This window comes from Phycodurus eques, chromosome 1 (assembly GCF_024500275.1).
Source record: "Phycodurus eques isolate BA_2022a chromosome 1, UOR_Pequ_1.1, whole genome shotgun sequence".
In the NCBI taxonomy this organism is placed as follows: domain Eukaryota; kingdom Metazoa; phylum Chordata; class Actinopteri; order Syngnathiformes; family Syngnathidae; genus Phycodurus; species Phycodurus eques.
Window position 1 is genome coordinate 8,363,082 of NC_084525.1, and position 115,980 is coordinate 8,479,061.

The 115,980-nt window shown below is 42.3% G+C and overlaps 6 protein-coding genes across 7 annotated transcripts; all 6 read right to left on the reverse strand.

Moving 5' to 3' along the window:
* Nucleotides 1-39,709: 39,709 nt before the first annotated feature.
* LOC133407965 (uncharacterized) lies at nucleotides 39,710-103,010 on the reverse strand. Its single transcript, XM_061686361.1, has 4 exons — nucleotides 102,969-103,010; nucleotides 101,738-102,100; nucleotides 40,937-41,127; nucleotides 39,710-39,848 (listed from the first exon to the last, which is right to left on the reverse strand). The coding sequence occupies exons 1-4, from the start codon at nucleotides 103,008-103,010 to the stop codon at nucleotides 39,710-39,712; spliced, it is 735 nt and encodes a 244-aa protein (XP_061542345.1).
* hoxc4a (homeobox C4a) lies at nucleotides 76,805-79,403 on the reverse strand. The gene is made up of 2 exons (XM_061675536.1): nucleotides 78,169-79,403; nucleotides 76,805-77,686 (listed from the first exon to the last, which is right to left on the reverse strand). Exons 1-2 carry the CDS (start codon nucleotides 78,659-78,661, stop codon nucleotides 77,316-77,318), a joined length of 864 nt encoding a protein of 287 aa, XP_061531520.1. The 5' UTR covers nucleotides 78,662-79,403; the 3' UTR covers nucleotides 76,805-77,315.
* On the reverse strand, nucleotides 91,535-94,411 carry hoxc5a (homeobox C5a). Its single transcript, XM_061675302.1, has 2 exons — nucleotides 93,936-94,411; nucleotides 91,535-92,645 (listed from the first exon to the last, which is right to left on the reverse strand). Exons 1-2 carry the CDS (start codon nucleotides 94,405-94,407, stop codon nucleotides 92,437-92,439), a joined length of 681 nt encoding a protein of 226 aa, XP_061531286.1. The 5' UTR covers nucleotides 94,408-94,411; the 3' UTR covers nucleotides 91,535-92,436.
* On the reverse strand, nucleotides 95,673-98,798 carry LOC133402009 (homeobox protein Hox-C6a-like). 2 transcript variants are annotated; one of them, XM_061675566.1, is made up of 2 exons: nucleotides 96,876-98,798; nucleotides 95,673-96,464 (listed from the first exon to the last, which is right to left on the reverse strand). In XM_061675566.1, exons 1-2 carry the CDS (start codon nucleotides 97,273-97,275, stop codon nucleotides 96,148-96,150), a joined length of 717 nt encoding a protein of 238 aa, XP_061531550.1. In that variant the 5' UTR covers nucleotides 97,276-98,798; the 3' UTR covers nucleotides 95,673-96,147. The 2 variants fall into 2 exon arrangements, with proteins under 2 accessions (XP_061531550.1, XP_061531542.1); XM_061675558.1 differs by having other exon boundaries at nucleotides 95,673-96,467.
* A 2,896-nt stretch (nucleotides 103,011-105,906) lies between the features above and the next one.
* hoxc8a (homeobox C8a) lies at nucleotides 105,907-107,889 on the reverse strand. The gene is made up of 2 exons (XM_061675523.1): nucleotides 107,043-107,889; nucleotides 105,907-106,441 (listed from the first exon to the last, which is right to left on the reverse strand). The coding sequence occupies exons 1-2, from the start codon at nucleotides 107,476-107,478 to the stop codon at nucleotides 106,131-106,133; spliced, it is 747 nt and encodes a 248-aa protein (XP_061531507.1). The 5' UTR covers nucleotides 107,479-107,889; the 3' UTR covers nucleotides 105,907-106,130.
* Nucleotides 107,890-111,328: 3,439 nt separating this feature from the next.
* On the reverse strand, nucleotides 111,329-113,305 carry hoxc9a (homeobox C9a). The gene is made up of 2 exons (XM_061675549.1): nucleotides 112,539-113,305; nucleotides 111,329-111,744 (listed from the first exon to the last, which is right to left on the reverse strand). The coding sequence occupies exons 1-2, from the start codon at nucleotides 113,089-113,091 to the stop codon at nucleotides 111,500-111,502; spliced, it is 798 nt and encodes a 265-aa protein (XP_061531533.1). The 5' UTR covers nucleotides 113,092-113,305; the 3' UTR covers nucleotides 111,329-111,499.
* Nucleotides 113,306-115,980: the final 2,675 nt, after the last annotated feature.

Below are 115,980 nucleotides of genomic sequence, written 5' to 3' on the forward strand. Positions count from 1 at the left end.
GTGTGTGCGTAGATGCGCTCACACACTCTTTTGTGCTGGGTTTAAAAAAAATTGATTTGATCTCTTCATCGTCTAAATGTTTGTGTGCATCCACAAAAAAAAAAACCTATTCCCGCCACCCCACACCCAAAGTAAGGCCTTTTGTCCAGGGATGGGAGGGGGGCGTCCAGACAAGCTTGTTGTCTCCTTTTATTTTCTCAAACCCCCTCCTTCCTTTTCTGTACTTCCCACTCTGGTTTATTGCACTTGATTCTAAGCGTGGCCATTCCTGAGATGGCTCAGATAGCAGCTGAAGCTAAATTGCCCGTCATAAAGTGTCTGCAATAGCAATGGAGCTCTGCTGCAAAGAGGTGTGAGGCAGTGAGGGCCCACTATGAAAATACAAGGTCCTCTTTTTAATCTTTAAATGTGGAATATGAACTCTGTCTCAACATCCACAAATCAGGAGAATCTTCTTTAAACATTAAACGATTCGGTTGCATGATCGATTTCCTAAGTGCCTCCTAAATCACTTTTATGCATACAATTTTCAGGAACATTCAGCTATTTGAGTGTGAGGGTTTTGGAGAAAAGTGACTGAAAATCAAAAGTAAAATGATCTAATGGTATTTTGGGACATCAAAATGCTTCTCCGTGATACTACTAATTACTCAGACAAGACAGGCTGGTTAAAGTGACATGTGGTGATTTATGGGGCAGCCGTATATTTGGCTGTGCTATGTACCTGTCAGATGGCTGACAGATGGATGACTGCTGGGCTGTAATTTCCCTTCCTGTTTGTATCTGTTCTTGTGGAGCAACAAACACACGTGCAGGGCCTTGACTGTAGAGGGGGCACATGTAAAAGTCTAACCGTTGCTGGCATGACAACAGCAGCCCATGCCCAAGAAGAAGAGAAAAAGTATGGCGGAGGTGAGCTGACTGAAGGAGAATACAGAAGTGAAAGTCAGGTAGGACGAATTGCAGGAGGGACAGCAGGTCAGGTCAGTTACAGTGTGTTCCTGCAGGCCTTGGTTGCTTTCGTAACAACTCATTTATCCTGGCGTGATCTAAATTGTTGATGCGCTTTGCCAAATTATTGGCAACGAAGATTGAGCATGGTCAACACGACACCAGGCCAATAAAAGGAGATATAGAGAGAGTCTGTCATGTATTCAAGTGAGCTAATCCCTCACTGCTGTTTGCTTGCCAACCCTTACAAAAAGAAGTAGTTTATTGTATTTAATGCCTAATATCAATGTACTGCATGGTGCCATAGTCATTTACGTTCGTATATTTTGTACAAAAGGCTAGGCTAATCCAAAACCAACAATAATAAATACATTTCAAGCACATTTTGCACATTCGTCTGTGTTCAACTGCAGACCTGCTGCTCACACGTTGCACTCCACTACACCTCTAAATTACTATACAATTCGGTATTACTGCGCTATATACGTGGCCAACTTCTTTCTAATTTTATTCATTCCAGTTTATATATCTAATTTTATTTTGTATATAGTGTTACTTGTTACTAGAGAGAGAAAGAAACCGCATTTTGTTTCTTTTTATGTTCTGAATTGACACAAACAAAACCTTTTTGATCTAAACCACACAGGTCAAAAAAAGTGCGTTATTTATTGTAATATTGAAAAGAAATCTCGCTTTAACTATCTAGCATACACAGCAGCGCCATAGATCAACACAATTGTTCGTATTCACACATTTGAAGACCCAGTAAAGTGAAGTCAGAATTTTGTTTCTATATGTATACGTCTTTGAAGATAATGGCTAACAACCCGTGCAAAGACTGAGACTGATGTTGTACTCAATTGTGGCGCAACAGTTTAACAGTTTCTTTTTCGCCGTGGCTCAAATGTCAGATGTGACAGCCTGCTGTACAGGGTTTTCAAACTGGCGTGACCGCGAGAGAATGACTCGTTGTCACTGTGTGGAAAAGCCCCGCGACGAACCGGTGGGATATACTCCAGCCACTGGAGGCTTTAAACGGATATTTTTTTGTGACTCAAACATATAATTTTGTGTAGGCTTAAGAAAGATGCTAGACGAAGTAGCATCCATTTTTTTCCAGGTCACAGCAGTGGTATTTGATTGACAGTTGGCATAACAATAGAAGATGTTTGTTCATATTTGTGTTATTTTGTTCATATTTATTGTTATTTTACAATTTAATCACTACTTTGCAATAAATACATAACGGAGCCTCTAACGTTGAACACAATCCATTCTGACAATTTGTTCCTATAGCACTGGCATCGGGACGAAATTTGTTCAATTACATATATATATATATATATATATATATATATATATATATATATATATATATTTTACAAATGATTAACCAATCTGAAGTGTTAAAAATGGTGTGCTCTCTTTGATGATGCAATGCTAATGGCTTGACAAAACAGGCTGTTTTTGGGGATGCGGGGGGGGGGGAGTTCCTGAAAAATGATGGTTTCGGTGATGCAAAGTTTCCACCCAATGCCAATGATAGGAAGTATTGCAAATTGAGGTCATCTCTTCTTGAGTCAGACCTCAATGTTGATGTGTGTGTGTATGTGTCTGCACGGACAGTATCCCAAAGTGTCCACTGTACTTATTTTCAGTCTACCCTACTAACAGTACACATGAATAAACATAAGTGACAACATCATGGCGGCGTCTGACTTTGCAAGAGAGGAATTTCACCGGAGCACATGCAGCGGCAAGAGCAGCCGTGTTGCAGAAACGTTGGCAGGAGGCACGAGGAGTGACACCATTCACTCCTGCCTCCCAGCTAGTCTTGCCCCTTGACAGATGAGCCCAATGACAGCAGGCCGCCACAACCTGTAATTGAACATTCCCCTGTGATCTGTCATTGTCGCTGTGACGTTTCGCTCACAGGAAAACACACACGCACCCGTGCATCTTGAGACACACCCTCGCATGAATTCACTCGTAAAATATTAGAGGAATCAGGGCCTGGAACACCCTCTCATACTTGTTAGAGCCCTCAGATACTCGTTGCAGGTTTTATTTATTTATTTATTTATTTTTTTATTTTTTTAAGATCTGTGTGTGCTTGCCTTACTCTCGATCGCTAGTAGAGGGCGTTTCGGTTCAACAGTATACTGCAGTGATTTTAAAAGTGTGGTAATTTGGCAAATTTATGGACAATTTTTATTTTAACTTTAATGTGCACTGCAGTTGAATTGAATCAATATTTAAGTACATTTTTTCCCTGTGTTTAAGGATGTATAAATGTTCAAACCGTACAAATAGTGTTACAGTGACATACAAAACCTCCTTTGTCCAAATTTTGTAATTTTCTTCCCCATAGATCTCTACTGTTGGTCAGTGCCCACATGGGTCTGTTCTTTTTACAAATGAGTGAAGTGTCGAAAATAGCTTCCTCTCTTTGACGATGCAATGTTGATGCAAACATGCCGTGTTTTTGCTTCCCTTGAAAAGTGATGGTTTTGGAGATGCGAGGTTTCTGCCCGACGCAAATGCTGTACTATTAATGGACAAAACTTATGTCTCATTTTTGTTGCTGTTGTTGTTTTGTTTTACCTGTCCTACTCAGCTGCATGGTCATGCAGAATGGTGGACCAGTCTACCTTTTTATGCTAGAACAGTTTTTCTGTGCAACAGGAGAGTTTGAAATATACCACTGTGGTTGCTTGTATTGTGATATTTAGGTTATTAAGAACAAAACAGAACAAAGTTTGTGGGAGACAGAGAAGGGATTAAAAAAAAGAAGAAGACGAAAAGAACATAAATGAATGAAACAACAACACACCAGAACAATAGAAAGGACAGCTAAATATATTTCGGTGGTACTTGGTGTAAAGGGTTCTGTTACATTATACCGTCCACCATTCCCACCCCTGTGGAGTGCGACTTGGATTTTCTCTGGTTCTCCAGTCTTCCGCTTTGACCACAAGGTGTCACCTCACTCACAAAAAGAGCAAAGCTTCTAGCCTGCAGGACTCTCTATTTTCCGCTTAGGTGATGGTGCTATGGTGTAGCACAGCAAAATGGAATAGGAAAAATGAAAAGAAGCCCATAAGTGTGTTTGCGCCATACAGAGTTTAATGAAGTCAGCCTTGCCAGGACATTAGGAACAAAGACAGCAGAGAGAAAGGCACTGAAGGACAACGCACAAACACTTCCAAAATGTATAAAAATGGAGATAACAGACAAATGGCGGGCCTGTGCAGTGAAAAGCAGCTCACTGATTGTCAAAGTGGAGATTTAAATCCAGTGCAGCTCGCTTTTTATGGTCAAGCTCGTACACAATGACAGTGGGTTGTAATGTGGCATGTAACGAATGGCACTCATAGAAGGAGTCTACATTTGTCATATTTAAGCGGATAGAATAATGGCCATTGACCGCTTTGTGCTTTAATCGCTCAAACTGGCTTATTTTCTTGTGTGCAAAATGCAGGATAAAGACAAATGGACTTCATATACGTCTTTTGCACAGTTTGCGCTATCATAACAACTCAAAGCAATAGCCGGTGCCTTATCATTACCCTAAGCCTGGTGCATTAGCTTGTTCTTTGTAATATTTCAGTGGAAATGATTAAATAAACCAGCTGTCCTCAGTTGCTTGTTGCGAAGTAATGCTCGCTCGGCATCACAGACATAAAAGCATGTGGTAAAATTAATTGTTACGATCAATCAATTGGTCAATTTCATAGCCATCAAGCTTTGCCCAAGATCATGTGCATTCTTTAGCCTTTTCCTTCAGGATGGGCCTGGAGTATGCCACATGATTTATGACCCCTGTGTGTGTTGCATACATATACAAATGCTATACACACATGGTGACAGGCGCACTCACTCGACATTTGCACATATTGTGTAGGCGCGCATTCCGAGAGGTTGACACACAGCAGGGAGCACATCGCGATGAGGCAGGATGAGCACAGAGGGAACGCTTCCGTGTATTCTAAGCATGTCGGCGACACAGGCAGCTAATCATAGCATGTGAAATACAAATGGCATGGTTACTATATATGCAACAAATATGCAAACACGTGACCACCTCCTGCACGCATGCCTGTGGCGCATCCTCATCTGCATACAAAATACAAATTGCACGCCTGCACATGCATGTGTACAGCGAGGGCCAAGTGCGGCGGCTTGTTGTTAGCGTGTTGTTCCCGTGCTGTGGCTTGTGGACCTGTCTGCAGGGCTGATCGATGGTCCTTTACTGCTTCCCTAGGATTATCGGTCGAGTTCACCGGGAGGGGAAGGCAATACATCAGAGCGCAGCGAGAGAGGAGAGGCGACGGAGAGAAAAGGAGAGAGGGATGTAAGGGGGCATCTTTGAGAAAATGGAAGGAGAGACAGGGGAAGGTAAAGGTGTGAGAGGAAATAAAAACAAGACGGAAGGAACATAGGGGTCAAAGATGGAGACGGAAGGGTGGAAATGTGGTACAGTATCACCTGGAAATGTGTGTAACAGACAGAGCAACAGACTGATGAATATAACATATATAAGACGAGCTGATGGAACGTTAGCATGACCTCACACTGAACCCTCCTAATATTGTTTCTTTAACATCAAACATGACAAAAGCCCGGAGAAACAGTGCCACATTTAGACTGGACAAGAGTTTTATTGGAGTTACTGTACTGTGAACGAATAAAGATCTTTCGTACTCGATGCTATTGTGATGAAAGTTGATTTGTCAATGACGTCATTGATATTTTTTCTGCACAGTACAGCGGTCCCTGACTCCTCAAGTTTTTTTTTTTGCATCAAGGACCTGTTTTTACGTAAAGACATGCAGTATTTTGAGGGACTGACATAGAAACAAAGAAAAACAAATAATTAAAAATACAATACAGTTTCTCTTTAACAAGCCAGGCTTATCTTGCGTTCCATAGCGTATTGTAAGACACAACATCGTCGCCCGGCTAGAAATAAAATGAAGCATTTCTCTCACTGTTTCTATTTCACTCCTGCTTTTATTGTATTTCAGGCTAGACTTGCATATTTTGCAAGTGACTGTAGTCATTCTGTAGTATTTATTTCACCAGTTATCGAGATGCTAACTTTCATAGACAGACAAGACATAGACTGAGACATAGGCAGCGTTATTAAAATAACGTTATCTTGAATTTGGCAAAAAGTGATGGGTGGCACGCTGGTAAATGTGATGTGTGTATTGGAAGTACTGTATATAAGATGTGTATATATATATATATATATAGCAGCCACTCTTTGTAGTCACATTTTGTACAATCCTTCCTCTAACAAGCCATGGTACACGCAACAATTTCCAAAAGAGCCAACTTTTTCCACGAGGGGATTGTTGTCCACACATTTTGGGACAGAACATTTTGCAGATGAAAGTGGAGCCTCACTTTGCTTCAATTAATCTTTTAAGACTAGTGGCGCTCTGACTAGCGATAGCTAGTGATGCAGGGCTAACTGCAATACTAATTGCCATGCTCATCCACACCCAGGTTGTTGTTTCAAAATCTCGTATACCCGCACAGAAGTATGAAGACTGCATTGCCTTGTTGGCGGGACATTTTGCTGCTCCGGAGTGTGTTGTAGTATGCCGAAGGCAGGAGATGGGCGATTTGAAAGTCCTCTATAACGATGCTAAAAACGTGATTAGCGGTTAGTCAACTTCAAGCTTTCAAGCTCGACGCAGAGTAGTAAAGTTGATGTTCAACCCCCAACTGGCTAGGTTGTTTTAATTACCTTTTGCAAACAGTTAGCGGGATTAAAGTAAAAAAAAGTGCTTTGCATGGGTGGTGGTGTATGGGCCAAGGATGAAGAACCCATTTGGTGGGGCTCAATAGCGTTCCAGTACCTAAGGCATCGATGGAACATTCCACACCCAGAATCATAAAAGTTTATCTGTCAATTATTCATCAGACAGTCACAATTATCTTTGCACTTTTAACAATTTGACCTTGGTGGAGGCCTGCGCTCAACCAACAAAGCGACATGATAGTTCTGTATGGTCATTGCACCATCGCTAAAACAACAAACATTATCCATCCTTCCATTTTCTATACTGCTTGTCCTTGTTAGGGTGGCGGGTTAGATGGAGCCTATCCCTGCTGATCTTGGGTGAGAGTTTGGATACACCCTGGACCGGTTGCTATTCAATTGCAGGGCACATAAAGACTTTGGCCCACTCCATAGCGAGATGCCCCGTCCGACTCAGCCACCCTCTCACGGAGCCCGTGGCGGGCCATCCGTCGAGCACCAAGTTACTCCAAGAAGTACCTCGCAATTTTGTGAAAAGCATAACAATGCAAATGGAGCCTGCTCAGCTTGTCACTCACTGCTGCCAGCACACGTATGTGCTGCTATGTATGTGCTAATGCTACATAGCATTAGCAGTTCAGCCACTAAGCGCGGTGAGGCTACAGGATGCAAGCACAGCAGCAATCACCCATGCCATCGTCATTATTCAGGTGATTTGTAATGTAGTAAAACCAGCTAATCTGTATTATTATTTAAAAGGATGCACTTTTCAAAGTAGCAATAATTGTAAGAGGATACACTGTCAGCCTTCGCTGTAAAATTAGTCCAGTATTATACTGTATTGTTATTATCCAGTACAATATATTACTGTAAAACGCAATGCACCATGGGAGCAAACGCAAAAAAATACAGCACGACTATAATCAATTTTTTACTGCAAACTGTGTTGCATCATGGATAGGAGGACCGAAAAAAAGAGTAAAAAATACATCTGCAATTGTTTTCTTCCCCGCAAACATTTTCCCTGCCAGCTTGTACAACCCCAATTCCAATGAAGTTGGGACGTTGTGTTAAACATAAATAAAAACAGAATACAATGATTTGCAAATCACGTTCGACCTATATTTAATTGAATATACTACAAAGACAAAATATTTAATGGTCAAACTGATAACCTTGATTGTTTTTAGAAAATAATCATTAACTGAGAATTTTATGACTGCAACACGTTCCAAAAAAGCTGGGCCAGGGTCATGTTTACCACTGTGTTACATTACCTTTTCTTTTAACAACATTCAATAAACGTTTGGGAACTGAGGACACTAATAGTTGATGCTTTATCGGTAGAATTCTTTCCCATTCTTGCTTGATGTACAGCTTCAGCTGTTCAACAGTCCGTGGTCTCCGTTGTCGTATTTTACGCTTCATAATGCGCCACACATTTTCAATTGGAGACAGGTCTGGACTGCAGGCAGGCCAGTCTCGTACCCGCACTCTTTTACTACGAAGCCACGCTGTTGTAACGTGCAGAATGTGGTTTGGCGTTGTCTTGCTCTGAAATAAGCAGGGCCGTCCATGAAAAATATGTTGCTTGGATGGCAGCATATGTTTCTCCAAAACCTGTATGTACCTTTCAGCATTAATGGTGCCTTCACAGACGTGTAAGTTACCCATGCCATTGGCACTAAGACAGCCCCATACTATCACAGATGCTGGCTTTTGAACTTTGCGTCCATAACAGTCCTGATGGTTCTTTTCCTCTTTGGCCCGGAGGACACGACTTCCACAATTTCCAAAAACAATTTGAAATGTGGACTCATCGGACCACAGAACACTTTTCCACTTTGCATCCGTCCATCTTAGATGAGCTCGGGCCCAGAGAAGCCGGTGGCGTTTCTGGGTGTTGTTGATAAATTACTTTTGCTTTGCATAGTAGAGTTTCAAGATGCACTTACGGATGTAGCGCCGAACTGCATTTTTTGGAACTCATTGCAGCCATAAAATTCTATGTTATTTTTTGCTAAAAACAATAAAGTTTATCAGTTTGAACATTAAATATCTTGTCTTTGTAGTGTATCCTATTAAATATAGGTTGAACATGATTTGCAAATCATTGTATTCTTTTTTTATTTATGTTTAACACAACATCCCAACTTCATTGGAATTGGGGTTGTAGTTCATATAGAATTGCCACACTAACACTAGTTGGACAACTTCAATTCAACATCTGCCACCTGACTATAACTTCCTAGTTTGGTGTCTGGAACTGATGTAAGTCATTATTTTCTCCCTAATGTCATGTGGAAGTGACATTTTGTGTTATATCCATTTCAGGCTGAACAACTGTTCGTCTGTCGAATGCCTGTGAAAAAGATTTGGTCCTCAGTGAAAGAGACGTTTGGTGCTATCTGAGAGTCGTTTTTGTTTTTTGGCGTCGTATTTTTCGCCTGACAATAAATGTGAAAAAAACGGAATAACTAGTATTAACTAGTAATAACTAGTAAATAGTATTAGAAGGCGTTATGCTACGTGACAGCTGCATCTTCGAACACGTACGGTTCCAGATCTTTTATATATATATATATATATATATATATATATATATATATATATATATATATATATATATATATACGCTAATCATAAAGAACCTTGCCTTGACGTAGCCCAATTATATAAAATGACATTTGTCTAACCCTATTTTCGAACATGTAAAAGACCACTTAACCGTGAGCATTGTCGCTTTATGGCACTGTAATGACGGCGGGCTTGCGATAAGGTACATAACTCTACGTTGCATTCAATGTTTACAACTCCTGGGGGAACACTACTTTGCTATCGCTGTGACCACGAAAGTAGCTCAACTACTGAAAAGCTATTTGATGTTGAAATAATGACGCTACGGAGAAATGGCGCTAGTATCCACCATTGCTGTGTTTGGTTGTCAACATTACGTTACTTGCGGAGCACACTCTCGTGCTTCTTTTACAAGATGAAAACTATAGAGGCTCTGGCCACCGATTCCTAGCCTCGCAATAGCCGGTCCACAGCCCTAAAACCGATGCATCGAAGGATTCCTGCCGGATTTTGTATTGATAACTAAATCTGCTACCGATACAGTCGTATCGTCCGCCATTACGAACGGATATCCAGTTGCATCAGTATTTCGTTTCCAACCCTACTGTAAATATTGATGTATTAGTGTAAAAAGATTAGAGTATATTACTGGATCACTAAAAATTACAGTTTTTGACTGGTAGCAGTGATCCTGTAAAATACTGTAAATTTCTCCAGTACGTTGCTGTAATGCTTAATCTTAGAAAATACAATATTTTACTGGATATTAATTAACAGTAGTATGCTAGATTAATCTATAGTATTTTACAGGATCACTGCTGCCAGTAAAATACTGTAATTTTTACATTAAGTTTAACTGTGTATGTATCATCATAACAGGAAAATTATAAAGTTTACAATCCAAGGTGCAATTAGTTTATTTTATATCATATCTTATCGCGGGCTTGCTGGAGCCTATCCCAGCTGACTCTGGGCGAGACGCAGGGTACACCGTGAACTGGTCGCCCGCCAATCGCAGGGCACACATAGACAACACACGCACTTACATTCATACCTACGGGCTTTGAGTCTTCACTTAACCTACCACGCATGTTTTTGGGATGTGGGAGGAAACCGGAGCACCCGGAGAAAACCCATGCAGGCATGGGGAGCACATGCAAACGCCACACAGGCGAGGCTGGATTTGAACTCGGGTCGTTCTTCGCAAAAAACATTTGGTCAGAGTATTTAGTCCTGCTAATTTTTATATTGTTAAATGTTTTGTGCCGGCACGGTGGACGACTGGTTAGCACATCTGCCTCACAGTTCTGGGGAGCCCTGCGATTGGCTGGCTGCTTCAGGGTGTACCCCGCCTCACGCCCAAAGATAGCTGGGATAGGCTCCAGCATCCGGCGAGCCTAGTGAAGATAAGCGGTACAAAAAATGGATGGATGGATAAATGTTTTGTGTATTGTGTGATGTTTTAACATGAAACTATGTACATTGGGTGGGTAAACCATGTGAACCCTGTGGAATTTCTCAAGCCTCTATATAAATTGGTGGGAAAATGTAGTCTGATCATCTAAATCACAAGAATAAACAAACACTCCTACTGTACTCAGTACTGTTGTTAAAGATGACAGGCATTTGCAAGTAACAATAATGTCAACACATTATGTAGCATCATAACAATTTGTTTATTTTGGAGCATGTTTTTAATTTGAAGCATGTTTTTAACCTTTTAAGTTAAATAAAAAATCTTAATCATAAAATAGATCCGCCGATATTAAAACATTCATCGTGATAATGTTGTCATTTTTGTGAGTTTGTGTGCTGCAAAGTTTACACAAACTATGGATGGACCAATACTACTTTTTTCATCAGACTGAGTTGGAGTACAAGTACGTACGTTTGCGTCCTCGCCTATACCAAGTACAGATCCTTGATAATGCCATTACAACTTGCAATTGTGAAAAATGTTTCATTTTAATTAAATTTGATGAAAAACACAAAAAAGTTTTCTAGAACATGGAATAGGTTCTACTCAAATATAATACTTTTTAGAGTATTGTCATTACTGACACATTTTAACATCCAACTTTATGTTTTTCTTACAGTCTTGCCACATGTTTCACTTTGAACGTTGCCTGTAACACAAGTCATTTCAGTAATAAAATAAAACAGTGGCAGGACAACTCAAGTGATAAATTATCACCTTATCACCATCGCTTTCTTCTCTTTACTCGATGTGCCGTGCCGCTCGCAGGCGCGCCGGGAACGCAAGCTGGCTCAGTGCGGAGCGGGAGACGGGACTTGAGACGGTCTGCCATCGCAACTCAAGGGACGATTGCCTCTGTTGCCACCCGAGCGGAATTCGTCATCCATTTTGTAGAGCGTAATTCGCAGTTGCCTAACAAAAGTGTCGTGATTTGCGTTTACCTTAAAGTAGCCACTCGGCTGACACTTCACTCCACCTGCAAGATGGTAAAGTGGTGTCGGTGTCATGGTATTGTAGCATTTCTACGAGCATGGGTATAGACATACAGTATCGGCACCGATTCACGTATTGGTGCATCCCGAATACAAACATCGTCTAATATTACACGGTACTGATACTATGGCTTTGACTGAGTTTTGTCTAGGCTGAACCACATAAAAGTGAAGCACGGCAATGACAAAGATGCTATACTACTAACACTTGTCAATCATAAAGTATTGTAACGTGTTAATTTTGAGAAATACCCCGATAAGATGATGGCTCTTTTTGAATAACTGAGCCAGCAAATATGAAAATATTACTCTACTTGTAAGAACACCTGCGGAGATGTGGAGGTTAGTACTACTGTATGTACCCGTGTATGTTGAAACACCTTTTTGCATGGCTATACCATACATGTTCCAGCTCATTCCGCCCAGAGGAAGCCAATGGAAAATGTGGAAAGGCGATTCTACACCATTGGCTAAATCTCCAGTCCGGGGAAGTGTGATGAGACAAATGGATCAAGGTTGAAATTGCTATGCACTCTCTGCACATACTTGTTAGCTCCACCAGCCATATGTGAATCATTGCTTATCTCTTATAGAAGGGATCTTCATAACTTGCAATGGGGAATTGAAATGATTTTCAAGTAAAATGTTTAAATACAATTTTGTTGAATTGTTACATTTTTAACATTGTTGTCTGGCAATGCAAATGCTTGTTTATGCTTAAAAAGCATAAATTCCACTTTGTCTGCCTCTCCTCGCATCTCTCTCCTCACAGCCAGCGCCACCTCGCTCCGCTTCTCTCTCTCTCTCTCTCTCCATCTCCCCACTGATGGATGGACAGATCATGTCTATCCAATCTAGCGGGGCTGCTGATGCGGTTAGGGGCTGTGACAAGTCTCAGGGCGGGAGAAGCGAGTGGAGCGGAGAAAAGCAAGGGAACGGGGTGACGAAGAGGACACGACATCTGGCGCGCACGCTGAAGAAAAAGAAAATGCAGCAGTGACAGAGACTGCGCAAAGTGTCAGCATGCAAGCGTGTGGGGTTTTTGTGTGAGAAAACATGGCCAATGGGCCACTGTACAGTTCTGTGGGTGACGGTCCTAACTAATTGTCTGACACGCTGCAATAATGATAAGAATGATCAAATCATTGCCATAATAGCACTGACCTATTGCATGCAGATAGAGTGAAAGAGTGGTCCTTCCAAGGCTACTGTATGGAACACACAGAGTTGCAGATGGAGATTGATTGTGTGAGTGGCTGTTGATGCTCGCTCATACCCGTGAGTTTAGAGTGCCCTTGCAAGCATTGGCCACTAGAGGGTAATGTTTTCCTCACGGAAGAGCAAAGCAAAGGGAGCTCACCATCAGGGGGTTCTAGTCAAGTTGACAGGCAGTCGTAGATTTCCTGGGTCTCACGAGCTGCAGAATATGGTGTGCGTGCGTGTGTGTGTGTGTGTGTGTGTGTGTGTGTGTGTGTGTGCGTCCGTCGGTCTTTCTCCACAATCCCCACGGTGGTTCTCGACATATATCAGGGGTGTCCAAGGAATACAAGGATGCCAATGCCACTGACGTTCTTCACCTTTAATTTATTTAACACGCTAAAATCAGTGTAGATAAATATTTGCAATGCAATTGTTTATATGTACATGTATATTATATATATTTATCAAAAAAAAAAAGGATTCAGGAGTGTCAAACCTGTGTTCATCACGAGCCACATTGGTGTTCTGTTTGCTCTCAGAGGGCCAATTGTGACTGAAACCATGTAAATGTGCATATAGTATTACATGTCCATAATTCCTCCTGCAATTTGTTCTTATTTTCCACAACAGATTTATGGATAATTTGTTTTGAAATCAGAGGTCAGTGAAAATAAGTACAATACAGTAGTGACTTGCATGCAATATATTCAACTGCGCAATTATAGTATTATTATTTTTTAAAGAGGAATTTGGTCACCAAAAAAAAAGCTTATTTGTGCATCAAATAACATTGAGATAAGACTGATCTTTTTCTGTTCACTGTTCTCTTCAAATGCATTTCATAAAAAGGATGAAAATGTAGATGTGTCCCATTGGCTCACATCATTGCCAGGCTTTTGTGGGCCACTTAAAATGATATGGCAGACCAGCTCTGGCACTCGGGTCTTGAGGTTGACACCTGCAATGGGCAGGCTGTACTTTGGACACTCCTACGCTAAATGAATATGACAATACCTTTTTACATACATCCATTTTCTATACTTATTCATAGGGTCGCAGGTGAGCCGGAGCCTAACCTCGCTGACTTTGGGCAAGAGGCAAGGTACCGTCTGGACGAGTCATCAGCCAATCACAGCTCACATGCAAAGAAGTATTCACAGTCATATTCACACCTATAAGGAATTTGGAGTCTTCGATTCATCTAACATGTATGTTTTTGGAATGTGGCAGGAAGCCACTTGTTCACCGTGCTGCCCCTCCCTTTTTGCCGTGCAGCAAAATTGGGTTTGTGTTGCTACTAAGATGCATAACAGAAAATAGAAAAAAAAATAGTATACGAAATATTAGTATAAGAAAATGTAAATAGTGCAGAAAAGTGAAAGCGGAGTGCAATAGAAACAAAAGTACAATGTTAACAAGGCCTACAATAACTGGCTCTTGTCCTAGTAAGTAATCAAATGTATGAATGATGATGTATTTCTAAATGGAATGTTTGTTGTGTAGTTGAGTGTAACCAGTTTGGTGTGCGTTTTGGTAGAACATGTCAAGGATCATGAATCTTAACTAATATATACATTATTTACTAAACCTTGCTTTTGAAACAATAGAATCAAGAAACACCTCTTGATTGATGAATGAATGAATCAGGGATTAGACAATGCAAATAATTTTGGACAAAGGTGGGCTGGGTTACGCTCTGCAATTAAACTGCTGAGGTTGAATACAATGTATTATATATGTTTCAATAGGAAAATGATGGAAATTTCTCTCATTGCAAAATTGCTGTTTTCATCACAAAACCTTTACGAATGTATAAACAATGTTTTTAACATTGTAACTCATTGAACCGTTAACTTTGATTAAAAGTGATGACATATAGAGTATATAAAATGTTCCAGTCTTACTGTTTTGAATGAATTGGCTTGTTTCATGTCACTTCCTGTTTAAGAATGTGCACTCTTCTCTACCTCCGTGTTGAGGCCTGATGGTGCTTATTTTCCGGAATAGATGTCTAAAAAAAAGGCAAGACACAGCGATCAGTGTCTTGAAAGGGTCTTCAATGCGCCTGCCCACAAGTCTTCAAGGTGAGGACGTTGAGGTCTGAGCTAACCTAAGACCGTCTGACCTCTCAGAGGCAAAGAGGTCGGGGGTCATTTCACTTGACCCCTCCTCCTCGGCCATATCAAGCATTCTGACTGCACGAAACACACAGATAGCTCCCTTCACACATGCCTTTACACTGTTACCCCATTCAAGGAGGAGTCTAGGTTTGCTGTGTTATATTTGTAACAAGTTTTGCCACCACTTTAGACTTGCCTCTATATTTGTATTTGTGCGTTGTATCACTATTTATCTTTCAGTGTTTTGCACTATGCTGGCCATCCACATGGCAAAGTAATAATTTCTTTGGAAAAGGGAAATATGTTTTCCCTCTGTTCATATGATCATAAACGCTTTGAATCCCGAATTTGTCTAACTGCTTCTCTCCTTCCCTTCAGCCCTTCACCTCTCAGCTCAGCAAACAGCCACACAGACGTAAAGTCAACAAACCAACTGATGTAGGACAGCAAAAACCGCATAATTGGAATTCCACCACCATTTCACAGACAAAACAGCAGCCATTTTGTGCTCGCCCCACCCCCACCTCTTGATAGTAATCAAATTTGTTCTCATCTTTTCATGTTCTCATCTCTCCTCCCCATCTGTGTGGTGTAACTCCTTTCGTTCGCATTCTCTCTCTCGTCATCCCTCACTGTCACTCGGCAGCTCTCAGCCATTGACCTCCGACCCCCAGGCAGGTTCACCAGCGGGTCAGAAGCCTGGTTGGGGGGTGGGGGGGGGGGGGGGTTCGGAGGGTTGCAGGGATGTTACAGGGAGAGGAAGGGTGGGAGGTCGGTAACTGGGGGGATGCCAGCTTCCCCCTTTGACCATGGCTACAGAGCCTTCACCACTGCTGCCATAGCAACTGGCCGAGATGGCAGAGAGAGGGCGAGCTGGGATGTAACTCCCGCTTCACACACACACACACACACACACATATAGCCGAAGTGACGCACACACACAATCTCATTTGTGCATGTTGAAGCTAATCAAATTTCTTATTTGGGCTGGCAGACTGTGCTAGAAAAGAGTTTTTGAAGTTGGAAGATTGATGAGAATCCTCTTTGGGCTGCAATTAATTGCTGTATAATTAGACTTACAAGTTATTTATTGGAGCAATTTGGGGAATACAAGAGCCTGGGGATGTATAAAAACATGAGCTGCATGCACTTTAAAGGCATCCCCTAACAAGATGTTTTGTTTTGTTTTGTTTGCTTATTTGATAGAACTGAGAGAGTGTTGCTAACAATGTTTCCCAAGTTAGTAAAAATATCAGTGATGTGAATTCCAGTCTGAGTGGAGTGACACGATGGAAGCCATTCGCGGTCAACTAAAGGTGAACGTGAGCGATATACTAAAATGTAATGATGGAGGAGGAGATGACGCTGTATTTCTGTCCATTTTTGGGTGCACGCAGGTGTGTGAAGCTCCAAGGAAGCATGCTTAGTGTGGACTGCCCAAGGGCTTCGTGTTCACTCCAGGTGGTGTCCAACTACAAACAGACACAGCTTGCTATTAATTATGGCCTATATTTGACTTTAAGCTCCTTCATTATCCACCTCTCTATTTGTCTTCTTCTCAGTTATACATTTCCTGTCTGCTTAGCCCAGCTCACCTTTGTCCTTGCACTTTATGTCAGTGTTCTATATCGTCTTCTTATCTTTAGTTTGGACTATTTCGGACTTTTCCACTCAGCGCTCGCCTCTTTCTCTCAGTTGCTCTTGTCATCTTGTCTTGCCACACTCTGTCTCTTGTTGCTCAAACAAATATGATGAATGTGGCTATTTGGGTCTCTGTGAAAAATGAGCAGTGATCACAAAACCTTTGATGTTTGACAGCTTTAATGAGACATGCTGATGAATCGATGTACAGTAATTTTTATTACATGAGACTCACTGTTTTGCCATTCTCACCCTCGGACAGCCATTGAAGGCTTAGTGCGTGTGTGTGTGTGCGTTTGTGTGTTTGTGTGTGCATTTCCTTCCATTTCTCGGGGCTTGCATTCCGCCGCCTTACATGCTTGGTGACAGTGTCAGCCCACTCAAGCCAGAAAACTTATCTCAAGTGTTTCAAGAGGCTCTTATCAGGTTTAGGGGCAGTAATAGGGTAGAATACTTATGGTGGCACTTCAACACTACATGCATGCCGGATGACAGTGTATAATATGTATTGTGTGTGCATGTGTGTGTGTTGTTTGTGCGCACGATCCCAAACAAATACATTTGCTTTTTTTTAATTACCACGTTTTACATAAAAATAATAAATTATATTTGTATGCAGATATACTTTCATTACATTACAACATAATAATTTTACACATTGGTGTTAGTTTGGCCCATCTCATTTGTATATCATTCATGTTTACATCTGAGGTCATCTTGGAAATCATTTCAGAAATGACAAATGTGAGGTTGGACAGGATTACACCGTTGCTGTTCTCCCATTCCAGCAATAGGTGGAGCTATTTGCATGAAACAGGCCACGAGGCTGCTGTGACTGAATGCCTTCCAGTACTAGGAAGACCTAATCAAATTGCCAGTGGTATCTGTGTCAATTACTGGGGGTCAACTTCATAAGACGAAAAAGGCCTCAATCCTGCTTGCACCTGTATTCCCCCAACAACTACTAAGCTTATAGAAGCCAGCCAGGACTACCTGTTAGTATGGTGGTCAGATATTCAAACTGATAATCATATTGAAATGAAGGTTTTCATAAGCACGCACAATCTTGGGCGATATCACACATTTGTTAGAGCTGATAGATAAAAGCTCTGTGAGGCTGCCACATGAGGGATGAGCTAGGCTATTTGTAGATCTTGGCGAGATGAATAGCGCGGCGCAGGCTGGTACTCCTAGAGTGCACGGCCACTATCTTATCACTTCCTTTTATCGGCCTGATAAAGTAAATGAGTTTGCTATATGTGTGCAGCTAGTCTGATTCATTATGCGCTTGCTCAGCCTGGAGACTATTTATTGACAAGGCCGAGGAGTACGTGACGAATGCGAAGTGGTCTGCCGACATACGGTATGTGTGTGGTTGTGGTCCCTTCACACACTATGAAGGGAGAGCGATAGGAAATGAAGTTGCAGTGGTGTGGGCTTGAATTGAGACTGGTGGACTCTCCTTGATCTGATGAACACATATTTGGTATGATGGAGCATAAATCAAACATTTAGATGTTGATATTGTTTACATACAAAGTCCAGTACGGGTGATCTGGAGCCGATCCCAGCTGGCCCAATTCCAGGGGGCATATGGACCAGGGATGGGACTGTACAAGTCACCCACGGATTTTGGGCCGTGGTGAAGTGCATTTTCAATATGTGTTTTTGTGCATAAAGAGAAAAACTTTTTTCTCTCTCAAAATGATCTGTTTATTTTGTGTGTCATCAAAAACTGCATTTTGTCGGATGCCGAACAATACAACAAATTTCAAGTTAATTGTTGTTTACACCAAACTCTTTTGAATGGTAAAATGCCTCTCTTGTTTACTAATTGTATATTCATGACAATACAGTAGTACAAAATGCGTATAACAAGATACAACATGAGAAAATGTTAACAAAAAAACTGTGAATAAAAAACCGTGTAACCGTTGGATTAAGCGTGGGTTGATTGGTCATGCCTGCACCCCACTAGGTAGACATGACCAATCGACCCAAACTGAATCCAAATGTTACACTGTAGTCATAAAGGCTGCAAATTAAATGCAGCTAAAGTGTCCATGGCAGGGCACAACATAACATTGGTTGACACGTTTTATGAAGTGACCAAACCACACATCTTCGACCACAGGAAAGGGCTGCAAATCTTTAGCGATGAATGCTCCCGCTGGGATCAGAAGCATCCTCGATAGACACTTGTTGATTGTTTCGCTGGTGTGACGTTTTCGAGTTGCTCGACAGTCGGGTGTCCAGGAAGCGTTACATCAGGATACAGACACAGGAGAAGCCTGGTCATATTGCTTGTGTTTCCTTTTAAGTATGGGACATGTTTCAAGCAAAGTGTGCAGACAGTAAAATGTCTGTCAACAGTTTTTACTCCCTCTGCGTTGTAGTCAGTGGTGAAACTGTAGTTAATTCACCACACTGGAGATTTGAATGAAGCCAGTACTTCTACAGATTTTTGTCTTTCAACGTGTTCACTTCACACAAAGTGGAGGCTTATTACTTCCAGCAAATGACATGCAAGATGGCCTAGAAGGTTTTTTATGGCAGCAAAGTTGAACGAGTTTCAGAGAAAGAGTGTTATGGAGAGGATGACAAGGATATTAATTCTTTCTGTGGGAGTGGAAACAGTGCTCCCTATCCTAAGGAGTATATACACGCACACTCAAGTCAGCTTTGAGCACTGCGTTATGTTCAATGGTGCTTATCAGAAAAACAAATTAGACAATAAAGAAGGTATGGAGTTGTCACAGGAGGAGCATCCATCTTTGTGTTGAGTGGCAGCTCTGTCAATGAGCGCAAGGGTATGTAATGCACTTGTGTGTGTGTGTTTGTGTTTGTAGTGCAGAATGCAGACATTTGGCTCCCAGAGTTGAGTGATGCTGCTATCAAGGATGCTGTTACGCATACAAAAGTCTACCTGGATGGTGCCCGAATCGGAGCTGTCTCCTGCATTAACATTACTCTTTAACTCTTTCCTGGACCTCCACTATTCCTGTGCAGCATCAGGTGAACAAGGTCCGTCTGTCTCCACTGCGCTCGTAATGGTCCATAATCCTGGATCAGTCGAGCTCGCTGCATTGGAGTGTTTAGGGTATTAATGGGCACTATTCGAGGCTTTATCCATCCGTCTGATCACTAAATCAGAGATGTAGCTTAAACAGGTGATGAATGAAATGCCCCCTACTTTTCTCAATTACAAATGGTGAAATATGTCTCAGTTTAAGTTCCCTTTTGAGCCAAAAATGTCTCAATGTTGGCCTTTTATTGATGCTCGCAAGAAGAATAACTTGAGAGTGCAAAGAGCAGGATTAGCCTACCAGGCGCTTCTTATGGAACCATAATGAAAATAAAAAAAGGAAGACACTTTGGAGGGGAAGGACACAAAGATTCACCACTCACTTTGCCAGTGTGCCCTGCTTAAGGACACTACAGAAGCACTGATGCGTAACGACACAAAGCTTGATCCCATTTACTCTGCTCCAATCAATGCATTCCCTCTCATGTCCTTCAGGGATTGGAACTAATGATTATTTCATTGATCAATTTTCAGCTTATTGTTTAGATTCATCACTTAATCATGCAGGTGAGAAAATGGCAAGGGATTGCTTGGAAAAAGATTTTTTTCTAATTATGTCAAACCCGGGATGACATATTGAAATTGCTTATTTTGTCAAACCAACAGTCCCAAAGCTGTTCATATGAAACCATAAACCGGACTACAAAAACCTGCAGAAGAACAAATTTGTAAAGTATGATTATTTGTATGTATTTGTCACGCTACTGTATGTCTCTAGTTATTTTTTGCTCCTTTCTATCGTTAAACTGGAAACTGAGACTTTACATCCATCCATCCATCCATTTTCTGAGCCGCTTCCCCTCACTAGGGTCGCGGGCATGCTGGAGCCTATCCCAGCTGTCATCGGGCAGGAGGCGGGGTAGACCCTGAACGGGTTGCCACCCAATCGCAGGGCACGTGCAAACAAATAACCATCCGCACTCACATTTACACCTACGGTCAATTTAGAGTCTCCAATTAATGCATGTTTTTGGGATGTGGGAGGAAACCGGAGTGCCCGGAGAAAACCCACGCAGGCACGGGGAGAACATGCAAACTCCACACAGGCGGGGCCGGGGATTGAACCCGGGCTCTCAGAACTGTGAGGCTGACGCTCTAACCAGTCGTCCACCGTGCCGCCACTTTACATGCATATTATATTAATAATATCAATCTTGTGAGTTAGGCTATCAAATACAACCAAAAGGATCCTTATATTTGATAAATCCAATTCAACAATATGAAAAAAATACATGGATAAAAAAGTTGTTTTCTTCTCAAAGCTGTTGCTCGTGTTCTATGCCGAAAAATAACATGTAAAGTTCAAAATGTATTTTAAATAATATCATTAAAAGCTTTTGTAGATGACTAATATCCTCTTGTGCTTTCATTTGAAGGACAAGGCAAACTTTGATTTTGAAGGTGGGCTTGTTACCCACAATGCCACGAAAGGAAGTTGACACAATGGACAGGTGTGTGTGGCTGTGTGGAACGGTGTTTTATTGTTTGGGATCTTATTCTTGGATTTTTTTTTCGTTTCTTTTTTTAAAGCAAGAAGCAGTACTTTACTAAGGTAAGGAGTATTTTTAAAATTCATTGCACTTGTAAAAACTTGTTTTGCATTGTTTTGACTATAGGTGGCTTTACATCCAGACTTTTTTTTGTCATTCCAATTGAAATCATTCCGACTGAAGATCTCTGGTCAACTGTTTACGTGATCTATTCCGATCTGGTGTATGCATGCGACTATATTGAATTGGAACAGCCGTGTGACTAGTGCACATCGACGTAAACGTCACGTCATTTATCAAGATGGAGGTCAGTCGTCTATTTAGCACCGTACTTGGGATTATTATTGTTATTTTTCACTTTAATTAAAGCGGCAGTTCGATTAAAAACAAGATCGCATTTACGTCAAGACAGCGCATGTGCAGACAGATGGCAGCCGTCACCATTCCGACTCGCGGTTTGACGAAAATTTACTTCTGATCGGTTTGGCAAAAGGAATATTCCACCTGTGAAACCAAATGAAATTCCAGTCGCATTTGGCCTGTTTATTCCAATGGAGGTGTTTATTTGGAGCATTTTCATTCAGTTTGGCCTTCTGACCCGATTCTAATCGGAACACAAGGGTCCATGTAAAATCCCCTAACGCCAACTGTGTTTTAGCTAACATTTTACCTGGGCTCAGAAGTCTGGTAATGCCACTGTTTTGCTTGAACCTGATCTAATGCGCTATAGGCGGAACGTCACATAACTAAACCCGGAAAAACATAATAGCTGACTTCCTGTGCTTCCTGTGCTTTGTCACGGCCCCCTTTGCCATTCACCCAAACCGGGAGGAAATGCTTGGACCCATTTTGCCGAATGCGGAAGTAGGTTGCGCATATACCGGATAGGCAGAAAGCTTGATCTTGATCTAACCCCTTTTAATCATATATTTATAGTGTCTGTGCTCGTGCTAGCTCGCTAGCTACATTGTGGCTGCTAATCTTGTGTCCAGAAGAACTGCTGATCCTTGTAGCATGTATGTTTTTGTCTAACCTTATATTCATTATTGTCATTGTGGGAAATGGTTTTGATTATTTGTAGCATCGCTTGTTATCGTCCATTTCTAATTGTTGCTTCACAGTAATGTGAGGATGGCTAGCCCAAAAAAACATCAGTGACATTGGTTTTAAGGCTTAGCCTGCTTTGATGTATCAAGAGAAGACTTTTGAGAAAGTTGATGTTAATCATTTTAGAATTGTACAGTCAACCCTCTGTTAAGGAATGACCCTTTTCACAGACTAATAGGAATATGAACAAGATTTTCCAACATATCTTGCTTCAGTTGATGAATTATGCTTCAGTTGGTGAACAGTCAAGAGTTTCCACGCGGAAGGCTCAGTTGTTTTTTCTCTCGCAAAGCATAAACATTGTTCGCTCCTTGCGTCACGTATTTCACATGCAGATACAGTTCATATCTTTTTTATTTTTATTTTTTGCTCCAAATGACTTCAATGCGGCTACCAAGAAAGTGAAAAGGGCTAGCACCTTTAGTGCTATCAGGAAGCCTAATCGTATTAATATTGGAAAAAAATAATTCTATTTTTATTCAATTAAAGGGGCCAAATTTGCCAGCTGAGGTTCGCAAACAATTGATACTGTGAACTGAGGGTTGACTGTACTTAAACTGTTGTTTGACTCAATGTCTTTTATATGGTTATATTGTTATTCATGTTTCACAGTGTGTTCTGTGTTGCGTTGTTTTTGTGGATAAGTAACATTGTATGGTGTGATGGAGCTTATTTTCATGAGCCATCAGTTTACAGTATTTTCTGACAAGTGACCTATTCTGTTGTAACTATAAGTTCTGTCAATGTTCTGAATCCAATATTGGAAATATTAAACATTTTTGTATTTAGTTTAATTAATAGATTGTTATTTTTAGACACATTTTTAATGGGATTGGAGAATCGCTGTCTAAATGTTCTGCACTCCTTTTTCAATGGCAGTCTTAATGTATTGCCCAAAGGAGTAGCCACGAGCCATCTAGTGCCGGATTCGTGGCCGTAGCGCAACTTTACATAGACGACCCCATGTTTTCCCTCTTTAGATGGCAAACTAGTTGAGTATACTACAGTACATTTTGCCTAAATTCAAATAATAGTAATCATCAAAAATCTATTCTATGCAATTGACTGAATTAATAATGGTAAATTAATCGATTACTATGCCCATTCCTAATATAAAGTACTTTTGAGTACCTGACTGGTCCTTGTTAGTGGACTCTATTAGCGGATGCTATTTATGGAATTTGTAAACATTTCAATATTCCTTCCATTTCCCTTCTGTCTGTTTACAAATGATGCAATTCCATTAGTAAATGCTGGAGCCAACAAGTCCTGCTTTACGTGTACTTTTTGATAACTCTGTTGCGACGATAGCTGGGCCAGCTCTCAGACATCGGGAGCCCAGTGCCCACAGCAGAATATGAAGAGGGGAAGTCCTAGCCAGCTTCCTGCATTAGTATACCTACTTTGCCCCATGGCTCCACTCGGGGAGAGGTTGGAGACATACTTGGTCGTAGCTTGTTCGCAACTGTCTGCAAGCCACAGCCGCATGGTTGCCATATAGATGCTGATACTTCCCAATAAGTGACTGAGCAGGAGACATTAGTGTGCTGGCAGACACATAAATGGCATGGAGATGATCAATTAGACTTAGAGAGGAAAGTTGTGAGGCCCCTGAATGGCTGGTGGGCGGTCAAAGTGAGTTGTCAGCTGTTGGCACATGAGTGACGTGGACTGTGTGGATTTCTCTCAGTCCTTCGGTCTATGCTTACAAGTTAAATGTTAGCCCGAGGTCCTACATCTTGTCCCGAGATGTGTAAGCTCCGCAGGGTCAAACGTGCTACAACGCCTTGTCGTGTTTGTGTCCCCGAGGCTGCGTCACCAGGTTATGAGTTATCGTGCTGCGTTAGTACATGCGTTGCCATTGATTTTGTCTCGGCTCCCAGCTCCACCAATTACCTCCACTCCAGGCTGCCAGTCGGGGGTTGGGAGGCAGGAAACAGGCGCCTCGGCGAGCTGTTTGTTTACACTGCTAATTGCTCCTGTTGCTTCCTTTCATTAGCTCAGACTGAGCTATTGGCCTGCCTCACACAACTAAGTGCTCTTAGCCAGTCTAGGGTAAATATTGTAGATGTACAGTATGCAACGCCTCTAAACTTACTGTTACAAAGAAGACTGGCCTTTTCTAATTAAAAAAATAAAACAATAAAACATATTTTCGCAAGTTCAGCTAGCCACTGTTGTTTGTTTCCAACATGGATTGTGTAGGCACAAAGGTGATGGCTGCATCAGCTGTATAAATAACATGATATGCAGTGTTGCAGTGAAGACTTTTCCATAATGAAGGATATTAAACAAGCAATAATCTGTTTATTACGAGAAGAAGACAAGCTTTTTGTCTAAACTTGGTCAACCGATTGGTGCTTCTTCCTCCACACTTTAACAGGGGCACAAACGCAGATGGTACTCGGGACGGGGGAGACATGTCCCCTCCAGATTCATAATGACTACAATCTGTCCTATCCACTTTCGCCACATAAGGCGACAAAAATCTAAGGTAAAACAGAGCACTAATGTTCAGTTTATATTCGGGCGGGCATTGTGCCTGTGTTACCCAGAGATCATTTATTTTTTAAAGTTTTCCCCCCCCCCCCCTTATTTTCCATTTCATGTGACATTGTTAAAACTATCAATATGACATGACAGAAGTACAAAACTAAAATTATCCGTGGGGAAAAAATAAAATCTGCCCTCTCTTGCCCCATCTTGTGCCTCTAATTCAATTTGCAAGAAACCAGCCGGCCTGCGGAAAAACAACCAATCAGCGACGGAAGGCGTGACTGATTAGGTGTCAATCATTATCATGCACTTGCGGGCACACTCAGAGCAGGCACATCCCTGCGGCCTTGTGCTGATATGTTAACTTAGGCTTCAGGGGTTTTGCTGAAACAATGGTGGAATATCCACCTCTGGGGGGGGGGGGGGGGGGGGGGCCCATCTGTTATTTGCTAACAACTGAGCAGAAGACTAGCAAACAGAAGCAGAGCTCAGGGAGCTGAGAGGATTCAGAAGCAATGCAGAATTTGTAATTATTTAATTTTATATTGAATTCATTAAATTTTGATATTAAAAAAAAAAACCTTTGTTCTCACTTAATTGGTACACCAGATTATATTCAGGGATGCTGCGAGGCTGTACTCTGGAGGGCACCCCCACACACATTAAAGGGTTTTCTTTCACAGTAAAATAGGCAAAGTATGTTTGTGTGTGCATCTATCTTTGCCTAGCTTCAAAAAGTGTGTGTGTGTGTGTGTGTGTGTGTGTGTGTGCGTGTGTGCATGCGTGTGCACGTGTGCGTGTGTGTGTGTGTGGCCTTTTGTGAGGTATGAATCTAAAGGGTTGCACGCCTGGGTGAGTCCCTGTGCCTGCGGTGCCCCCTCCGCACTACCCTCACGCACACACACACATACTTTCAAACTTTCATGTACCAGACCACAGCATTCCTCCACACAGAACCGTGGCTTCTTAATGACTGCCATTCCTCTCTGTGCCACATTATTAATTAGCTCAATGATCCTTGCCAATGGGACCTGCACCACAGATTAGAGCCCTCACACACCCGCACCCCTGGTTGCTGCTGCTTGGCTTGAAGGGTGGGCGGGGGATGCACAGCATGGGCGGGTGTGTGGCGGTATACAGTAGGTCTACATGAATGTGTGAGGGATGTACATTTGCAGTTTTACAGTTAACCCTTTGTAAGGCATTTATTGGAATACAGTGAAACCTCTCAAGGTCCTTTATTGGTTCGGGGATATCCGTCGAGGTTCCCCGTTGTATGCTGAAGGTCACTGTGATCTCAAGCATGATAGTAGTTTCAACTACTTTTGTGCGACTTTGCAGGCATATTTTTCCCTGGAAATGTCTTTCAATGTTTGCACATAATCTTTTGTGCTGCCGAAATCGGGCTCAGTCTTTTCCGTTTTAGAAAAAAAAAAAATACTCTGCAGTCCACACAATGTTTACAGGACAGTGCACTAGGTTCTCAATACGCTAATAAACAATCCCAGTTAGCAGGGGCGGAACGACGTCGTGGCCACGGCCTGAAAGTCGGCCATCCCACCCTGCCAACGGGCGCGGCCACCCCCGCTGCTGCCCTCACTATAGTGTTTTTCAAGGCAGAAAATTTCGAATCAACGCCCACCCTGTCGACGATTGGTTCCGACCACCCCACCCAAAAATGTCTGATTGTGGGGTAGTGCGTGTGGTATAGTATTAATAAGTTGGTATGAACATCTCCAGTAGTAGGATAATTTTTGCATTTGAAAGAAAGCAAATCCATCCATCCATCCATTTTTTGAGCCGCTTCTCCCCACAAGGGTCGCGGGAGTGCTGGAGCCTATTCCAGCTATCATCGGGCAGGAGACCCTGAACACCCTGAACTGGTTGCCAGCCAATCGCAGGGCACACATAAACAAACAACCATTTGCACTTACATTCACACCTACGGGCAATTTAGAGACTTCAATGAACCTCACTCGCATGTCTTTTGGGATGTGGGAGGAAACCAGAGTACCCGGAGAAAACTCACGCAGGCACGGGGAGAACATGCAAACGGCACACAGGCGGGGCGGGAATCGAACCCCGGTCCACAGAACTGTGAGGCAGACGCTCTAACCAGTCGCCCACCGTGCCGCTGAAAACAAATCAAAGTACATATTTTATTTCGACAAGAGCGGCACTGCTGAGGAGCTACACGACTGTTCATGGCAGAGTGCGGCAGATGAATTGGATAAAGTTATGCATGATTCATTCAACACATCGTGGCAAATCATGAATGAAAGCTAACGCTAACTACGAGCTAAGCTAACTACCTGGCTTAGTAGAAGCAGATGTTGCCAGCCAGCGTGCATTTATGCATTTTACGGCACTGAGACCGGCTTAAAACAGACCACGGCCACGATGCGGCAAGGGATCCTGGTTAAAATAAGCCAGTTGAAGCTAAAAAAATTTTTCCAAACGGACAAGTGTTTGTTTGCACAAGTCAAAATGTGGCTTTTCTAAAAATCTGCAACCTTGACAAGAAAAGACTAGCATTTAACCAGGAGGCTATAGCTAGTTTTTAAATAATCAAATTGTATTTTTCATTTGATAGACAATGACGTTTTTATTTCAGAATACTACAAGGAGTAATGATTCGATTGTGTTTTGCTCGTCATTCATCCTTACTGGGAAATCCGTGGCACTTTAAAACACTGCTGAATTTATATGACAACGTCCACATTGGAACATAACAATGTTCATGTTATTGTTCGTGTCGTTTTTAAGCAAACACATTTTTAAGGCTCATACCGTTTACTCGAGACTATGAATACAGGGCTGTGATGTTAGGCTAAACCGAAAAAGGGTCAACCGTATTATCCGCAAAGGATATGACCTCACAGCGTTATGTGCAAAGAGCCCATTGTATGACCTCAGGTGCATCTGGCTTCCCTTTACAAAAATCAAAATTTCAATGACTTAAGAACAACAAGATCTTGTTACTTTTGTATTGTAAGATTCCAACATTATTTCACATTACAAAAAATAAAAATTATGTTAGGTCAATTGACGTGAATGTGAGTGTGAATCCTTGTTAAAATAGATCCATGGATGGATGGATGGATGGATGTCAACAGATATGGCTGCTACAAACCTGGCCCATGGCTCAACACTACAACCAGGGTAAGAATCATAGACTAAGTTGTGCATGGTCACACATTAAAACATACTGTATGTGCACTCCATCGCAGCCCTCATTCCTACTTCCATGGAAGACACTGAATGTTTTCTTCTTCCCTGTTTCCTCAATTCTTGTTCAGACACTTCATCAGGGGGTTCGGTCACGGTGGCTTGCAAATGTGCATTAATAATTATTCCCAAGAGGAAAAAAAGAGGGGGAAAGGGTGAAAGAGGGAAAATGGGGGAGGGCGGCCCCTCCAGATGCCTCACAATTGCCGAGTAAATGAACATAAATGTCACTGTCAAGCTGAAATGAAGAAAAAATGTGTCGCAGCAGCAAAGTGCTCCGGAGTCTGAGGACAGGAGGACATGTTTTGCATATGAAGAGGTGAGTGCCCAGGGAGAAGAGAGTTTCCCCTTGGAAGAAGAAGTGGAAAAGTGACAACGAAACGTACAGCTTGACGTCTTGGGAAATATATTTTTGAAAATCCTTGATACTTATTTATGGAAATAGAACCCTGCCTGCCATATCACTACTGAACAACACCGCATGTTTTGTCTGGTGATGCGCTCGCTCAACCCGGCGCTTTAACCAATATGAAAAGTACGAAGTGGTAAGGCTCGTGGGCGCTCTAGCATGTGCGAGCATAGATATGCAGGCCATGCTGTCGCTCCAAGGTGCCAGAGGTGTGTTGTGATCATTGACTGTACGACCTCGCGATGACCCCGACTGTGAATCGAGTAAAGGGCAGAGTGTTAGTGTGTGCCGCAGCACCTGTCATGCCCGTCAATACGCTGATGAATGGATCTGGCGGTTATTAAAGCAGAATTAGAGCGGGGAGGGGGAGATCGGGATAAATGATGACGCAAATGGTTGTGCAGTGGAGACTGTGGAGCCGGATGGCACAGCATCATTGTCATCAGTCTTTATTACCCTCCAGGGAACAGAGGGAGAGAGACGAGGAACGGTCAGCGCCAAACAACCCCTCCGACCTCAGCCTTAGCACACAGGTAGATAGCAACCCAGGACACCCACTGTGTCTCCACATCCAAATTATATTGACAATTTGAGTCTCCCACAAATACCTTTAAATGGTGACGTTTTTTTAGACGTATAATGCACAGTTAAACCAACATTTAATCATGAATTTGCATCACATAGGCTCTCCGGGCTTCTCTGCATTCCCCTCGCTCTTTCTCCCCTATTTTCCCTCCTCCATTTTCCCTCTCACCAAGGGAGTGGAGAACCCCCGCTACTATCAATCACGGCGAAGTCACAGAGCAGCACACTCAGGGCAGTGTACAGATAAGATGGTTATAAGACGAGAGGAGAGGTGGCTCGGGGAGGGGAGGCTGCGCTGGGTTCACTGCACAGTCAAGAGTGGGCACGCTCGCCGCTGGGGCGGGTCGGCAACGGATGGGCGAGCCAAATCCATTGGCAAAGCCCACGTGAGGCCCACCCCCTCACCAGAGAGATGTGCGTGCATACAGATGTGTGTGTGTGTGTGTGTTTGTGCCATTGATATTCTCCCCCTGTGCTGTTGCTTCTGCTGCTCTGCGCTGCTTCTTTTTTTTTTTCCTAATTAGAGGCTTATTTATTGATACCCCCGTTAATGTCTCCACTAATTCTGCGATAGTTCGGTCTCCATTAACCTGCAAACTCACCGTATGTGGAATAGGGTCCCTAGTTTGTGGGCAACTCCAAAGTCACCATTCTCCCTGAATACTGCGCCTTGCCCTATTTAGGATCAAATCATCAGGTAATTGTTCTTCCAAAAAGGTTAAAGTTGTGCACTTCTCTGGGCAATTTGCCCTAAAAATGACCTTCAGTGGTTGAAAATGTAGTTTAATATGCTTTGTCTTTATACCTGATAGACTTCTGTGCACTTTGAGCGCTTGAAACTAAATATTGATAAATTGCTTCCAAAACAAGTGATCGATGACAACAGTGTTCTTGTCAGGGCAGGCAGCGCAATACATTTAAGTACACCCAACGTTTTATCATTTAAGTTTATTGTATTACCCAGAGAGAGACAAACTCCTCTTTTAATTATTCTATCGCTTTGCATTCTGATGAAAAATAGCTGCTGCAATTCCACAAACTCTCTGGCATATTAAAAGCATCGAGAATGTCTATAGAAAGGAACTAGTCCTTCCAGCAACTTCAAGGTTGGTTGGCAAATCATTAATTTGTATTACACAGTACGTGTCATGCATAAATTATGAATTCATTATTCTCCTCGAGGATTCCGTGCTCATGCTGTTTTTGGGTTAGCTTGAATGCACAACCGTGAATGCACCTGCTTAAGCTTCATAGGAGAATGTTGCCGCGTATGTACAATAAATCAGTTTACCAAATGTTACATGCTTACTGTTTTTTTCATGTTAACCTCTTTGGCTTAAGGCAAAACAACGACAAGAATACTCTAAGTCAGGGGTCACCAACATGGTGTCCGTGGGCACCAGGTCGCCACCAAGGACCACATGAGCATGTTCTAAAAATACCTCACCAAATTATGGAACATTGTGATTTCCTAGGCAACTTGTAAAAGTAATCATTTAAAAATGGTTTAAAGAAATTAAGTGTGTGCATATTGATACTTTTCTGTTTTCTACCTTGTTAAATCATTCTTAATAATTATTGTGAGAAATATTTAACATGATCAGTGTCTTCACATGTATATCATAAATTTCTAATATCCTATTAACACAAACATTAAAGGCAGGGGTGTGCGCTATATATACGTAATATGTGGTAGATGGTATTAATTTGGCTTACGGTATTGATTTGGACTCTACCGACCAATCGCGATCACGCTTGTTGATGACGCCGTCGTATCTGCCTCAGTGTGAAAATGGCTTCAAGCACGTCAGACCACAGAGCAGGAGTAGCGGCCATCATAATTTTTTTTTAACCAGCTCCCAGCAAAAAAAATAAAAAACAACAAAAAAAAAGTCTTTCTACGTCAAACAGTCACCATCCTCCTTGCTTTCACGTCTCATCGGGTACTACTGCTAGAATGTTTGGCGCAATGCTATATTATGCCGCAGCACCTAGCTCCAAGCTGCATCTAGATGACTAGACGGCTAAACACTGTCCTTCTACGGTGCAAAGCCGCTCCTCTAAGTCGATGATCAGTAAGACTTTTGACAACTATTGTTTTCACTTGAGCACAAGGAGCTAAGCATACGAGACACCAGGCAAAAAGGGAGAAAACGGTGAAAACATGCTAACTGCTAAGCTATCGTGACACCTAATGTCGCAAAACACCAGAATAAGTGCTTAGGTGGTACAGTACATATCACAAAAGTCTGGCCGGAACCACGTTACAGGGAAAAGCAATCAACTATGAACAGCAGATATGCGAGAGAAAACTATAACAGCTAGACTACGCACACGCAACAGGTGTGAAACCCGGAAATGATTTAATATGTTACCGTCATCCAGGAGGAGGAGTCTAAAAGGTCAAAAGTATATTTATATTTAGCCTATTAAATGTTTGTAATATCAGCAATCTTATTTGTTAGTTTGCACCATAGAGTGCTGAATGTTTATTTTGAATTTTTAGATCTACACAATAAATGTTATAAAAATTGCTTTTTTTTTTAAAATATACTTTTTAATTGATTTAGCTTGGCTAAAGGACTATATAAGCTATTCCGAAACAATTCCATTATAATTAACAATTACATTTAGATTGCGATATATACGGTTACCATGAATGGATTCCATTTATGCTCTGATCTGAATCACGACTCAGTACCCAGGTAGCTCTTTACCGAAAGGTTGGTGGCCCTTGCACTATGTTGACGAGCATGTAGATTGTCATCCTTGCTAAATCCAAAAGTTAAATCAATTTGCATTTATTTTTTTTGGATAAGTATTTGATGTAGTTTAAAGCCAGTTTTCCACAGTTTGCTTGATGTTCACAATGCTTCAAAATAATTTGAGCGAAGAAAGCGTCAGTGTGGTCTTTATAAGAGACAGAGGTACTGTTCAATAGCTCCACTGTGCTCGTTTATTTCTTCAGAATGCTCAGGTAAACGGAGAGGTAAAAATAAGTCACCCAATTTTCCTCATTTTCAATTCGTGTCACAACACTGATATGAATGAACTGAAATGTCTATTGTCCAATTTTGTGTCTGAACCCGTTGGCATAAATCCTTACATTTCAACCATGCCGCCAATTAGAGCCCGGCAAGCATGTCAGTGTGAGCTGAACAGGTCATCCCTCCCATCCGAAACTGCTTGGCGTCACCGTCTCTCCCAGCTGCTTCTCTCTAAGCTCAGTTGCTGCTGCGCTTACTATCTCATGGATCACAATCAAACATCCTCGCTCAACCCAACAACATCCCTGTCAGTGTCCTCTGTCTCCCCAGGGCTCGGCTGATCCCATTCCAGCCATCACACTGACTAAAGCAGCCCCTGGCGCAGCACTAAAATTGGATGGTCACGTGCCTGGTGCCAATGCTCAATAAGTGTCCCTTTCAATGTGCACCAGACAATGAAAACCCTCAACCTTGATGGAACTCTCGTAGTGGACTTTCACTAATGTGTGATTAGCTTAAAGCAACAATATATAGAATGTATACCTGCATGATGAATGCGCTGGAAATAAATCCATGCCCAGATTTGTCGAATACAATGGTGCCTTGAGATACGAGTGCCCTGACGTTTTTCGAGATATGAGATGTCGTTTGTCCGATTTGTTGCTTTGGCTTGCGATCAAACATTTGAGATATGAGCGCTTTAGTGGCAATTAACTCAACTCAGCAGACTTCACAGCAAGCAGCAGTTGACAAATAATAAACAATGTCAAAAAAAAAAAAAGCCGTTTATTGACACGCCCAGCTGAATTTTACTTTCAAACTAAACATAAAACTGAGAATTACACATTGTGTATTGAAAACTACAGTACATAACTTTGTATTAAGGAAGTCTGCTTACAAACAATACAATGTCCCATATACTGTAGACAGGCTAATCCTTGCTTACTACCTGCTTTAGCAAAGGGCTCTAACGGCAAGCCATCAAAGTTCATTTGAGAGTCGAGTTATGCTAATAAATTAATGACCTTCAAATAGGGAGGCTGAGCTTTTGTGCGTCAGGCGGCGACACCATTGGTACCTAATGACCGCACGTATGTGACTGTGTGTATGTGTGTGTCGGGGTGAACGAGTGTGCCACAACGTGCGTGTGCTTTTGTGCGTTAGTGTCCCTGCGCTATCATTTGTGTGTCTTTGCCTTTCACAGGTGATCAGTCAAGGCTATCCACTCAGCCCTTTTCCTGCAGCACCCTCATTACATCCCACTATCTCCGCAAAACACCTGCAGCCTCAAAGCCCACCTTCAGCTCCCCAGGCCTGCATACCGCTTCGTTTTTTTGTGCCAACGTGCACAGAGCTGCCCATCACATCAATCTACGGTTTTGTTTATATTTATGTACAGCGGAGAGGCTAAAAAAAGGCCCCTCTTACTGTGGGCTTTATTGACTAAGCATTAAGCGGACATTATCAGACCATAGCCAAGTTATTTATGAGCCGGTGATAAAGGCTCCGGGCCTGAGTTATGTGAGAGCCCGGACCAGAATGAAAGCTGCTCATTCGGGCAGCTCTGATATCTGACACTTGCTTCTCACTGCCTGTGAGAGGAGAGGCACCGCAAACGTAACGCCAAACCGAGCTGAAACGTGCGACGATTTATGGATGTTAAATTTATGCTCTCCATAGGTCAGACGGGGGGCTGTTTATCTGGCTGTCATTGTCACTGTCCTCGTGGTACTCAGCCGCATGTGCTGACATTTTCATACTTTACTTGGGAGTAGAGCCAAAGATGTGGTGAGAGAAGGTGGGGTGGGAATTTCTTTGGGAAGGTATTCCAATAACTTAGGCTATGTCAATGCGTGCTCACAGGTCAATTTTCCCCACATTAGGGTTGAATATGAAATTAGACCATCTGCAACAGGTGGTGCTATCGTCTTCTCTAGCTAGCCATCCATTTATCAATCTATCCATCCCATTCAAAACTAATGCAATATAGTTTATACATCATTATCCCAGTTTTAGCTAATCAAAATTTAAAAGATAGGCACATTCACAACAATGGTGAAGCGACAAAAGCTAAAAGGGTGAATCATACATACAGTATGTACTGATGTGATATGTGATATAGCTACATTTTTGTGTTATTACTATACAAGGTGTGTCAGAAAAGTTCAAGGTGTCACAAAAGATGCATTACAAATTGAAGCTACAAACTATGAGTTTTCCATACAATCAGCCAGCACATCAACAAAAGAAATCCTGCGGCGTTTGCTACGCTCTGTGCGCGAGAATAGGCGAAAGTTGTGGCAGTATTGTTTGGGGCTGCTCACGATGCCCTGAGCATCTGACAGTTCCTGGCCAAATAGTGCATCACAACGCTGGAGCAACCTCCCTACTCACCCGACTTAGTGCCGTGTGATTTAAGATGGCCGTGACAGCGGCGCTGCGGAGGATCCCGGAAGAATCCTTCCAGGAGTGCATGAGGGCGTGGCAGAGAAGGCTGAGGAAGTGCGTTAGACCCCAGGGGGATTACTTTCCAGGGGAAAACTAGAAATCTACCGGAGACAAATTCCCTGTGTGTTTTTAACACACTTGGCCGATAAAGATGATTCTGATGACACTGTGGTCAAAGGCGTAATTAGTTATTTTGGGGCCCAAGGAAAATCCAGTCGTGTAGCTCTTCATCTGTATACTTTCTAATATTGATCATGTTTATCATCAACTAAAAACTGTGAATACGGGAAAAAAATAAAATAATCAATTTCCAGAGCTAGATAGTGCTTAAAATCCTTCTTCAGGGTTTTTATCAAACAAGTGAATAATCTCAATGCATTTACTGCATTTGGTAAGAACATGAATATAGTTGACCATTTTGACAGCTTTAATACTCATTTTGGTGATGACAAGTGCCACTTAGTGTCACCCTCAGCTACAACTCTACTGCATCCTCTTCGGCCCACACTGTCCCCATTCCTGATGCATCTTCAAAGTCGTTAGTTACGCACATTCGGTGTGTCAGCGTGAAAAAAGTTGAGTCTTCTAGCCTCCACAGGGATAACAACGGGTTTGTTGTGCTACCCTCTTCCTGAATCAAGTCTGCACATGCGCAGTAAGAAGATGGAACAGACCATTGCATGAGAAGGAGCGGGGAGCACTTTTGATGTGTTTTTAAAAGCGTGAATTTAAGACTAAAACGGTAATAATTGCTATATGCCGAAGAAGACAATGAATCCATCTTTATGCCCCCGGGCAATTGCCTGAACTTGCCTAATGGTAGCTCCGCCCCTGTCTGTAGTATGCAGTAAGTTCTGTGCCTGTTTGACCTCATGTGCTGATAGGAGTAACATGACCGTTGTCAGATGCGCACTGCCTGGATCACAAACATGCGCTGTTCTGTATTCGCCATTGTACGCCCCATCTTAACAAACCAAAGGCATCTTTCTGCGCAATAAACCAGGTCAACAAACAAAAAGCAATTATGTTGGGCAGCTGCCGCCTGGGAGTGGGTAATTACAGTGCGGTGTGGACAGCTTCATTCTAAACAGGTACTAAAAGCATCATTAATCATCCTCCCTCTGACGCTTTGCCCTGGTCATGTGACGGAGGCTGCGGATGAGCTTCGCGAGGTTGAGTTGGTGTGGGAGGGTCCGCCTTACGAGGGGAAGAAGCAAGATTTGATTGGCCCCTTCCAAAAGTCCCTTTAGATGTCAGCCAGTGAGCAGAGATGACCTGCCAATGACCTTGTATTACTCGACCCCTGAGGGCCTGGGGGTCAATCTCTCATATCAGTTGGAGAACAGGCGGTGGAGAAGAATTAGGAATAAAGACGTATGCCGTGGAGAGAGGGAAGACTATTGGCCTGAATAGAAGAACTAGGATGAGGTGAACAGGAAAACATTCAGTCGACTTGTCGCTTCACGATGTTCGCTGTCAAGATGTCCTCTGATTGGCTGATATGATTTGGACCTTGTTCGTGAACAGCTCCAGCTTCTGCAAATGTGTGTTAGATGATTAGTCACGGTGTCATCCGACATGGGTGATACAGTAGATTTGCAGAATGTAAATGTGTATAGGTATGTATGTGGGTATGTACCTGTATATATCTGGAGATGGTGTATATATTATGTGTTTTGGTTTAAACCTCTTGGATAATTTATCTAAGGGTAGGATTTAAATACGTTTTACTTCTTCCTATAGTCCCTTTCCGACTGACAGTACATGGTGTTTCAGTAGGCGCTATTTATACACTATTGTAAATTTTTTGTCTCCATTTTTTTGTACTGCAAATGAAACCTTCCCTCAATCAGTCAATCGATGGAACAGCAAAATACAACGCCTACATCTAATGGCAAGCATTATGAACTGTGTGGTCTGCGGCACAATGTACAGCAGTAAAAGACAGCATGACAATCAATTGTGTCCTCCGTGACATACAGCCAAGATGGCGGCTGACAGGAATCTGATTGAGAAAAGTTCATGAACTGTTCTCTCGGCCGACGCAGGCTGACACGATGCTGCTAGCTGACAGATGAGACAAGAAAGACACATCAGCGCGTCCTCCAACTCACGTGCGTCTCACCCCTTTCTCCTCCATTCCCCCTCCACCTGCACCCTTTGCGCCCCGCTCTCTCTCTTACCCATATGTCTATGAAGCTGTCGCCATGGCAACCTTGCTCCAGGGGCAGAAGAGGAAGACGTGGAGGAGGAGGAGCGGGGGGAGGGTGTGTTGCTTTTGCTCAGACAAATAAGCATCGCAGGGCTCATTTATGATGGTTTGTTTAGGGATAATAACATGCTGTTAGAGGTCAGATCGCATGCATATATTTGGATGTGTTGCGCAAAAGCAGTGTAAACACTGGGGACGACACCAAAAACAATATTTATTTAAGTCTCCATTATAACGCATTCCTTCAATTAAGCAATTGAATCTGTAATTTGGATAGATTACTCTGTGCATGTCTGCAACTTTTTTTTTTTTTAAAAAAAGGGCAAGCCAACGGAGAAGGCTTGCCCAGCTGATGGTCATGATTGTAGGATGCCACAGAGAGGTACAATATGTGGTGTACGTGACGCTGCCCCACCCTGCCCGCACTCCCGCCGCCAGATGTGTCAGGGAATTGATAATGTTCCCGTGCAACAGACGGGCGACCTTGACACACTTTCACCTCTGCATGCACCCCTTCTCACCCTTCTTCATGATACCTCGTATTAGCTCCAAGGCTTCCCTGCCTCCCCCATAAAGCATGCACTCTTCCAAGAGCAGATTTCTCTTGCAGCCAGAAGTGCTGAGTGCTACTGTTTGCGTTGCACACGGAAATTCGCTGAGGCTGTAAGCTGTCCCCAAACATCTGCTCCCCAGAGTGGAGCCGCAGAGGAGAGAGGAAAGCCACTACGAGATGCCTGGGCGCCTTGCTCAGTGGCGCTCCGTCACAATTTGTTACGTATGAATTTGAACGCCTGCGATGTGAGCGGACGATTATTCAAATTAGTTGCTTTGTATTGGAGGAAAATACACATTGTTTCACAGGCAGGCATCATTAAATTTTGAGTTCCAGTTTGTTTGGAAGTCAAATTTGAGAACAAGAAAGATCAATAACACAATACAGTCAAATCAGGCAACGAGCAAGAGTAAAATATTCAAACTACAGCTTGTGCTAGTACAACAACAATCTTCAAGAGTGTTGCATAAATATGCAGGGAGCTTTACTTGATCAATTAATTTAATTCCCCTTGTGTACCACTGAGAATATTACATGCATATTATGCATTGCGTTCATTTGACTTTGACAGCTCTGTTTTAATTACAATAACTTCCGAGTGAACTTTGTATGAATGCCTTCATCTAAAATGTAAGGGAAGGTTAAGTTCTACTAGGTTTGTTTTGTGCATATAGAGTAGGCTTTGTCCACTCACTTACAGTCAAGGACGAACACACACACACATACACACACACACACACACATACACACACACACACGATAGTTCCAGTCATCACAAATTATACACACTTCTCAACAGGAGTCTTACATCATAAAATAAAATATGGCATCACATCAACAAACCCTGTCTGAATGATTGCACTTAACGATGACTAGGTTTCCAATTGATGCATTCAATTAAAATAGTTTGCGTGCACATTTCATTCTGAGAAATATGCCCCAAAAAGTGGCACAGATAAGCAACTTGTTCTATACGGCAGCACTGCAACCATTTTAATGTGACGTTCCCTTTCCTCCACCTTTCCTCATGTTTGTGCGAGCACAGCTGTCAGTCTCGTGGGCTGAGCATCCATCTTGACACACACAAATAACACGAGTGCAAAAATTCATCAGAGCGACGTCACACTCAAATGCGTTGGAACTAAATGTCAGGTCTGAACAAACAATGCGCTTCATCAATTTAAGTGCTGTGGCTGCCACACAATGAAATGAAAGTGATAGTTCACCCAAACTCCTCTTTTCACTTTCATCTCATTCTTATCACCCACATGCATACAAAATAAACCCTCTTTCGTTTATTGTAAACCCAAAAATTAAATGTCAATCATACAATTCTCAATATTTGTAGTTCTCAGCAACATACACTGTCACATGACTCATTTATTTACAATTAAAATATATATATATATACTTTTGTTTAACAATCCGCTGGAAATGAGAGAGAAAGACTATGTGTGTTTTGTCTCAAAACAAATACAAAATAAATTAAGTTATTATTATTTTTGTCTGGAATGCATATAATTGTATTCTTAATTATAATGATAAAACTTGTCATTGCTTCTCATTGTTGAGATCCTGGGGAGAGTTAATGCTCTTCAGTGATTATTTTAGTATAATTTCTGTCAAATAGAACTACAAAATTCATATCATTAGGTACGCCAGCACAGATGTAATATAAACACTATCAAAAATTCTGCCTTGAAAAAGATAACAATACTCCATTTTTGATTAAACACCATAGGAGCGGTATTAATGCAATAATGTTTCTATTGCATTGTTGTGATGGACAACTGCACTGCATCACATTGAGTTGTTTAAAATTAGTTAAATGAAATTAAGTTGGCAAAATATTCGATACACCTGACCCAGTGCAGTTCTGTGCCATTGCAAACTGCAACACTAAACAATAATAATAATAATAATAATTAGACACAAAACAAATGTGGTGTATCGCATACATAATCTGCAGGTGTCCCTAATGAAGTGTCCAAGGAGTGCATATAGCTAACATTAAAGGGATAAATGTCCTAAAGGTTATGTTTACTGTTTATAGCTTCTGGTGCTGAATCATATTAAATATTATAAAACATGCTTGCATAATTTGCATTTGTCAGCGTTGCTGTTACAAGTGGCGCGAGCATCTTTCATCCGGGTAATAAAGTCAGCCAGCATATTTTTCGGTTTCTCAAAATAAGAGTTGTAGCCGAAAAAGGGGGTTCGCTGCAAATGATCCGCCCTGCCAGGAAATTCGAATATGCACCGTTATTATATGGCCGGGGTCTCCCTCTTCATTCGGCTGCGTGAAAAATTACGCGCGTGGACGCAGCACCGCTGTAGCACAACAAAAGCAAAAAGAAAAAGAAAAGAAAAGCGCGAGCTCAGACGTGCAGGTCACCCAAAAGAATAAATAGTGCGTCTTTCCCGGTGACCGGGTCATCGTTGTCCCGAGGAAGGACGCGGGTCAGGAGGTTAAAGGTGAACTCTGGTTTAGCTGCATACATTAGTGGCTCGGCCTTGCTGCGCGCGCGCACTTGTCTTGTGTTTACGTGCAAATTCCAACCAGCAGCGTTTTTTTCCAAGCGACAATTTCAGCCTGTTTTGCCATCATCCATGCTGTTTAGAAAGCCCGCCGCGCCTTAGCTAAACAAAACACTCCATTACATTAAGTGAAAAGGGCTGATGGGCCATTTCGCGATATTAAAATAGACGTGAACATGATAGAAGCGCGTTGCGTTTGGATCCAACGTAACGGCGTTTAAGGGCCGCGGGTTTACGATCATTTGCCGTCTATGAGATGTAAATCTGGGAGGAATAAACTTGCACTTTATTGGTGGATGTGCAAAGTAGCCCAGACAGCCTGTTATTGTCTGCTCGGCTCTTCCAAGTCTCATTTTGTGCCGCACCAGGAGGCGCAATAAAGGCACGAACAAAAGTCCCCGTCGACGTGTTTTGACACAACATTAACGTGCACTTACACGTGCGCGTAAAGGCTTCTTTATTAATTATTTGGACTTCAGAAAGATGGATGAGGAGTTATAGTAAAATGAATTTATCTTCACCAGTAGGCATTTGATCTATACGCTGTTAAAACTGCGCAAATACTTTGAGTCGAAATTAAATGTGAATGGTGTCTCTTTTTTCCTTCTTTTGTTGGACGTCATTTTAAAGAGAAAGAGAGGAGCGCTTTCTATATTTCCATGCATGTGCCAATTCAATAAACATAGTAAAACCGGAAATGTGTTTTTCTTTTTGTGCGTGTGTTACTCGTTTATTTGAAAATCAGGATAATATAATAGGGATAAATGAAATACAGAACGAGAGCGTGGTTTCTCTGGGTGCGTATTCCTTCACATCGTGTTGATCACAGTTAGATTCATATTCAAATGAGAGCCGTGTGAAGCCTAAAGCGCACGATGACAACATCCATGATGATGTTGTCTGCGCGTCAATAAGCAATTGTCTCAAATGTTGGCGGCACTGCAGCCCGCTGCAGGTCCAGCAGCTCAAGGTTCCATCTAGGTGCGTGGGAGTGGGGCAGTTGTCCGGTCGCGTGCGGGAGTGGAAAAAAAAAAAAAAAAAAAAGAGGAGGGAGGGGGATTTGGAACCACACGAGTCCTGAAGGGGTTTCATTCTCCTGCTTTGGGTTTAGGAACCCAATTTGATGTTTCCCTCTCTTCCTTTCAGGACTGCGGCCACCTGCAGCCGTCCTTGACCGACTTGTTGAAGCGGGCCTCCTCACATCGGGGTGGTCACCCGGGGAAGTGGCTCCAGAGTCGGGCTGTTGGTCACGTGAGTCCTGACAAGCGAGACACAACGTCAATTAGCAGACAAGAATGCAATCCTGAATGAAATCCTGCTCATGTCAAGCATAAAGAGTAGAATGCATGCTTAAGTTGAAACTTATAGAGCTGTGACTCTTAACCAAGGTGCTGTGAGGAATCATCAGTGTGAGCCACGGCAAATATCCAATTTGACGTATTTGTACTTTTTCCGAAGGGTTTGTAATTTATTGATTACAAATATGTATTTGTCCATATATGCCAACAACGCATAGTGACAAGCAGAACATTTAAATGTAATTCCGTTCGGTGGCCGAAGGTACAATAAAAGTGTTGCAATACAGAAGAAGTTATTGCTTCGTGCAAGTAATTCAGCTTTGTGTTTAATTAAGGAGGCCCACATTTCACACTCAGTCCGTTTGCGAGTAAATTGAGACGAGATCATGTTTGTTTCAGTATTCATGCTTTTTTTGTGACATTTTTGTTTGGTGTTGTGCCATGAGAATATTTCTTATGTAAAATGGGTGCCTCGGCTCCATAAAAGTGCCGAATCACTGACGTAGAGAATAAAACGAACAGAGAGAGAGTTCAGGTTAGTTTTGCAGCCAGAGACAACCAAGCCTAATACAACACAGTACCAATAAAATGTAAATGATTTCAAACATGTTAAAATGTGAATTAAAAAGAGAGAAAATGAACACTCGTCACCCGAAGCAAGCCAGATAGATTTGAACAAGAAAATTGAGTCTTATGTGTGGATGCCTGTTGTGATAATGAGGATTCATTCATAATGAATATTCATAAGCTTGTTTTATACAACAACAACAAAATTAAAAAACATCCTCATCACCTGCAAGAAAATGGTTTTGTAAAATGTTGCCCAAGACAAAGGTTTATCGTGTAATAGAGACGAATCCCACCAAGTTTAGCAGAGGCCTGCAGGCTCGTGGCAAATCTTTTGCTGCTGTGAAGCAGGCGGACGGACGATGCATATGTTTCATCGACGGCAACATCTCCGCACTGCATTGTTCGTGAGGCATACACACCACAAATGACTGCCACAAACGGTATAGCAGATGGTAACGGACCCCTCTGACTGCGAGGGCTTCGAACATATCACATTTATGGCGGCAGCGGACGGGCCGGCGAAAAGTTCCACAGGTGTTGCGGCGACAGAATGGGTCTCGCACGGCTTCGCTGAGTTGACGAATGTGCAGCTGCGTGTTGCAGATATGGAGAGGGGGATTCACAGCTCGGTTTGGTCATTTAAAACAACTTTGCAGCTTTTTACAGATGTGTTCATCGGAGGCATTCATAATTTGCTTCAAGGCCTTTTTGTGTCAATGACACTTTAACAGTTTACACTTCCTCGCCGGCGCTGCACGTATGACAAATGTCTCCATCCTTTTCCCTGCGAGGTTTCTGGGTTAGGCATTAAAGTATCATCTTGTGCTACTTATCGGAATGAATGACAGGAAGCGCAGCTCAATCTTGCTTTTTCAACGCCGGCTTTGTGGTCGCCACCTTTGCCAGTGAGAAAATTTGCCACCGCCGCCGTCACCGCATAATAAAGCGGCGTGCCAGGTACAGAGCGATGTCTCGCGCCGCAATTCATCGCCAGGAAGGTTAACGGGCCTCTAGCCACTTGGAAAAGCATAGCAGACGGAAAGGTCACTTATAGGATAAATGTCGACGTCTGTGTTTTAAGAAAATGAATGTCAAGGTAAGTGAGTTGGAGAATTAGAGGGCAGCGACTATGAAGAACCAATGCGGAGAAGGAGCTGCGCGTAATTAAGAACTTCGGCTTCCAGGAGTGCAAATCACGAGCGCCCTCGCTGATTAATGGCTGCAAAGATAATAGAACTGATGCAGGCCAGAAGGCAAAAAAGAATCAAGCTAAATGTTTGAGCAATGACTCGCTTGCTTAAAAATAGCCAGCCAAGCGGAAGGGACGCCGAGGCCTCAGCCAGCCACGGTGAGGCGAGAAAGAAAAAGGACAGATCGATACACATTGCCTCAGTCATCTGGGCATCCAGCCCACAGTAATTCAGGTGCTGTCAGAGCATAATTGAAGAATGACGCACGGGGAGTATATACACTGAGCAAGGAGATCAGGTTACGGCACGTCTGAGGAGGCCTCTGCAACCGGGACCAACACGCCAAAACCAACAGAACCTCCGGAGGAAAATGTACTGATGACCCGTTTACAAGTTAGCACTAATGAGTTACTCCTCGCCGTGATCACAAGGAAGTGAGGAGCCGCCTGAGGACTTGCGACTGTGCGCGGGGCGAGCTAATGACTTTTGGTTCCCTTCTTCGGTAAACTGTGGGTTGTAGCATCCATACTGTAGTTTGTCACCTTGTGCAACACAGAAGACATCTCTCCAGCCCCGCATCAGCAGAAATGATGACATCTTCGGAATGCGCATATAGCTTGAGCCAAAATCTCCATTTCGACACGTTAACAAACCAGGCAGCATGGTGCTTTTGACTGTGATGCATTGTTTCCTCCACCAAAGAGGCTATGTTTTCATCACCTTCTTAGTTGGTTAGCAGGAGTCATGTTGAGCAAAACCTTAAGGGAGGAGGATTTTACCCTCCGATTTTGGTGGCAATATCGAGGGGGAGGAACCATTTGGTAACCTGAATCGAAGGCCTCATGCCTTGGCAGCGGAACGACATGAGTTCTCCAAGCCAGTCAGCAAAGAAAAATAGAAAATATAACATTTGAGGACAAGAAAAATAAATAAACTGTCTTAATCCTGTATATCACTGGTGGATACTCGAGGCACGGGGGCCAGATCCGGCCCGCTACATCATTTTATGTGTCTACTTCATGTTTCTTGCTGAGATTGTAACAGAATTGCTATCGGAGCCACTGAAAGCTAGAATGGGTCAACTCCATTTTTTTTTTTTAAGTTAAATGAATAGAGAAAAAGCATATATTTCAGATAAATACTGGTCTAAATCAAAGATTAGTTCCAATTCTGACATATAGAGGCAATCGATTATTCCACTCAACAGCTTTATTTTTGGGTGCCGCTGCTTCTGCATGTTAGTATAATTGAATGTTGTTTTTCATCTTCCATGAAATATATATATTTCAATATATATATATATATATATTTATTTTTTTTGCCATGGATGTTTGGACTTAGACCACTATTGCACTTACCTGAAAATAAAACTTTAAATCCCTGTCCTGCCACATGACAAAAATGGAATTAGCCCACTCACTTCTCGGTGGCTCAGTTATCTTCAATTCTAATAATGTTGAGGTATTGCAAGCAAACCTCTTTTTAAAATAAATATTTCCTTTGACTTTCTGATTATAATTTTGGTTATTCAACAATTTGTTCTGAAATAATATGCTGAGTCGATGATACATTTTATATGGTTTCACAATCATAACAAGCCTCTGAGGAAAAAAATATAACCACAATGTGGCCCATAACAAAAATCAGCTTGACACTCCTGCTGTATGTTAAACTCTTGTAGCATATATTTAAGTCTTAATCATTATTCTAGTTTTTACATTGAGTTAAAGTTCCACATATTTAAATTTGAGCATCAAACACTGTTTTCTTTAACTCCTCTGTGTATAAAGCATTATGTTGATAACAAAAATCAATGCGTATGCAAAAGATTTGCGTCTACGACCGTGTCGGGCCTTACTTGCTCTTTCAGCCTTTCCAAATAGCAGCAAAAGTAAAGCAACATGTCTGGCTTGTTGCCATGGTTGCACCACTGAGCCTGAAACTTGAGCTTCTAACCCGCCACTTGTTTTGACTAAAATTGAGTCGTGACAACAACAACAACAACAAAAGACTACATCACCATTGTAGTGGATTTTCTTCCATGTAATATTTATAAAAACACACTATCCACTTGGTCACCTGACAATAATGATCAAGTGAAGAATTTATATGAGGCTTAGTAAGCCAAATAAAATGGGGGATTGATATGCATTTTTTTGCATTAGTGGATTATTGGTATTTTTTAAACTATAGGAATATGCATTCTTCTTCTGGCTCTCTGGATTCATCGGTCAGTGGAATGATGATATGTGACAGCAATTATGTTAAAAAGGTGGACATGTGTAAAGGTGGCGCAAACTGAAATCGATGCACAAAGGCTTTCATTACAAACAGACAAGCAATCAATACTCATGGAGCACTCCAGCTCAACTTTTACTCAACTTTCTGTGGCCATGGCAGCCGGTAGTGTGATGCATTATTCAAAAGCTAATGAGAGCAAGGGGATATAATTGATCACGCTCTGGGTTGAATATACTGTCCATTGGGGTTGAGATGGCCTATTGCTGTACTGCACTCCTCTTTCGTGGAACAGCAGTTGGAGTAAGTAAATGTATTGCTCATTCACGCTCAGCGCCAATAGGGACTGACATGACTGCCATGCAAACTTTTAGAAGTGTGTGTGTGCGCGTGTGTGTGTGTGTGTGTGTGTGTGTGTTAACAAGTGAGAAACTTTACGCTCAGCTCACTGAATTAGGCACACCTTCAGAATTCATGAGATCCAATGCAATAAAACATAATGATAATATTTTGATTGACTATTTTAAGTTTATTATTGTGTAATAGTGTGCAACATCCCTGCGCTGAGTGCTAATATTTGGCTACCTTTCATGTATAACTAAATAATAAACTATTTAAGTAAATATTGGAAACACTTCTTGTTAATTGAAATTGTACACCATTTCACATTACAACCACAAAAGAATATGTTGTTAAATTAATACTTCTAAGTCATTCAAAACCAATTGAAATTTAGTTTTGGAGCAATTGTAATTATTGTTATTATTTTGAATAAATTAAACTCTTTTATTGGGTGTTGTTGGAGAGAAGGTGTACCTAATAAAGTGAAGAGGTAAGTAAGAATTTCAATTTGAAATAAACAAGATTTTTGTTTTTCTTACTTATTTAGTGCTAAATCTAATTCATTAGATCCATACATTTTTTTTGCTAAAGTTGCTATTATGGCTTTGCATTCGAAACTATATTTGGAGAAAATATTTTTTTAAATTAGTACTTTCATTGAGCATTCTTTTCATTTACAGGTGATGCATCTTTTACAGTCCATCTCAATTTAGACGATGCAGGTTTATGTAACAGAGAAGTTATATACATTTGTACGTGTACCTAATAAAGTGGCCGCTGGGTGACGAGGACAAACATGTCACTAAACATTTTAACTCTTCCCTTAAGTTAAAAGTTTCGACCAAACTTTGGATGAATGGATTTTTCTTCGTTTTTTTTTTTCAAGCCACAATAGGCAAATGTACTTCACCACTCACAGTCCTCATAGCAACAACTTACCCACACTTTCATCCGCTCAAAAGTTTTTCTCCTTCCATCCACGTTCCAGTTCCGACTGCTTGAACTTCCCACGGGCTCATCAGAGACTTTTAAGCATCTCTCCAAGGTGCGTAAAATCACAATGTGGCGTCTCGGTGCTGTTTGACGCACGTCCTTCTGGCCCTGCGCCCTCCGTGCCCGGGGGACACAACACGAGTGGGGGCCAGGCAAAGGTGGAGAAGAAGCGCCCCCCCCCCCCATCCCCACCCCCACCCACCCATGAGAGTGGCGCACGGTCGAGGAGAGGCGGTGCACCAATCCAAGCCGTGGGAGTCTGTTAAAGGGCGGAGGAGGGTGCCGAACGAATACATCCGCGGGGCCCGTTTCCATCCGCCGTGGACCCGCTCTGTGACCTCTGTGGCTCGGCTGCAGCCGGTCCACACTGGCCCAGTCTCCCCTCCGGCCGTTTGCTCCAGATAAGAAGTCATTATCTGCACTGCCTGCATAATCATTGGACGGGGCTTCACCTCGTGGCCGGCCTCTCGTGCACGCAGTCACGCGTGACCGAGGAGAGGGGACATTTTCTCCGAGGATGGATGGAGATGACGTGCCCCCCACCCCTGCTCGCTCAGGCCTCCGCCAATAGCTGGACATGTGTGTCATCAACAGTCTGCAAGCTGCGGGAAACTTGGAGAACCTCGAGCAGGGTCACGCAACACGGATGAAGTCTGTGCTCAACTCGTGGGGCCTTCATAGGGGCCCCCTTGCATCCTTTTTGAGATACATAAATAGCGAGAGTATTTTTCACAGCGACAATGCCAACTTTCATTTGCATCATACAGGCCCACATTGATGCAACTAATGGTTTATGCAAATCAGCGGAGGCGCCTCATCTTGGGTCATGTGAAAGGCACACTTAATGGGGTCAGAGGTCATGACAGCTGGTATTTAGAAGCAGTTAGAAGTTCAGCAGCAGCAGATTTGTAATTAGTCCTGAACAAATACACAAACGGAGATCAAGAAGTTGGAAGTGACTGCATGAGTTTGTCCTCCTTCGTTTTTATTTCGAGCACAACGAAGCAAAGCGGGAGCGATATCATATTCATTTACTGAACGCAGGGTTAAGGTTAAAGCGTCAAACACACACGGACATTTTCTCCGGGCTACACAAACATCAGCATGTGAGGATTGTAGTACACCTACACAAGCTAATGTGTTCCAATACAAGAGGTTTATCAACAATCTATAACATAACACAAACTAAAACTACATTTGAGGTATTATTATTTTTCTGTGTATGGAAAACGGTTTCTGATACTTTGGTTACTATACTTTTTTTGTTTTTTGTTTTTTTCTCCCCCCCCCCAAGTACACACAGTGCAATTTCAAATGCTGTAACTGAATGGGAAAGCGCGTACTGTCAAAATACTGTATTTAAATTCATTAATTGGGACAAAAACTATTACTTTAATGAAGGGCTCCAAACGACCTTTAAGCGGTCACATTTTGTCCCGAAAATTGGAGACCGTGTCAGTAAATTGTATGAATGTATAAATTGTATGAATGTATAAATCTACTTATGCTTGTACAGCCGATAAATTTGCTGATTTTATTATTATTATTTTGGGTTGCTGACAGACTTCTGCTCCACACTTCAGCCCAGTTGTTGGCAATAATGGACAAGTGAGCAGCAACATTAACTCCAAAAGAAGAATGAGACGAACACCAAAGAAGGCGGGCCAATGTCTGTGTGTGTGTGTGTGTGTGACAACTGTGATTGGCTAATGTGCGAAAAGAGGAAGGTCTTGGGTTTATCATGTAAATCTACAAGTTTCATGTAAGGCCTGTTACACGCATCAGGATTTTTCATCCCATCCATCAATTCATTTTCTGTACGGCTTCTCCTCACTAGGGTCGCGGGCGTGCTGGAGCCTATCCCAGCTATCTTAAAATTGGATTTGTAATTTTATTTATTTATTTTTTTTTTTTTACTTGTTACAGACACCGCACATGAAGATAAAAATTCTGGCATTTAATTGATTTGGTCATATTGTGTGCGGTGTGCTCTGATCATCTCAACACAGAACACCACACACATAAAGATTCTATTCCGCTCAGATGTAGGAACAAGTCCTCCGATGCAGAAATGTCACATGATCCTACCTGACCTCACAAAAACGAAGCAGGGCACACACTTCCGGATATGTCAATTTGATCTGAGGAGTGAGTGTTGTTGAATGGCGATGAAAATACTTATTGTCGTCTGGGGAACCCACTTTTATATATAAAAAAAAAAAAAAAAAAAAATGACACCAGGAAGGACATGTTTGTTTCCATTAATTGTTGCTTCCTATTCCTATATTCCGTTTAATGTCAAAATTCACAGCGCTGAGTAGTTGGCTTACTTTCTCCCCCAATAAACCTAACGTGCCAAAGGAGGCAAATCCTTGATGAGCTCTACTCTTTTTGTGAGGAGACGCTCGTGGTGAAAAAAGTCAAGAAATTGTGTTTCCGGGATGAGTGCTGCACAAGTTCACCTGGCTGAGGTATTTCATGGAGTCAAATTCAATAAACTTGCACATTCTCATTGAATAGTTTTGTCTAGTTGATGTTCATGCTTTGATTTAAAAAAATGAATCAGAAGTCGCTCACCAATTACTCAGTACTTGAGTAGTTTTTTTTACTGAATACTTTATTCTTACTCAAGTAATTATTTGGAGGACTCATTTTTCTCAAGTAACAGTACTCTTAATTACAATTTATGGCTGCTCTATGCACCGCTGCTTACTGTACAACATGAATGTATGCATTTTAAGTGCACAATAAAATATGTTCAAGTTCACGTCTATGTTTGTATTACTGTGTATAACAATACTATTATCAATAGTCTTGTTACTGTTAAGAAAGGCTAATGACACATTATTAAAAATGAATACAAATATTGGCCTTTTTCTATTAAATGTAATGTTTTCTTTCAGTAACACTTAAATGTACTTTAGCAATTACAAAATACTTCCATTGGTAATGAACACCTTCGAAAGTGGATTCTCTGAGCCTAGAAATATGGCCTCAGCTGCGCGACTTAATGGGATTCTACAGGCAGAGATGTGCTGAATGACTGAGTGCAATAGATGCATTTGCATGGGGCGCTGATCCATCTTCACGTCAGCTCCGAGGTTACTCAGGGTTCACACGCCTGCTTGTTTCTCTCCTGCACACTCGATAAATAAATCTCTGCAGCGCTCTGTTTACCTCCTGAATATAAATTTGTTTGCAGTCGATCGAAGGCCTGTGCGGAGGTATTAGAAATTGTATTTCTGTAATGGATTTCAGCAGAGGGTGGAGGGAGGAGGGGGACGTGTGGGTATGCGAGGATGGGCTGCAAAAGAAGAGGAGAGGGGGCAAAACAGGTGTAAGCAATCTCTATTCTCTCTTATGCAAACAATCTCGAAAATAAAATGCAACAGTCTCAAACGCCGAAGGGGCCGAATGCATTCAAATGACATTTAAAAGGATGTTACCTTTTTATCTTGTAGGACAACAACAGCAATCCCTGTTTGATCTGAAGCACCATATGTTTGATTAGCATATTTGAAGTGCACGTTTCCACAACAAAAGCTATAATGTCACACTTAGATGGCTGGTGGAAAAATGTGTTTAAAGGCGAAGCTTTCCCCCAAAACACACATTTGGCTATACAGATGGTAACAATTTATGTGAAATGCACCTGATGAATTCATTTTTATTAGATTCCATGGACACACGTTAGGCCTCCCAGAAGTAATAATATAAATATTATTAATAAAATATTAGATGGCACATTGGGCTGGTGGTAACAACATATCCACATCACAAATCTGAGCTTGGAGATTCCAATCCCGGCTCCAGCCTTCCGATGTGGCGTTTCTGCTCTGAGTGCTTGTGTGGGTTGTCTCCAGGCAACAGCTTCCTCCCCCATTCCAAAAACATGCACGTTAACTTCACTGAAGACGCTAAATTTTGCACAGTGAATGTGAATGGTTGTTTGTTTCTAAGTGCCCTGCAATTGGTTGGCGTCCAGTCCAGGGTGCACCGTGCCTCTTGCCCAAAATGAGCTGGGACAGGCTGTAGCCCGCCCGCAACCACAATGAGGATAAGCAGCACAGAAAATGGATGAATGGATAGAATTATAGGTTTAAAACACATGATGTGCCCTGTCATATTTTCTGAGTTAATGCAAATTTCCACTAGCCCATGAAAAAAATTACAAAACAATCATTCAATCATGCATATTTAATAACCATCCTCAACAACCAGCAAAAGCACTGCTTTTCTTTTAAGGTTCCCTAATTGATAGTCACGTGTTTGAGCACTTTTAAAGAAAATGCATGTCTTTAGGAAAGGCAATAACATAAAGCAAGTCATGTACAAAATATTCGACCAATCCAATTAAGTATGCCGTTGGGGGTGTATTATTGTACAAATAGAGCATCGGTATTATAGACATCGATTCATGGCTCTTCTTTGGCATCCCAAACACTCACATGCAATTTCTGAAGGAATGAGTCGTCTATCCATTGTTTAGACTGGAGCCGAGTCAAACGTGGTGGCACTTGGGTGGCTGTGTCAGGAGCAAGAAGGAGGGAGCCAATATTGACGGATCCCAATTTATTTAGCCTCTAGGCTAATGTGCGTCAATAGGTTTTTGAGCTACCGGGGCCGCACTCGGATAACAGCCACGGATTGAACTGAACCTTCGCAGAGGCGCACACAGTTAGACTCCATTCCGACACATAATGTCAAGTGGTCTTGACACTCACAAGACTGAGAATTAACCCCTGTTGACAGACGACCATCCCCAGCCACCAGAGAGGTCGATCACTGTTCATGCACTTCCAGCAACAGGAATATGACGGCTATCTATGCACGATCAAAAAGCCCATTTTACCAGACGTCACCAGAAAGCAGGAACACGTTGAAGGGACAGGGAGGGATCAAGCAACGACAAATAGAGAGAAATGGTTAGAGTGGCGCTGAGACTCCACCGGATAGTCAAGTGTGCCATTGACCGGTGGAGAGGTGACCTTGTGTGATTGATGGAGCATGTCTGTGTTTTCCAAATATTGACATTTCGAAGTAATAGTGATGTCCGAGGGAAGGTGTGGTGAGGCCACACACAATCACACAGGAAAAATCACCTTAAAGCCACAATAATACCAGAACGGGCAAATTATACTCATTTGGATTCCAACCAAAATAAAATTTAGATAGAGTGGAGTAGATTGGTAGGTAGATCGGTTGATGGATATCCAGATCAGTATAGGGTTAGGGTTAGGTTATATTTTATACTGGTTATCCCCATTAGGGCCATGCCACAGGTGAGCTGTAGCATATCCCTGCTGACATCGCGCAAGTGGCGGGGTACACGCTGGACTGGTCACCAGCCAATCATAGGTCACATAGAGACAACCTGAAATTAGCCACCAGTCACATTCATACATAAGGACAATTTAGAGTCTTCAATTAGCCTAACATGCATGCTTTTGGAATGCAGGAAGAAGCCACAAAAGCACAGGGAGAAGATAAGGCTTTGCGATCGCCACTCCAAAACATTGACTTTGTTATCCCTAAGCCACTTTGAAACCAGTTTGGCAGTATACTTTGGGTCATTGTCCATTTGGAGGATACATTTGCACCCAAACTTTAACTCCTTGTCTGATGACTTCAGATGTTAGTTCAGTATTTCCATATGTTCTTTCCTCATGATGCCATCTATTTTGGGATGTGCACCAGTCCCTCTTGTAGAAAAACAACCCCACAACATGATGCTGCCACCCCCGTATTTCACAGTTGGGATGGTGTTGTCAGGCTTGCAAGCTTCCCCCTTTTTCCTCCAAATGTAACAATGCTCATTATGGCCAAACAGCTTTTTGATGTTTCTATTGGAGTAATGGCTTCTTCTTGGCAGAGTGGCCTTTCGGTCCATGTCGGTACAGTACACGTTTCACTGTGGATAATGAGACACTCTTACCAGCTTCAGCCAGCACCTTCACAAGGTATTTTGCTTTTGTTCTTGGGTTCATATGCACATTTCGGACAAAAGCACATTCAACTCTGGGACACAGAACCCGTCTCCTCCCTGAGCGGTGTGATGCGTATAATTGATTGAAGAGATGAATGTAGCACTTTCAGGCCTCTGGAAATTGCACCCAAGGATGAACCAGACTTGTTTAGGGCTACAAAGTCTCTTCCTGATATCATGGCTATTATCCTTCGACATTCCCATGATGTTATACAAAGAACCAGTGTGTTTTTGTTGTGCCTTCAAATACATCTACAGTTGTGTCTCGAATGAACTCAAATCTTGTCAATAAACCTATGAGAAGCTTCCAAAGACATGACCTCATCAGCCGGGGTTTCCCAGATTTTTTAAAGCCTGAGTAATCTTACTGTATGTAAATGTCTGACTCTGAAGAATGTTTTCAGCAATTATCTTCAAACTTGTGTAATGTATTTAGAAACAAATCTTTGGAAACATGTTTACTCTATGACCACCCCCACCCTTCCACAAAGTTGGTAGGGATCAGTATGGTATTATTTGTCTAATACTTCTCACTGTGCAACAATGTATTGAATTGAAGACTTCTAATAATTGTCTTTTTCCTCATTGTTGAATGGAGTCTGCCATAATACGTAAAACATAATCATGATTCTAACCAGGTACTGTGCAAACGGCCGATAAGTGTAGATTAGCACACTTTCAGGCTCGACCATGTGCTAAGGAAGCAGCGCCCGGCAAACACTGCCATCTTTCCACAATAACCTGCCGCGCTCCACGGCCTCAGAGAGCCAAGAGCCTCGGAGTTGACGCAGCCCCAAACATGATGACAACCAGCCATCAGTCATCTTCCCCCCGAGCTGCTGCCTGTTTCCGGGGTTCTGACTGTGGGAAATGAGCAGGGTTAAACATGAAACGGGAGGAAATGTTTATCATTGCAGTGTGTGTTGTTTCTCGCCGCAGGGAAAGAGAAAGAGAGGTTTTGTTTGTTTTTGTGCACGTTCACTGTGCACATCAGTGGTCCGCTGGGTATGCAAAGTTAATATGCTGATAGATAATGAGACTATTAATTAGCTGCAGCCTTTAACTTCAAATATCAGTTTATTTAGCATCATTCTTAGTTTATTTGTACAGGTTTAAAAAAAAAAAAACATCACATTTACCCTGTTTTTCTTTTCTATACATCCTGTATTTTTCCAAATCCTTGTTGAACTCTATATTTGTAGTGATACCAAAGGCTGTACTAATTGTTCCCATGGAAATACGTGTAATTTCATAATAATTTCCCTTGAAGTTCATTTTTATTCAGCATCTTTACAAAATAATCTCAATTAAAATATGAGACCAACCTTTAGTGTTCAGCAGCACCAAATGGTTTTAATAACTGCTTATCAGACAACCAAAAAACAATATTATAGTCTCAGGAATATTAAACTTTAGCCTCTAGCAAAAAGTGATGGTGTCGCCATCTCGCTGTTCACCTCGTGAAGTGTTTGAGCAGTAAGCTTTCCCACTACAACTGGCCTTTTTATGGATACTTATCAAGTGTTGAGCTGTTCATGTCCACTTTTTGAATGATAAATTACGAAATCACAAGTTGTTGAACAACATATGTGTAACATTGACGGAGTTCTAAGATCAGTGGTTAGTATGTTCCAGGTGAGATTAATTTAAAAAAAATTTAAATTTTGTATTTTTTTTTCCACAACACTGTCACGTATGACAATTAATAAATTGGGGTTATAATCTCTCGTACACTCTCGTACAGTGCAGACGCTGTTTTGCTCGCTCTGCTTGCTTCGCTTCTGTTTAAATTGTTTCTTGCTGATAAGCTTGTTTTTCTTCTAAAAATAAAAATAAAAAATTAGAAGCAGCGACTCCTGGATATTTTTAAACCTGTGGGACTGTACTTTTTTGTAGATAGTCAGTTGTTGCAATATTTTCTGATACCCTCTCACCATTACGTGAGCGTGGCCTGCTAATTAGCACAAGCCTGCTAGTAGCAACAAGACCAGCATTCAAGATGCCCCCTTTTTCCACTGAGGACTATGACGGACTGCTGCAGAGGAAGTCAATCCTGGAAACGAAAATCCACCATCTTGAAGTGTATGTGGATGTAAATGGACACTCGGGAATGAAACCACTCTACCGATGTTTCAAAATGGTGAGCAGAAGAGTGCTAACAGACAGCTACTTATCGCAACAAAGAGGACGGATGTGGACTATGGAAACGGTAGTCGACCATCCAGCAGTTGTCCCTAGAATTTACAAGGAGCAAAGCCCAAAGATATGGGACAACATCTAAAAGGGAGGACACAACACCAGCAGATTACCGAGGAATCCGGCTGGCCTGCGTTGCGGGCTGCTTCAACGGCGAGGGAGCGGCATCAAAGGGCAAGAAAAAAGGATGCAAGTCAATGCAAAACATTAACATCAGACTTACAAATAGATTTGAGCCCCTTTTACAAGACCCTTCTTCATACAAGAAGAAAATGGCACCCCAAACGTTAGTAGTTTGTGATGGAGCTGTCAAGGATGTGAAACGTTTTTGCAGTGAGAAGAACACCAAAGTACTGTGTTTTACCAATGACATGGTGTCTGATATCTCTAAAAAAAAATCCTGGAGAGCACTAATCAGCACCCAACTGTGAAATATGTCATTATACGCACAGGGGGCATGGATGTTCTCAAGCAGCAATCAGAGGTACTGAAGCGAGATTTCATTGATCTCCTAACAAAAGTGCAATGTTTGGATGGTGAGGTTTTTATTAGTGGACCGCTCCCATTTGCTCCTGTTCAGCCTGTATATGCTACCCTTGGGTCAAATTTTTCAGAACTTTAATTTTGACTGCAGGTGACACAGTTATATCTAGCAGTGTCTCCAGATGACAACAATTCAATTGAGGTGTTGTGTCACTTTCTAAAACAGATAAATCTCTGGATGAGCCAAAATTTTCTTCAATTAAACCACAACAAAACTGAGACAATTGTTTTTGGCAATAAAGAAAAGAGGATTGCTGTTAGTAAATACCTGGAGTCACTCTCTTTAAAAACCAAAGACCAAGACCGAAACCTTGGTGTTCTGATAGATTCCGACCTGACTTTCAACAGTCATATTAAATCAATTACTAAAACTGCCTTCTACCATCTGAAGAACATATCCGGAGTGAAGGCTTACATGTGTCAAGCAGACCAGGAGAAGCTCATCCATGCTTTTATCTCAAGTAGACTTGACTATTGTAATGGTCATTCTGACTGGACTCCCTAAAAAGAGCATTAAACAGCTGCAGCTCGGGTTCTGGCCAGAACAAAGAGGTCAGAGCATATTACTCCAATTCTAAAGTCTTTACACTGGCTTCCAGTCAGCTTTAGAATAGATTTTAAAGTTCTGCTACTGGTCTATAAATCACCAAACGGTTTAGGTCTTGAATACATGAATGAAATGCTAATGGGATATAAACCCAGTAGGGCTCTGAGATCGACAGACTCAGGTCAAATAGTGGAGCACACAGTCCAAAGCAAACATGGTGAAGCAGCATTTAGCTATTATGCTGCACACAAATGGAATAAATTGCCAATAGAAGTGACGTCAGCCCCATGTGTGAATGTTTTTAAGTCCAGGTTAAAACTCTTTTTTTTTTTTTTTTTTTCCCCCCATGCTTTCTAGAGCATTTCCACTTTTAAATGATATTTCTTGCCCTGTACGCTGTTTTAATTGTATTTTTATTTATTTTTCTTTGTTTTAAATGTATATAAGCTGTTTTTTATTATTATTTGAAATGCTTTTAATCATGTAAGGCACATTTACCAGTTACCTTTTGTATGAAATGCGCTATATATATAAATTAGCTTTGCTTTGCTTTTTGACTTTAAATGTGTGCAGTATTTTTTCCAAAAGAAATGCTGTGTGTGATTAAGCCATTGACTGTTGAACAATTCCAGAGTGATCAATATCGATCAGTGTGTGACATTTAGCGGGTTGATTGTTGCGATTGTAAGTTCATTCATTTAACCGACATCCTGGAATGGAAAAGTGGAAGAAAAGCTTGGCGGTGTGCGAACTGAGACAGTTTCATGACCAACTTTCCTTTAACTGCCACTGATCAGCCCTAACTGGCAACCATTTAAAATGTCATTGATCTTGATCACACTGCCCCATAATATGACAGTAACCGCTGTATAAGACAGAGGAAGTCAAATTTCCCAGATTGATGAGTCGCATCAGTTGAGTTATCATCCATCTACCTGAATGAGACCCTCGGCTTTTTTCAGCATGATGTAGCAGACAAATAAATAAAAGCTATAAAGGTGACAAAGGGAATTGATACGTAACAAGGAGTACCTAAAGGCAGGCGGGCAGGGCTGACAACACTTGCCTGTGGGGCAAAGACAGTTAGGAGTTCATAAAAGAGACAATTCTCTCTGCTTGTCCTGTATTTAATGTATGTTTCGGTTTTTACTTCCTCCTGTCCTTTTGAACATGTAAACTGTGCTGAAAGATGCGATTTCGTGCCACATTTTATTCTGTACTGTATACTGTTTTTTGTTTATATCTTCAATCAATCAATCCTTTCAGATAAAGGTATACATGTATTTTTGTATTACAGTATCTCTGAAACAAGATGGCCATTAGCCTCATTCCCTAAAGTATTGTCTAAATCATATAATCATCTAATCACTTGCTATTTACAAATGAGAGCCATGTTTTCTTCCTGCTAAACCAAAATGTATTAACTCATCGTCACGATAACAATTGGATAAGCACACATCGCAAAGCTGACAGATACCCAATTTTGCATCTTTTTTTTAACTCTTCACCTCTAATGATGACTGTCGAAGACTAGAACAGAGCATACATACATTTGTGGAAGCATAATGGTGACTGAGTACTTAACAAGCATCTCTCCAGCATGAAAAAAAACCTCCATTATGTAATGAACAGTGTGTATTTATATCCAGTATTAGTGGAGTGCAAGTTGTTATCACCACCACGCACCTGCAGGTGATTTCTTAGGCTTCATTGTCCACATAGATCACCATCATAGCTTCAATGGCAAACTGCGGCTGCAGTCCTGAGAGATCTTTCAGGCGTACTTGATAACAATGCTGTGAATAGTCACGGTGTTATAAAATGTTCAACTGAAACAAGCAGACGGATGAAGAGGCATAAAAAAATTACATAATAGGGGAACGATTGAGTGGCTGGAATAGTGCTAAAAGTTTCTAAATGTTTGCTTGGAGCAAAACATCTGAAGCTGAGAGTTGTTATTTCAGCATTTTCTTTGATCGTGAAAACAATGAATTGAAGTATCGCTATTTGATACAAAAGCATGCATTAGAACAGTTTTAAGTGTTTTTGCACATTGTTATGTGTTGATACGAAGACTTTATTTCATGCATGCAAGAGAACTCGAGCAGGTGAATTTATAGGATGGAAAAAGACAAAGACAAAATGGCAAACATAGTCACTGATGATGTTCCCTTCCAGTGGCGTAGGTGGCAGTAATGTGAGTTAAAAGTGTGGTTTTAATTCTTTATTTTGACCTCAGTTTTCCACCTTCTCTCCATGACGTGCGCACACTCACATCCAACATCGAGGCGCTCTAAAGCGGCCACACCAACCCAAATCCCCTGTCCACACACTGTCTGTCAAGTAGGACTTTTTTTAAAAGTCCCCCCTATATTCTCCCTTTCTCTATGTGACGTGCGCGCACTCACGACTGACAACAAGGCGCTCTAAAGCAGTCATGCCAGGGAATCATCGGAAGGGAAGATGTATTTTCAGATAACTGCTAAAGTGAACGAAGGCGCTCAACTTCTTAAATAGTGGGGGGGGACAACTCATCCAGGAGTCCAACGTGCGTCACTGGGCCATGTTCTAACCGTGCAGAAAGAATCTGGGAAATTGAAATGACGAAAAACGGTGTATCTCCATAGTTGAGGACTACATGGTTCTCAGTCTTTGCAGGTTTTCACCAATTATCGTCAAACATGTATAATGTATTTAGAAACAAATATTTTAACTTAACAGAGTCTTTAAAATAAAGGAACTTTTGCATTGTGCCCTTTTTTGGGAGTGGGGGATCTGCTTTGTTGCAAACATTCCTGTGTTTTGGACACCCTGTACTGTGTGTGTATTGGAGGGGAATGTGATGAGGAAGCGGAGGTAAAGCTCAAGCACCAGTGGGATCATAAATCACCAGAAACATACAGGAATCTCAGGAATCCAACACTGTCTTCCTCTTCTTCACATCACTCCCACCCCCATTTTTCTGTCTGTTTTGCAAGCAGACATATTTTAAGAGAGTGGGGGGGGGGGGCTTCTCCTTAATCTTTTTTCGCTCCCTCTTTCCCATGAACGTTTTTTGCCTTAAATAATCTGGCTATCATCGTCTTGGTGAACACACGTGCGGTGCAGACCTAGCTTCATGTTATGCATAATTTCCATGGCTCTATAGGTCCCCCGACACCCTTGGAGACCTGCTGTTGTTGGTGTCAAATATCTGTGGAATGACAGCCACTGATCAGGTAATGAATTAGCAGAGGGAAGTCATTCAAGCCAGGATCGCTGGGGTATCAGCTTCCTCATTACCGCCCTCATTTCATAGCTGTCACTATTCCTCTGTGGCAGCTCATTCACCGTATATATATATATATATATATATATATTTTAATTGCCGTCTTATGATTTTATTGAAGAATCATCCATCCATTTTCCGTTCCGCTTATCTTCACTAGGGTCACAGGTGATTTTATTGTAGAACCATTGATTTTTATTGGGTTTTTTTTTTGTTGTTGGAGGGGTTTTTTTTGTGTGTGGCCCTTATACTCTATAAAATGTAAAGGACAGTAAGTTTGGAAGATTAAAGTAGATGTAACTTCAGTGTTAAAACCTATTAAACAAAAAAACATCAACTAAAAACTAAAACTTTGGTTTGCCCAGTGTGTATTTGTACCTCCACTTGACGAAAAGATTTTCTCTCATTAGTAGTTTCTGTACACTACAAGTAAAATGACATTCAACATAGAATAGCTGTGCAAACTAAAACGTGTTGAGAACGATAAACTGTGACACACTTTGGTCAAACAATATATATATATATATATATATATATACACACACACACACACACATCAGGGGTGTAACGATTCCTTTTAGGAATGATTCGATTCGTATCACGATTCATGGTTGTCGATTTTATTTAAGGACGATATTGGTTTGTTTGGAACAATTAGATCCTGAACGATTCAGTGACTTGAAATCGATTCAGTATTTTTTTTTGCCAAAAATGCACCCAGTGTGACATTGAAATAAATGCATACTGGACATTCATTCATTCATCTTCCGTTCCGCTTATCCTCACTAGGGTCCTGGGCGTGCTGGAGCATATCTCAGCTAACTTCGGGCAAGAGGCGGGGTACACCCTGAACTGGTTGCCAGCCAATCACATTGCACATATAAACAAACAAACATTCGCACTCACATTCATACCTATGGGCAACTTGGAGTCCTCAATTAACCTACCCTGCATGTTTTGGGGATATGAGAGGAAACAGGAGTACCCGGAGAAAACCCACGCAGGCATGGGGAGAACATGCAAACTCCACACAGGCGGGCCAGGATTTGAACCCCGGTCCTCAGAACTGTGAGGCGGATGTGCTCACCCGTAGGTCACCGTGCCGCTGCATACTGGACAGTGCAGGTTAAATTTCTTAGATTTCTTATTGTGATTTATATTATTTCAGCAATTATTTTATTGTTGGGCCATTTGTTTTTCTAGAAAAATAGCCTTATGAGGGAATCCTTGGTAAAATGTCTCCACTGTCAGGTGTCCCTAGCTGGACCCAAAGTTTGAGAATCCCTGTTTTGAACAGGTAAATACTAATGGCCATGCAGAAACAAAGCAACTGTGAGATTTTCCTGAGGAAAATGTTTTAGGAGTAGTCTTAATAATACACAGAGAGGTAAATAAATGAAAAAACCTGCTTTTTGGCGCACAAACGTGTGCCTGAAACAACATCCAGTAGTTGACATTGTCGCTGGTTCTTGTTCGCCCCAATTTCCCCTTGATGGAACTCTGCTATCGTTATTAGCGGCTAGCAAGCTAAGCTCAGCTAATCAACTTGAAAGGCTTCAAAGTGCACAGTGATTTGTCACACACACATAATTTCTTGCTAGGTTCCTTCTCATCTGTCATCCACCAGACAGACAGCTGTCTTAAGCTTAAAAAAGCTTAAAAAAAAAAGTGCTTAAAAATGGCACAAACACATACTGTGGTATCTCATCCAACCACTAGTGAGACTACAGAAAGGAGTTACCAGATATGGAGCATAAAATAAGGAAGCGAAGAAGAAAGGAGACAAAAAAATAAGTAGCTAACTGAGAAAAATCAAGTGAAGTAAAAGGAACTACAAGCGTTTCTCTTAGAAATACAGCAATATACATCTTTTCGTCAAGTGGAGGTACAAATACACACTGGGCAAATCAAATACAGCTTAGAAATACAGCAAGTACACACCTCCACACCTCCACAAACGATTAAAATCGATACATTTACGTCCGTAAGGCTAACTTGCCGAGCACAGGCTGATCGAGTTGGATCGCAGGAATATAAATCGATACATCGAAATAATGAATGGTTACACCACTTATATGTGTGTTTATATATATATATATATATATATATATATATATATATATAATGCCTCATATTGGCTCCTTGAGGGATAAAACTATTAAATATTGAGATAAAGGGTAGAGAAAAATGAATCCCAATGGATGGCAGGAATCAGATCCCTATTGTTTCTGTAGGAAAACATGGTGTCATTAGCAGCTGACCCTCTTTGGTTTGTTGTGGCGTCGGAGCTGCAATGCTAACAGGACCCCCTCTCAAGAGGGAGGCCAGCCCTGACTTGCAGCACCTCAATTTAGCTTTTGTAAAGGCGAGGCTCGGGAAGGAGGAGGCGAGGCATCCTGTCATGGTGCCCGGTGGGTTTAGAACTCGTGCTTGGAGTGTTCCAAAGGCTCCATGATTAATGGTGGGGAACTCGGAGGGGCAGCCAGGGAGAAGCTTTCAGTGGAAAGACTGTGCAACTTGAATGCGCAATTGTGAGAAGTTTTGTCATAGCAGCCTTTGGTCTCAGTGCGGTTACCTTTTAGAATGCAGCAGAGGAATCTTTCCAAGTGAAATAAAGATTGAAGTACAAGTCATTCCAAGTGGGTATTGAATTTATTGAGCGTGGACAGAATGTGAGATTCAGATGAGAACTGTATCAAAGGATTGTTTCATTTTGAAGAAAAATATCCTGCTACTACATTCAATCGTGTTACGAGTTACAGCACATGATGCAAGCAAAAAGGCTTAAAACATGCAACAATACTAAAAACAATCCACAGAAACACAGCAAAACGTTTTTATTTGTATGCTGTATTCAGTGTTCATCAGATTTGCAGTGATTTAACTTTAAACTTGATCGGTTCTTGTACAGTACTTTCATCAAAACGAGTTATGGTTGTGTGCGATGGGATTTAAGATGACAGATGCTAATGAGTGGAAGTAAATGTATCAAGAGTAAGATGGCCACTAATGGTCCTGAGGGCCACTTTGGAATGTGGCGATGATGATCTGGGCCAAGGGAACAGATGGAAGTACAGTGGTGCCTTGAGATAAGAGTGACCCAACTTCCGACTTTTCCGAGATAAGAGCCGTCAATTGGCCGATTTTTAAAATTAATTCATTTGTTTCAAGCGTCGACTCGCAAGCGCAAACTTGAGATACATTTTGTATGCTATGGCGGCAGGTGACTCAACTAACAACAAGCAGCAGTTTGGCAGATGTAACTGGTAAATATTCTTCAAAAATGTGTTTCCAAGCTGTTTATTGCCACTCTCAGCTGAAGGGTTACTGTCAAACTAAACATTAACCTGTTGTGTGTTTAAAACAGCCACACAGCCTGTGCAACCTTAATGCTAAATACAAAAGGAAACACCAAAGGCACACAGGCTAATCAATGTCTCTCTACAGTGGGTACGGAAAGTATTCAGACCCCCTTAAATGTTTCACTCTTTTTTTTATATTGCAGCCGTTTGCTAAAATCATTTAAATTCATTTTTTTCCCACATTAATGTACACGCAGCACCCCATATTGACAGGAAAAAAACGAATTGATGAAATGTTTGCAATTGATTAAAAAAAGATCAACTTAAATATCACACCGCCATAAGTATTCAGACCCTTTGCTCAGTATTTAGTAGAAGCACCATTTTGAGCTAATACAGCCATGAGTCTTTTTTGGGAATGAACCAACGTTTTTCACACCTGGATTTGAGGATCATCTGCCATTCCTCCTTGCAGATCCTCTCCAGTTCTGTCAGGTTGGATGGTGAACGTTGGTGGGCAGCCATTTTAAGGTCTTTCCAGAGATGCTCAGTTAGGTTTAAGTCAGGGCACTGGCTGGGCCATTCAAAAACAGTCACGGAGTTGTTCTGAAGCCACTCCTTCGGTATTTTAGCTGTGGGTTTAGGGTCATCGTCTTTTTTGAAGGTGAACCTTCGGCCCACTCTGAGGTCCTGAGCACTCTGGAGAATGTTTTCGTCCAGGATATCCCTCTACTTGCCCGCATTCAGTTTTCCTTCAATTGCAACCAGTCATCCTATCCCTGCAGCAGAAAAACACACCCAGAGCATGATGCTACCACCACCATGCTTCACTGTTGGGACTGTATTGGACAGGTGATGAGCAGTGCCTGGTTTTCTCCACACATGCCACTGAGAATTAAGGTCAACAATTTATATCTTGGTCTCATCAGACCAGAGAATCTTATTTCTCACTATCTTGGAGTCCTTCAGGTGTTTTTTTTTAGCAAACTCCATGCGGGCTTCCATGTATCTTGCACTGAAGGGAGGCTTCCGTAGGGCCATAAAGCCCCGACTGGTGGATGGCTGCAGTGATGGGTGACTTTGTAGAACTGTCTCCCATCTCCCGACTGAATATCTGGAGCTCAGCCACAGTGATCTTTGGGTTCTTCTTTGCTTCTCTCACCAGGTATCTTCTCCCCCGATTGCTCAGTTTGGCCGGACGGACAACTCTAAGAAGGGTTCTTATCGTCCCAAACGTCTTCCATTCAAGGATTATGGAGGCCACTGTGCTCTTAGGAACATTAAGTGCAGCAGAGTTTTTTTCTTGCAACAATTCTGTCTCTGAGCTCTTCAGGCAGTTCCTTTGACCTCATGATTCTCATTTGCTCTGACATGAACTGTGAGCTGTAGGTCTTATAGACAGGTGTGTGGTTTTCCTAATCAAGTCCAATCAGTATAATCAAACACAGCTGGACTACAATGAAGGTGTAGAACCATTTTACGGATGCACTCGATTTAAATATGAGTGTCACAGCAAAGGGTCTGAATACTTTACGGCTGTGATATTTCAGTTTTTCTTTTTCAATAAATCAGCAGAAATTTCATCAATGACATTTTTTTTCTGTCAATATAGGGTGCTGTGTGTAAATTAATGAGAAAAAAAATAACTTAAATGATTTTAACAAATGGCTGCAATATAACAAAGAGTGAGAGTATATGGGAAGAATGACTATTATTACTGCTGTACTGAAAAGTCGAGAGAGGAGGTGAGTCTCCATCCATCCATCCATCCATTTTCAACACCAATTAACCTGGTTAAGGTCGCGGGGCGCTGGACCCTATCCCAGCTGACTTCGATCGAAAGGCGGACTCCACCCTTAAATTGGTCGCCAGTCAGTCCAGCTCAGTATAGCCATGTGTCTTACACTGCCCCCAGGTGCCAAATGTGCACACACCAGAATGAGCAGCACAATTTCCATTGAAGGACAAAGTGTGACAAAGACTGTTGAATTTGACAATTCTATATCATTTTATCATTACTGTTTGTTTCTGTAAAGTATAACATTATAGAGTGCTATTTTTATCAATAAAATTTTTTATTGGTGGGTGGTAGACTGCAATGGATTAATGCCATGGTAAAAAAAAATGAATAAATGTCTTATATCAAGACACCACTGTATAAAATGTTATGAATAAGGCGATCACTGGTAGAACCAAATGAGGATGGAGGGGAATAATCCGTAAACTGTGAGGATGAGATAATCGGACATGGCGAGGAGACAACTGGGCTACACCCGACTCATCTTGGCTCCTCTGCCTCATCCTGCAGTTCTGGAACCAGATCTTGACCTAGTGATCAGTGAGCTGCAGGCCCGTGGTCATTTCCATTTGACAAGGGCAGAGACGGAATTCCTTCTCCAGCTCCAGCAGCTGGCCACTCGCAAAGGTCGCACTCTGTTTCTTCGGAACACCGGCCCGGAGCCCATTCCTGTCTTGAAAGCACACGGAAGACAAACATGTAACAAGTCTATCACAAACGACCGCCCCAGCCCGTGTTGATTCTCTGAGACAAGTGCAGGGCCCTCATCCCTTCCCCGGTCTTCAGTCACACTTGAGACGCACAGCGAGTCAGCCTGTCGACTGTGTCATGTGCTCAGGGAAGGTTGCCTCCTGAAGCTACAGTCTAGGGGAAACATCTGACGCCACTATGGCTGCCTGACAGGCCACATTAATCACGGCGACACGCACAGGCAGACCTGCCACAGCACCATCTCAGTCACTTAAACGCTACCTTGGGACATCCACTGAAAATAAGCTCCATTAGAGATTCCATTGGACATGTGTGTTGATAGTGATATCGCATACACGGGTTAATCGGTACTTAATAAGGCCTGAGTGACATTAGACTAAGAACTGCATATCTTAAAAACACCCGATCGTATTGAAAGCAATAGCATCTCTTTCTGGCTCTTTGGTATCCAACGCATGCTGATTTGTGACTTGCACACGATGCAAACTCTGCCGCATTCAAGCTCTCTCTATAGAAAAGCGGTCAAACTCATGGCCTGAAAGTCCAGATCCGGCCAGCCACATAATTTTCTGTGGCACAACAAACCAAATGAAGTTTAGTGTTTCTTGCCACGTGGCTTTGTTCTTTTCATTTTGGGAGAAAAAAAACGATTTGCTTGTTTGTTTGTTTGTTTGTTTGTTTACATATATTACAATAGTTTTTTTCACCACATCCCTCCTTTAACAAGAGTTGTATGCTTAAATATTTGCTTGCCACAATTTTACACAACTTCTGATTTCAAACTTGTTGTTAAACCTGGTGGATGTTACTATTTTTTTTATGTTTTAAAAAATACTACTAGAGAGGATGACACAATGATGATTAAGCCTATCAGCTCCTCTAACATTTTGCTGTATTTTTCAGTGTTTAATAAATAAATAATCATACAATACTTCATGTATAAACAAAAATAAGAATATTAATTGCCGCGAATGAACAAAACCTCTTTCTAAGGACCCCTTAGCTGCTCAACAACGTGCCTGACGTAAAATAAACGAAGTTCAGCAAGGTCCGAGCAGTGCATGCTTAAAACACAGCAGTCAGAGTGAATTTACAAACACTGTCTCTTCCGAAGACTCCATCTTTAATACCCACTGGTTGTCCTTCAAAAATAGTAAAAATGTTGTAGAATCATGACATAAGGACATTTCTGTTGTTGTAATACTGAATTCCAGCCTCAAAGACGACAGAACTTATGGATTGTAGTTTTAACAATACAGTGGCTATTAAAAGTCTGCACCCCACTGTTCAAAGGCCAGGTTTTAGCTAGATATAAAAATAAGAGACCAAGATAAATTATTTCAAAAGTTTTGTCCACCATTGGGTCATAATGTGCACAACTTGAATGGGGTAGGGGGGGGGGAGGGAGGGAATAAAACATTTCATGAAAAAATTATGAGGAAACATTAAAAACTGAGATCATGTGGTGGCACAAGTGTGCACGAAGTCTAACCCTTTTCTAACTGGTGTTGAGTTCGTGTGGTGAGAATTAACCAATTACATCCATCCAGCCATCCATTTTCTGTACCGCTTTTCCTCACGAGGGCCGCGGGCGTGCTGGAGCCTATCCCAGCTAACTCTGGGTGAGAGGCAGGGTACACCCTGAACTGGTCGCCAGCCAATCGCAGGGTGCATAGAAACAAACAACCATTCACACTCACATTCACACCTACGGGCAATTTAGAGTCTTCAATCAACCTAAAATGCATGTTTTTAGGATGTGGGAGGAAACCGGAGTACCCGGAGAAAACCCACACAGGCAAGGGGAGAACATGCAAACTCCACACAGGCGGGGGAGGGATTTGAACCAGTGCTAACCAGTCATCCACCGTGCCGCCGCCAATTACATTCAAAGTAATATTAAATAGGAGTCAGCAAACACACATGCCACTATTTAAAGTTACCTCTGATTATTAAACTTCAGACGTTCTAGTCGGGTTTTCTTGACATTTTTGTTCTTTCTAGCAGAAGTCTGAAGGTTTTGTGCAAACTGACTGCTATTTAGAGCTGTTCATAATTTGCTCCACATAGACTAAGAAGAAAAACAGCCCCAAAGCATGATGCTGCCAACAGCATGCTTCACTGTAGCTATGGTGGGGTTTTTTTTTTGTGACGAGCAGTGTTGTTTGTGTGAAACATATGTAACACCTTCACCGCCATTGATTGCTTTAGAAGTCAAATATCCCTGTGAACTGGGAAGGGTGACAGTGAATGAGTTAATTGAAATAGTGGCGAAAAAGTTTATAGAATAGAATAGAATCACCTTTTATTGTCATGAACGTGCATGCATGTACACGAAATTTGTTCTCTGCATTTAACTCATCAAGAGTGAACACATACACATGTTAGTGGAACACACTGGAGCAGGGGGCAGCTGAAGCGCCCGGGGAGCGGGAGATGTTGGCGGATGGCAAATTTTTCCACATTTGGGATATTTCAAGTGTGATTTTTTTTTTTCTCTCTCTCTTTGTGAGCTAAGGTTTCTATCTTGCCACCGTACTTCACGGCCGAGACATATGAAGAAGATAGGCGATTGTTGTCACATGTACTAAACAGCCAGTACTTGCCAGGAATTCCTACAGTACCTTCAGTGTTGCTGTCAACCTCTGTGACCAGTTTTCTTTTCATCTTTTCATCAATTTTGGAGGGATGTCCAGTTCTTGGCAATGCCACTGTTGTGCCATAATTCCTCCACTTAATGAAATTGAAAATTCTTGGAAATCCTTGGAAATTCTTTGTCCCTTTCTCCTGACTTCTATCTTTGAACAATAAGATCCCACTGATACTGTGAAAGCGCTCTGTGGGACCATGGCTTGTGGTGTAAAATGGCACTACAAAAATATTAGGAAAAGCGTTCTAGAACAGCTGAACTTTATTTGTGGTTAATCATAAGCACTTTACATTCTGGCAGTTGTGTCCAGACTCCCATTTAATATGAGTTTCAATGTGATTGGTTACTTCTGTACACAGCCACATCCCCATTTATAAGAGGGTGCCCACCCTTGAGCAACCACAATATCTCAGTTATTCGTTTAAAAAAAATATATATATTTTTTTCATTTAATTGATTTTTACCGTTTATTGGTCAGATGAATATTGTAAAACGTTTGCAATGATTTATCTTGGTCACATTTTAACCAGGCATTTGAACAACGATTTATGGACTCTTTATATCACATTATTTCAGGCATAACGGCCCTCTGAGAGAAACCAGAACTACGATGTGGCACTTGACGAAATTAAGCTTGACACATCCCACAATAGCATCCTATGCCAGCTCTCGAAGCATCCAAAACATCTACATTTAAGAATATAAATCAGAAACATCCAACTTTTTGACTTTTAAAGTTTGGAAGACCTTATTGTCTTCCATGTTTTCATGAATGGTATCACTAAGGATCATTCATGTCATTAGAATGAAACAATATATCTTAACAATGCTTATAATGCTATTTTTCATAAGGATGTACTGTATAATGTTGCCCACAAGACAAAACAATATATATATTTACCAGCTTACTCCAAGACACATATCTGTGGATTCATCCATGGGAATATTGCTCTTAAAAGGCAAGATGACAGAAAAGTGCACTTCCTGGTCTTGAGCTCCATCTCAGCCTGCAGAAAGTCCAGTGAACATTACAACGCTTCGTCCAGGTTCAAACTGAAAGTGACTAATAATGGGTGGTCATGCTCCCCCCTTCAGTGTATACAGGGCTCACTTTTGGCTGGGCTCCAGAAGTGGTGGCCTGCAGCTGATGGGTAGGGGAGGGGGCAGACTGCGGCCCCACACAGTGTGCTTCCCCCCCACACCTCCCACCCCTCCACGGAGCTCCCAGCTCATCTGAGAAATAAATTAAACCCATTACAAAGGGGGAGGAAAATCGATTTCTAAAGTATAGGTAAGATAAAGTTATACAGCAGGCAGGGACAAGTGTTTGGAAAAACAATGTGGAAAAATGGAACAATATTTACCAGGAGGCAGCCCTGGTCACGTGCTTGTGAGCCGTCCAATGGCTGAGCTGTGCGGGACCAAAGTCGTCTGCTGCCAACTTGAAGCTTTTCTGCTACTTTTTTCCAGACAACTTGGTCATCTAAGAGCAGCGGCAGTCTTTGCTCCTCTATTGGGGTATTTTAAAAGAGAAGGGGGGTAAAAAAAAAAAACAACAACAACAACGGTAAATTAGGGAATACAATGAGTTAAAAGCACGTGTCGTGTGAGAGGAAGAGGAGTGACGTCATGGCAAAATGGGAGAGACGAGAGAAGAGACAAACCTTACTTGAGTGTTGTACGGATCGTTTGCTTATAGTGCTCATTTGTAGTTATATTTAATACTTTATTATTAAAAGGAGCTGCACAGCCTCAACGTTACGGTGGTAGGTTTTTTTTTTAATTTTTTTTTTTTTTTTTATTCGACGTGTCGTCAAGGTTTAAACGTCGGGCTATGGCTATTTGCTGAAGAGAGCGTCACCGTATTTACTCCACGAAACAATTATAGCTATTTGCTCAAATGTTCTGGATATTTCGATCCGTTTAAATACATTATTAACATAACTGTTTCAGTTGAAGTAGCCCCTCCCTCAGTTGACTATTATTTAAAATTAAAACAACTGTGATTTTTATATGATGTATAATTTTATGTATAAGTCTTGAGACCATTTTAGGTTGTTTTTAATGTTTGTTTGTTTTTTTTTTTTTTAAATTAAAAAATCACGTATGTTTCAAACTGTCATGTTTTATTTTAACGGGCTTCCCTGGGAGTGGCCAAACAAAGGCTTGACTGTCTTGTGCACAGACAAAGGAGAGAATCACCTCTTAGCTTCTGTTTGCATTAATCAATGTACAGTAAAAGTCCCTGCATGGCTCATGTGAAAAAGTCTGATCACCTGATTGTATTTGTCAGTCATTTTAGTGTAATCACATAAAACTAAATTATTGGTGTTCTGTATCTTGCAAAACCACTGTGAAGTAAATAAATACGTTTGGAGGGGCGGGGGCTTGGGGGTTTACCCCGCAAAAAAAAAAAAAAAGTGCTAACGTGGTGGTTATTGTCTCTCCCGTTTTTGTTACTTTGGGTGTTTCACCATAATGAGGTGGAGTGAGCCATCTTTCCACGTCTCTCGCCAATGATGGATCACGCACTCGTGGTTGCATATTGCAGAAAAGTCTTCTTCCTCAATTCCTCCCTCTTCATCTTCACCTCAGTTTCAAACGAGCCTGCTGACTTCACTGACCACTTTTGATTTTGAGAAAGGTGAAATTGGAGGGAGGTTGCGTGGAAATATATATATTTTTAAATCTTGTATCGTAAAATAATTAAATATTTATACCGTACAAATAATTGATTTTCAATCATTAACGAATGAATATTTTATTGTTATGAAAAATGTATTTGACACTTAAACTTCCACTCTTTCAATATATTCAAAACAATTACTTTTTTAGAGCTGATTTAAATATATGATATATGTGCACTATGTGGGATCATTTAAAATAGAAAACTTTAAAAAAAAATGGAATTTATCAATTAAATTTGGAATGGAAAAAAAAATCTGTTTCAACAACTAGTCCCCAATAAAAATTAATAAACTGTCCTCTTGTCGTTATTATCGTGGTTGCTGCTACACGTTTTCAGTATCAGCGATGGGAAAGGAGGGATTGCGGCGGTCCGGGAGAAAAAGTAATTCCATTGGTCGTGTTTCCCTTGGACATCGCACGCACCCTTGAACATACACTCTGCATTGAACATATGTGAGATATACAAGCCCAGCAAGACCATAATTTCATTCCTGCGCCTTCACCGCGATTCTCCGTGAACTCAGTTTGAACCGCCGCCGCAATAAATCATTTTTCTGCCTCGCGCACGCACACACGCACACGTTTAAAACCGCGCTGGCCGCTGTGGGTGTCGCCCCGTTTACAACTTCTCTTAACTCCCCTCCCCTCCCCCTTCTCTCGCTGTTGCTGACAATACTCGATAAATGTTAACTAAAGGATTATTCTTCCAAATAATAACTTTTTAGAAAACGGTGCTTGGAACTTGTTTGCATCTGAAATCTTGAAAAATCGTCGCTTTTGCTGGTTCTCTGTAAAAATCACCCCTCGTGTTATTTTGTGGAGATGCTGACCGGGTTCGCGTGTGCGCACGCGCAGCTGGGGACCAGACGGGACTAGGCAGATAAGATGAGACCGAGGGAGGAGGCGTTAATGGGCACAGAGGATGCTGCCGGTGAAAACCCTGCATACAAATTGTGCTGTTCTGGAACACACAGAAGATTTACGGCTCCGGTGCCCTCTATTGCTGTAAAAAAAAATGCAGGGCCAAATGAAAGGACTGGAGTTTGCACAACACACTTCATAAGTGAGCCCAAAACCCGCAATACACACACACACACACACAGAGCAACAACATTCACTGCCGAATCCACAAACGAGTCAAGCATGCGCACAAACGCGGGGTTTTAATTCTCGGCTGCCGTGGCGCGCATGCACACATTGGCCGCAGTAGAATGTGCAGAGCGACATAAATCACACAGCTGTGAACACGTGAAAAGGCAATCCGAATTTGGGTCTGGCAAACTATGTTATTATGCTGTTTGACTCTAAATATACATGAAATGAAAATACTACATGTTGTGCCGTGGGGTGGGGGGGCATGCAAGCGTATGTGCATGCTGTGATCTTAAAATAACAATAACAATACTGTATATCGTTGACTGCATCATGGAGCTGTTCCTAATGGTTTGGACACCCAGCTTTACATGAGGCCAAAGATACATCTATCCTGTGATGCAGAATTCAAGACCATCGTAAACTATAACCACAAAACAATAATGACCGTATTAAATCAATTCCTCTAAAAGTGTCAATCAAAACTGAGCATTATTATCTTTGTCCAAGAAAGATTTTTTTCATACAGCTCTTGACTTGGTTCTGCTTTGGACGTACGCTATGTTCCGTCTCTAGGGTTTACAAACAAAAAAGTAATATGAAATGAGACCAAAGAAAATGTAATGTTTAACATTAACATTCAGCTCAAATAAAGAGAATAAATCAAATCATATTATGACCTCTTCCACAAGATAATAATATCCAATTGAAGAACTGTAAAAATATATATATTGTTCTGTTTTTAAATGTCACTGTCCGAGAAGCATTCATTCATTCAATGTATATTATTGTGGTCGTAGTTTGCATTGGTGTACAATGTCATCACATTAAAATTGTATTCATTATTTCATTATAATTTTTTACACGTGTGGAGTTCCCAGTGCATTGAACTACAACCACCACCAAAAATACAATTCTAAATGAACACCTAAATGACAATGTTTATTTAAAAAAAAATGAATACTTAGGAAATGCACTGTTTGACACATCTATATAAATGTAATAGTATTACTTTTATTATTGTTATTATGAGAGTCGTTAAACTGAGCATCCTTAATGATGCCAATAGAAATGTATTTCATGCACGCGCCACAATGACACGTCATTAAAGTTGACGAAGGTCATCTTTTCCTGTGCGATGTGGCGTTCAAGTGCTTCGGGATATCTGATTGTCACGGCAAGTTGCATGCAAATCAACTAGCTGCCGGCGTTCTCAAATGTGTGTTTTATGTAAATGAATGGAGCACAAAATGGACGCGGTGCATCTGCTGCCTGCGAGAGGAGATTTACGCGTTTATGACACACCCAGCGGTTGTGGTCAATGCACAGAGAAGTCGGCAGCGTGACCCTTGTTTCAACTCGCAGCCTTTATGCAGCTGCCACGACGGCACACAATAACAATGAGACACCTTTCGTCACCAAGCAAAGTGGCCGCACAAAGCACTCACCTGAGAGCACAACGTTTGTTTTGTGTGCAAATAAAAACGCCAGCTATTCAACTATATATAGATTTATATATATATATATATATATATATATATATATATATATATATATATATATATATATATCCTCGCTCTCATTCAAACATTTCGATAACAGTTCGTGTAATTTATTTATGTATTTATTTATTTATTTATGTCTGCATCTTCCATAAATCAGAGCACGTATGCCAGGGTGCAATTGGAGCTGAAACTCCCGAGCGGTTCAGCAGTCAGAGGAAGACACGCGCATTTAAAAAAAAAAAAAAAAAAAAAAAAAAAGCCTCTGGAGCTGAGTAAGTGTTTAGGAATTTAAAACAGTGAAGTTGAGACGAGCTGCACACGTTCGCAGTGACTGCCTGCTGCCTCAACTGAAGCGCAGCTCTGCTTTATTTACTCCCCCCCCCCCCCCCACCCCCAAAAAAGGACATTTTAACGTCAAGGATTTAAAGGACGCGGAGATTAGTTCTCGAAATTGCATTAGAGTTGATCTTCTCACGTGCAGGTAAGACGAGAAACAAGAAAGTCTTTTCGAGGTAGGCATGCATAAAATAAAAATTACGAAACTTTTCCGGAGTGGTGTGAAAAAAAACCCCAAAAAAACATTTGAACACACCTTTAAATGCTCATTAATACATAAAATGGAAAGAAAATGGAGCTCAAACTATGCTTTCCAAAATTGGTGTTATTTTTTTTTTTGGGGGGGGGGGGGTAACATTGGCGAGGATAATATTTCACCAGTTGTGCTTATACGTTTATAGCACAAGGGTCTGCAACCCACGGCTCCAGAGCCGCATGTGGCGCTTTTCATTCTTCTGCTGTGGCTCTCTGTGACTTTGGGAAATAAATGAGTATTTCATTGAATTGAAATGAGCTCTTTCGTTTTTCTAGTGTAATTCTAAATGGTGTCACGCTTATAACTTTAAGAGCAAAGTTTGTGTTTGTTTGCTTGTTTTTAGTCGCTCAAAATATGCGTCGCACAAATATGTGCGACACCTGGCGCCAAGATTTATTGAGCTTTTCGAATACTGGTGGATAAATAAATAACAAATATCAAAGTTTCTGAAGGAAACAGAACGTTTAATACGACATACTTGAACTGTAACGTCGCTGACGCCTCACAAACGACATCTTACTAGTTTGTGTGAAAATGAAGGTGAAGTCGACAGCACTGATGTGCGGACGCTGAATGCTAAGGTTCAGGAGCAAAAAAAAAAAATCACAATAACCTCGATAAAGGGGTATTATTATTATTGGCTATTATTTGGCAAATACATATATATATATTTGACATTGTTAAATAAAATAGTCCTTTTTCAATCAAGTTGACAACTGACTGCACACTCCAAAAGCGAAAAAATGATGGTGGCGCAAAGAAGCAGACGGCATTTTTGGTTCGCATTAGCTGCAGGTGGATCATTTAAATTAATTTCATGTATACGAGGAGGACTCAAATAGACATTAAGTACTTTAATTGAAAGTAAGCTTCGACTAAGCAGCTATTTTTAAAGTTCAAAATGGTTTTGTTACATGCGGAAATAAAATGTTGCCTTTTCCATTGCATTTCATTGCCTTCAGAAATGCAACACGCAATAGTTTTTTCTAGAGTTACCAAAAAAATAAATACAACAATATATGCAGCGTATCCTCACTATAGATGTCAAAAGGGTTTTGTGGCCCCTGATTTATTTATTTATTTAGTTTTGGGGGGGGGGAGACTGTCCAAATGGCTCTTTCAAAGGTTGCCGACCCCTGCCCGAGCAGTTAGCAATTTGTGAAATATCAGCAGTTTGGGGGGGTGGGGGGGGGTGGGGTGGGGGGGGGGGGTGGGAGATATGACTGAATGGGAAACCATCTCATTATTTTTTTCCTGTTTTGTTTAATTTGAGTCACTGTTTTTTTTTGTTCGTTTGTGTTCATGTGTTTTGCCTGATCACTCATTTCATTTCTTCAAATAATGATACACACCTTGTAAATTCTGCCAGGGTATCTCAACTCTGCTCTGACAAATAAATCAATAAAATGTTTATTGCTTACACTTTTATGATGTTTGCCATCCTAATGATGTTCATATAGCTTTATACCGCTAAGGGCCATTTTATCATCTTAAACTTCGGTTTATGTTTGGAAAACACCACACACATCTTACATTACAAGGACTTCAGGAAGTTGCTGTCCAAACAGTAAACTAAACTGGATGGCCTCACACATGAGCCTACGTTACGTATATGTACCATTTGTTTTGTTTGTTTGTTTGTTTTTTTACTGAGAATTTTATGACACAGCTAGTGGAACATTACTGCAATGCGTTTTAAAAATACTTTCCATCAACGTTCCTAGAGCACAGAATAAAATAAAATAAAAAAGCAATTTACAGTGCATAGTTTTTGTGAAATTTTCACTCAAATATGAGGAATCCTGCAGGTAATATGCACTTGCAGGGAAGGTCACCTCGTCGGGGTCCAGAAAAGGAGCAACACATTCAGTCGTGACCCGCCTGCAGGCCTCTCCACAGGCGCAGAAAGAGCCCACACAAAAAAGACAAAAACAAAAAGCCGAGGCCAAGGGGACCAGAACCCGAGTGGGTCGCGGGGTGGGAGGGGATCGACCATCCAGCTTGAAATGAGCCTAATGGGACAGAAAATGTGTCCTCGGTGTGAACTCGGCCTTCTCCCATGCACATCGCCCCCTCCACCAACGCCCCCAAACCTCAATCAAGTACCTTTTCAGCGTGGCGACATGGAGGGGACACATGGGCGAGAAAAAGGGGAGTGGAGGGATGCTGCATGCTGACTGTGGCCAGCACATCCATTTCTCCAACGTGTCCGCCGACATAAAGGCTCCTCCGGTCATTTTTCAGCCGCGTCTCATCGCTATTCTGCAGGGAGAAACAACCTCCATATGCACTCGTTAACGATTTTGCTCCACTATGAGTGAGTCCACTTCAACCCCCTCCCCCCAGTCAAGCCACATTTTAAAAATATTATATTCTGTAAATGATGTAGGATCAAACTGTCTACCAACAGATATGTTTTTGCACAACACAAAGCGTGTAAGCAGTGAGAGGTGGATGGTGGAGAGTCCCTCTTCCTTTTGCGCACCCACCATGCCCCCCCCCCCCCTAAGAGGAAAGGCATTTATACCACCCTATTCATGTCACACATTTATTAATTTATCAAATTATTGTGCATTTTGAAGCTTGAAAGATGTTTGGATCCTTTCATCCCAAAAGGTATATACATGCAAAAATATAGTCAGTTCTTCTGCGCATATATATATATATATATATATATATATATTTATTTTTTTTTTTTTTTTTTTAAATAGACAATGTTTTGCTGTTCTAGAAAACAAATGGCGAAAAAAATAAGGTCGGAAAAATCACATCCTCTGCATGCTGCATCCCATATACTGATCACGTGGTCCTGCTATTCTCCATGAACCAACAGCACATGATGCATATTGGCAAATCATGATTTTATTCACTTTATTTTGTACATGAGGAAACGTGGAGGTCTGCTGAATATTTAAAAAAGCCGGGCAACTATTTATCCGTTGAACAAAAGCGATAAGACTGTTTTCCAAAACAATGTCGAACCTCTAAACACATTGCAAATGTCCTCTAAATTGATTCGCATGCAGCTTTGTGTTCAAGTCACGCACGCGCACACGCGAGCATTGAAATGCTACAGGATTCATAGAGACAGTTTAAAAACACAGTGATTCTCGCTTGCTCCAGTTCCAAATATTCACACACACACACACACACACACGCACACACTCCCGCACTTCCGGCAAACACGAGTGAACCATAATCCGCCCACGATGAACCGACGACCAAACGTGTAGAAAACTAGAAGACACTCACTGTTTTATTGACCAATAGGATTAGCACAAGTACACTAAACTCCGTTTATTGCATTTCACAATAATCCATTTTTCAAAACGGCCTAACACAACACCAACACCACGAAACCAAACTGTAAATTTAAAAAAAAATAATTTTTTTTTTTTTAATCATGTTTCTGAAATACACGAGGTAATTGTCACATTTGTATCCTAAACATACAAGTTCAAGATCAATGGTGTGTTTCAGCTTCTTTTCTTTTTTTTTTATCTTCCCCTAATACCAAAAATAATTATCATTATATTGACTTCCTTCCAGTGTTGTTTGAAATAAATAGATTGTGCATTTCACCTGGGCAGCAGGGCAAAAGAGTGGCCCACAATAATATTTGGATTAAATGTATAATTGTCTGTATTTCTCCTTCATTCAAAACATAATAAAAACACAATTTAAAATACGTTTCAAATAAATTAAACCCTGTTTCACGTATAAAAGAATGCAACGGTATTCGCAGTAATCCATGCCATATAACATGCATTTTATATAACGTTGGACTTGGAGGAAACCGCACACGATGGCTACGAGAAAAAAAAACAAAATATATAATCATTCTATAAATAATCAGTTCTGTTCTGTTTAGTTTTTTGTTTGTTTGTTTGTTTGTTTGTTTGTTTGTTTTCTCCGTCTGCGTCGTCCATGTGTGGTTTTATAACCTGGTAATATCGTCGCCATGCTGCGCTCCGCTCAGTTCATCGGAGGCCCCTGTGTTCGTGGCCGAGGAAGGGGCCACCGCGCCGGCTGCAGAAGTCGCGTTGGAGCCGGAGGACGACGACGACGACGACGACGAGCGCACTTTGGTGTTGGGGAGCCGGTGGTCCTTTTTCCATTTCATCCTGCGGTTCTGAAACCAGATTTTGATCTGGCGTTCGGACAGGACCAGCGTGTGGGCGATCTCGATGCGCCTCCTCCGAGTCAAATAGCGGTTATAGTGGAACTCCTTCTCCAGTTCCAAGACTTGCTGGCGGGTGTATGCTGTCCGAGACCGCTTGGGCTCCGTGCCGTTGTAGCCCGAGTTCACTGGGCGAGGGTGGAGGAGGAGAAGAAGAAGAAGAAGAAGACGACATAAAGGAGGGGTAAACATGGATGTGACTTGAAAGATTTATGGCCACCTTTGGGATATTTAAAAGGCAACTTTGGAAGTTGGCGTCTTAAATGCGAGGGCACTCGCACCCAACTCAGGTAAATTATTAATGCCAGATTACAAAACGGGATTTTTTTTCTCCATCCCTTCTTATTCATATGTCCCGGCGCTCTCTCTCTCCCTTTTCCACGGCGCAATACATAACAGCAGAAGCCACATAGTGATACGGCTGCCCTGAGTATACCTCGGCTATAAAATTTATGGTGGGTGTAATTACCAATGCCGAGTCGTAAATCCGCCTCAATTGTGCCATTTCAAAAGGCTTCCCTGCTATCGGAGCAGGGGCTGGCAACGAGCTGGGAGTCGGGGGCTGATAAAGGGGGGAGAGGGCGGACATAAACACGCAGGTTTTGCCTACCAGTACTGACGTGAATCTTCTTCATCCACGGGTACACCACGGGCTGCTTGGACGAGGCGGCGCTGTTCGGATGCTCCGGGATGGCTTGGTTGCAGGCGGAGGCTGCGGTCGGCGGGGTGGCGGGGGACATGGACAACTGGGGGGTCTCGCACGACGCGGGCTGGCCCTTGCCCGTGAGCAGGTGCGCGGAGTGGGCTATTCCCGCATGACCCCGCGGCGTGTCGGGCTCGGGGATGCTTGCACAGTTGTACTGGCGCTCTTGGTAGCTGGCCCGCGGTGCAGGGTACAAGTCCTGGTGATGCTGCTGCTGTTGCTGCTGCTGCTGCTGCTGCTGCTGTTGCTGCTGCTGCTGCTGCTGGTAGCCCGGGTCCCGGGCGCGGCCGTAATATTCGGGACTGTGCTCGGGGATGTAGTTGTTCTGTGAATATTCCTCGCATGGAGGAAATTTCGGATCAATGTAGTTAGACTCCATCAAATACGAGCTCATGATCATTAATTTCTGGAGTGGAAAATAATTTTTCTAGCTTTGTCGTTTTTCTGCTCCATAAAGCCCTCCTACTTGCGAGCAGCCCTGTAAAGTTACTTTTACCACGTGACCCCGCCGGCCAATCGCAGCGGACCGCGCGGTACCCGGATGAGGAACCAGAGGTGTTTAGCATACCTCCAGTCGACATGGTGGACTCCAAGCTCCCTCTCTCTCTCTCCCTTCCCCTTCTTGCTCTCCACCGCTCTCTCTCTCCGCTTGTCTTACCCAAGGCATTGATCTTGGAGACAAAAGTAGTAGCTGAGTTGCTGACCAAGGAGAAAATATAAACACAACATTCTCTGTTATCCAAGGGGACAATATAGCCGTTGCACCAAGGATGGCAACAACAACAATATAGCGAACCAAGTGCTAGCCGCCGTACGATAATAAATGAACCCAGCCGCACTTTCATCATGAAACCGGTTACAAAACATTGGCATGAGAGCACCAGCTGATGTGGTTTGTGTCTAGTCCACAGACAGGCAGACTGGGAAAAATTTTCCGTTGGAGGACCGCATTTGATGTTGAAAATGATGGTCCAGCTCATTTGAAGATAAGCTAAAACAAAAAAATAGTTACAACGTATATATAGAATAACTACTTATGGTAATTGCCCCCATTTAATTTCTTAATTAACCAATTATTTAATCATGCACCCATCCATTTTCTGCACTGCTCATCCTTTTTAGGGTAGAGGGGAACTGGGGCCTATCCGAATGACTCCGGGCCAAATGCAGACCACATCCTGGACTGGTCACCATAGTCACATGCAGAGCACATAAAGTAAAGACCTGGGGCCACCAACCTGGTGCCCTCCATGGACCACATGCGCAGCTCACTGGCCTGTATTAAAAGAAAAACTCACCAGATAGCTGTAGCCATTTTTTTTGTGCGTGTTCTACAAAAAATAGCAGCCCTTACTAGGGAGCTACATGTAACATTTTTGTGGCGATTGTTTTGTTTTTGAACCAAGCTTGCATTGGTGTGAATTTGGAAATGACAATATTTTAAAAAAATAAAAATAGTATAGAGAATAAGCAGAGATCAGGAAAAAATACCGGCAAAAAATCGGGGGGTTCTGTAATTAATGGGGGATAGGTCCGTCCCCCCCCCCCCCCCCCCGTCCCCCCCACCTTCCGAAAAAATCAGTGAAAAGGTGAATAATGCCTAGATCAGACTGCAGGATTTTAGCCTCGTTATTAGCCCGATTTTCTATGGCGGCCAATTTCCCGGATCGAGCCCGACATATTTTGTCAGCAACGACAACATTTTGTTGTGCGACATATTGCGACACGACCAATGATTTTGCCCTATGACGCCAAAATAAAAAGTCTAGAATGTTTGATTTCTGGGGAGAAATCTTCTGTGTAGTGTGATATATGAACGACGGCTCTCCGACAGTACAAATTGACGTAGACTAGGGGTGTCAAACATAGAGCCCGCAGGCCAGAACCGGCCCGTCTTGGGGCCTAATCTGGGTCGCGGGCACTGTTCTGCCATCACTCACGTTTTAGTTCATTTACATGTATAGACTCTTATTTTACACAACACAACTACAATAAAACCAGAAGTGGTGTGAGTCGCGTGATGTGACATGCACAAAGCGGAAAGAGAAAACAGATCAGCGCAGCGGGGCACACCTCCAATCAATATGCAGTAAGAAAGTGACACTTTGTGTGAAACACTGCCAATGTATGTATTATATCATGGATTGTTTGTTCAGTCATTTCATGTGCAAATGTGCATATGTGCAGTTAAAAAAATGAGTTTGTGAAGTTAATTGGGACATGGGTTTATTAAAGCCCGGAAAAACACGGTTAGGTTACGTCAGACAAACAAATCACGTGAGTGACTCACTGTGGTGACGACCACCTGACAAGGAAAAGCTGGAAGTCACTTCTTTAGTGAGACGTAGACTACAAGATAATTTGATCCATGCTAATAGTTGGAGAGGGGGTTGCTAATTGTTTGTGCAGACTAATGCTAACCTCATATAAATTCTTTGGTTTATATGGCAAGCTACTGAGTGACAATTAAATAAGTAGCAAATTTGAGTTTCTATTTTGCACTTATTGTGGATATGTATCCTTCATTGACAGCGCAAATACATTTTTTTGCTTCACTCTGTCAATCTGCCTGTATACTTTTACAAGGCAGGAGGATAACTGCACTTTCATTCTAAAAAGTTCCTACTTTAGTTTGCATGGTGTGATGAGTCAGTTGAGCCTTTCAAGATTTTCAGATGGATGTGGAAATGTATATAAATTGAAAAAGATGTAGATGAAAACACAGATTCATAATATTGTTGAAATTGCACAATTTTTTGTTATGACATTCGAGCTTGCTCATATGATTTCAAACAAGATTAGGAACAAGATAATAATCAATAAATGTGAATATTTTCCCAATTATAGTAATGTGCACCCAAAAAGATGGTAAAAAAAAAAAGTTTAATTTATTTTATTAATAGCTTATAGGGTCATGGATATACTGGTCCGGCCCACTTGAGATCAAATTGGGTCGGATGTGAGTCTAAAATGAGTTTGACAGCCCTGACGAAGACCAATAGGACTGCGTATTGCGGCCGGCGCATTGCCTCCCTTGCTCGCCGTTGTCAACATTTATTCACGCGCGCAAACCAATGTTTACAGACGCTTTAGAGCATGATTCGACAGAACGCCGGCGTGTTAACGTGCAAACGTGCTAGCATTAGCTGGCTGCATAAAGATATGTTGCCTGCTTGCGAGCCGTATTAAAAGTACCTCAAGCGCCCCTTGAATGGACAGCCCAAAACGTCAAGTGACAACATTACACATTTTTGCCTTCTTTTTGTTCTTTTTCATCCAACACACATTGCCACAATCCATTGTTGTTCTTGTCGTTATGGTAACAGGTATATCCGGTCGCGGTGACACGTTTTCTGGTGCCGCTTCCACGACGGTGTTTGATTTGACAAGATAAAGCCCAGTGATGGCAAAAGACAGGATACTGTGTTATCATAATAAATGTCGTGTAGTGTTACAAGTGACTAACCGAGATACGGCAAGATTTTATGGCAACAGTCTGACATAGTGCCATTGTGAAAGACCAAATTTGTCTTGTAGTCTGATCCAGGCATTAGCGAATGCCGAATCACTAATATGCGGGGCTCCACTGTAGTTCAAAGGTCAGCATTCTAATGCACGACCAAACCAGAAATATGTTAAACTGGTAGTCATTCGCATTCATCACTGTAGTATGCTCTCGTTTTCCAAAAGTTTGGTGACCCCCTGGTAGAGGCAGATACCTATTCAAACTCACATTCAGGCCGTCACTGAGTGGGAACTAAACACAGGCTGCCTGCACAGAAGTCACGTGAATGTACCACGACACAATCAGTAACTAATTAATCAGATACATGCATTTTACAAATCACATAAAATGAATGAATACATTTTAACCAATTTTAGCAAAAACAAAAACAAAAAAATGCAATCAATACGGTATTACACGACTTTACATAATGGAAATGACTCAATGGGCCGGATTAAAGAACCAAGCAGGCCATATTTGGCCCACGGTTGATAGTTTGCCCACCCATTCCCACCTAATCCTTACTACTCCAAACAATGTTTGTTGAGCATAGAAATGTCAGACAGCATCTTAGGCTGTGCTGCTCAGGGGGGGGGGGGGGGAGTGGCTGAATTGTGGGTTGAAACAGGCCTGTGCCTGCCTGAGCTAAAACTATATTGACTGCATTGTTTCAATTTAGTTAGAGAAAGGATAAAGAAAGATCACATTATCAAAATACACAAGCACAGCTAAAAATAATCAGTCATGCGACATTTATTCCAATGTTTTCAGCACTGTAACATCACTAAGCACGTGACACACAATCATAAACAATGTAATTAAGTTGACACATGTCACAAAGCAGATGAGCAGCATAAAGTTGTGTGACAAACCTGATAAGATAAGTATGCCTATAATGCTCCAATGGGAACTTTACAGCTATGATACCACAATAAAAAAGAGCCACAATCAGTACAAGCTAACTTAGAGCAGCACAGAAGCAGTAAAGAAGCAAAGTCAATTTTGCCAACTTCACACCGAAACAAATTACGAGCATGTATGGATCGTTTTCTGATACAATCGGCATTAAAGAAACAAAGTATTGATATCACGGCTGTTGATTTCCAAGGATTTGGATGATGATTTTGTAATTAAATGGAAATGTCCTCATAATGAAAACATGGCTCTATTATGTATGTGTTATGTACTAGTAGTTAACTGAAACATTATAAGACATTGACTATATAGCATCCAACATACAGTGATGACAAGAGACCAATGTAGTTGCTTTTTATCCACATTTTTCAGTGAAACTGATTTTTCTCGCTCCTGAATAAACAATTATTGCACGAATATCGAACTATATTATATCCAATAATGTGTGCATAGTGCTTGTTGTGTTTTATGATCCTAGGTTTACATACTCCTGAAGAAGTTATAAGATTATTTAAAGACCCCGTAAAGTGACACAACAAATGTCGTAAATTTAACACACCACAGAAAAAAATGTAAAGAAGTCTGCCAAATTTGAGTGAATAAATTAATCGGCAAGTACAACCCCAATTCCAATGAAGTTGGGACATTGTGTTAAACATAAATAAAAACAGAATACAATGATTTGCAAATCATGTTCAACTTATATTTAATTGAATACACTACAAAGACAAGATATTTAATGTTCAAACTGATCAACTTGATCGCTTTTAGCAAATAATCATTAACTTACATTTTATGGCTGCGACACGTTCCAAAAAAGATGGGACAGGGTCATGTTTACCACTGTGTTACATCACCTTTTCTGTTAACAACATTCAATAAACGTTTGGGAACTGAGGACACTAAGTGTGGAAGCTTTGGAGGTGGAATTCTTTCCCATTCTTGCTTGATGTACACCTTGAGCTGTTCAACAGTCCGGGGTCTCCGTTGTCGTATTTTATACTTCATAATGCGCCACATATTTTCAATGGGAGACAGGTCTGGACTGCAGGCAGGCCAGTCGAGTACCCGTACTCTTTTAATACGAAGCCACGCTGTTGTAACACGTGCAGAATGTGGTTTGGCATTGTCCATGAAAAAGACGTTGCTTGGATGGCACCTGTTTCTCCAACACCTCTATGTACCTTTCAGCATTAATGGTACCTTCACAGATGTGTAAGTTACACATCCCCACAGCCCCATACCATCACAGATGCTGTCTTTTGAACTTTGCGTCCACAACAGTCCGGATGGTTCTTTTCCTCTTTGGCCCGGAGGACACGAAGTCCACAATTTCCAAAAACAATTTGAAAGGTGGACTCGTCGGACAACAGAACACTTTTCCATTTTGCATCAGTCCATCTTAGATGAGCTCGGCCCCAGAGATGCCTGCAGTGTTTCTGAGTGTTGTTGATAAATGGCTTTTGCTTTGCATAGTACAGTTTTAAGTTGCACTTACGGATGTAGCGCCGAACTGTATTTACTAACATTGGTTTTCGGAATTGTTCCTGAGCCCATGTGGTGATATCCTTTACACATTGATGTCGGTTTTTGATGCAGTGCTGCTGAGGAATCGAAGGTCACGGGCATTTAGTGTTGGTTTTCGGACTTGCCGCTTACATGCAGTGATTTCTCTAGATTCTCTGAACCTTTTGATGATATTATGGACCGTAGATGATGAAATCCCTAAATTCCTTGCAATTGTACGTTGAGGAACATTGTCCTTAAACTGTTCAAGTATTTTCTCACACACTTGTTCACAAAGCGGTGAACCTCGCCCCATCTTTGCTTGTGAATGACTGAGCAATTCAGGCAAGCTCCTTTTATACCCAATCGTGGCACCCACCTGTTCCCAATTAGCCTTTTCACCTGTGGGATGTTCCAAACAGGTGTTTGATGAGCATTCCTCAACTATCTCAGTCTTTTTTGCCACTTGTCCCAGCTTTTTTGGAAGGTGTTGCAGCCATAAAATTCTAAGTTAATGATTATTTGTTGAAAACAATCAAGTTTATCAGTTTGAACATTAAATATCTTGTCTTTGTAGTGTATTCAATTAAATATAGGTTGAACATGATTTGCAAATCATTGTATTCTGAGATGAAACCCGGTTCCAAAATGGTGCAGAAATGACATTGTCTCAGCTTTTAAACGCTGTGGGCGTGTCCGCAAAAAGACATGCCCCGCGAAACGTTCACCTGTCAGTCAAATGTGTGCCTTTTCTCCCGGCTCGTTTCAAGCGATGCACATGCTCTCGCAGGCCGCAGAGAGGCACTCTGTGGCAGCCAGGCAGCCTCTGAGCCCACCGTGGCTGCCAGTAATTGCACTGGGAGCTCAGAGACAATTCTCCCCCCCCCCTTGGCGCCGTTGAAAATCAGCGGCTCGTTGACGGAATTGTGGCCAACGATGGCGCGCTCTGAAGCGACCACAGCAGTGTGACGCATTAGTCACCTATAGGAGGAATTTTTTTTTCTTCTTTCCTCCTCCTCACCCCACGACGTTGCAGGCGGCCAAGCAACCACCCTGAGGCTGAAGGCCCGCTGGTGGCTACTATAACGCTGGTGGGCAGGTGTGAGTCACTGTCTCACGATGCACGCCAAGCGTTCGGGCACACGGGAAAAACACTGTGGTCCAAATAACACACAACACCTAAAACACTTCAGCACAGATTTGAGTATTTTTTCAGATTGTTGGCATAGCTTGGTTGCTAACTGCAAACTGTAGTGGTCGAAATGGGCCAAGTTATTATGAATAAGCATGTGGCACTCGCACCGAATTGCCAGAGCTGAAATGACGGTGCGGAGTACGTCTATATTGGGGGAAGGGGGACTCATGCCCCAAGTGCCTTCTTGGGCTTATTTTGAAGGCTGCCCCAAAACTCTGTACAACTGAGACGGTGAAATAAAGTTTAACCCTATATCTCAACAATTCAGTACTAAATTGTCCTCAGTCTTTGCATTCGGCACATCTTTTCAAACATTGAATGTATTTAGAAACAAAACATGAAAATGACTTTACGGGGTCTCTAAAGAAAACGTGAGTGATCAGGCAAAACACGTTTATTTTTATTTGAATTGAGATTCAAATTCACCTATTTCAGAATAGCACAACCAATAAACAAAACATAGCAATGAACTGGTTAACCCAAAATTGGCAATATTTCGCAAATTCTGCCAGGGATTGCAAACTCATGAACACAACTGGAAACAAGTTGACCCGGTATAAGTTCCATTGATATTGTAAAATTGCTTAATCGTGACATTTCATGGAGGTTGTCAGCAAGATATCGTAATGTCGCAGGTTGCTGTGCCGTCCCCTCACCTTACATAGAGCAATAATATGACTATATAGAAGCCTTTGAAGTCATTTTTGACTGGTTTTGCTCACAGAAACCGTACTATGTGTCTGAAATAAAAGCACAAGACCAGAATGCAAATGACTGGGCCATCCCTCTCCATCCATGATACAGGAGACATACAGTACTTTAGATGCAAGTGATTAAATATTACAAAAACGCTTAGAGTGACGCTTTAAGGCTTTGCTTATTCCAGTGGATCTGAACCAACATAGATTTTGGTGTGACTGCCATTTGGAAATCCAGCTCCAAACGCTGATAGTATCTGAAGCAGTGTGCGCATTCGCTCTGCTTTTATCTCGATGGAAACTTGTCATGTGCACGCTGCACCCTTTCTTATCTAAGGGGTCAGCTGCGAGAGAGGAGAGCCTGCTCCATCTACTTCTTTTTATTCTTTTACCTGGGAACTTCATAATAATAATCATCATAATCATAATCATAATCATAATGACAACGTGCTGCGTTTGTAGCCGGCCTGCTTTGGAGGGAAGGCGCATGACATTTCTATTAGCGCTCGCTAGGATGTTGGAAGCCTTTTATAGCGCAATAAAAGCTGTAAATCAGTCAGCTTTAAACGAGCGCTGGTGCGAAACGTGTTTCACGGGGTCGCGCACGGTAGCTCGCACTCTCCGGATGTGGCTTCACGGCTTCGTCTCGACTATGCGTGCAGGCAAGGGCACCCGACAGGAGTGCCACGAAGTGCGTGGGCGCGCGCGTTGCTTGCTGGTGTTTACGTGGAGGCCGAGGCTGGTGGCGACTTGGAGCTGCCCATGCATTCCCGTAGACACGTATTTGCGATTGTTTTCAACTCCACACAAATTCGGTTCTACAGGGTACATATAGGCAACTAATGCGGATCGTTCAGCCTTTGTGGAGAAGTGGCGTATCAGTAATAGATCATTCCACAAAAAAAAAATGATGTTATTTGAAATGCCGTGTGCGCGATGATCAACACAAAGAATCAAGCATGTCCTCCTTTGAGGTAGCTCTTTTATGAATATTCAGTCCCAAACACGCAGCCTACACAAAAGGTCCGCGTGACAGCGCGGATGAAAAATAAGTTTCCATTGTTCCCAACCATTTCTTTCTGCTTGCTATTAGCATACTGACCGCTCGCTAACCTTTCTTTCTGCCGCTCTGGAAGCTAATGAGAAACGACCGGGATGAAAAATGCCATATCGGACATGTGGTCCTGTTAGTAGGTTATTAAAAAGGGCGAACATAGCCCAGATTGTGAATCGATGGCATTGATTACAGTGGAAGTGCACGAGAGAGTTCAACCAATGCATCTGAAGATTTCTCCTCGTTAAAAAAAAAAACAACAACAATGAGATAGCAAAAACCTAATGTGCTATTTGACGTGGCGACGGGGATGCGGCGGACTAGTTTGTTGCTCCGCCAGGATGCATTTTAATTTTAATAAGAGTTAGACAGGCTGACCCGCGCTTCACCCCGCGCGTTTGACTGCCTCCAATAGTTCACTGCCAAGGATTATTGATGGAGGGACGCCAATGAATTCCTTCTCCGCACAAATGGCTTTCACATCGTCCACCTAGTTCAATAACTGGTCATAATGTAAAAGTGAAAAAGATGAGGCCCTCGGGCGGATTATTTGGCTGTTTCATTTATTCATTGGAGGGCTAATTAAGCGCCCCTTTGCTAATTAAAAGCTGTACACGTGTATATAGGAAATGCAGACGATGCGGTGGTGCCGTGCGTAAATTGGTGGCCCAGTGGCACCTGACCTGGGCGCTGTAATATCCCTGATTAAATGGCTATAACGCGCTTTTAATCAAACCGTTAACAGAATAGACCGCATGTGCACGCCCCCACCCCGCCCCGCCCCCACAGGTGTAATTGCAATAAGCTACATCGTCCCGTTGTAACAATAATGAAAAAGAAAGTTTTAATGAAGTGCAGTGAGAGAGGTCGAATATGAATGTATGCGCAAAGAGAAGAAGCCATGCGGGAAAGAGGGGCTTTTAGACGCGCTTGTTTCGCCCCTCATTACATGAAACGTTGCTTTAGTGTTGATTAGTGTTCAACCACTTCCCTATGCAACTTTCATGACAATAAAGCTGAAGTAGTTTGCGCCACAATTTGAGTGCACGGCCTAGCGTGTACATTTACGCCAACACTATACAAGTGTAACCTTTTTCAAGCAGGCAGGCACCGGCGAGGGAGCCAGCTGCTGGCCTTCAAGCTCATAACAGGCTGCAAGAAGTGTCAGATCTCCACCAGGAGACAGGTGGACAGGCGACACGTCCGCGGCCCCACGCACTCCCCTCTCTCCCCCACCCACCCACCCCCCACTCTCTCTCTCTCTCTCTCTCTCTCTCTCTCTCTCTCTCTCTCTCTCTCTCTCTCTCTCTCAACCCGTGGAATGACCTGGAAAACACAAAGGAGACACCAGATCAAACGTGGTGCCTGCAGGATTATTATTAACAGCCAAGCCGCCACATTTTTTTTTAAACGCAGCTCTGCAATGAATGCATTAATATATAAAATATGCTGAAGTGTTTCGAGACGTCTTAAATATTTTGTTATTTTTGTGATATTTTCATACAGATTTTTTTAACCGTAGTTAATGTTTTTTTTTTCATTAGGGCGCATATATATCTGCTTCGCAATATGTATTTATTTCATTTTACATCACATATGTATCGTTTACATATTCTCTATTTTAAATAAAACTTATGTTTTACACTTCTACATTGCTGCTTATATACGTTGTCCTTATTTACTTACGAGCCACTTGTTGCTAATGATCTGGAAAATATCTACACCTATGTATGTCAAAAAATAGAAAAATAAATCAGATTTGACCATCCTTCATGTATACACATTGTTTTAGTTTTCGCAACGTACGCAACATTAATTGTAAATGTGTGTGTGATCGCTGCGCTATTTCTATGATTGTTCGTTTTTAAATGAAGCCCAACTGAAATTATAGCGATGAGAACATTGTTAATTCATGGAAAAATATATTTATTTCCATTTCTATTTTCATATGCTGCGTTCGATGGTCGTTTCACTTTCCCTCCTGTGGTTTATTTGCAAATGGGCTGAGGTTGTCCTAGAAAAGGGAATGAGAAGAGGCATTTAGGACGGGTCCTTTTGACACAAAACTAAAAGTACAGCCTCCTCGGGCTAATGTGCATAAATAGAAAGCCTTTTTACGTCATCGCGCAACCGCACGTAGTTTAAAAATGATACGACTTTGTCTTCACATTGTCAATAAATTCAGGTGGACTTGCAGCGCGATGCAGTGGGATTGGATGCTTCTAATGTGGGCTGAGACAAAAGAAAAGTCACCCGGAAGTGACCTGTCCGTCTTGAATAATGACCGTGTCAGCTGCGCAGGTCAGAGAAAGGAACAGAAAAACAATGTCACTGTCAGAGAAAGCGGATGTTTGCATTGTTTCACTTTCAATCCTCAGGCTCAACAGCACAAATTTGATTCAAAAATAAAAATGAAAAAAATAAATAAACATTCATTGTTAATGAGAGTTGCACAACCATTCCAACACATAAACAAAATGTCAATTTAGCAACACAAGGGCTCTATAAATGATCCAAAATCTACTGTAAATGTGGGTAATTTCAAGAAGTTCAATTTAACTTTGAGTTGATGACGATTTCTCAATCGAAAACGGGCAATTTTGAACAAAATACAGTCGGAACAACAACTGACGACTAATTACAATCTGCAGACCTGCAGACACACACACACACACACACATGTTTAAGGAGTGTGTTGCGCAGTGCCCCCTAATGGAAGTGTAGTACGCATCAGGCCGCACGACAGGAAACGTGTACTTCAAATAAATAACACGATGTTGAAATGTGTGCAATTGTCGTAAGTAAAACAGAGTAAAAGTAAAACAGGAAGGACGTAAAGTGGCTCAACTTGTCGAGCAGCTGGTGCCTCTGCAGAGCGTCCACACGCATGTTGCCCAAGAGTGAGCAAATTTAAAAATAAAATACAATTTAAAAAAAACACACACACACACACACACACACACACTCGTTCAAGCCACTCAGATCACACTGACCAACAGTAGCCCCCCACACTCATCTACAGTCAATTCAGACACTCGTTTGTGTGTGTGTGAGTGTGTGTGAGTGTGTGTGTGTGTGTGTGTGTGTGTGTGTGTATGAGAGAGAGAGAGATTTGACTTCAACTTGCACAGCAATACAAACTTCCAGAGGAATCTCCCCACCCTGAAAAGTAAGTCCTTAAACCCGGGCTGCATATTATTCAATTGTGGTCATTTCCCCCCCTCGTTTCCTTGAAATCATTACTAATTCATTCATTAATAACGAATCGTGTGCAACCGATGTACAAATGAAATACACCCAAAGAACCTTTCAGTGCAAGGAGTTTTGACGTCCGCCTGCACGAAGCCACGATGACGTTGCGCTCATTCCTCGCGAACACACGCGCGCGCGCAACGGTTTTGTGTTGTTTTCGTTGGTTTGTTTGTCTCTGTGGCTGCACGAAAACATACACAGTCTCTATGCCTCCACGTTAAAAAAACAAACAAAACAAAAAAACGCCTTCAAACACACACACACTCTCCCTCTCTTCGTCTCTATTAAACAATGCGCGGATATTCGGCGTTTGTGTGTTTAAATGTATTTTATACTTGTAAATAAATTGCATTGCACCACTGACACCACGCGTACTAATTTCAAACATGTTGTATTTACGTTCAGTGTGAATATTATTGCATTCAATAATCGTAAAATCCACATTTAAAAGACTGTCTGTGACTGAAACTAATCATTGTGTAATGAACACGTTTCAATCAAATGCGCGATTGAAAAGAATTCATTGAACATATTCCAAGCATGTGAAATGAAAGGATAACATGCCTGACAGGCAAATAACTTACTGCTGCGGTCCAAAGCAGTATTCCGGGTTCTGCAGACCGGTACTCGTCCTCGCCCTCTGTGGCCCAGATAAGGCGCATGCATGCAGCCAGCCGGCAGCTGCGATTGCCGGACACTTAAGATTATATATGATGTGTATATATCGAAGGTTTGTCAGCTCTTCCAGGCCATAAAAGCCACTTAAATGATACCACGTGCTTCGCGAGCACCATTCACAGGGCCTGCTCGGGGCAATTGGCATATCTAACCTTGTAAACTTTAAAATACCCTAAAAAGAAGAGACTGGGGGGGATTCAATACATTGCCAACGTATAGGCCACATGAGGCCCAAGAGAGCGCATGCATGCAGGCAAAGAAAGCGGACCGCGATTCTCTTCTTCTCAGCACCGAGGACGTTTTATGAGGAGTCAGGAGGTGAGTCAATTCCATTTAAGCCAATAGGGCCACTGTGCCTTTTAAAACATATAACAAGTTAACCGGACGTGGACAGTGTCACCATATGGTGTCTCGTAAAACGACAGCCTTGGTGCAGGAAAGCCGACTTTTGCCTCCACGTTGCTGTTTGGGGAGGGGCTGTATTATCACAGGCGAGGGCTTCCCTTCCTTCTCCTGGCAAAACAGGAAACTGTCTGTCTGGAAACGGGAGGCAATCAAGTTTTATGGGGGCCTTAAACTTCACAGCGCGTTTGTCACTCGATGAAAGAGTGCGGTGGCTTCCGAAGCACATTAAAAATTGCAACTGTTTTAATGTTACCTAAACTGTTACCTAATGTGTTCAATTATTTCCTTATAGGCCTCAGCCTTGTCAAATGTCATAAAAACCTACGACGTAATTACTGTAAACACATAATAAATACGCTCAGTGCATGTGATCACTTTATTGGTTACAGTCAACAATCGAGCTTTCAATTATGCTATTTATTCACGAGGCTACAAAGGTGCCTTTTTTTTTTTTTTTTGCACATCACAGTATCATCACATATACAGTTTTCTTGGGTTACACACATGAATTCGGTCATTTTCAAAGACACGTCACCGAACGCACCAAATACAACATGTTACACGGAGAAATGTTTGTTTGTTTGTTTGTTTGTTTGCTTGTTTGCTTCTTTTTTCTTCCGCCCCTTTGGTATGTGAACCCAAACGTCCACGTTTTCATCCCAATTAAGAACGTGAATGATTGGGCCCACGGCAACTCGAAGCCTCTTGTCCCCACAGTGGGCTTATTATCGCCGCACAAGCCAGCAAATTCATTTAGCAATGTAAACCAATTGATCAGAGTGAGCGATAGTCAATACATTGGATCCCAAACTGCAACGAGCGACACATAATTGGTGATGAAGAGCCGCAAGGCCGTGTCATGATGTCATTGCTCCCCGCAGTTCATCCGGAGGTCAGACAGCTCTTCGCACGCCGCGTGTGTGTCGCGTTGTGCCGTGCCGTACCGAAGCCACCCTACGCTTTTCCCTTATTCCTTCGCTTTGATCTTTGAGTCCTTCTTCCATTTCATCCTTCGGTTCTGGAACCATATCTTGATCTGCCTCTCGTTCAGGCACAGCGCGTGCGCGATCTCGATGCGCCTGCGCCGGCTCAGGTAGCGGTTGAAGTGGAACTCCTTCTCCAGCTCCAGAGTCTGGTAGCGGGTGTAGCTGGTCCTGGAGCGCTTGCCTTCCGATTCTGCCGCAGCGCAATGAGGAGTTAGCAAATTCGGTAGCAATACATGCAGTTGAAAGAAAGGACAATTCCACATTTTGGAAGAAATCAATTCCAAATGTCCTTGAATTTCAAGCAAAAGTTCCTCAGTCATCTTATAGGATACAATACATGCATACAATCGAATAAGATGAAATACAAAAAAAAAAATGCCTTTACAAAGACACTACTCCTTAGTTTTGATTGACATGGATAAACAGTGTATTAATTCAACTACGTGTTGTATATTTTGAGTGTAGCACTCACACTGGGAGCTCTGTCTATGAAGTAAGACACTAAGAAATGTGCTATTATATCAACGAGGTGCATTGACAGTAATAATCGAATCTCGCTCTCGGTATCGTGCGTTGTGTCGATTGTGGGGAGGTGTACAGGTAAATAAATGAAGCGGTGTATTTGTTTATTTTGCTCTAGGGCTAAAAAGTATGACGTAAATCAACATTTTACGAGACAGAATAGCACGAACAGGCTAATGGTAAAATTGAAGGAATGCTGGCCTTGGCCTCAACCTAACTCAGTAGTTTGCATCAGTAAAAATATAACAAAATGAAAAGTATTAAATAGACGTTTCCCAAGATATATTGTCCTGTTTCACGCTTTTAAATAGACCGTTGGATATTCGGAAGCCTCCCTTCAGCGTGCTACCTGCCTGGGGGGATGTTTGCATTTGAAGTAAGACAAAACAAAAGCGTTTGCAGTAAAAGTGACCACTGTCCATCTGCAGCCTGCGGCCAACTTGTGGCTGCAGTCCGTGAAAAAAGAGTGCATGCCTATTCAGATCTTTTCGAGGTGAAAAGTTCATGCGAGGGTCAGGTCATTGGTGTTTCCCAGAGTTCAATTTAAGGCTAAAGCTTCACACACACACACACACACACACACACACACACACACACACACATACATACACACAATTACACGGGCTGATAATGTAAAGCATGTATGCTGTACTGGGAGGAATATAAACGAAGCAATAAAGAAAATAATACTTCGAGATGAATCTGTGATATTATTTGATAATTTTGTCACAGTTTGATCCTCTGGTCCAATTACTGCACCATAAATCAGCCCTCAGATCACCTCTTCGCCGTAATAGAGCAGGTTTACGAGCAATGGATGCCTTTGTCATAAAATTTATGACCGCGAGTTTTTTATTATTTCCTGCGTTTGGCCTATAAAACTCAAGAGGGAAAGTGGACCGCTCGAAAAGAAGTGGAGCAGCCTGAAAGAGGGAATGACAAGAGAGACCAAGTTTACCGTGGCTCATGTGCAGTTTGGTCATCCACGGATAAATCTGTGGTCCACGCTCACTGCGGTGTTGCTGCTGGCTGCCGTTGGCGGTCCGTGACCCCGTTTGCGCGTTTTCCGCACTTCTGGCGTTCTCGTGGCTCCGGTTGCCGCCTGACTTGACGCCCCTTTCCGGGGCCGCAAGCAGCGTGGAGCCGCCGCCGCCGCCGCCGTCGCAGAGGAGCCCTCCCGAGTCATGCGCGGTCGGGCCGGAGTGCATGCGAGGCGCGGGTGGGAGTGGAGGCTCCGGTCCGCCTCTCAGGCTCGTTTGCATCTCGTCCAGTAGAAGCGAGCCGGTGGGGACCGGGCGCGTAAATACGGCACTCCCGTTGACGCCTCCATGGCACAGGCTGGACGCGCGCCCCGCCACGCCGAAGGCAAACATTGGAGAACTTGTCTCGCCCGCTCGCCTCACGTTGCAGCTGTCAACATAGGAGCTCATTTTCCAAATCTATTTACACTTTTAGCGCCGAGATGCTTGCTGGATAGACGTCGCTCTTATTCTCTGATTTGTGTTGATCATTGCTTTTCTTGGTAGGCGCGTTTGGAAGAGGGGGGGAAAAAATCAGCCTCTCTTTAAAAAAAAAAAAAAAAAAAAAAAAAAAAAAAAAAAAAAAAAAAACAATCCGGGATTTATAGGTGGAGTAGCCTTTGGTATCTTTTTTTTTTTTAATCCTTGATCCGATGCGCGCTGCCCAAATATGGCCTATTTGTATGGGGTCACGTGCGCATGTTGGCCAGTCATAAATTGGCGTTGATACTCAATGGGGATATTGATGAATAGCAAAAACGTGTCCAGTAAACTTTGAGCTGCTGTTGGGGAACAGGGCGAGAGCCTTTCGCGAAAAAAATGGCAGCACAGTAGGACAAGAGCGTCATCTGGCGTTTGGAATGGCGCAAGACGGTCCCGGACGGACGCGCGCTTGTGCTGCAAGCCACACTCACTTTTCTCATAATAAATCATTACAACAATTCCAATTCCAAATTAAAAAACAAGAAGGCTGATAGCAATAACAAAACTATAGAGAGTTTTATTATATATTATATAAACGTTATTATTATTATTATTTTCAAGAAAGCAAAGCCAATACAGTTTTAGTTTAAACAATTAAGTTGACGTCCATAAGAATTTTTTTTTTTTAATGTTATAAAGTCCATAATGTGTTTCTGCCAAAGTGTGACCAAATTAAGCCCAATAACTTCCCCACTTGACTTATTTTAAACCCCCCAAACTCACCACGCTCATGTAATGATGCTCCCATACAAGATACACCTCACAAATGCGAAAGTTTTACAAATATTTTATTCCATGATACACCATTATGACAAAACATGAACTTTCCAATTAAAAAAATAAAAATAAAATAACGACGTGTACATATATATTTCACAAGGAATTGTGTCAATGAGTCCAAACAAAAAAAGGTAAAGGGGTTTAAGCGCAATTTGGTGTGATGTGTTGTCTATTAAAGCAACTAAATGCACATATACATCCTTGTAAGGATTTGCATAATATCATGTTAGTCTGATCAGCCAATAAACAGGCATATATTTATACATGGGTGTCTGTGTGTTAATGTGCGTGTGTACTGCAGTCTATTTGTGCAACTCGAGTTTTTCCAAGAGCTATGTATGTATATATATATATATATATATATATATATATATATATATATATATATATATATATATATATATATTCAAGTAGTAAATTACACTGACCAAATTAAGGGTCCAATTCCTTCCTTCCGTGGAATGTCGAGACTAACTTAATACTGTATTTGGTGAGCAGAGACTTCACAGTGATGCATTCATTGTCTGCGTGTGGGATAAATAGTTTATACTGGCACTGGAAATAATGTAGGAATTAATACTTCGTTGTTTTTTTTTTATTCTTATTATTTGCACAGTACAAGTGTGACACTGACAAGGTAAAAAAAAAATAATAATAATACAATAACAACATAAGAGTGATCCAGAGTCACAAGGTTCAGAATGTGGCTGAAATGATTGGGATTTGTTTTGGTTTTTTTTGTTTTGTTTTGTTTTGGGTTTTTTTTTTTAGGCTCAACACCTCCGTGATATGATAAACACGAGGAGGGGGAGCCATCATGCAGTGTCGTCCCTTTCAGCTCCATCTTTAGGTAGTAATGTTGGGGTTCTATTTTCCATCTCCCGGGAACTATTCCTTCTTTTTCTTGTCCTCGTCCTCCTTGTCTTCTTTCACCGCGCCCCCACTGCCTTCCTCTTCTTGCGTGGCCGCCGTGGACTCCCCTGCGGCCACCGCGGACGTCAGGTTGCTCTCCTTCTTCCACTTCATGCGCCGGTTCTGGAACCAGATCTTGATCTGGCGCTCGGTCAGGCAGAGCGCGTTGGCGATCTCGATGCGTCTGCGCCGGGTCAGGTAGCGGTTGAAGTGGAACTCCTTCTCCAGCTCGAGGGTTTGGTAGCGGGAGTAGATCTGACGCCCCCTGCGCCTGTCTGTCCCGTAGCCCACTCCTGCTGAGGTACAAAGTCGCCCAGTCAATATGGATTTTTTTTGTCATTGTTTTTTTTTTTTTTTTTGTGGTAGGGTGGCGGGGGGGGGGGGGGGGGGGGGGACGCGGGTGCTGGAGGGGGCATGAGAGGTGCATGTATTCAAAGTTCGAAATGACTCCGACGTTATCTTAGAGGATATCTTTGCCTCGTCGTATGAATAAATAAAAACGTACACAAGAGTTTCCCGTGCCTGTCCCGGTGATAGCTGAACGAAAGCTGTTTGTTTGCACATGCAAAATAAAGGCCCCGTCTACAAGCCAAGGAGATACAGTCATGTTTTATGGGGCCATAAAAAGTAGCTTACTCTCTTGGTGAGACATATCGTAAAACGGGCCCCATTTCCCTAATTTATTTGCTGCTAGTAAAACTCACCGCTGTGTGAGTTCATGCGCTGCATCCACGGGTAGATCGGGATGTTGCTCTTCTGCTCCTGGGCCGCCCTGCTCTGCTCCAAAGTGTAGTCTTGGCCAATGTGGCTCTGTGTGCTGTTGAGTCCCATGTTTGTTTGCCTGCAGCTGGGCAGCACGTCCTTGTCCTGCAGGAACACGTTTGAGCCATAGTCGTACTGAGCCCGGCCGGAGCCGAACACCACGTTATCTTGAGGGGAGTAGAAAGGTGCGTATATCCGATGGTTCTGGCTCACAGCGGCGCCGTACGACGAGAAATGTCGGACTGTGTCATAGGTGCTGGAGTTGATGGGCACGTTGGGCAAAACCTCTTGGCCGCCGGATAAATGGCAGGAGAGCGACGGGTTTGCGAAATAAGAATTCATACCTTGCCTCGTAACCCTCTTCTCCAACTCTCCCCACTTCTTTATCGCTCTCTTTTCAATCTTCCTTCCCAGTAAATCTCCCTCCCGCGTGTGTCAGCCAACCACACCTTTCTGCAAGCTCTTCTTCTCTTTTTTTTGCCGTGTCCCCCGATACCACCTCCACTCGTGTGCCTCCCCGCTACTTTGACGATTCAATATTATTAATTTGGAATCTCCGGTTAAGACGCACAAAGCCGAGTGTTATAGCCGAGGCTTGGCTCGCTCGGAGACAATATGACAAAGTCAGCTGACCCGGCTCCGCCAATGGCGGGGCGGGACTGCGGGAGAAACTGTAGCTTGTAGCCGAGAGCTGCATGAGCATTAGTGCAAAATGCCGATAAACAGTGGAAGTGACACACACCATGCCCGCTCTTGCCGGGAGCTGAGACGCGAGGAAGGAGGTGTTTACTAGAATAAAAGCTCTCAAGTACGCTCGAGACTGATGACATTCGAATGGTGGTGGCACATTCGCATTTCAATCCCCACCGAGTCACGTCCCAAGACTCATTGAGGATATTGTCTATTAATACCACAATCAGTGCAAATAGTATGACGTCTTGTGTCGTGACCAAAATATTGCTATATATACGATTCCCCTGCAAATATGTTTAAACGTACACACAAATGCCTTTTTTTTTTTTTTTTTGAAGATGAATATTACAGATTCAAATGGGCATTTCATATTTATCCGAACCAATATTCATGACTTTCTCGCATAGCGTCAGGGTTTGCACGAAGCGATGAATTGTTTGACTTGTGAGCAATTTTCAAAGGTTTTTTTTTGCAGTGAACAGGGGGGGAGGTGGCAAGAATGCGTTTATGGTCTCTCTTATGTGGGGGTGGGGGGGGGGTGGGGTGGGGGGGCAATAAAACAAGTGACGTTCCCCGGCTCACCATCAACTATCTCTGCAGCAAAGGCAAGCAGCCTGAAGCAGAAAATACAACAACAAAAAGTACTTTAATGAACATTTCTGACGCTCATTTAAAAAAATTTTTTTTTTTAAAAACCACACACACACTCCGTCTGCAGACAGAAATACTACACACACATGCGACCAACGTCCAGGTATAACTTTTAAACACTCCGTTTTGGAGTTAAAATACAATCAAGTGCAGCAAGTTTTCAGCGCCGTCATACGTGTGTGCATTCCTGTGACACGCACCGTGGAAGGGAGCAGCCAAACTGCTGATTATCTGAGCGACAAATAATGGCTTTGGAAATTGCTTTTGAGGCACACCACGAACACGCAAAACTTGAGCGATTGTCTTTGAGCGGATTGCGATTTGTTCGACTACAAACGGATATTATAATTGCTGTCTGCGTTTTTTTTTTTTTCTGCCTTGATAAATTGGGTGCGAGTGAATTTAAAGTGAGGTTTTTTTTTTGGTTTTTTTTTTTTATGTAGCTGATCAGCAGCGGAACATAATCCCCAAAACCTGCAAATAAAATTGAAATAATCACTTCTCAACAGGTCATATTGGGAAATTTAATCAGCAGAGCTGTTAAAACGTGCATTCACCCGCTGCGGGTGTTAGTGCACCTCATTGATTTGTTGAGTATCTTGTGCAACGTTGTTTGCCCTGTTGTTTGGGAGCCTGAATGGCCCACAAAAGAGACAACAAAGACGAGGAAGTGACTTGCCATAAACGTCCTTTCCCTTCACCTTATTCGTGGCCATATGTGACCATCCCGCATTTGCAGCAAATGTTTGCAGGAAGCACGTCTGCAGTGTGCTGCGGATTTTTTTTTGTTTGTTTTTATCATCAAGTCAACGTGAAATGTCAATTATAGTATAAACATTCAAAAATGCGCTGAGGTTTGCGTTATACGTTTTCATGTGTACTTATTTCTAACAGTTGCTTAATTAAAAAAAAAAAAAAAAAAAAAAAAAAAAAAAGGTGTGTGTGTAATTCATAAACAGTGTTATTTGGACAAATGAGAAATGAGTTGAAATTGTTCTTATAATATCCGCAGCACCTCCGAGCCGCCACCAAATAACTAACAGCGCGGTCCGTAAAGTTTCGGCTGTAAATAAAAAGCTGAACGGTGAAGGCAATGTGGGGACTGAGGCTGGAATGCGGCAGAGTTTGTGGCACTGTGCACAATTCCAAAGGTCATTCTTTCCCTCATGTTTTAGTGTTTTATTGCGGCCCATCAGGCGCATCACATGGGCGGCTTGGGCTGCACGAAAGACAGCCTTTTGGTCCATTTTGACACCGTCTTTTGGCGGGGAACATTTTGAGAAAAGAAAACAAAAAAAAAAACAATTTTCCTGGACGAAAAGGACAACTGGAAATAGCTACTAACAAACGCAATTGCAATTGATTAACTTATGAATATATTTTCGTCTTCTTCTTCTTTTATTATGATTATTAGCAGTAGTATAATAATAATTATTATTATTATCTGTTTTTCCAATCTAAGACTTAAATCAAACCAACAGCTAGTTGGGTCTATTTGAAACGCCTGCGTTTGCCCCCCCCCCCCCCTTTTTTTTTTTTTTTTTTTTTAACTGAACGTAACACACTGTTAGTTAAATGGCAACTGTACAATTTCAACATTATTTGTCATGATTAAAACGCAGCCATACAGTTTAAGGCTGGTCAGCTCTGATGTTTTTTTTTTCCCCTCCCCTTACTAATAAGGACTAATTCCCTTTCTAACAATGTAAAGACATCTATAGGCACTTTACCGTCGCAGGCTGGCCCAATTACGCCCGGAAGTGTTCGACTTTATGCTCGTTATGCACTCAGGAAGCCAGTGCCCTGCGAGCGGCATGCTGATCCACACGTCATAAATTAGGACCATTAGTGGGCAAAAACTTTTGCCCTGTCGGGAGTTCTAAATGTGGTGATGGGGACAGATGTCTGACTTCAATGGACCTTATTTAACAGCACAAAACATTGAGGCTTTCTCCGTTTTACTCCAAACTGACCGGCACTGTAAATGAAAATATATTAAAATGGACTATTTGCTTCTCTTTGCAGGCACAGAAGTGGACTATTATAGCAGCGCAGCCTCGCGAGGGGACAACAAACGACTCGCAGCGAGAGCTCATGAGGATTAAAGAAGGCTTCGACAAGCAGGATTTGACAATAATTATATTTTTCATGTAACAGTATAAAACGATTGTGAATTTTCGACATGGGGAAAACACAAACACGGACAAAAAACGGGTTAAAGCACACAATTATATTTTAAGAAAAAAAAAAAATATATATATATATATATATATAATAACGCTGCTTTGAAATACACACATATCCAGAAATGTTATGTGGTTTTCAGTCACACTTTGTGCAGTGCGTGTAAATTGGTTTTAATCTTAAAGTAAGGACCAAAGGCATCATTCTGAAGGCCAATTCACACACACACACACACACACACACACACACACACGGTGCAGCTGTTACCCGCACGTGTATGCTGGGATTTATTTTTTATTTTTATTTTTGGTCTACTTCCGTCAGGGGGGGGAAAAAAAGCTGGAATGTGTTAGATGACAATTTTTGTTGTATGTCTTTTAGTCAGCAGCTCCTCGGCACTCCACACACTCCACAGTCATTTGGCACAGCTGTGATTAGAATTCCTAATGTCAGTGAATATGAACGAAAATAAATCATGTCGTGCAACCTCCCGTCAAGGTGTGTCAGTGAATCTCTCGTACATGCCGTGACGTCAATTCAACGTTACAAAATAGAGCTCCTTCAACAATGAGTATAAGGAAACCAGACTTGGCAGCAGAGACACGCACACAAACACGCACAAGCGCGCGCGTACGCACGCGCACCGACACACGCACACACAAACACGCACAACTGGGTCAGCTGACATCCGCAGTGAAGCAGCAAGCAGCACTCTAAACAACTACGCCACAACAGCCGCCCCGCCCACTTCCACATGCAACGCTGCTGGTCGCTAGGGGGCACTGTGGGGAACTGCCACAATGTCAGCGCCTGGGTAATCTTGTCTGCGTGTGCGCGTGCGCGCGACTGTGATACACAGCAGCCTGTTGGCAGACACTTGAATGTAACAACAACTTCATTACGTCACATCACTCAACCGTAACAGTACCAAGGGCAGGATGTCTACGTAAAAAATAAAAATAATAAAGAAGAAGAAATTAAGCGAATCAGGCTAATTGATAGCAGCACAGTGGGTGTTGCACATTCAAACGCAAAGCCGTAGTGGCCGTGGAAAAGCCCACTCAGGTGCTACTGTTCGCCAGCCAGCCAGCGCCGCTCTGGCGTGGAACCTCAAACAGGTCAGGTCACCACATGCACACACGCGCGCGCGCGCGCGCGCACGCGCGAACACGAACCCACGCACCTTGCTATTATCTCACACGCATCTGCATCGTCCACGAGGCCACGCACGGCATCCAAACGCGAGCAGAGAGAGAGGAGAAATGCGCGGTCCTACCTGAGCAGCGCCTCCGCGGGGGCTCCACTGGTGGTCCATCTTAGCTGCCCACGCATGCAGCCTATGAGGATGCAGCGTGGGAAAGTCCATTTTTTGCAGCTCCTTTTTCTTCCCTCTTCCGGAGGGAGAACCGTTACAGGCTGGCTTGCTATAAGACGCGGAGGCTGGTCTCACGATCGGAAGTCGGCGAATAGGACGGGATCGAGCGTCGAAACGGGGGCACGCGTTCGGGTCCATCTTGTAGTAGAGAAAAAGGAAGGTTTTACACGGCGGCAGCCTGCTCTGCTGCTGATTCAAAGGAACGAGCAGGGAATAGACAACAGCATAAAGTTCATGTTCATAGAGCGTGAGCCACGTGGCTCGCTGGGGCCAATCACAGCGAGCTGTGAGTCGTAAACTTTTATTACTCAGCTGTAAATTTCTCCCTTTAACAACCAGGAATGTTTGCACCCATCTTTGCCATTCCCCCTTTTTTTTTTTCGAATGCAGAAAATATTCAAAATGGGGGGGGGGGGGGGGGGGGGGATACCCGCAAAAGACGGAGCTCGGATGCTAAGATTTGTCCACATGTTGACAAAGTATGGAGGTACGTCGATGAAGAGGACAGGTCCCCTAGTGGACACGCTGCATCATACCGTAAGCAAAGCGAAGTGGAAGGATCGTGAAAGAGTCAGTTAGAAGAGGACATGCATCGGAAATAAACAAGTTGCGTCACGATGGGCGAACGTGCACGCGAATTAGAGGACCTCAATGCAAGGCCTCCCGCGTGTTCATTCCCACGACGAAGGGCGTCCAATCAAGAGCGTGCTCTGCCTTATCAATTGATTTTAAAACAGATTATCTTTTTTTTCTTCTACTGGTGAAATGAGACAAACGTATTGCCGTTCTGAACAAAGGGCAGCCAGGATGGCGGACCAGACAACACCTGACACAGCAGAATTCATATGCAAGACTTTCTTCAACAGGAAAATGGGGAGATAACACATTTAACTGGGGGGGGGGAGGAAAAAGCAACCTACTTTCTGAACCTACCATATAGATAAGCATCGAATTCCAAGTGAAAGACGCAAAATAACGACGAAGGGGAACAAAGACGGCAATTCAACACATTCAAATCACCCAGTAGCAAATATGAGTCCCCCAGCGTTAAAGAATACAGATGTAACGACACGCAGCCATAAATACACAAAGGAGCTTCTCTAATTTGACGATGAAATGAATAGGTTTGTACCCACTCGGAGGAGATCTGTGTTTGGTCCCTGCAGGCCGTCATTTGCGCACTAAGTACATCCAGCGCGCAGCCACAAAAGACGCCAAAAAAAAAAAAAAAAAAAAAGAGCTCGCCAGCCTCGCCTTTACACCACCAATAAAGTTTACAGCAGGTACACTAAACTTTAGTGCTGATGCCAGCCTTCTGGTGAAAACACGCACACTGTGTACAGACTTGTGTGTACAGAAGAAATCTGGTCACACACGAAATGTAGACAAAATGAAGGCATGCAAAAAAAAACCCAAAAAAAAAGTGACTGTGTCTATGGGAAAAGGAAAAAGACACAAAAACAAAAAGCTCCATTTAGCAGACTGTGTTCTATAAATTGGACATGGGGGTGAACACTAAAGTCAAGAGGTTATTGGATGGAAGATATTTTTTTTGGAACAGAAAAATTGACAAAAGGCAATTGCACACTCGTCTTCGGTTACATTGGTTTCGTTATACACTCAACTAAACACACAGTCGACATCATTTGATTTAATTTCATTTACTTGAAGGTGAAACTTAAGAAACCAACTCAACGGACAAATACTAAACAATATTTTTTTTTTGTTTAACTTGTGTTAGCTTTTGTAATACAATCCCTAAATTGATGTTCTACTGTTTATACTCACTCTAACCTGAGGAAATCATATTTAAAAAATTATGTACGTGGGTAATTAGAAGAAAGGGCATTACGGGTTTTTATCCTAGGTAAATTATTTATGGTGCAATATGTTTGGTTGCTCCACACTTAAATTAAATAATACAATGGAAATGCAATATGTGTGTGTAGCATTTATCCAGAAGTTGATCTAATGAAGCAAATAATAAAAAATGAATATGGAAAAACGTTTTAGCCTTGACGATTTTTGGAAACATTAAAACACAACAAGCATGTAAAGTATATTGGTACAAACAATGAAGTAACAGCACACTTAAAATGTAATATGTGCCACTGTGACGTTTGTGTTCGAACCACTGATATGTCCCAAACTTCTTCTTTTTTTTTTTTTTTTTTTCCCCCAACCATGAAGGCAGTTGTGCCTTTCGGCCTGACGTGTGTTGAACCCTGTTGAAAATTCTGCTGCTGCACACCACACCTTGCTTGCTCGCTCGCTACATTCTGAAGCCTCGGCATTGTTCATAACGCGGCGGATGTTTGTTCATATAAAAACAAAAACAAAAACAAAAATGTATCAATCCCAAGATTCATTAAAACAAATGCTCCCTAAAGAGAAGAAGTTTTTATTATCTTATTATTAAAGGGATTCATCAAATAGCGGAAGGCTTTGGACAGGATACACGCTGTGAATCGCATACAAATGGCAAAGTAAAGTATTTTTATAACGCAGGTTATTTGTTATGACTGTATGTGTTTTGATTTATTTATTTATTTTGTTAAATCAGGTTTAAAAAAAATCTCAATGCCATCATGGTCAAATATTGTGGGGTGTGCACGTGGGTCATCTGATGGGGGTATTGTCAGGCTATTTCTGAGAAAACAATAAAAACAAACGTGATCTGTTATGAGGAAGGGAGCCTAAGGCGTTCTTCATACATACATTTTAATGCGCGCGCGCGTGTGTGTGTGTGTGTCTGCGTGCTTGCGCGCGCGCGCGTATGATAGAGAGGGATAGAATGGAGGCAATCACTTGGAGGCTGTATTAAAAAAAATAAAAATAAATCAGGGAGAAATGATTGTGAGCCATCATCTTTTATTTGTGACTTTACATCAACAATGGCGGGACACAATGTCGTCTTTCACAGGAGCAACACCAGGAAACGAGCATTATTGTTAACATCAATATATAACAAGACGTACATAAAGGTTATATTCAGTGCAAAAAAAAAAAATAATCATAATAATTAAAACAAAATAAAATAAAATAAAAAATACCTACTCTATTTCACCAGCACGTTCAAATCAAAAGGAAACTCGCTGTAATTGTTTCAGGTATACGCCCAGTCAATGTGCGTTCTATAGGCAGTTTTAGTTGTTGGGGAAACAGTTTGTTATTCTTTCAGAGCCGTGCCACCATCTCGAGTGGAAGTGTGGATTCTGCAAAGGCATCGTGGCTCGGAAGTTTAGGTAGTGCCCGGCATATATATATATATATATATATATATATATATATATATATATATAATTTAAAAAAAATCTATTAATTGCTTTGCTTGGCTTCGAGCTAATTGTCTTCCCAAGACTCAAATAATTGTCTTCAACAAGTATTGGTTAAATGCTACATACATAATATAGAAGATGGTCGTGTGTGGTGTGTGTGTGCGTGCGCGCGTGTGTGTGTGTGTGTGTGTGTGTGTATGTATATATATATATATATATATATATATATATATATATATATATATATATATATAACAGTTTAAAATTAAAAACCGTATGAAATCTCTATTATTCAGAAATCACTATTGCAATTATCCCCAGGTTTAGGTAGCATCAAAGGATTTCAAACGATTGCAATTCCCTGGTCATCCTCCAAAATAACGCGTGTGAGGAGCTCGTGGCTGTTTTTATGCCATTCATGTGGAAACATAACGACTAAGACGGTAACAATGACAATAATAATAATAATAATTATCATAACAACAAAAGTGGGTTGTTTGTACAAACTGCTGCGATGACGACTTGAGCACTCCACTAAAACCCTCCATTGAGTCGAGGTCTACTCTGAAATGATGTTTTTTTTTTCTTCTCTCTCTTTTTCCTTTTTGGTCTATTTACAGATCGGATCGTGGTTGTCTACTGATTGTGATGCAGTTGTCCCCCAAAAAATAGCTAGGCCAGTTTCTAATCATTTAACATGCATTTTGTTTCCCCTTTTGTTTCATTTTTTTTTTTTTTTTTTTTTTTTTGCAAGGGCAGCAGTTGTAATATATAAAACAAAACGTAGCCTCTACTTTTTACTTTTTTTTTTTTTTTTTTTTAAAGAAAATGAGCATTCCCTTTTGGCTGACCAAGGAGTAATGTGCCTATTGATGACAGGAATATTGCTGGGATTCCTGTTCCCACTTGACAAAATGAAAGGGTGGTCATAAAGATGACGCGCTTGCGATGAGACCTTTCTCTCGTTTTTTTTCTTTCTCTTTTTCAGCCATATAACCATAAAAAGGACCATAAAATCACTCCTTGGTCTCCTCTCTCTCTTCCGTTTCCTTCTCTTCCCCCTCTTCCCCTTCACCGTCCTCGTTGCCCTCCTCCTCGGCCTCGGCCTCTCCCCTCTGACCCGGAAACTTGTCCTTGTTGTTCTCCTTTTTCCACTTCATCCGCCGGTTCTGGAACCAGATCTTCACCTGTCGCTCGGTCAGGCTCAGGGCGTGCGACACCTCGATCCTCCTCTTGCGGGTCAGGTAAGGGTTGAAGAGGAACTCCTTCTCCAGTTCCAGAGTCTGGTAGCGGCTGTAGGTTTGCCTGCCGTTGCGCCGCCCTGGGGCTTGGGGGGGCGGGGGGGGGCGGGTGGGGGGGGGGGAATAAAGCCAGAGAATGAAAGCTTAGCTGTACCCAATGTGATGAGAACTATCAATAAACCTAATGAAGCCCCTATTAAAATGTGGACTGTCATTTTCTTTGAGCATAATTTCACTTACACGTTGCGAGTGTGTGTTTTTTGCGTCGCTTTCATTTTTGGATCCATGTAAAGCAGGACTACATGTACAGTATTAGTATGAGTATTATTAACAAACAAAAAAGAAGAAGCCCTCATGTGTTCATTGGGTCAAATGATCCCTTCCCAAGTATGAGTTGCAGTTCATTTGAATACAAGTGTGATGTGACTCAACTATGAGTCTGCACTGCATTGTGAATTATGGGATGAGAACAAGTAATTGGCTGTCATGCTATACTATCAGCAAACGTGAGCTGCTTGGACATGTGCTGCACTGCAGTGCCGCCTCTACATGTTCTCGGTATGATTTGCCTGTGCAGTGCACACACACACACACACACACACACACACAGACACACACACGCGCGCGCGCGCGCACACACAGAGCAGAATAATATTCGATGATAATAGTAGTAATGCAGACTCTCACCGTGGGGTCTCATCCATGGGAACATAAGGCTGGGAGAGGAGCTTTGATTCAAGTGGCCTTGTCCTTCTCCAGGGTTCGAGCCTGCCGACGATTTACAGTCCGGGTACTGCGCGAGGCTCGCCTCTTGCTGGCTGCCGTAAAGCGTTTGCCTCGGCAGCGCTTCGTATCCGTAAAATTTGCCCGCGTCGCCGTGGCACGCCAGGGCGCACGGGTTCTGCTGGTATCCCGGGTTGGAGATGCCCGTGGTGCCGTGGTGGAAAAAGTCCTGCACATGGTGGGACGGGTGCTGGAAGCCCGGCGCGGTCGCTCCGGGTCCGTAGACCAGCGTGTGGCTGCGGGCGACGCTCTGTGGGAACCTGCAGTCGTAGTAAGTTGGCTCCAGGGACTCGCCGCCTTTGTACTTGGAGAAAAGAGGATTGACAAAATAGGAGCTCATGTTTGTTTTTGCATCCAGCGGTGCGCCTCTCTCTCTCGCTCTCTCTTTCCCTCTTTCTCTCTTTCGCTCACACGGCCGTGAAAGATCTCCGTGAGGGTGATGGCAGCCTTTTGTTTGGGGTCCCAACTCGCACACGGCGCGCACACACAGGCAGACAGATCAAACCGGAACTGGAGGAACGCTGCCCCTTTGGACAATCCACCGCAGCAGCTCACTCTTTCTCAGCCTTTCCTCTCATCGGATCTCTCTCGCGGCCGCTGCTGGTGCTGCTGCTGCTGCTGCTGCTGCTGCTGCTCCGGCTGCTCCGGCTTGTTGTTGTTTTCCCCCCCGGCTTTTTTTGCAGGCTCAAGTCCGACTCATGGCATGTGTGCGTCTTATCTAAACTTAAAGATTGGCGTGCTCCACCGGCGCAGTCACAGACGCTGCGTGCTCTCGTTTTTTTTCCTCCTTTTTTTTTTTTAGCTTCCCACCCCCACCGCAGGCGCCCCCTCCTCCCCGTCCTTCCCCTCCCTCCCTTCCCCATCCCCTTCATCTTTTCCATAGCGGTCAGACATGCATGGGGCCCTATACGGATAGAGTATATGCACACCTTGAGAGGAGTTGCCTACAATCACCGCTCTATATGTGATCACTTCTTCAGTAGAATGACATTTTAAAACAGAATACTAAAAGGCGTGGGGGGGGTTCTCCTGCACAAAGGGAGGATCTCCCTAAATAAATTCAAGGTGCACCAGCTCATCATGGCCCATTAAGGATAAAATGCAATTTTAGCGTTATACTTGACCTCCACCGGGCCCTTGGACTGAGGAACGATAACAATAATAATAACAATGTCCATAAGTGACAGTCAATAAGAACAACGAAGACAGCAACCAAACAAAAAGCACAACGAGTAGGTGATGCAATAAGACAAAATCAAACACTGCAACTCAACACGCAATAAACGACAACAGACAAGACAACAACACAATTCAGAGGCTCTACGAAACGGTGCACTAAGAATACACAAACTAACAATAACACAAGAAGCCCCAGAACACAAAGACCAAAAACCAACTGTGGGAACATAACAATAACTGAAGCTATATATACCAATACGTTCATACACACGCACAGAGTCGAAGAACAACACAAAAGAAGCACCAGTAAATGAAGTTGTTGAAGAATACACGTGCTGCTGTGTAATCGAGTAAAGGGGGGCACGCAGGGCAGCGCACACTTGCGCCCTGCGCTGTAAAACACCGACACACGCAAATATAAACACGACCTATGAATAGTAGGTGCCACTCAATGACCCCGTAAAAGCCACCGAGGATAAATCTCCTCGCGTGGAAGAGTTCATAAAATTTTACACTGGATGTTTAGCCGCAATCAGCACTCGCGTGATTCCCAGCTCGCCGCTCGCGTTGGGCTCTGTGCCTTCGCTCTTTTCCAATATGCCAGTGTGCTTTTTGTGTGTGTGTGTGTGTGTGTGTGGGGCCACTAACGTTTTATGCACATCGTCGTAAAATATGAAAGGCGCGTTGTGCGAATTTATAGACCTTTCACACTCTATAAATATGCAGATTGCCAATCACCGCTGCTAGCGCGCGCACGCACGCGCGCACGGGAAACGCACGCACACAAGCACACGCAGGTGTTATGATCTGGTCATTATTATTAATGTTATTATTATTATTATTAGTAGTAGTAGTAGTAGTAGTAGTAGTAGTAGTTAAGCCGGTTCTATTGAAGAGCATTTGTGCACTATAAACAGATTTCTCATTTTTGGAGTAATATTTAGAAATATTGATGATTTTATTTTTCCGGGTTCCATTCTTTTTTCACTATTTTTTTTGAATTGATTTCTTTATTTTCGGGTAGAAGTGTTTTAGAGATGAGAAAAACAACATTGTCTTCCTCAATGCAAATATTGGTATATTATCAAAGTCATTTTGAAAAACGGTTGTCTTTAAATTGCTCTATAAATCAAGTGCCGTTAATAATTCTATTCGTAGTCGTCACATCGTGAGGAGATAATTCAAGAATGACACGTGGATATCGTGTTGTAAACCAGCCGCAAAATGTCCATCCAGTCCAGTCGCATAAACACGTATTTCAATCATGTTTGGACAGCAATCATCTCCGCGTATTCCTGCTTTTGGCGGACTCCCTGACCATGGGTGTCATTTTGTCGTCCTTTCATTTTACAAGACCAGCCGCAAAGAGAACTTGGACGTCGTGCACGTCCGCAGCGCGTCTGACGTTCAAAACGCGGACCAACAGCGCCATCTAGCGCCCACGCGGCCGCCTGCACTGAACAACCTGCCTCGAGTTCACCAATCAGAAAAGTCTTTGGCGGAGACCACAAAATGACCCCATTTGTTCTAATCACGTCAGTACGTCGCCATTTTACTTGAATGAAGCAATGTGATTTTCAAAATATGATCCACATTTGAATCTTAGTGTTTTGTTTTGTTTTGTGACGCATTTAGGCCTCGTTATTTGCTCAGTGGTGCACACCATCTATTCTTCAACTGCCCATCTAATGGTTGCCTAACAGAACACACACATATGATGAAGTGCAAGTGAGGGAGGGGGGCATTGCAGCTGGTCGCTGAGAAGGGGGTTGTGGTGGGGGTGGCTGGGGGGGTCTAGGTTCCACTGAAGGTGCGCATGGCTCCTTTGAACGAGTCCTGCAGCTCCGTCCATTAAAACCATAAAGTCATTTAGGCCAGACGTCTAGCCAGTCGTTCGAGTTTGCTTTGTTGGTCTGCATTTGAGACAAACAAGCGAGCTCCAGCGTGGGGTTGTAAAAAGTGGCTCCCTCTTTTTGTTTGTTTGTTTGTTTGTTTGTTAGTTTGTGTGCGTGTCCAGGCGGAAATGCACAGGATTGGGCTTTGGAAAGGGGCAGCATCCTGTCTTTATTGTTCACCACTACAAAACGGCAATTTAGCTCCTATATAAGGCGGGAAGCAAATGCGATGCTCACTGTCACATTCTAGGTGCCGTTCTATCAAACTAAAATAATAATAATCATAATAATCATTATGAATAAATAGACTACAGCCCTTTCAGCGACAAACGGTGTTGGAAATGGGCAGGGGGGAAACGAATTCTGGGAAATGTCTAAATTGCATGCGGACGTTTGTCATTGCTTGTACAAATGTTGTATTGTACAATCACGACACTTAATGCCGTAAACAACAGCTCAGTGAAATGGTTACAGCAGTCCTATTATAAGATAACCTCATTTGAGCTTTGAGCAAAAGTACTCGACAAGTGGTTAGCAGACTTGCAATAGTGAGCAGCAATATTTAAATTGTGGCTATAGCTGCAACCCCCCGCCCCCATTAGCAGCATTTGTGGCCCTTTTATTTGCACAATGTGGGCATTTCGCCGCACACACACATTAACACCTTTTTCAGACACTTCAACTCAAACTTTCACGTTAAGGTAAAATATATTTCTCGATTTCCAGGCTCACGCGTGCAGACATGCTATCGGTGCATGTACACGCGCACGTGAAATTCACAATCAACACAGAACGCAATTGTTTTGGGTGCTCATGTTTATATTTGCAGATCTCTATCTACAATCTACATTTAAATTCGCACAGGTTATTACAGTCCAATACACAACAACTATCACAAAAAAAAAAAAAAAAAAAAACCACACAAACAAGACAGACAATCGCAGATCTTTTGATCTGGTACAAAATACTACACCTGCAAGTTAAATTATGGATGTGTGAAACATAGAAGGATTTCAAGTATTACACGTCCAAATTTTACTTGAATACTTCAATAATTTCTCTTACAAAAAAAAAAAAAACAATGTTTTGAAATGAACATGTTGAATTAGCTTTTTTTGTTTTTAATTACAAGGACACATATTTGCGTAGAAAAATAACAAGCATCGAAGAGTCTCTAAAATGGGGTTAAAAATGAGCAAATGATAAATATAAAGAGAGAGAGGGTCTGGCTCCATGGGTGCTGTCTATATAGTGGTTCGAATCCTGACAGTTGGGGCTTTCACGACATTATTTCGCCTTGCTGTCGCTCTTCTCTTTGTTCATTTTCTTCATCTTCATTCGCCGGTTCTGGAACCAGATTTTGACCTGCCTCTCGGTCAGGTTGAGGACCCGGGCCACCTCATAGCGGCGGTCCCTGGTGAGGTACATATTGAACAAGAACTCCTTCTCCAGTTCGAGAGTCTGGTACTTTGTGTAAGGACACCGCTTCTTCCTGGTGGAGCGAGCGTGGATCCAGTTGGCCACCGGGTTGTCTGTAAAGAAAACACATATTTACATATTTACAATAATGCCGGCAACCAGCAAAGCTGCGTGTGAGCGGCGTGTGCGCTCGTAATGTCCTTTTAATTCCAAAGTCCTTCTGTGCACTCGCCAACGCATGCGCCGATTTGCTCCTGAGTCCCCTTTAACTTGTGCGTAACACCATCGTAAAATACTCAATGCGCTTATTCACTTTATTAGCCCATAAAGTAGCCCACAGTTCAAAGCTTTTACCAGGTCCTCGGCGAAACTCATCCAGTGACATTCCTCAAGTTGCGTGGATGAGTCTTGTAAAATGTATTTTTTTGTTTTTTTTTTTAAATGAAAAAAAAAATAAGAAATGTTAACGCTTCATCTTCCAATAATTAGCATTGCTTTGAATCATTTTCTTGAGTGTAAAAAAAAATACTGGGCTTTTTTTTTTTTTTTTTTTTTTTCTCAATAATGTTGGGCCTAAAATGGCTGCAAGATGTGTTCACCGAGCAGTCAAAATGCTACCAAAAATACAGGTACCATTTTCTCTCAAATCCAATTTAAAAAGAAGAGTGCATTTGTATGATTCCGCTGCTGCAAAATTCACCATCTTCCTGTGGCTCTTGCATAGAGCATGTTTACAACCCCGTGAGGTTTTTATAGCCCCAGTATTATTAGCCCAGGAGCGTTTGTCTTTTATAGTTCCTAACGCTATAGAGCCAGTAGAAAGGGGGGCGAGTGTCTAATTTGACTTTATGGACGACGTTCTTCCAAGCAAAACGCCAATCTGGCCGTAAAAGGAGCTTGAACTTACTCGGATCGAGCTCTGGCTTCTCCTCTTTATGCTTCCCCGCAGCCAGCAGCTCGGATTCCGGTGACGGCAGACTCTGCAGCGTCCTGTCCCGCATGTCCGACGATGAGCAGTACAGATAATCCGTGTAGGTCCGCCCGGTGCTTCCGAGGCAGTCGCCGGCTCTGTGCTCGGGGAAGTGCCTGCCGTTGCCCGGGTAGCCGTGGAAAGGCACCGCGCCCGAGATGGGCTCCAGCCATGAGCGCACGTAGCGCGAGTCTGTGCCCAAGTGAGCCTGGTGGCTGTACGGATGGTACACCACCGAGGACTGCGAGGGTGCCCACGAGGTGGGGAACACCGCCGGTTTGGGGGCGAAGCTACACGACGGATAGTCTCCGCAGTCCGGGACGAGGGACGTGGGACGTGGACCGGAAGGGTGTGAGGCAGGCGCCGAGAAGCGAGTCGCGGCCGCCGCCGCCGCAGCAGCAGCAGCCGCCGCCGCTGCGAGGACCTCGTCGGTGTCGTGGCTGATCAGGGAGTCCACATAATAATTACTTATGGGCCCCGTGGTCGACATGTTGAAGCTTCCCAGACTCCTTTACATGCATCCGATTATTATATGGAGTGTATGTGTACTTTTTTTGATCTGCCCATAGAACAATCAAGGCAGGTAATTATTTCTCCGGGCTCCGCTGCCTCCGATTGGCTGCCCCCGCGTCACGTGACTGTATTTACCCCACAAAAATTGTCCAGCGGATCAATGCGCCATTTCCCGCGGGATAGCCTTGCGCTTCAACCCGAATTCAGAACATTTCCTCGCGGCGGTGGACGTCTTGAGAGGCACAACCCAAACTGTTGTGTCTGCTGGCGTTTTGCGGGTTATATAGAATGTGGCGTGGGAGTGCTACTGGAGGATCTTCGTACAGTCGCAGTGCAGATGTACATGCGCACACTGCGTCTGAAACTGAGCCCCGCACTATTTGACGATGTCATCAATCTCTGTCTGGCTGCAAAAAAATCCTCTTTGGCTCGCCGTGCTTCTGCAGTGGATAATATTGCAACTTGAACATGTTTCTTTGCACAAACATCTCCTCTCTAGCCGCTGTATACGAGCAATTGTGACATGTTGTTCAATTTCTTTACAAGGAGAACGGTGTTGCTGCAAACAGACGCGAGAAATTCTTGCGGCAGACACGGGATGTGCACAATAAAGTTTGCGTCGTTTTCAGGAGGGCGCAACGACATTTCCTAAAATGGGGATCCGGGGAAATAACAGGGGAGAAGAGAGTCCCAACATTGTTGCTAGGCAGCCGACTAGTGTGGCAATATTCCACATTGTGGCCGTTCATGTTTTCATGTCTGTCAATAAATTTTAACGACGACCATTTGATTGTTCATAAACGTGTCGTTAATAAGCCAGCATCCCAGTCACTCTCTTAACATAAAACGGACGCCACTATATACTTATGCATGCACGCGCACGCGCACGCACAAAAGGCCGAAGACACTGCAGCTCAAAAAGAAGGTAAAATGGTTCGTTGGATGAAAAAAAAAAAACACTTCTCAGAAGGGGATAATGTCGCTGTTGTAGTTAATTTGGCTGCTTTGTCCTGCAATATACTGTCGCTTAGCAGGACCCGCAACAACATTGGGTTGGTAAGCGAACACGCTGCAATTACACTTACGGTGTCATTAAGTTTCATTTTAGCATTTAATCTCACAGTTTATAATCTACTTTCAGTCGGCGCATGGGTTCTGCTTGTGCATGCAGGGCTTCGGGTTGGACCCGAAAGTGCTTTTCTAAAACAACATTATTTTGTGCTAGGATGCGCCTGATAGAGTTCGGGGAGAGGGAGGGGGCGCGGTGGTGGTGGTGGTGGTGGTGGGGGGGGCTTTCAATGCGGGCCATGTTTTTCTTTTCTTTTTTTTTTCAGTCCACACAAGCTGAATACTTCTGCACACAAATCAGATTTCATTTCAAGCATGTGCATTGAAGTTCATTGCATCCTCCAAAACGAACCGCGTTCTGTTCACATCATTTTCAACTGGGGACACATTTTGGAATGATTAAAAAAAAAAAATAAAAAAAAAAAGGCAAATATTGAAATATTCACGGCGTTTATTTGAGAAAATAAGTACTGAAGATGACGTCACCAATGAGCCCAGAAGGACAAATAATGTCATTTAACGACTGGCAATAGTCGTCTGTGTAATTGCATTTGGTGTTGCTGTGTGTGTTATAAAGTTCAGATTCAAGCATGAAATGTAAAAGACCAGACAGCATAGCTGAGAGTACAGGTGAAGTCAAATGTTTAACCAGATGTATGCACTATAAATTCTCTTACACTTCAATAAGATCCTTTCAAGGTTTTTTTTTTTTTTCAGGTTGAAGGTCTTCGTCTGTTTATTCTGCTGCTGTCATTTAAGCTCAGTGGAAAGTGTTCACTGGTCATGTGATATGTGCACATAGGAGCCTGTAATCACACTCCTTCCTCCTGTTTTGTGGGTACGTCTGCCTCTAATTTGAATACCATATTATATAATATTGTACTTACCTTTTGGATTTTCTGCAATTCGATCAATAATATGGCATCATTTCATATCATATCAAACGTGAAATGAAATAAGCAGTATTTGTTTCACGTTTCCCAAATGTATTCAACGCGGATGTCGAATATTCAAGATGACATTTCATATGCAAATGTGTTCCTGACGAAGCACTTCGCATGTTTTGCATCCCACGTAGCGAATCCGCTCAAGCCTGATGCTCAATATTAAACGCATCTAAAAAGCATTGTTTGTCATCCATCTTGTCACCAAGCACTCCATCAAAATAAATCCAGTGATCCAAAACAATAAGCCTATACGACGTTGTATTAGCCGTCCAACAACTGCAGTGCATAGAAATGGAAATATTGGTTGCAGGAGAAATATGTCACCGCATTGACACAAATGCGGTAAAACCGTGTGCATATACATCCATATCACCCGAATTCTATCTCATAATAACAAGTTATTTCACGTCCTGGCAAGAGCGTTTAAAATGGGACTGATTTCAGCTCCTTTAAGAATCACTCGACTTGTGTGCAACAATTTGTTACAGCGCAAGGGTACGCAGTGGGGGGGGGGAGGGTGGGGGGGGGGGGGGGAAAGCCCCAAAACTGGAAAATTCGCACAGCCGCAGTATACTATTCGAAATCAATTACAACAGTGTCGAAGTTAAAGGTTATTTTACAGACGAGGCTGCTTGGCTTCAACGTGTTAGTGGTAAAAGGGTTTGCATGGGGAAACGAGTAAGCCGCTCATGCAATCATCGTCATCTTCATCGTCTTTTTTTCGGAGATAAATGAAGGCCCGCAAAAGAAAAAAAAACAAATCTTTATTTTGGGATCATGCAGGACGACCCAAGTCAGGCGAGGCTCTGCGCTAAAGAGAACAACAAGATTCAATTTGAGATCATCACGTG

What these genes read in the sequence shown, in the direction of transcription:
- hoxc4a (XM_061675536.1), bottom strand. Translation starts at nt 78,661, where the DNA reads ATGATCATGAGCTCGTATTTGATGGAGTCTAACTACATTGATCCGAAA. An exon ending in GAAGATTCACGTCAGTACTG is followed by an intron (nt 77,687 to 78,168) that starts GTAGGCAAAACC and finishes ACCCTCGCCCAG; the next exon opens with TGAACTCGGGCTACAACGGC.
- hoxc5a (XM_061675302.1), bottom strand. Translation starts at nt 94,407, where the DNA reads ATGAGCTCCTATGTTGACAGCTGCAACGTGAGGCGAGCGGGCGAGACA. An exon ending in CAAACTGCACATGAGCCACG is followed by an intron (nt 92,646 to 93,935) that starts GTAAACTTGGTC and finishes GCGCTGCGGCAG; the next exon opens with AATCGGAAGGCAAGCGCTCC.
- LOC133402009 (XM_061675558.1), bottom strand. Translation starts at nt 97,275, where the DNA reads ATGAATTCTTATTTCGCAAACCCGTCGCTCTCCTGCCATTTATCCGGC. An exon ending in GCGCATGAACTCACACAGCG is followed by an intron (nt 96,468 to 96,875) that starts GTGAGTTTTACT and finishes TTTGTACCTCAG; the next exon opens with CAGGAGTGGGCTACGGGACA.
- LOC133407965 (XM_061686361.1), bottom strand. Translation starts at nt 103,010, where the DNA reads ATGACGGCCTGCAGGGACCAAACACAGATCTCCTCCGAGTGG. An exon ending in CACAGATCTCCTCCGAGTGG is followed by an intron (nt 102,101 to 102,968) that starts GTACAAACCTAT and finishes GATTGGCCCCAG; the next exon opens with CGAGCCACGTGGCTCACGCT. An exon ending in CCCGCGGAGGCGCTGCTCAG is followed by an intron (nt 41,128 to 101,737) that starts GTAGGACCGCGC and finishes CTCGCTTGTCAG; the next exon opens with GACTCACGTGACCAACAGCC.
- hoxc8a (XM_061675523.1), bottom strand. Translation starts at nt 107,478, where the DNA reads ATGAGCTCCTATTTTGTCAATCCTCTTTTCTCCAAGTACAAAGGCGGC. An exon ending in CCCATGGATGAGACCCCACG is followed by an intron (nt 106,442 to 107,042) that starts GTGAGAGTCTGC and finishes CGCCCCCCCAAG; the next exon opens with CCCCAGGGCGGCGCAACGGC.
- hoxc9a (XM_061675549.1), bottom strand. Translation starts at nt 113,091, where the DNA reads ATGTCGACCACGGGGCCCATAAGTAATTATTATGTGGACTCCCTGATC. An exon ending in GAAGCCAGAGCTCGATCCGA is followed by an intron (nt 111,745 to 112,538) that starts GTAAGTTCAAGC and finishes TTTTCTTTACAG; the next exon opens with ACAACCCGGTGGCCAACTGG.